This window comes from Chiloscyllium punctatum, chromosome 27 (genome assembly GCF_047496795.1).
Source record: "Chiloscyllium punctatum isolate Juve2018m chromosome 27, sChiPun1.3, whole genome shotgun sequence".
In the NCBI taxonomy this organism is placed as follows: Eukaryota; Metazoa; Chordata; class Chondrichthyes; order Orectolobiformes; family Hemiscylliidae; genus Chiloscyllium; species Chiloscyllium punctatum.
In genome coordinates, this window is record NC_092765.1 from 30,684,515 (window position 1) to 30,828,693 (window position 144,179).

Below are 144,179 nucleotides of genomic sequence, written 5' to 3' on the forward strand. Positions count from 1 at the left end.
CCCTTGAGCTTGTCTAACAGGTTTGAGAGACTTGCTCCCTGTGTGGATGAGAACAGGGGCTGTAGGGACAATGTGCAAACTGACCATAGCACTGTGGTACAGGGACCCATTCAGGAGTGGGGAAAAAAAAAGAAATGTAGTTGTAATCAGGAATAGAATAGTCAGGGAAATAGACACTGTCTTTTGTGGCCAGCATAGAGAATCCCAAAGGGTACACCTGGTGCCCAGATTTAGGATATCTCATCTGGGCTGCAGAGGAGCATGGAGTGGGAGGAGTTGTGTCTATATGATATAGATGGAAAGAGGTTCTGCTGAGGAAATATGAGCATCTTGGGATCAAATTATAAAAAGCAGAACTAAAAAGGTAATAATTTCTTGGTTACAACCTGAGCCATGAGCTAATTGGGACAGGGTCAACAAGATTAGAAAGATAACCATGTGGCTTAACGATGGGTGTGGGAGAAAATGGGTTTGAATTCATGGGACATTGGTGCCAGGACTGGGGACAGAGGGAGTTGTTCTGATGGGATGGGCTCCACTTGAAACATACTAGGACCAAAGTCCTGGCAAATTGTATAACTAGAGCTGTAGATAGGGCTTTAAACTAAATAGTGGGTTCATTTGCATGGAAAGTTATTGAAAATGTTAATGGGGTTGGGGGTGGAAGAAGGCTCAGCAGATGTTATCAAAGTTTCCAAAACAAGAAATAGAGCCAAGTATGGAAAGGGTCAGGAATTTAACTTTAGGCATTGTAGGTAAGGGGGAAACTTTGAGAAGGTGGCAGTCAATGCAGGACTGAGGGTGTTGTACTTAAATACATGCAGTATACAGAACAAGGTAAATGAGCTTGTAGTGCAAAATGCAATTGGCAGGTATGATGTATGTATCACAGAGGATCACGGCTGGGAACTAAATATTCAAGATTACATGTCCTATTGAAAGAATAGACAGATTGGCAGAGGGGATCTTGTAATAAGAAATGAAATTAATTCAATATCAAGAAATGATGTAGAGTTGGAAGTTGTACATGCGGTTACCAGAAAGGAAAAAGGCCCTGTGGGAAGTTATGTAAAGGTCTCCTCACAGCAGCCAGGATGTGGGGAAGAAAATATTTTAGGAGATATAAAAGTCTGTGCAGAGAAGAGTGGGCAGACATTGTACACCAATAACATCAGGCACCAGGCTATGGAGGGCATTATAGCACCCACCTAACTGCACCTCTGCTGTGGTCATGTCCATATTTGGTTGTCTGCGGAGAGGGAGCACGAAGAGTTCACCAGTATGATACAGGTCCTTACAATCAGTGGACTGACCTTGCAGGGGCTGAGGTGTTACATCACCTGAAAAACAATACTTTGATTTAATTTTATCAAAATAAGTTGACTTTGTTTTGTTATAATGCCCCACCACTGGCTGTCTAAACCTTTATTGCTAATTTTATGGAATAGAGAAAAGGATTCTCCCAGAGATGACATCTTAATTTAATTTTGATAAGTTTCTGTTCACTTAAAATTGTGAATCCTTTGATTTTATTTTTGTTTTAGAACATAAAACAGTATAATACGATACAGTTTCTTTGGCCCTTGATGTTGTGCTGACCTTTTATCCTACTCTAAGATCAAACAAACCTACATACCCTATATTTCACTATCATCCATATGCCTATTCGAGTCACTTAAATGTCCCTAATGTATCTGATTATCACCACTGCTGGCAGTGTATTCCAGAAACCCATCACTCTGTGTAAAGAACTGACCTCTGACATCTCTCCTAAACTTTCCTCCAATCACCTGAAAGTTATGCCCCCTCATGGTAACCATTTCTGCCCTGGGAAAAAGTCTCTGACTATTCATTCCAACAATGCCTCTGATTATCTTGTACACCTCTACCAAGTTGCCTCTCATCCTTCTTCACTTCAATGAGAAAAGCCCGAGCTCCCTGAACTTTTCTTCATAAGGTGGCTCCACAAATATCCCCATCCTCAATGATGGAAGAGCCCAGCATATCAGTGCAAAAGATAAGGCTGATGCATTCGCAACAACCTTCAGTCAGAAACAGCGGGCTCCTCCAGTGGTCCCCAGCATTACAGATACCAGTCTCCATGTGATATCAAGAAATGGCTGGAGACACTGGACACTGCAAAGGCAATGGTCCCTGATCACATCCCAGCAATTGTACTGAAGATGTGTGCTGCAGAACTTGCCGCTCCCAAAACTCTTCCAGTATGGTTACAACACTGGCATCTACCTGACAATGTGGAAGATTGCCCAGGTATGTTCTGTACACAAAAAGCAGGAAAAATCCAACCCAGCCATTTACCACCCAATCTGTCTACTCTTGATCATCAGTAAAGTGATAGAAGGGGTCATCAACAGTGCTATGAAACAGCATCTGCTCAGTGACGCCAGTTTGGGTTCCGCCAGGGTCACTCAGCTCCTGATCTCATTACAGCCTTGGTTCAAACATGGACAAAAGAGCTGAATTCCAGAGGTGAGGTGAGAGTGACAGCCCTTGACATCAGGCCGCCTTTGACCAGGTATGGCGTCAAGGAGCCCTGGCAAAACTGGAATCAGTGAATGTCAGGGGCAAACACTCCACTGGTTGGAGTCATACATGGCACAAAGGAAGATGGTTGTGGTTGTGGAGGGTCGGTCATCTCAGCAATCTTCAGTTGATTCATCAATGACCTTCACTCTGTCATTAGGTCAGAAGTGGGGATGTTTGCTGATGATTATACAGTGTTCAGCACCATTCATGACTCCTCAGATACTGAAGAAGTCTGTGCTCAAATGCAACAAGATCTGGACAATATCCAGGCTTGGGCTAACAAGCGGCAAGTAACATTCACGCCACACAAATGCCAGACAATGACCATCACCAATAAGAGATTCTCTAACCACTGCCCCTTGACATTCAACGGTACTACCATTACTGAATCCCCCCCACTGTCAATATCTTTGGGATTACTATTGACCAGAAACTGAACTGGACTCACCACATAAACACAGTGGCTACAAGAGCAGGTCCGACATTAGGGATAGTGGGGTGGGTAACTCACCTCCTGACACCACAAAGTCTATCCACAAGTCAGGTGTGTGATGGAATACTCCCCACTTGCCTGGATGGGTGTAGCTCTAACAACACTCAAGAAGCTTGACACTATCCAGGACAAAATAACCCACTTGATTGGCACCACATCTGCAAACATTCAATCTCTCCACCATAGGTGCTCAGTAGCAGCAGTCTGTACTATCTATAAAATGCACTGCAGAAATCCACCAAAGATCCTTAGACAGCACCTTCCAAACCCATGACCACTTCCACCTCAGGCAGCAGGTACTTGGGAATACCACCACCTGCAGGTTCCCCTCCAAGCCACTCACTACCCTGACTTGGAAATATACTGCCATTCCTTCACAGTCATTGAGTTAAAATCCTGGAAGTCCCTCCCTACCAGCATTGTGGGTCAACCCACACCAAGGCAACTGCAGCGATTCAAGAAGGCAGCTCACCACCACCTTCTCATGGGCAATAGGGATGGGATATCAATGCTGACCAGCCAGTGATGCCCAAAGCCCACAAATGAATTTTTTTTAAATTTAAAAAAAAATATGTACTCCAGTCCAGGCAGCATCCTGGGAAATCTCCTTTGCAACTTCTCTAAAGCTTCCACATCCTTCCTATAATGAGGCAACCAGAATTGAACACAATATTATAAGTGTAGCCTAATCAGGGCTCTATAGAGCTACAGCATAACCTTGCAGCTCTTAAACTCAATCCTCTGGCTAATAAAAGCCAACACACCACACAGCTTAACAACTCTATCAACTTGAGTGGCAACTTTGAAGGATCTATGGACATGGACCCCAAGATCCCTCCATTCCTCCACATTGCCAAAAATCCTGCCCTTAACCCTGTGTTCAAATTCAACCTTCCATTCAACCTTGTGGACAGCACGGTGGCACAGTGGTTAGCACTGCTGCCTCACAGCGCCAGAGACCTGGGTTCAATTCCCGCCTCAGGCGACTGACTGTGTGGAGTTTGCACGTTCTCCCCGTGTCTGCGTGGGTTTGCTCTGGTTTCCTCCCACAGTCCAAAAATGTGCAGGTTAGGTGAATTGGCCATGCTAAATTGCCTGCAGAGTTAGGTGAAGGGGTAAATGTAGGGGTGTGGGTGGGTTGTGCTTCGGCGGGTCGGTTTGGACTTGTTGGGCCGAAGGGCCTGTTTCCACACTGTAAGCAATATAAAAAAAGAATCTCTTCACACTTTCCCAGGTTGAATTCCATCTGCCACTTATCAGCTCAGATCTGCATTCTGTCAATATCCCATTGTAAACTACATCAGGCCTCCACACTACCCACCACTCCACCGACCTTTGTGCCATTGGCAAACTTACTAACCCACCCTTTCATTTCCTCATCCAAGTCATTTATAAAAATCACAAAGAGCCGAGGTCACAGACCAGATTGCTGCAGAACACCAGCGGTCACCAAGCTCCAGGCTCAATACTTGCCATCTACCACCATCCTCTGTCTTCTGTGGGCTAGATCCTCTCCAATAATTTGCTCACCATAGACGCAAGACTGACTGGTCTATAATTTCCAGGATTATCCCTATTCCCTTTCTTGAATAAAGAAATAACATTTGCCAACCTCCTATCATCTGGCATTACTCCACTTGATAGTGAGGATTTAAAGATCATTGCCAAACGCACAGCAATCTCTTTCCTCGCTTCCTGTAGAAACCTTGGGCATATCCTGTCTGGCCTAGGGGACTTATCTATCCTTATGTTTTTCAAAATTTTCAGCACATCCTCCTTCTTAACATCAACCTGTTTGAGCATATCAGCCTGTTTCACGCTGTCCTCACAAATGACATGGTCCCTCTCAGTAGTGAATACTGAAGCAAAGTAATTATTAAGGACCTCCTTTACCTCCACTGACTTGATGCACAAGTTCGCTCCACTATCCCTGATCAGCCCTACTCTCACTCTGGCCATCCTCTTGTTCTCAAGCAAAAGTAGAATGCCTCAAGGTTTTCCTTAATCCTACCTGCTGAAGCTTTCTCATGCCTCCTTCTAGCTCTCCTAAGACCACTCTTCAGTTCCTTCCTGGCTACCTTGTAATCTTCTACAGCCCTGTCTGATCCTTGCCTCCTCAACCTTAAGTAAGTTTCCTTCTTCCTCTTGACTGGATGTTCCACATCTTTTGTCACCCAAGGTTTCTTCACTGTTTTTCTTACAATGCCTCTCCAAGGGCTGTCTAATCTGTTGAACATTTACTTTGAAAACAAGAGCATAAAGGAGGATTGGTGGGAGCAGTACTCTACCCCAGTCATACATTGCAGTGGTTGTTACCAGAATTCATGACATGGTGATCAGTGTGGGATTGGAACAGAAGTAACTTGAGCTTAGCAATGGTGGAAAAATCCACATGACCCAACGGGGGAAAAAATACATTTCCGTAAAAAGTGGGTTTACTGCTTTACCAAAGCTCAGTCCGTCAGTCAGCAGCTAAAAGAATATAACTGGGCAGCAGTCTGCAACAGGACAAAAAACAGCACTTCAAAAGAAAACCATCGCCTCAGAGCTCATAAGAAGCACAGAAAAATCACTGTGGGCTAGGATGAGAATTGAATCCAGCCACACTGGGAGAGTGACAAAGTCTTCAGACAAGAACCACCCATGGGAGCAGTTCAGAGATCCATAAATATATTTGGAAATCCCTGTGGGTAAGGGGGACATTTTTAAAAAATAATTGTTCAGAAGACAGGCTGGGAAGGACAGTAGCTGAAATGAAGCATTTGCCCTTCAGAATGACCATTGCCAACACTGTGAACAGGCATCACGAGACAAGGCTACAGTAGAAAGAGCAGGACCAAGACATTAGCATATACTGAAGCTTCAGCATCAAAAAAAGTGCCTTTCAGTTGATAAGAGGGCAATTTAGAAAATTTGAACACAATTGTAATGAAAGCAGATGTAGGAATTTTAAGGTTTGATAAGATTGGGACATTCATAATTTTAACTGTAATTTTAGTGGGAAGATATATTAAGGAGCCACAAATGTTTACTTTAAAAATTGTGTAAGGCATATGCTTTGTATTTTAGCCTGTGAAAGGTAGGAAAACTCCATTTTGCCTGTAAAGAAGTGAGAAACCTTCATCTTGGTTCCTGAACCACTATTTGGATTAGAAAAACGGAAGTGAACACGCTCATTTAGCAGTTTAGAAATACAGTATTGCTATTTAGAAGAATTTGGAACTTTTGGCAATGCTAAAGTGTTTTACTATTTATAATGGAGTTATTAAATCTTTATTAAAAGGAAATAGTCCAGCACTTTATCATAATGTTTAAACATTTGCAGAAATTGAAAATTTTGCAATATAGCTATTACTGTACAGAGTTTAAAGAAAATTATAACAGCATTGTCTAAATGCAAGCTTGTAAGCTTTAAAGTCATTAGCACCTATCTATTGTAGATATATTCTTTTAGCTGCTGACTGACGGACTGAGCCTTGGTAAAGCAGTAAACCCACTTTTTACAGAAATGTATTTTTTCCCCCTGTTGGGTCATGTGGATTTTTCCACCATTACTAACTCAAGTTACTTATGTTCCAATCCCACACTGATCACCATGTCCTGAGATAAACTGCTTAATAGCTTTGAGATAAAAACTCTAAAGTTTGTAGCAAGTGATAAGAATAAATTACATTAAGAAGGAGCAGGATAAATAAAACAGAAGGTCAGCATTTCTGCCACCTCCCACTAGACACACATTCCCCTCCCCCCCCTTTATCTACCTTCCATGGGGACTGTTCTTTCCAGGACACCCTGGCTCACTCTCCCTTTACTCCCAACGCCCCCCCACCCCCCCCATCCCCCCCACCTCCCCAACAGCCCCAAGGCATCTTCTCCTCCAACTGCCAAAAGTGTAACACCTGACCAGTTGCCTCCTCCCTCCTTAGTATCCAAGGGCCCAAACATACCTTCCAGGTGAAACACCACTTTACCTGGATTTCACACAATCTAGTCGACTGTAATTACTGCTCACAATATGGTCTCCTCTACATTGGGGAAATGAACCATTCAACCCCTTTGCAGAGCATCTATATTCTGCCCGCAAAAAAGACCCTGAGCTTTCAGTTACCTGGCACTTTAACACACCACCCTTTCCCTGGCCAACATCTTGGACTCAGGCTTGCTGCAGTGCTCCAATGAAGCTCAGCGCAAGCTGGAAGAACAACAGCACATTTTCCACTTGGGATCTCTGTACACACTTAAATTCCTCTGCAGCCCTCTGGACTCAATGTTGAATTCAATAATTTTAGGACTCATCTGAGCCCCTACCCCACACACCAGCCCTTGTTATCACATAGTCTGCCATTACACACTACCTACTGTTAGTTACTAACCGTCTCCATTAACAGCTATTCATTCTCCTAGCCTGATGGTTATCAACTACTTTGTCTTTCCAACTGTTCTTCTCTCTCTTTGAGCTATATCCCCACCGATCATTTACTCCTTACCCCTTTCCCCCCACCCTATTTTCTGTATTTCAGCTGACATTTTCCAAGCTATCATCTATTCTAAGGAATGGTCACTGGACTTGAAAAGTTAACTCTGATTTCTCTCCACACAGGCTGCCAGACCTGCTGAGTTTTTCCAACAACTTCTGTTTTTGTTTCTGATATACAGCATCCACAGTTCTTTTAGTTTTTATTTACCAGGAGAAATAATATTGTCAACAAGATTCAATATCTGAGACAGGTCAAACAGAACACAAAATGGAATACCTTGCAGAAAACAGTTCTTAAAGTACAGAATTACTTAAAAAACTAAATGTTAAATCATACCCCGAACAAGTAAAAATATTGTATGCTGTAGCGTCCACAGCACATGATGTTATAAGTCATCAAAATATGAAAGAAGACATACTTTTTGAAGATGTTTTAATAACTTCTGATAACTAATCTAAGAATAAGAAAATCTACAAAAATAAAAGATATAACAGTGGAATTCAGCTTTCAGGGGAATCGGTGGATAATTTAATTTACTAGCTCTCCTGATTAGTGGATAAAAATATTAAAACAAAAACAGAACATATTTGAGAAACTCAGCAGGTCAGGCCGCATCTGTGAAGAGACACAGAGCCTGGTGTGAATCATCCTCAGAATCCAATCACTGCTCCTGTGCTCAGGCTGACACACCAACACACACTTTCCCACTGCTCTTCCAATCACAGCCTGTTTCCTATCCCCTACTTGCTTCTGATAGGCTCACTAGAGCTTGAGAGGAGCAGCCTGTGATTGGAGGATTAGCTCCTCAAGATTTTGTCACTTCTACTTATAAGGATAACTTCTCTTTTATTGATCCACTTGTAATTGGGTTTTCCCAGACTTCCTGGGCTCTTTTAGTGGGAAATTCACTTCTGCTCCCATCTTGGGCCCTGCTTTGGAATAATTAGCTTCAAAGGTTAAAGATAAAATAACTGAACATTGAATTTTGCAAACTGAATTTCAACTGTTCAAATAAAACCTCACATACATGAAATATTAACTCTCTCTCTCTGTCCATGGATGTTGCCAGATTTGCTGAATATTTTCAGCATTTTCTGTTTTTATTTCCAGCATGTGCAATATTGAGTGTTTGTAAGCGCATTCGAAAAATGTTTTTTTAAGATGTTTGCATGAGAAAGCTCTGCAGGTGGCGCTGTTGAGCAACAGCAACAGTTTTTCCATTCCCATAACAGAATGAAATGTGCAGAGAGTCATATGGAAACAGACCCTTTGTTCCAACTTGTCCATGCCGACCAGATATCCTAAACTAATCTAGTCCCATTTGCCAGCACTTGGCCCATATCCCTCTAAACCTTTCCTATTCATATACCCATCCTGAGGCCTTTTAAATGTTGCAATTGTACCACTTAACCACTTCTTCTGGCAGCTCATTCCATACACCGTGTGTGTGAAAAAGCTGCCCCTTAGGTCCCCTTTAAATTTTTCCTCTCTCACCCTAAACCTATGCCCTCTTGTTCTGGACTACCCCACCCCAGGGAGAAGTCCTTATCTATTTATCATATCCATGCCCCTCATGGTTTAATAAACCTCTATAAGGTTACCCCTCAGCCTCCAATGCTCCAGGGAAAATAGCCCCAGCCTATTCAACCTCTGCCAATAGCTCAAAACTTCCAAACCTGGCAACATCCTTGTGAATCTTTTCTTAACCCTTTCAAGTTTTACAACATCCTTCCGATAGGAAGGAGAATAGAATTGCATGCAATATTCCAAAACTGGCCTAAGCCACATCCTGTACAGCTGCAACATGACCTCCCAGCTCCTATACTCAATGCTGTGATCAATAAAGGAAAGCATACCAAACGCCTTCTTCACTATCCTATCTGCTTATGACTCCACTTTCAAGGAGCTATGAACCAGCACACCAAGGTTTCTTTGTTCAGCAACACTTCCCAGGACCATCCCATTAAATGTATAAGTCTTGCTCTGATTTGCCTTTCCAAAATGCAGCACCTCACATTTATCTAAAACTCCATCTGCCTCTCCTCAGCCCATTGACCCAACTGATCAAGATCCTGTTGTACTCTGAGGTAACCTTTTTCGCTACCCGCTACACTTCCAATTTTGGTGTTATCTGCAAACTTACTAACTATACCTCCTATGTTCACATCCAAATCATTTATATAAATGACGAAAAGCAGTGGACCCAGCACCGATCCTTTGTGGCACACTACTGGTCACAGGCCTCCAGTCTGAAAAGCAACCCTCAACCACCTCTGTCTTCCACCTTCAAACTTGTACTGTATCCAGATAGTTAGTTCTTCCTGTATTCCATGAGATCTAACCTTGCTAACTAGTTTCCCATAAGGAATATTGTCAAACGTCTTACCGAAGTCCATATAGATCACATTCACCACTCTGCCCTCATCAATCCTTTGTTACTTCTTCAAAAAACTCAATCAAGTTTATAAGACATGATTTCCCACGCACAAAGCCATGTTGACTATCCCTAATCAGTCCTTGCCTTTCCAAATACATATAAATCCTGTCCCTCAGGATTCCCTCCAACAACTTGCCCACCACCGACATCAGGTTTACTGGTCTATAGTTCCCTGGCTTGTCCTTACCAATCTTCTTAAACAGTGGCACCACGTTAACCAACCTCCAGTCTTCCGGCACCTCACCTGTGACTATCGATAATCCAAATACCTTAGCAAGGGGCCCAGCAATCACTTCCCTAGTTTCCCAGAATTCTAGGGTACACTTGATCAGGTCTTGGGGATTTATCCACTTTTATGCGTTTCAAGACATCCAGCACTTCCTCGTCTGTAATATGGACATTTTGAAAAATGTCTCCATCTATTTCTCCACATTCTATATCTTCCAATGTCCTTCTCCACAGTAAATACTGATGCAAAATACTTGTTTAGTATCTACCCCATCTCCTGCATTTCCACACAAAGGCCGCCTTGCTGATCTTTGAGAGGCCCTATTCTCTCCTTAATGTATTGTCCTTAATGTATTTGTAAAAACCCTTTGGATTCTCCTTAATCCTATTTGCTAAAGCTATCTCGTGTCCCCTTTTTTGCCCTCCTGATTTCCCTCTTAAGTATACTCCTACTGCCTTTATACTCGAAGGATTCTCTCAATCTATCCTGTCTATACCTGACATATGTTTCCTTCTTTATCTTAACCAAAACCTCAATTTCTGTAGTTATCCAGCATTCCACACACCAACCAGCCTTTCCTTTCACCCCAACAGGAAGATACTGTCTCTGCATTCTTGTTGTCTCATTCCTGAAGGCTTCCTATTTTCCAGCCATCCTTTCATCTTTGAACATTTGCCGTCAATCAGCTTTTGAAAGTTCTTGCCTAATACCGTCAAAATTGACCTTCCTCCGATTTAGAACTTTAACTGTTAGATCTAGTCTATCCTTTTCCATCACTATTATAAAACAATAGAATTATGGTCGCTGGCCCCAAAATGCTCCCCCACTGACACCTCAGTCACCTGCCCTGCCTTATTTCCCAAGAGTAGATCAAGCTTTGCACCTTCTCTGGTAGGTATATCCATATACTGAATCAGAAAATTTTCTTGTACACACTTAAATTCCTCTCCATCTAAACCCTTAAGACTATGACAGTTCCAGTCTATGTTTGGAAAGTTAAAATCCCCTACCATAACCACCCTATTATTCTTACAGATAACTGAAATCACGTTTCAAATGTGTTTCTCAATTTCCTGCTGACTATTGGGGGGGGTCTATAATACAATCCCAATAAGGTGATCATCCCTTTCTTAGTTCTCAATTCTACCCAAATAACTTCCCTGGGTGTATTCCCAGGAATATCCTTCCTAAGTGCAGCAGTAATGCTATCCCTTGTCAAAAAAGCCACTCCCCCTCCTCTCTAGCCAGACCTGTCCATGTTTCTGTAACTGCAACGATATCCCAGTCCCATGTTCCTAACCATGTCCTGAGTTCATCTGCCTTCCCTGTTGGGCCTTTTGCATTGAAATAAATGCAGTTTAATTTATTAGTCCTACCTTGTTCTCTACTTTGATCCTGCCTGCCCTGACCGTTTGACTCACTCCTTGTCCCAACTGTACAGTCTCAGACTGACCTCTATCCTCACTCTCTCCCTGGGTCCTACCCACCCTACCTTTACTCATTTAAATCCTCCCAAGTAGCTCTAGCAAATCTCCATGCCAGTATATTAGTACCCTTCCAATTCAGGTGCAATCTGTCCTTCCTATACAGGTCACTTCTACCCCAGAAGAGAGTCAAATGATCCAAAAACGTGAACTCTTCTCCCCTCCACCAGCTCCTCAGCCACACATTAATGTCCAATTCCTACCCTCACTAGCTCGTAGCACCAGATATTACTACCCTGAGGACCTCCTTTTTAAATTTGTGTCTAACTTTCTTTATTCACACTTCAGAATCTCATCTTTTTCCCTTCCTATGTCATTAGTTCCAATGTGTACAATGACTTCCTGTTGCTCCCTCTCCCCTCTGAGAATATTCTGCACCCTCTCTGAAACATCCTTGATCCTGGCACCAGGGAGGCTGCTACCATTCTGATTTCTCGCTGCTGGCCGCAGAAATGTCTCTCTGTGCCTCTGACTAGAGAGTCCTCATCACAATAGATACTTATTTTAAAAATAAGCTAATTTCATTAAATCACAGTGTGGAATCAGATCATTCAGCTCAGAGTCCACACCGACCTTACAAAGTGCATCCCACTCAGACCCATTCCCCTAACCCTACCCCCTGCATTTCACGTGGTCAATCCACATAACCTGCACACCTTTGGACAGTGGGGGGAAACTAGAGCACTTGGAGAAAACCCACACAGACATGGGAAGAACATACAAACACTATACGGACAGTTGCCTGAGATTGGGATCAAACCTGGTTTCCTGACTCTGTGAGGCAGCAGTACTAACTGCAGAGCCACTATGCCATCTAATTAATTGGAATTCAATTTCATTTTCAAGCATTGATGCACGGAAGTCTTGAGTACCAACCACTGACAACTTGTGGTTGGTACAGTTCATTGGCCCAAATTGTCCTCCCTAGGTATTTTAATCAATCTTCCATAAACCTCTTCAGAGATGGTATCATACACATCCCTGGACTCTATGGGCAATTCACTATGGCCAATCCTCCTAAGCTGTGCATCTTTGAACTGTGTTAGGAAACCAGAGTACCCAGAGGAAATCTACACAAATACAGGGAAGTGCAAAACCTGACACTGACAGACGCCTGAGGCTGGAATCAAACCTGGGTACCTGGCGTTGTGAGGAAGTGCTAACCACTAATCCATCACGCTTTAAAGTGAGTAGCAGGACATTTAGGGAGGGATGTGAGGAAATATCTTTTCACCCAGAATACAGTGGGAACCTGGAACTCACTCCTTAGAAGGGTGAGGGTGGTGGTGAAGCAGAAACCCTCATAACATTTAATTATTTAGATGTGTACTTTTGATACCAAGGATATAAGGCTTTGGGCAAAGTTCTGGGAAATGGAATTAGAATAGTTAGCTGCTTATTTTTGACTGGTGCAGACTTGATGGGCTGTTTTGTGTGCTGTTTACCTTTAAGACTCTATGACCTCTGGAGCAGGTGGGACTTGAATTTCCTGGCTGAAAGGACACAAGCATTGTACCATATGAGCCTTCATTTTTCCTTTAAATCTCGGATCTTGTTTAATTATCAGTGGTGGAGAATAGATCACTAGTGCCTCTTAACAAGAAGGGGTCTTTGACTTGCAAAACAATGTGTAGATTCTTCCATGATAGCAATAGTTACAATTAACATTAACCAGTTAGACCCAATTTCAAAATCATTAGGTAGGCAAAGATGACACATCTGTCTCCGTAGGGACCTCATGCCTCTTGCTTTATTTTGTGATTATGTGATCTCATCAGTAAGCCTGTGACCTTTTATACTGCACTATTCTCAGATATATCTGGTGGAGTTTTCACCTCCCTGGTATGACGTGAGCAATGGCAAGAAAAGTGGGAAAATGCAGACAAAAGTTTTCATAACACAGAGGAAAATCTTCTGTGATTTTCTCTTCAAATCTTAAATGATATTTCAGAATCTCACCATTGAACAGCAACTACCTTATTTCCATCTTATTAAAACCCCAACTTGCCATATTTTTGTGCTTCTTCCAATTCTCCTCTCATTCCCCCTTGAAACTAGATGGTAAAAATTCTGAAATGTAAATCAAAGCAGGTACCAGATGGTAGCAGCTCACTCAATACTTGCCGCAACATCATCTAAATGTCTCTTCACAGCAGTGTCCCTACATTCTCCATGACCACCATCTTCCTTGATTGTTTGTTCATGCAAGTTGATATCAGTAAACCCCCAGCCTCGCTGTGTCAGCTTGCCTGTTCTCAGAACAATTCACAGATCAGTTCGGGCCCTCAATAGTTTATCTTGGGACATTATTATTTGCAAGCTTCAGCCAGGTAACTGTATAAGCAGAGACACACAGCTCATTTCATGCATCTGCACAGGATTAACCTTATGGCTGTTGGCTTGCTTCCTTGGCTGTCACTCACTTTGGACCTACTTTGAAGGTTGCCAGCCTATGTGTACTTCACTCTGATTTCACAGCAAGATGTAATGGCTGCCAGTCTCCATGTGGCTTGTGTTGCTTTCTTAGTGCTCAGGCCTTTTGCTGCTTAGTTACAGCCTGTCATTGAATTCATTTTTAGGGCAGATGGAGAGGCAGGCAGCTCTGTCACGGTGGGGAACACTGACCGATCAAGGGAGTTGGCATTCTCCTGTACGACACCCATGTTAGGTCATCATTATTCCTGTGCCGTGAATAGTACCAGTAGTTTATGGAGCAAATGCACTGAATGCATTTCAAACAAACAGTGACATGAAGTCAAGAGATAGAAGTGCTTACTGGGATGAAAGAGGACTGCCATCAATCAGGGGGTACTGCCATAAGAATCCCAGGGGCTTGTCTGATTACACTATAGGAGGTAGGCCACAGTCAATCATACACACAGAGTCTGGGGATCAGTATCTTTGCGGTCTTGTAGATCAAGTGCAACTAGTCTGGGACCACGCAGGTGTTGGTCAGAGAGCTGTGGAGACATTAGTCCAGGACGCAGGTCAGTTTGAGTCCCCAAGGATGGGAGTGTGTTGGGGGGGGCGTTGGGGGTGGTGGTCGCGGGGGTGGTGTTGCAGTTAGTCCTGGAGGTTTGATGATAATAATTAGGAACTTATCGGGGGGAAATCCATGGGAAAGAAAGTAACTCAATCTGGGGTAGACCCCATTATACTAGGTCGCTGCGGGAAATGAATTTCACCTGATGAAGGAGCAACAATTAAAAAGCTTTGGATTTCAAATAAACTGTTGGACTTTCACATTTATCTCAGTATTGGTGTTGCTGACTTCCAATAGTACATTGTGTAACATAAAGGCAACCACCTCAATTAATACTGACCACATGATCACACTCAAGGTATTTTCCTCTTATGTTAGAGTGTTAGTATAATGAGGACAGCGAGTAGTATGAAAAAGTTTGTTTAGTTTTGCAACTCATCTTTTTAAGGTTTCTCTGTTATTAATTGCTCTGACCAATTTTATTGCACTGGGCAATGCCTTAGCATTGACCACATGTCTTTCGTTTTTCTTTCTTATTGCTTATCAGTGCAAGAAGGTGGAATTGTGGTAGAAGATCATCCAACAATTGTATCAAATGGCACAGCAGCTTTGAAAGGTCAAATAACCACTTTCTGATATATCTTTTTTTTTGTTCCACGATGAATCAGAATTATGCGCATTTCCAGTGGCCATTCACTAAATTACATTTAACAACTTTAACAAGTGCAGATGCCAAAACAAGATAGCTAATTCCAGTGTGTACTGATCGATGACTTTAGATTAATAGAATGTTATCCCCAGGTTTTTCTCTTAATGAATCTTCTCAAACACAAACAATCCATTTAAGTTGTGAATTGTTGCTATATAACAATGATTATGTCACTTGTTATCACTTATTATGAACTGCGTTTGACATATTTTGTAATGCTATAAGTGAAGTTGCCAAAACAGTATTTATCTTCCATCTGACTAGTTTCTATTTTGTTCATATCCTCTCAAGTGATGCCCATTGGTTCAAAACATCTGACTCCCTTTACAATATTTTTTAGTCTTTGTCTGTCTCACTATTTAAGCATTCTATAAATTATTCTGTATAAGCTTGGCATATTAACATTTTTTGTCTCTTTTCCCCCTTGATTCAAATATATTTGTCACTTTAGTTACCTACAATTATCTTTACAATTAAATTGTTTTGAGAGAACCCTTACTATATAATTCCCTTGCTTACACTGATTATTAACTCTTCTATAGGATCGCTTCTAGTCTCTCATTTTGAAAGTTACCATTTGTTTTCACACCCTACTATCACTTTTGGCTTAATTATTTTCCTATCAATCACTCCTCAACAGTATTACACTTGCTTATTTAAAGCTCATGAAATAGCATACGTGGAAAACGTTTGTGCTTCAATACTCTTACAATTTCATTAAATGCCAATTGCTCACCTCAGTTTTCTTACTTTCAAATATTTCCTATTTTCTTAGAGTAATAAAATTCTGCCTTCTGATTTTCCAAAGGGCAGGGAGAATCATTGCTATCGTTTTAACTACAGCTTTACTAATATCTCCATTTTAACTAACCCAGTTATTTTTGTTCCATCTTTATCCTAATAAAATTTACAGCATGTCTTTGATAGGATTGCAGAACTGCCTATCTGTGCTGCGAACTGATCATTACATAAAGCCCACTCATGTGGCCTTGAAATGGTTTGCAGAGTGCATTGACAGCTCATTTCTGCTCCGCCTATAGCTTATGAAAATTAGAACTTTCTAATGTTCCAAGCTTCCAAGTAATCTCGTGACTAGTTACTGAATTTCTGATTTCATTTAATACATTTATTAAATTAAATAGTATTTTGTTTTCTACATATAAAGCAGAAGGATTTTTAGTTTGGTTGTTTCTTCTTTGGAGCAGGAATTGCTATTGTCTCTTCATTTGTTGCTATCCCATTTCCTCGTTGTTTCTTTGCTTCTTTTCTTCTTAACTGATACATTTCCTTGATCTATCTTTCTTTCCCTGATTTTAATATTATTGTATGTGCGTCCAATTGCTTTCATACTGTTGTTCAAATTCTGAATCCATTATAATGGTGGTTTGTCTGTGTACTTTAACTGGTATTTCACACATTGTTGGCACAACAGTGGTGTAGGCTCTGTTCATATTCCAGAGTTGCTTAGGCTTTCAGGATATTTCAACAACTAATAAGCTTCTTACCTATCATTATAGGTATGGCCTGCAGTTAGTGCTCGAAGGGGCAGTACTGTGCAATGATTATTGATGAAGTGGAAATTCTGCCAAAGAAACATCCCATCTGTCCAAAGATGTGCAGGCTAGATGGATTAGCCATGGGAAATGCAGAGTTATGGGGATAGAGTAGTGGCTGGGTCTGGGTACGATGCTCTTAGGAGGGTCGATGTGGACTAAATGGCCTGTTTCTGTTGACCTTGTCAGTAATCACATGACACCAGGTTATAATTCAACAGGTTTATTTGATTTTCAGGTTAATTTCAGCCCCTCTTTCTTACATTTTCCTGATTGCAAATTGGAGTTGATTTCTCCATTTGGTCTTGATCAGTGCCATGTGATCGGGAGTCCCATTTGCTGGCAGCTATTTTAATAAACAGTGATAGCAGACAAGATAACTTAAAATCTTCATTCAATTAACTTTTTTTTAAAATCAGGCATGAGTTAGTGTGTAGTGTAAAGAAACAGGATAATAGTACAAGCTTACCTGCTGTGTTTTTATTTCTGTTCTTGGTTTGAAAAATGTGCTTAGTCTGAGACTATGAATCCCATACCTTTTTTTTCTGGCTGCTAGGTTCTGAAATAGAATGCGTTTGGGCAGAGTTAATGAAGTATTTAATAGGTGAAGATCCTTAGCATATAACTATTCATAATTCAGTACTTACTGGCCTAAATTTGTCATGGTACTCAAGGCCATAATGATGAATAGAGAGAAAAATTAAAAACAAGTCCCACTGATAAACTAGATTTTCTTTCACTGAGGTTAGTATTAAGTTAAAGATATCGTGACTGAATGCACAGCAGGTTCTTCAATGTCTCCAGATGTATCTTCACTTGGTCTGCAACTGGATGACTGTATTCCATTCATTAGTTTTGATAAATAGTTCACTTTAAAATAAAGAAAAGCAATGCTATGATAAAGAAACTGAACTTAGGTTAAAGCCAAAAGTGTCTGACAGTGACTTAAGGCCAGGATCTTCTGTCCTTCCATTCAAAGCATTGTCAGACTAATTCTCCAGTGACAAAAATAGCCATGATATTTATATCTAACTAATTTTTAATATTTTGTTGAATGCAGAGATGGATTTTAATTTCAAAGACATACAGACATACTTAATACACCACTGTGCATGTCCTTGATCATGCCTTTATTTATACCTATTTAGATAAATATATGTTCAGTCACATTAACTGCCTCTCAGCTGCTCTCTACTAAGACATGGTAAAGATGGAGAAATTGCCTGAGGACAGCGATAACCTTATTCTGCTGGAAAACCCGAAAGAAGCAGCAAGTATGCTGCAATCATCTAGTTCTCACTCAGAGTTGATTTTATGTGATAATAGTAAATACATTTAAAATTATATTTATTGAGAAGGAACTTTTTTTTGTTTTTTAAAAATTTTTTTATCTTCTTATCCAATTTTCTCATCATTAGTGTTTTTTTTTTACTTCTGTTTTTCCTTAATTCCACTTTTCTATTTTAAGTTAGATTATTTGGCTGCATCAAAGTTAAAAGCAAAATCTAACACCGTGGATTTTGATAAAACCAAAAGAACTGGGGATGCTGTAAATCAGAAATAAAAGCAGAAATCGCTGGAAAAGCTCAGCAGGTCTGGCAGCATATGTAGAGAGAAAACTTTAAACAGGCATCTCAGAGACCCAGCAGAGAAGGAAACGACATAGAACATAGAACAATACAGCACAGAACAGGCCCTTCGGCCCACAATGTTGTGCTGAACTTCTATCCTAGATTAAGCACCCATCCATGTACCTATCCAAATGCTGCTTAAAGGTCGCCAATGATTCTGACTCTACCACTCCCACGGGCAGCGCATTCCATGCCCCCACCACTCTCTGGGTAAAGAACCCACCCCTAACATCTCCCCTATACCTTCCACCCTTCACCTTAAATTTATGTCCCCCTGTAACACTCTGTTGTACCCGGGGAAAAAGTTTCTGACTGTCTACTCTATCTATTCCCCTGATCATCTTATAAACCTCTATCAAGTCACCCCTCATCCTTCGCCGTTCCAACGAGAAAAGGCCGAGAACTCTCAACCTATCCTCGTACGACCTATTCTCCATTCTAGGCAACATCCTGGTAAATCTTCTCTGCACCCTCTCCAAAGCTTCCACATCTTTCCTAAAGTGAGGTGACCAGAACTGCACACAGTACTCCAAATGTGGCCTAACCAAAGTCCTGTACAGCTGCAACATCACTTCATGACTCTTGAATTCAATCCCTCTGCTAATGAACGATAATATACCATAGGCCTTCTTACAAACTCTATCCACCTGAGTGGCAACTTTCAAAGATCTATGTACATAGACCCCAAGATCCCTCTGTTCCTCCACCTTACTAAGAACCCGACCATTAACCCTGTATTCCGCATTCTTATTTGTTCTTCCAAAATGGACAACCTCACACTTGGCAGGATTGAACTCCATCTTCCACTCCTCAGCCCAGCTCTGCATCATATCTAAGTTCCTTTGCAAACGACAAATGCCCTCTTCACTGTCCACAACTCCACCTATCTTCATATCATCTGCAAATTTACTGACCCACCCTTCGACTCCCTCATCCAAGTCATTAATAAAAATTACAAACCAGAGGACCCAGAATTGATCCCTGCGGAACTCCACTTGTAACTGGGCTCCAGGCTGAATATTTACCATCTACCACCACTCTCTGACTTCGACCGGTTAGCCAGTTTTCTATCCAATTGGCCAAATTTCCCTCTATCCCATGCTCCTGACTTTCCGCATAAGCCTACCATGGCGAACTTTATCAAATGCCTGACTAAAATCCATGTACACTACATCCACTGCTCTACCCTCATCCACATGCTTGGTCACCTCCTCGAAGAATTCAATAAGATTTGTAAGGCAAGACCTACCCTTCACAAATCTGTGCTGGCTGTCCCTAATCAAGCAGTGTCTTTCCAGATACTCATAAATCCTATCCCTCAGTACCCTTTCCATTACTTTGCCTACCACAGAAGTAAGACTAACTGGCCTGTAATTCCCGGGGTTATCCCTATTCCCTTTTTTGAACAGGGGCACAACATTTGCCCCTCTCCAGTCCCCTAGTACCATCCCCGTTAACAGTGAAGACGAGAAGATCATTGCCAACGGTACTGCAATTTCCTCTTTTGCTTCCCACATAATCCTAGGATATATCCCGTCAGGCCCGGGGGACTTGTCTATCCTCAAGTTGTTCAAAATGTCCAACACATCTTCCTTCCTAACAAGTATCTCTTCTAGCTTACCAGTCCGTTTCACACTCTCCTCTTCAACAATACGGTCCCTCTCGTTCGTAAATACTGAAGAGAAGTACTTGTTCAAGACCTCATAACAAAGATCAAGTAATCAAACATATTTATGCAATGGCACTGTGTTTTTAATGTTTCAATTTTATACCACTTTAGACCAAGTTGTTTTTATGAGTGCCCCAGCATTCAATTCAAGAATGTTAAACAGGATGATGTTGTCTCCTTATTGTCTGTATTACTACTTGCCTGCATTTCTGGACCCTATGAAATGTGGCTTAGACATCCCATGACAAAGTTTGATAGGTCACATAAAGTGATATTAGGGCAGGTGATAAAAGGGTTTGATTTGATTTATAACTGCCACCAACACCAAAGCAGATGGAAAAGTGCTGTCTTACATACTTTATAGGCAGATCATCAGAAATGTGGTTTGATTTCAGAAAGCAAAAATTGCACCAGCCTTGACCAGTGCCAATATACCAAATCTTGCTTGCCAACTAGCCAGAGGAAGCAATTGTGATTTAAGTGGGAGAATTAGTGATACTAAAGCATTCTGTTCAGATTATCATGGAGGAGGTGTTGTCACCTATTCTTGCTGACTGCAGCCTGGTGGTCAGGAAGTCGATAAGTAGTTACAGAGGGGGGAGCAGAGACCTAGGTCCTGGAGTTTGGAGATGAGTTTGTTTAGAATTATGAGTATTGAAGGCAGAGCTGTAGTCAATAAGTAGGAGCCTGACATAGTATCCTTGTTCTGGATTAGTGGTGCTGGAAGAGCACAGCAGTTCAGGCAGCATCCAACGAGCAGCGAAATCGACGTTTCGGGCAAAAGCCCTTCATCAGTTATTCCTGATGAAGGGCGTTTGCCCGAAACGTCGATTTCGCTGCTCGTTGGATGCTGCCTGAACTGCTGTGCTCTTCCAGCACCACTAATCCAGTATTTGGTTTTCAGCATCTGCAGTCATTGTTTTTACCATAGTATCCTTGTTGTCTAGATGTTCCAGGGATGAGTGTAGGGGGAGGGAGATGGCGTCTGCCATGGATTTATTGCACTGGTAAGTGATTTGCAAAGGATCAATGCAAACTGATTGGCTGCAATAGGTGAGCCATGATTAACCTCTCAAAGTACTTCATAACTACAGAGGTCAGAGCCACTGGGCAGTAGGCACCAGGAGGCATGTTACATGATTTTCTTTGGAATGGGGATAATGGTGGCCTTTTTGAAGCAGGTGGGGGCTTCATGATTATAGTAAGGAGAGGTTGAAGAATACTCCCGCCAGCTGCTCCATACAGGATCTGAGTGCATAGCCAGGGACTTGATTAGGGCCAGTCACTTTCCGTGGGTTGACCCTTCAAGCTGATCTAACGTCTGCAGTGGTGATCAAAGGTACAGGTGTATCCAAGGCTGATGAGACAGGTGACATCATTTCACTGACTTCCTGTTCAAAGCGATTGTGGAATGCTTTGAGCTCATTGTGTAGGAATGTACTATTACCCAAGATTCTGTCTGCCTTTGCTTTGTAGCCCTTTATGTTGTTTGGATTAGATTAGATTAGTTTCTCTACAGTATAGAAACAGGCCCGTCAGCCCAACACTGACCCTCTGAAGAGTAACCCACCCAGTCCCAATTCCCTACCCTATATTTACACCTGACTAATGCACCTAACACTAAGGGCAATTTAGCATGGCTAATTCACCTGACCTGCACATCATTGGATCGTGGGAGGAAACCAGAGCACCCGGAGGAAACCCACGCAGTTGCTTGCGGTGGGAATCAAACCCGGGTCCCTGGCGCTGTGAGGCAGCAGTGCTAACCATCGAGCCACTGTGACCGCGCCCCCCCCCCCCCCCCCAAACCCAAGCCTTGCCACAAATGATGGGTGTCCATGTAGTTAGTCTGGGTCTCCAGCTGAGTTTGGTATTGCCTCTTGGCATCTCTAGTGGCTTTGTGAAGGTCGTACCTGGATTTCCTGTACAGGTCAGGGTCAGCTGACTTGAATGCCTCAGACTTGGACTTTTGTAGGGACTGAACAAGAAAAAATTCAAATGTAGAAGGTTAATGAAGAAAAACCTGAGTTACTGTTGTAGTCTGCAAAGATTGTTGATGCTGGAGTGTTTATAATTGGGCATGTTTACTCTGTTACTATCCATAGAGCTCTACATATGTAAGCGTGGGAGTAACTAAATCCTTGTTAATCTAATTGTTCTGTTGTTCTGCTGTTAATCTAGTTATGTAAATTGATAAATTCCAATGCAAAACCACACAAGTAAACAGATTTTCTTTTCCATGGAACACCATTACTTGAGTTTTTTTTGGATAAATTGAAGAAATTAAACCTTGTGCTAATGTTTTCCCATTTCATCAGAAATGTGGTTTGATTTCAGAAAGCAAAAATCGCACCAGCCTTGATCAGTGCCAATATACCAAATCTTGCTTGCCAAGTAGCCAGAGGAAGCAATTGTGATTTAAGTGGGAGAATTAGTGATACTAAAGCATTCTGTTCAGCCAAAAGTAAAATACTGCAGTTGCTGAAAATCTGACACAAAAGCGAAGGAAAACACTCAAAACACAAAGCATTTTGGTGAGAACAGATTAATTTAGATTCTCAGTACAGCTCTTTTCATTAGAACAGAGGATCCTAAGAAATTCTGAACACGATGCGCAAACTCTTAACTTGGCTGTTCTCCCCAAATATGCTCACTGACTAGCTGATTATTTCCAACCTTATCTGTTTCTCACTCCAGACTGCGGTGGTTAAGAAAGAATATGCTGTCTCATACTCAGTACATGAAGAAGTTTCAGTTAACTTTAAGATGATCTCTGTTGTATCTAGTTGTTCTAGCAATATTATAAAATTGAAACAGAACATTAAACACTTCAGAGCCATTGCATAAATAAATTTGAATCCTTGCCTAGTTTCCTTCTCTGATATGTCTTTGAGAAGCGTGCTTAAAATTTCCACAGTTAACTGAAACATTGTTAAAAGGAAATGCTTCAGCAAATCCAGAATATTCACAACTGCATAAGCATTTTAAATTAACCCCTCAAGACACTGAGTTCTATCTTATTTTGATTTTTATGCATACTAAAACATTTTTCCTTGCACAAGTCCTTTGCTTTTTCAAAGGCAAATTACTGCGGATGCTGGAATCTGAAACCAGAAGAGAAAATGCTGGAAAATCTCAGCAGGTCTGGCAGCATCTGTAAGGACAGAAAAGAGCCGATGTTTCAAATCTACCTGACCCACAGCTTTGACAAAGGGTCAGTTAGACTTGAAATGTTGGTTCTTTTCTCTCCTTACAGATGCTGCCAGACCTGCTGAGATTTTCCAGCATTTTCTCTCTTTGGCTTCCTTTGCTTTTTCCTTTGTTTGTGATAGGTTTAACTCGGATGCAAGTTTGGTATTCAGGAAATACGTTAATTTTAACTAACCCAGAAAGGGGCTGAACTTTCCAGAATCAGGGTCTGAATCCCTAACACCCAGGGAAATTTTTCTTCTTTAATGTTGAGCAGTGCTCGTACAAGAAATTGCTGAGGCCCCAACTTGATCAACCATTCTGTGTTTTAAGGGATTGTCTCTTATTTTGCCTGTATGATCCATGTTCCTTAAGTGACACCTTTTGTTCTGATTTCTAGCATAGCCTATCAGAGGTTGATATAAGCTCTTATGCTTCTGTTTTGTTTATAGTGAAGAGTTATGGTCACCATATTCCTCCCTTTCTCAGCTAGGCATGTAGTCTCATGGTCACCAGCACCTACCTCCCCAGCCCCACCCCTCCACACTAATCCCCAGCCTCCTGGATGAAGTGCCCCTTATTTCAATTTATGCAAGTTGGTCATCCTGCTGAGAGCAACAACCTCTCCTGACAAGTTGTAAAACCTCGGCTGGTCTTCCCAGTTGGGGTGGTTTGTTAGGAGATATTACTCCTGGCAAAGATCCACTTCCTGTGGCTCCGTCTTCTTGACATTGTGTAGATCAGTAGGAATAGCAGGGAGGGGACATAGCACACATGATGTGTCTGTAACTGTCGTCATTAGGTTTCTTGGGAATTTTGAGTAAAAATGCTTGACGTGCAAAGCAATTCAATCATTAACTGAAAGAATAAGGTGCAGATTAATGTTTGAGGAAGTATGTTTCATCAGAGGTGATGTAATCAATTCCCTTTATTGGATCAACCCAATCAGGAGAGAGATCAAAGAACATCAGGGAGGGGGGCCACAAATATATATGTATGATAAATTTATTAAAGAGGCAATTGGATGAAATAGTTTGATTTTTATGCTGATAAGGCTATCGTCTATTTTGTTTTAGTCTTTAATCTTTATAATTGTCTATAGAAGAAAATATAAATAAATTTTACTTCATAAAATTTGTGCTGTTTTTCAGAGTCTGGCAGTGCAAATGGAGGCAAGGCTTACCTCAATACCCCATTACTATCTGGGAACATGAGGACTGCAGTGATTGCTCTGTGTTCTAGTAGTCCTCTGTATTCTGGTATCAATTGTGGGTGGCACAGTGCTGCCTCACAGCGCCAGAGACCCAGGTTCAATACCCACCTCAGGCAACTGTCTGTGTGGAGTTTGCACATTCTCCCCGTGTCTGGGTGGGTTTGCTCTGGTTTCCTCCCACAGTCCAAAAATGTGCAGGTTAGGTGAAGTGGCCATGTTAAAGTACCCGTAGTGTTAGGTGAAAGGGTAAGTGTAGGGGAAGGGTCTGGGTGGGTTGCTCTTCGGAGGGTCGGTGTGGACTTGCTGGGCCGAGGGGCCTGTTTCCACACTGTAAGTAAATTGTAGGTAGGTAGCAATTTTTTTCATCTGCAAAGCACTAGATTGGTAAACGTTCTTTTCCACATCCCGACACCCTTCCCCCTCTCCCCAGGTCTCAATGGTGCCTCTATCACATCCATCTCCTCGTGTGTCTATTTCACTTTGTTTTAAAAAGTGTCATTTTACAGATGGTGCTCACCTGGTTCTGACAGTTTTCCTATCTTTGGAAGTGAAGATGATGTATTGCTCCCTGCGGAGGCAAAGCTGGAACATAACCGGTAATCAATTGGTTGTGAAAGTGAAGATGTGCATTCAGGATCTTCTGGCTCTTGGTTCAAACTTGTTTCTGGTGCAATAGAGATAGAACACAATCAACATAATCTGCCGAAATGCCATGGATTTCCCCTCACCTCCCAACATGTGCTTGACAGGACACTCGGGAAACTTCAAGTAAATGGCCAGGAAATCATCCTGACAATAGGGTGCAAACTGATGGCCACCCCTCACAGAAGTTCAGGGCAATCCTGTTGGAAGGAGCTCCTTCAGCTGGTCCTGCCGTATCAATCCTCATTCAAAGCCTTCACAGATCAGTTTCATCGTCTGCCCGCCCAGGAAGCTCATAGCTCTCTGTTTCCAAATGAACAATATTTGGGTTAATTTATACTTGACTTCAGCCTTTTTCAAATATTCTATTCGCAACATATATTCAAAGCATAGCATCAATTTGGATTAAAGCACAAATTGAACAATTGGGATTTTCCTTTTGATTTACTAACCTTGTCCAGGGGACTTTGGGCTGCAAGAGTGAATTAAATTGGAGTGGAGTGATTGCCACCTGAATTTTATTACTAAAACATATCCCTTATGCACTCCATTAGAATTTACTGTGAGAGAGTGTGAGTACAAGTCTAAAGAAGCAGTGATGACCTTGTCTCTCTCTCTCTCTCTCTCTCTATTTGAGCAATTCCAACTTGGTTGGTATAGAATTTGAGATGGAAAATGGACTTAGGCTAACTTCCACCAATTTGTCATCATTTCATTTTCAAGGAGGATTGTGCTACTTGAAAGCTATTGAGACAATGTATAATATTGAGTCTTGTCAACACCAACTCGCCATTGCTCAAGGAGGGTGACTAACATTCTCTCTGTTGGCAGATTGCATAACCCCTATCCTTCCAAATGGAACCAGAAATTTGAACCCACCCCCCCCTCCCCCCGCCAACATTTACAGAAAAGGGAGGCAATTGCATGGCCAAGTTATGTTGACTTTGTAGAGCAACATTCATATGAAGTTGTGAATGTGTGCATTAACAACAAATGCTTGATTAAAAAAGTGTGTCAGCTACTTTACTTGTTCCACCTCCATGGGGTTGTAGCCATCTACCAGGCTGACAGGATATTCTCAATAGTGTGAGAAAGTGTTGATGAAGGAGCAGTGCTCCGAAAACTAGTGCTTGCAGTTAAACCTGTTGGACCATAACCTGGTGTTGTGAGATTTTTAACTTTGTACTATTTGCTGTGCTTCCTGCTTCCCTGAGCTCAGAAACTTCACTATTCCACTTCCACTTCCAATTTTCCACTCCCTCTTGTAGGAGAAGCAATGAATGTTTAATGTCTGATATGAAGACTTTGTTTCCCCAATTAGCATCATCCTGTGGTCAAAGGAGGTGCTAGTGCCTTGTTCATTTACTTGACGTATCCTTGAAAAGTAACAGAAATCCTTGTATTTTCTATTAGTTGGTGGGACACAAGCATTTCTGGAATGCTCATTGCCAATCCCTGGTTGCCCTTGAAAAAATGGTGGTGAACCTTGGCAGTCTGTGTGGGTATAGGTACACAATTTATACTGATGGGGAGGGAAATCCATGATTTTGACCCAGCAATACTGAAGAAATTGTACGGTTCCAAGTTAGGACTCAGAGCGAATCTTACGGGTTGTGATCTTTCCATGCATTTGCTGCTCTTGTTCTTCTAAGTGGTTCTTGTCATGTGTATGGAGGATATGTTGAAGGAACATTGGTAAGTTGTTGCTGTGCATCGTGTAAATTGTACATGCAGTTGCCATTGTGCATGGGTGGTGGAAGGAGTGATTGTTTAAGGTGATGGAGGGGGGTACCAATCAAGTGAGCTGCTTTGACCTGAGTAGTCTTTAACTTCTACAGTGTTATGGGGGCTGAACTCAAGTAGAGAGTATTACGTCACACGCTGACTTGTGCCTTGTAGATGGTGGACAGACTTTGGCGAGTCAGGGCAATGTTATAGCTGAGAAGAATCTGGATTGGTTCCAGATCTCTTGTATGGGCACTAGACATTTTCTGCAGTCCTCCTAACTGGATTGATCACTTGTTCTGCCTGGAGGTCTGAGATTGGCCAGCCTGGCTTCACAACTAGAGGGAGTCAGCACAAGTGATCTAGGATTGTCCTGGATGCCTTCTATGGTCTGAACTACATCATCACTTCTAGGAATTATAGCAAGAAATGCTGGATCAGAAAGTATCACCGCTATGGGTCCCAAGTCATACCTTTTTCTGTCAACTCCCTGGTTTACAAGCTTACTGCAGATAAGATGCGTGACTTATGTTAATTAGATTAGATTACTTACAGTGTGGAAACAGGCCCTTCGGCCCAACAAGTCCACACCGCCCCGCCGAAGCGCAACCCACCCATATCCCTACATCTACCCCTTACCTAACACTACGGGCAATTTAGCATGGCCAATTCACCTAACCTGCACATCTGTGGACTGTGGGAGGAAACCGGAGCACCCGGAGGAAACCCACGCAGACACGGGGAGAATGTGCAAACTCCACACAGTCAGTTGCCCGAGGCAGGAATTGAACCCGGGTCTCTGGCGCTGTGAGGCAGCAGTGCTAACCACTGTGCCACCGTGCTATGTCACTCATAGCAGGGAACTGAGGGGCAGTGAAAGAATTGTAATTGTATAGCAAGATTTGAGACCATTATCAAGAGCAACTTTAGCAATTAGGGAGGAAGGCATGTCTCATTGTACACGGGAGGGCTCTATATCCCCCTAATCCTCTTGTTTGATTGTCCTTATGCTTCATTTATCTTCACTACTCTAATGGAGATGCCTAATTTCTGATTGAGTGAGATTGGGAATGCACCTTTTCAGCCACAAAACCATATCCTACTACTCTTCTGTGCGTTGTCTTATTTTTCGTAAGCATGCGTCTTGGAATGAATACTGTAAGAATTTTCATTACTGGCTCACGATTCTTCTTCAGGATCATTAATATATTACAGTTTACTCTTTCTCATGAAAATATCATCGTTATCAAGGAGTCCGCCTTTATCACACATTCTTCGAAATTCTTTGAATAGACAACCCTAGATTTTCTTTCTCATTCACATTTTTAGTTCATAAACAATGAAGAAAACAGAATAATTCAAGAATTCATCCTGATACCAAAAGCAAAACAATTAAAATGAGATTGAAATCAGACCAAGATGACAAGAATTGTAATGAGTTAGCAAAAGTGACTGCAATGCTTAAACAGACAGTGCAGCATCAGAAGGATACACTGAGTAAACTTATTGAATGTAATACTAAATTGGAAAGCATCCTTTTGGAGATTACCTTTCAAGTACAATTGATGAATAGGTCATTATCTAAATAGTTTAATGTTAAAAAATCACACAATAGCAGGTTATAGTCCAACAGGTTTATTTAGAAGCACTAGCTTCCGGAGCACTGCTCCTTCATCAGGTGGTTGTGGAGCATAAGATCATATGAAACAGAATTTATAGCAAAAGATTACAGTGTCATGCCACTGACACTGTAATCTTTTGCTATAAATTCTGTGTCTTATGGTCTTATGCTCCACAACCACCTGATGAAGGAGCAGCGCTCCGAAAGCTCATGCTTCCAAATAAACCTGTTGGACTATAACCTAGTGTTGAGTGATTTTTAACTTTGTCCACCCCAGGCAAAAGTGAGGACTGCAGATGCTGGAAATCAGAGTCTAGATTAGAGTGGTGCTGGAAAAGCACAGCAGGTCAGGCAGCATCCGAGGAGCAGGAAAATCAATGTTTCGGGCAAAAGCCCTTCGTCAGGACCTGTCCATGCTTTTCCAGCACCACTCTAATCTAGACTTTGTCCACCCCAGTCCAACACTGGCTCCTCCACATCATATTTAGATGATAGTATGCAACAGCTACAAAAGGGGAGTGAAGAGGACACTCACAACATGGTTTTGATGCTCACTTCCACTGAAATGAATGGGAGAGCCTTAAAAGAATTACAGAATGAAGTTCAGCAGCTGAGTGGTTGCATTCATGGCACTATCACCTGCATGGAAAATATTCTCATCCAACAGCAGAAAATTGAAGAATTTGTTCTGCAAATGAGAAATGTATCTGATGTTGCACAGAATATGAGGATGACGCAAAACCATGCGGAGGAGGAGCTGAGGGCAGAGATGATCATTTTAAACAATGTCACTGATGACCGGAGATTGAAAGACTGGGAGCACTCATCGAGTTTGCAAGATATTACGCTGATACAAGGTAATTCCATAACATTCCTATATCTTTTTCCTAATTCCTTATTGAAACTAGTTGTTCTTAGCAAAAGTAACTGATTTGGTTTCTTGATTGGTGGAAGTTATCAGTGAAATTATTTTATTTCTTCACAAGGATTAAAGAGGGAAGTTTTGCTTTACTCCTGACTCAGAAACCTCACATAGTACTAGATAAGTGATGAATTAGTTGAAAGTAAGAGGTGGAGATGGATGGATCTTTGAAAGCTAAATTGCCACACTTCACATAAATGACTTGGATGAAGGGACCAAATATATGGTTGCTAAATTTGCTGGTTACACAAGATAGGTGGGAAGTCAGTTATAAAAAGACGATTTAAAGGAGGCTACAAAAATATATAGATTGGTTCAGTGAGTGGGCAAGGGTCTGGCAAGTAAAGTACAACATCGGAAAGTATGAAATTGTCAATTTTGGCAGGAAACATATTATCTAAATGATGACATTACAGAGCTCCGAGATGCAGAGAGATCTCTGTGTCCTAGTGCATGAATTACAAAAGATTAGTATGCGGGTACAGCAAATAATTAGGAAAGCTCATTGTTTGTTTGCACATTTATTAGGAGAAGAAGAAACTGCAGTTAGGTTATAATTCAGTTACACATAGCATTGGTGAGACCACCTTTGGAGGGTTGTGCACAGTACCGCTCACTTAAGGCAAACTGTAAATGCTTTGGAAGCAGGTCAGAGAAACTTCACTCCATGAATATTTGGAATAGGTGTCTTATACAAGCTAGGCTTGTATGCTCAAAACTTTAGAAGAGTAAACGTTTACTGAATTGAAACATATAAAGATCCTGAGGGGTGGATGTAGGTTTGCTCATCAAGCTGGAAAGTTCATTTTCAGATGTTTTGTCACCATACTAGGTAACATCTTCAGTGAGCCTCTGGATGAAGCTTTGTCCGGAGGCTCACTGAAGATGATACATAGTATGGTGACAAAACGCCTGAAAATGAACTTTTCAGCTCAGTGAGCAAACCTACATCTAGAACCTCAACCTGAGCTACAAATCTTCTCAAAACTCACTGACATCCTGAGAGGTATTGATATGGTGGATGTGGAAACAATATGTTGTATTTTCCAAAGTGTGGCAATCTTGCTTGTTATTGGTAAGGCCATGGGGAGTGGTGTTGAACCGAGTGATCAAGAGATCCAGGTGCACAGTTCCTTGAAAGTGGCATCACACGTAGACAGGGTGGTAAAGAAGACGCTTAGCATGTTGCCCTCATTGGTCAGAGCATTGAGCATGGGAGTTGGGTAGTCATGTTGCAGCTGTACAGAACATTGGTAAGGCCACATTTGAAGTACTGCATACAATTTTGGTTGCTGTGCCACAGGAAGGATATTGTTAAATTGGAATGATGCAGAAAAGATTTACAAGGATGTTAACAGGACTGGAGGGTTTGAGTTGTAAGGACAGGCTGGATAGACTGGGACTTTTTTCCCTGGAGTATAGGAGGCTGAGGGGTGATGTTATAGAGTTTTATAAAACATGAGAGATGTAGATTAGCTGAACAGCCAAGGTCTTTTCCCTAAGGTAGGGATGTTCAAAATTAGAGGACAAGTGTTGAAGAGGACAAGTGGGGGAAAGATTAAAAAGGGACCTGAAAGTTGGTGTGTATGTGGAATGAATGGCTAGAGGAAGTGGTAGAAGCAGGTAAAGTTACAACATTTAAAATACATTTGGACAGGTACATCAATAGGAAAAGTTAACAGGGATATGGGCCAAATGCAGGCAAATAGGACTGGTTTAGTTTGGAAAACTGGTCGGCATGGATGAGTCAGACCAAAGGATCAGTTTTTGTGCTTAATGACTCTTTGATTTAGGACTTTTTACTTAAGAAGGGAGCTCTTCACTTCTGAGGGATTCCATTCAGAGGTCCCTCAGAAATATGGAGCTGTACTTTGATTCTGATGGTTCTTTTGTAGTACAGAACTGCCAGAGGAAGACAAACCCCCTTTTCACAGCAGTTAGCTACCTAGAGGGGGTGGGGGTGAGTGGGAAGAGTATTAGGCCAGGTTATATCCGGTAGAGAGGGTTGGGTGTGGTCTGATCCAGTCTTGTTGGAGTTGGGTTGGGTCCGGAGTCGATGAATAGGAGTCAAGTCCTGGGGATATTGTAAGAGGGTTTGGAAGATTAAAGTGGTCTGGCGGAGGTGAAGTTGGTGATTGTGATGCAAGTATGGAATCAGTTATAGAGTCTCAGAATGGTATGGAACCAGACCCTTCGGTCTAACTAGTCCACATCAACCACGTCCTCAAACTAAATTAGTCCCACTACTTGCATTTAGCCATATCTCTCCAAACTTTTCCTACTCAAGTATGTATCCAAATGCCTTTTAATCGTTGTAACTGTACCTGCATCCATCACTTCCTCTGGCAGTTCATTCCACACATGAGCCTATGTAAATAAGTTGCTCCTCATGTATTTTTAAAATCTTTCTCCTCTCCCTTAAAAATATACCCCCTAATTTGAAGTCCCTCACCTTAGGGAAAATACTTTTGCTATTCACCTTATCTATGCCCCTCGTGATTTTATAAACCTCTAAAAAGGTCACCTATTAACCCCCTATGCTCTAATGAAAAAAGTCTCAGCCTATCCAGCTTCTCCTTATAACCTAAACCCTCCATTCCTGGCAACATGCTGGTAAATCTTTTCTGAGCCCCCTCCAGTTTAATAATATTCTTCCTATAACAGGGCATCTAGAACTGCACACAGTACTCCAGAAAAGATCTCACCAATGTCCTGTACAACCTCAATATGACATCCCAATGTCTGTACTCAAAGATCTGAGCAATGAAAGCAAGCGAGCTAAACTCCTTCTTAACTACCCTGTCTATCTTTGAACAGTTACTCAGGAATTAGACTATATACATAATAGTATAACTTTTCTTGAGTCTATCTTTAGTTTCATCAGAGCATTCATAGAATCCCTCTGAATTTAAATAGAGCCTTTTGGAGGGTTCCAGGTGAATTGGAATTGGCCAGTGGAATATTCAATATCCTGGGTAATTCCTTCAGAGTTTGACATGATGGGAATTCTTCAGGATCCCTCATGCACAACTCCAATAACAATGCTGTGGCCAATGAAAATTCCTAACCAATGTTTCCCCTTGTGGTAGAATCCAGAACTAGGGGTCATGCTTAAAAGTAAAGGGTCACCGACTTAAGACAGATAAGGAGAATATTGTTTTCTCAAAGAAGAATGAAAGTCTTTGATTTAACATGGTAGCAGTGCCTTAGACTGTTTTCAGGCAGAGGTAAATTCTTTATTAGAAAGTGGATAAAAGGTTATTTGACGTAGAAGGAATGTGTTGTAATCAGATCAGCCATAATCCTATTGAATGGCTCTCTGCTTCTCCTAATTCACGTGTTTGTGTGTTGCTACGTAAGTCAGGCTAAGACTTGGAAAATTTCTTTTTAAAGTCATCCTGGTTCTACCAGACCATATAGCTGCTCTCTCATTAGGGAGAGACGACTGGTAGTGGTTTAACATAAGGGTCACCATACCTCATGCGACGGAAGAGCATGAGAGACCTTTCATGGTAACTGCAGTCAGTTCAAGAATTAAACCTGGGCTATTGGCATCACTCTGCATCATGGTCTGGCCTTTCAGCCAATAAGCCAACTGTCCTGGAATCATTGTCAGAAGGGCGTAGCTGGCTAACCAAATTGTTATTTGAATTCTTGTGAAACCCTTTAACATTAGTGAGTGTTAAAGTCAAATACATCACAAGAAAACTGTGTCAGCACTTGAAAAAAATACTAGAGATACGAATGAATTCGTGAGAGGAGTTAGTTGGTGTATGAACAGAACTTCAACAGAGACACAAAGTACTGGAGAAATTCAGCAGATTTGACAGCGTTTGTAGACAGAAACAATGAGTGAACTCTGCACCCTTTGTATCTCACTCTGCACCCTTTGTATCTCACTCTGCATTGCGTAACGCAGTTGGCACAAACTTCTCTGATGTGTACAATGGGTGAGGCAGGAAATGCTTATCATTCCTGGATCATGGATCTCCAGTTGTCTTGATAATTGATATTTGGGCTAAAGCTATTTTAATTCCATAATGGGTTGGGACCTATTGTAATTATAATGATGTCTGAAACAACCATTCTCAAAAGGCTGTTTCATAGCAGGAATCGAGAATAACTCATGCAGAAGTGACCAGATCATTAGAATTCCCACAGTGCAGGAAGAGGCCATTTGACCCATCGAGTCTGTAACAACTTCCAAAGAACACCCCATCCCATGCCCATAATGCCACATGGGGTTTTTATTACGGCTAACTCACCAAACCCTCACATTCCTTGGCACAACAGAACAATTTTTAGCATGTCCAATCCACTACACCTGCACATGTGTAGGTGTAGTGGGAGGAAATGCATGCAAACCGAGGAAGAATGTGCAAATTTTATGCAGGCAGTCCCCCAAGGCTGGAATCAAACCAGAGGCCCTGGTGCTGTTAGCCAGCTGTGCTAACCACTGAGTCATCATGCTATCCAAAGGAATTTGAAACAGTCGAGACATGTTTTTTAAAGATCTGTTTACAATCTTTAATGGAGTTGTTCATGCCATGATTAATTTAGAAGGACAGACATATGAGATCATGAATCACCAATCTACTATTACACCATTGACATAGAGTGCTGTGTGAATTATACACTTCCTGTATGGTCGTAGGTATTGGTTGTTGTCCAAACACACATCCTTAAATTGACAAGCATTTACTTGATCAAAACCATAGTGAGATCAATTAGAATATTTCCTTTTGCTTCAAAGTTTACTGTAGGTTAGCAGTTGCTTGTAAATTCCTGGTTTCACTCCAGGGTTGAAAGAATTGAGCCAGAAATTTCTAACATTTTTTTCTTCTTTAAAAATTTTCTTTTTGCATGAGAATTGCATGAATGTCAAAGTGTGACTTACAGAGCTCAAAACCATTGTGTAATTATGCAGGATATCCAAATCTTTGGTATTGGGGGACAGCATGAGATGGTTGTGCTAAAAACTGGAATGAAGGCAGGTAGGATTAGAGCAAACACTGGGAACTAACAAATTGGCAGTCTGTTATGGCTTTTGCCTAATATTAGTGTCCTTTAGAGTTACAAAAAAACAAACTATCAGGCACGGTGTAAAACAGCAGGCATTGGATTTTCATGGAAGCGGTGGGGAAGATCAAGTCAGGCAACTTTCTAACTTGGCAAACCCAGTTGCTTTAAATGGGCCTCTGTATTTTCACTTCATGAAGTCAAAGTGAAAAGAGAGACACAGGCCTGCCACTTCCAGAAGCAGTTCACACTTATCCATTATAGGCAGCTGAGTGCTGAAATGGGCTAGTTACAACATCAGCATCATTTGTCTGGATCTTCAGCCCAGTTACATTAAAAGGCTAGTTGGCCTTTTAAGCCATCACCTCCAACAGTCATTCAGCCTCCACCTCATGCCCCTTCCATATTCAGTTATAATCTCATGCCTCTTCCCTGTCCTCTCCTTTTTCCTATGCCCCTTTGTTATGCTTTCCAGTAAACCATGGCCCGTCTCTATGTTGATTCATTGAGTATACACTGAACCAATAAGACATAAAATACCATTGGCAAGTGTTAGAAATGATCAAGGAGAAGAAAAGGCACAGAAAAGCACTAAAATTGCTGCTTATACAATCTTATAAGTGTCAATCGCACACTGTCATTTATCATAAAATAACAGAGTCTTTGCACTGTTTCATACCTCTCAACCCCAGGGCATCAATGTGGACTTCACCAGTTTCCTCATTTCCCTTCCCCCCACCTTACCCCAGTTTCAACCTTCCAGCTCAGCTCTGTCCCCATGACCTGTCCTACATGCCTATCTCCCCTCCCACCTATTCACTCCACCCTCCCCTCTGACCTATCACCTCCATCCCCACCCCCATTCACCTATTGTACTGTTGGCTACCTTCTCCCAGCCCCCCCCCCTCCCCCCCCCCCATTTATCTCTCCATCCCGGAGGCTTCCTGCCTCTATTCCTGATGAAGGGCTTTTGCCTGAAACGTCAATTTTCCTGCTTCTCGGATGCTGCCTGACCGGCTTTGCTTTTCCAGCACCATTGATCTAAACTCTGGTTTCCATCATCTGCAGTCCTCACTTTTGCCCACTGTTTCGTACTTCTCAGTCTTGCCCAATGAAACATTCAACATTGAAATACCACATTAAATAGAGAATAATTTAATATAATATTTAAAAAGATGTCATTCAATCAAAGCAAACATCCCCTCAGACTATCCAAACAGGCGTCAGTGAAGCTAATTCCAATAGTTAGTCATGAAGCTCAGCTAAGAATTCATAATGGGACCATCTGACAACCATATGAACAGGAATACATGGCCTCATTATGACTGACTAACTGAGTGCCACAATTCAATATTGGCATCATCGCAGCAGGGGTTTACTTGGACATCTTAAAGGGCAACACTAGCGTTGGTTCCATTATGAGACTATAATAAGTTATTCATTATTTGTGATTTTACATAATCTGCATGTTTGTTTGGATAAAATTAGGAGACAGTACAGTAAACTTTCTGTTATTGGTATTATGGTTGGATCTGTCTTACGGTTGTAAACACAGCTTTTTTGGTTCAAAGGAGATTATTTCTGTGTTTTCTTTAAGCTTTTCATACAAGCCACTGTTGCTGCATGATGGGGAATGTGTAATAACTTTTACACTTCTCTGTCTAAAGGCTTCCGAATCTCAAACTAAATGGCCTGAAGAGTCATAAACCATGTATGCTTGAGAAACTGGATGGTCTCTTTTGAAATAATGGGAGGTGGAGAGGTGGGGGGGTGGGTTGGTGATGTAAGACGTATGCCCCTGCAGAGGAGTCAGCAGAACTACAGCTCACACCCACACACTCGGCGTGTGCTAGCAAAATTGTTCGAAAGGGGAGTCACAGTGTCTGATCCCGCTCACCATTTTTAAAGGACTCATACCCAGTCTGACTCAGTGACAATCCAGGCTGATGCTTATTGTTTTTAGGCAATTTACACTGCAGCTCAAGAGGATTTTGAGGCCACACCCTGTCCATTATAACACTTTCCTTTCTATTGAATACCAACACACTACAAACCTTATGACCTTGCTCCACTGAACTCCTCCCCACAAACACTTATTCTCTTAAGATTCACAGGCTTGTTTTCTTCTTGATCCAATCGACTCCACTGGATATTTGTGCTCCCACAATTATCTTCATTAACTGTTCTCTGATCTTTTCTCCTGTTGGATGGAATGTTTGAATTTCTCCAGCCTTGAACGTTTTTAAATACAGTTTCCAAATGGTAGAAAAAAGGAAGCTCATTCATTAGAGTGGAACTGCCAACCAGGATGCAAAGCATGTTAATACTTTGTGGACGAATATACTTCATAGTCATATTATGATAACATGGGGTTGACCCTCTACTGCAGACTGCAGTTAAAACAAAACAAGATAAACAAAGCCAGTAAAATGAATGAAGTGATCTGGATCTCAAAAATGCTTACTTGGCTTGTTCCCCATCCATACATAATATGGTCCACATGAATGTAATGCTGAAGTTCCAAAACAGCCAGTTACATTCTCAGAGGATGGGCACTAAATGCTGACCTTGCCACTGACTTCAAGAATGAAAAAGAAAAGACTGCACTCGATGATCAAGTAATCTGCCCAAAGGAAATGCAATAGAGATGTTTATGGTCATGCACCCGACCAAATCAACCTGTGGGTGATTTAATTTTAGGGATGCCCGAGAAACATTGTAATATACCTTTTCCATCTAGAAGCAGACTGACTTGTATTTCTAATATTTTCCTTGAAAATTTACTTTAATTTAAATCATATTATGCTTTAAAAGTTCCTAGAAGTCCCAAAAGAGAAAAGGTTGATCCAGGAGAGCGAGGTGAAACTGGATTGCCAGAGTTAAAAGGTATTTTGTGCAGAACAAAAAAATGAAATTAACATCTATTAAATGATTTTAAAATTGTTAAAAATGATTGTAATTGATGTGTTATAACCAATATCACAAAAAAAGTCATAAAGCATTGGGGAGAAGCTGGGAGGTTGCTATTGTGAAAAAAGGTGCATGATTTATACATCATTTTCAGAGTTTAGGATTTCAAAATCCTAGCATTTGTGTATTGCTTACTTTTGCAAAAGGATTTGTTTTAAAAACTAGGTCAGACAGTCCTGCTGGAATAGTAACCTAATCGAGTAGGAGTCTGAGAGCAGGTGACTGCAAACACTGGAATGTTAATGAAAAAAAACAACTAAAATGGTAATGGTCTTTGACAGCTAGGGTATATGTTGAAGGTCATTAGATTTTTTTCAGTTCAGAATAATACAAGATTGACTTGAGTTTAGGAAGTCCAGAGACTGGAAGTTTTTAGGACCATTTGGATTGGTCCTGACAGAGGTCCAAATCAAGTACAGTTTCTATCATTGTAAGGTGTATTTTTATAGCAAGTTAGGGAAAACAACAGTTACCTTTTCAGAAAAGTTTAGATTGTGCAGCATCTATACCAGAAACATTTGATTAGAAATCTTTATATTATTAGAAATTGGTAAGAAAATTCTACAGCTGTACAGGATAGAAACTGGGGAGGATCAGTAATGCAGAACTTAAATTGTCCCTCTATATCAAAATCTTTAAATTCTGCAAAGGGTAGTGTCACTAAACAGATTTTTAATGTTTTTTAAGATCTTTCTAACTGTGTTCTATATTTAGCTTATTTTCTATTTATTCTTTTATGTGATAAATCTCTGTTCTATCATTAAAGAAAATCCTCAGCCTCGTGCAAACATGTCTCAATGACGATCACATTAATTAAACTTTAAACCATCTATCAAATTTGATTTTATTCCTGGAATATGACTCCTCCAGTATTGCTGTCAGCTTAGGTTGTCCCACTATTGTTGTTATGATTCTGGCTGGGGAGTGGTAAACAACCAACAAATCATGGGCATCTTGGAAAACTATTGATTCTGGTATAATCAAGAAACCTATTCAGCAATGACATGAATATTAGTTGTTGAAATAGCTCGGGCTTCAATGACATGTAAAATATATACTTCAGGGGTTATTTACTATTTGTAGGAAATTATACTTGGTTGCTATGGAGCGAGTCGGACCATTTAAAACAAATTGCATTGAAACCAAAATTATTGCAGTATCACTTATGAATATATTACATACCACAAGAATGCTGACACCTTTGAGGTTCAAAGTCCAAGTGACATTTGATCAAATCTATTTCAAGTGATTTGGAAATGCTGGTGTTGAACTGGGGTGTACAAAGTTAAAAATCACACAACACCAGGTTATAGTCCAACATGCTTCCAATTAAACCTGTTGGACTATAACCTGGCATTGTGTGATTTTTAGCATATTTCAAATGGGTTTGTTTTAGGCAGAATCTTTTACTAAGCTTAACATTTTTGAAGAACCCTGTTCTCATTAACTTCACTTAATATCAACTCAGATCTTGAAGTCAGCAGTGAAGTGATTTTTAGATATCATTGCTTTTAAAATATTTTAGCAAACTGCTAACAACCTGCAGCCTTTCTGTTGGTTTATAAAAGTATTATAGCCCGAACAGCAAAAGATTAAGGTATTGTTATGATCAAAACATGGGTGAGGTTCCCAGTTTGTCACAGTTCCAGATGAGATACCCCAAACTGTTAAAGTGCTGGATGAGGAGGGTAGATTTACCTGCTGCCCCTGGGTTGGTTAATTTAAAAAAGATGCCTGCATGTGGATACACTACTCCCAGATCCAAATAAACATATGGTTTTAAAGAAGCCAGCTTAACCAAGCTTCCTTGAAGAAACAAAGGCTGAATTTATTCATTACAATCCATGAGGAAAAATACTGACACTATACATATACAGATTACGAAAAAGAGTCAAGTCCAAGAAGTTAAAACAAAAAGTTTGAATTGTTTATGAATAGCGAATACAACATCATTGCAGCTGTTATTGACTTGCTCTTCTAGTGTTGATATTGGCACTTGAAGACAAGATTCGTGGTTTTGTAGACTGATTGAAGTTCCCTTGTCCTGATTCCATTTTTCAAAAAAATTGCACTTACAGCACTTGGAGTATGAGAGAGCCTCCCTTTTTATTATCGTGCTAACCAGTGGACTTCCATCACTCAGTAAGAGAGACAGTCTTTACCTGCAATATAAGAGTAACTGGGGGATGGTTCTTTAACTGTGATCATCACAGCATGCTAACACTTGAACACAGACCGGTACATACGAGACAGTTCAGTCTCAATAGTCTACTTTAGCAGAGGTGAAACCGGTTTTTTATTGCAAGTTTTTATGTGCTGTTTGAAGGAAAAAACACAAAATGTGTCTAGTTTGCGGACATAATAGAGGGGAGCTTGCTGTTGAGCAGCGGTAATCAGTCCCTTGTAAACTGTTACAATTATATCATATTGTTCCCCCCCCCGCCATAAGTAAAAGTCACATAAGTAATATAAGTGTAGAGGAGGGGGAATGCACTAAGGACTAGTTAATGTCTGAATATTATTATTAAATGTGTTTGCAGCCATTGTCAACCAAGCCAATGACCGTATCTGCTCCAGAACAGTTATGCTGTCAGCCCCCTTCTAGACACTGGAGATATAAACTAACTGCCAAATGGCAAACAAATAAAAGTAGGGATGATGATATTACTATTCATGAAATGTGTTTTGGTCAAAATCAAAATGTGACTATTGTCACAAAGCTGGTCCCTTTATAAAAAAATACTGTGTCCTTGATTTTTTTTAAGAGGAGTTGTAAATGGGCCAGGCTCTGATTAGATTAGTTTGGTACATAGATGAAAAGGATTTTGAGAGGCCCTTTGTTCATATGTAAAACAGATGAAACTTCAGGCCAAAGTGGTCATGTTTTAGAAGTGACCAGCTCTCCAGCTGAGCAGTTCAGTCCAGAACCAGTTGGGAGCTCAACAATGAGCTGTGAGAAAACAGGCTCTCTCTCTCTCTCACTCTGTCTCCTTCTGCTCTTCCAACCACAACCTGTAAGGATCTGTTCAATTTTATTTTACTGTGTTTTAAAGGTGTTTGCTTATTGGGACTGTTGTGTATATTTAGAACAGCATAATTAAGTCTAGTTTGGATAGGCTGAGTTCTGTAGGGGTTCATTATTCTGTTCTTTGTGTTTCATTGTGTAATTTTATAAATACATTTCTGTCTGTTTTAAAATCTAGTAGTCAACCTAGCTCTCTCACGCCAGGTAACTTTCACTGTACACTCAGTGAAACAAATTGCAAAGATATGGTCTGGGCTGCCTGCTTAAGGATGTTTTGAGTGGTCTGGCCTGGTCCATAACAGTATTCACGACCATTACAGGGTGTGGATTTCAGTGATCTTATTCACAAGTGAGTAACATTCTGGAGGGAAACACAGAAGACATTGCTGGTCAATAAAAAAAACAGAGATTATGCCTCAATATTCCCTGTGGAGGCTGGCTAGAAAATCCTATTTGTCTTTGCAATTTACTTTTAACAAAGCTCTTAGTTACTCTCATTTTCTGCTCTCATGGAGGTAGGTGGCCATTATGGGCTCTGAATCTACGTTGGCTAAGGATTCAGTCCCATGGGTGTGAAGTGGACTTAGTGAGGAGGACAGGAAGGAGGTGAACATACTTTGCTGAGAATACAGGTTGGGGCAGTTTGTGTTGCAGTTCTGACAAAGGAAACAATGAACATTGAAAAGGACTGTTGAAAAAGGCAAAGAGAGCACACAAAAATCCATTGGCTTGATTAAAATGGCTCATCCTTGGGAGTCTTAGGAGAGAAGATAGCTTCTTGCTTCTGAACACCATGAGGAAGCAAAGAAAACAAAAAAAAAATGCATTGCTGGATGGGAGTAAGAGGAAGAGAGACAGCAATGTTGGGTTCAAGGAGGGCCAAAAAGAGAAATAAAAACAACGAATTGGCACCCAAAATATTCATGCAAGTTGTCACAAAGTGAACTCTCGGTTACACAGATATTGTAAAGGTTAGGCAAACTATTGTAATCGTAGACAAAAGCAATATGCAACAATCTAGAATTACAACACTGTATAGACTAAGAGGTTGTAGTGAGTGTACTTACAGACAAAGTGGGGGCAGTAGTAAAGAAATTTCTTCACACTGGAACCTGACTGTATTTTTAATTATTAAGATTTCCAGGACTATCGACACTAGTTGCACTTCCTGGTTCCCTTGGATATCCTGGCCTGCCTGGAAGCAATGGATCAATGAGACATCCTGGTATGTAATGATTTCCTGGTCCATTGATCGGTCTGTGTAGCTGGGCCAAGCTGAACATGTTGAAACAAAAATGTTCCACAGGATGGATTGTTACTCAAATGCATAAAACAGCTAATTAAAATCAAATACTTTGTTATTCAATGGAACAGAAAAGTTTAAATATAATAATTATTAAAAGACAATAAAGGTATGCTTTCCTGTAACAATGAAACTAAGAGTAAACTGGGCCTGGGCACAAGCACCTTATAATTAATATTGGAAATGCTGGACTGAAATCAAAGGTGCATTTTAACCCCACATGATGGGCTGGGAAAGGGTACTTAGAAATTAAATGAAAGTGTATTAAATTGTATAAAGTGACCCATTATGTCATGTACACTTTCATTTTGGCAGGTTGTAAGATTTCCATGATCGTGGTTAAACTATTAGATTAGATTAGACTTACAGTGTGGAAACAGGCCCTTCGGCCCAACAAGTCCACACCGACCCGCCGAAGCGCAGCCCACCCATTCCCCTACATTTACCCCTTACCTAACACTACAGGCAATTTAGCATGGCCAATTCACCTGACCCTGCACATCTTTAGACTGTGGGAGGAAACCGGAGCACCCGGAGGAAACCCACGCAGACACGGGGAGAACATGCAAACTCCACACAGTCAGTCGCCTGAGGCGGGAACTGAACCCGGGTCTCTGACGCTGTGAGGCAGCAGTGCTAACCACTGTGCTACTGTGCCGCCCACTAATGCCACCGTGCCGCCCACGTGCCGCCCATGATCAACCCTCCCCCAAGTGAACACTCACACTTTTAAAAAATCTGAATCAGCTTATTTCATTTTTCTTGACTGGCCAAGGATTTCTGATTCTAATGACATGTCTCATCAATGGAATAAGGGTTCCCAAAAGATGGACTTAAGTGAAGTTTGGCAGGTGATTGGAACTAGGTAAGAAGGAATCTTAGCTATGAAGAAGGCTGGATATCCTTGGGTTGTTTTCTTTAGAGGAGGAATGGCTGAGCCAGGGAGACCTCATAGAGATGTATAAGAGCATGAACGAGGCAGGTAGGAAGCAGCCATTCCCCTTAGTTGAAGGGTTAATGAGGTGGCATAACTTAAGTGTGAAGAGGAAGAGGTTTAGAGGGGATTTGAGGAAAACCTTGTCACCCAGAGGATGGTGGGACTCTGGAATGTGCTGCCTGGGAAGTCAGTCGAGGCTGGAAACCTCACACTTTTAAAAATGTTTATGGGTGAACACATGAAATATTATGTGTTCAAGGCCATGGGGCAAGTGCTGGAAAGTGGGATTAATGTAGATAGGTTGACATAAACTCAGTGAGTTTCTGTGTTCTTCTATGATTGTAAATGAAGAAAATAATATTAGTGACCCAGTCATCTTGAGCAGCTACTTACCTCTTACCAAGGTCCCTTGAAACATTTCACTGCCTACCATATTGTGTGGTTACACTGGGAAAGGGGACATAAAAAGAGGATTAGCAAAGATCATGGTTCTCAAGAAATGAATCAGATCAGATGTCAGGACAAGGTAGGACCATGGGAAATAAGGTTTGGGATCATAGATTCAAGTCTATCAGAGGTCAACAAATTGCAGCAGAAAGTTTGCTTGACCATCTTCTGTTATATATTGTGGCTCTCTTAAGTTAGAAATCATCACACTTCAGACTCAAAATGCCAGTTGAATCAAGAATATTTCTTGCTGTTCACAATGTGGTTGGTAGACCAGTACATTGTTCAATGGTGTACAACTGAAGTGTGATACTTATTCACACACTTCCTGGCTCTCTCTGAATACTATAACAATACAGCGGCTTCTGGCTCACAAATGACACTGCAAAAAAGCATCGATGTGCATGATCCTGTTGTTTCCATCTTCATTCAGCTGCTGGGTTTCCCTTTTACATCGTATTCCCTTTTGGACAGTGTGAAGGTCTAGAGGACATAGGGATTTGCACAAAGGGCATGAAAAGGGTGAATGAGGGGATGGATTGATGAGGAAGTGGTATGAATGGGATTTAAGAAATGTAGAGGGTGAGGACTCTTGGTCCTTTCTGAAAATTAATACAGTAGTGTAGTCAGATCTTTGTTGACTGGCTATGATACAATGGGTCAAACAACGATGTCTTGTCCAGGAAGCATTCATGATGACCTTTCAAAAAGTCTGCCTCAGCACCTGGAACCTACCTAGACTGTCGGTTGTAACCTTTGAACTCTTTCTGGGTTCGGCTGGTCCACCTTCAGCCTTGAACAAGAACCCAATCTGCAGAGCCACTCTATCCCAAGGCAGACAAGCGGAGCAAAAAATTTCCCCGACTCCCGCTACCTTCATCACACATGAAAATCCTGCCCATTGATTTAGTGGGCAAGACAATATATCTAGGGAGAGTACCGGAGGAGTTCAGCATTCATAGACGTACTGTCTGAAAATCAGTTTGATGTAACTTTGCCTCACACAGGGTCTTTTTTACGTGATACAGTAATACATCAGTTATCTATCACAACTAAATAAACTTTCATGGACATTGTGGTATCGAAGAATCTAAAAAATGTTCATCACAGCGAGCTGTTACATTCACAGGCATACTTGTATCTGTGCTAATGTTAGATGATTAATTCTAGAGAGTAGCATGTTTCCAGTTGCAAATCTTGCTTTAAGTGACTCTACGTAAGGTAGAATATAAGAACCCTGAGGTCACATGCAATGGTAGAGTGGTGACATCACGTGCGTATCTCTTAAATCCACACTGACATTCTGATGAGACAAAACAACACACAGATGACGGCATTAAATGAGGTTACATTGCATTTTGGAAGTTAGAGATCCTGTGGAACTGAAGAATAAAGGGGTTTTCCCAGTGTCCTGATCAACATCTATTCCTCGATTAACTCCAACAAATTATTTACCTGATTGTAGTTTATGGGACCTTGCTCAGCACAAATTGGCTAGTTATGTTTGAGTATAAGATGAAAGTGGTAATACTTTAAAATAAATTGACTGTGACACATTTTGGGACATGGTTAAGAGATGGAGGAGTTTTATAAATGCAAGTTATTTTTCATTCTAAAAGTGCATCCTAATTTGAAAGGTGAAAAGGGTGAAAGTGGCAATACATGTAAATACGAAATAACAATCCTTTAGTTGCTAATATTAAGGTAATAAATGCAGTTTAAATAGTAACAATAATTGGCATCATAAATTCAAAACAAAAAAACACAGGAAATACACAACAGGTCAGTGTCTTAATTTAAAAAAAAGTCGGACTGAATTTGTATTTTTTGGCTATGTCTGCATTGTGTTGCATTTTGTTTGGGAGGCCTAGTGAGACTTATCATCATATCTTCCCAAACTCGCTCCACTAATTTAAAACCAAGAACTGTGGAAGCTAGAGATCTGAAAAGAAAACATAAAAATTGCTGGAGGGAACCGAGCAGATCTGGCAATATCTGTGGACAGAAAGCAGAGTTAATATTTCGGGTCCAATGACTTTGTCAGAACTTTCTTCTGAAGAAGGCAATTTCTCCAGCAGTTTCTGTTTTTGTTGGTTTTTCGTCATTCATTACTTGTCCCAGCCCTCATACCCAATTTCTGCTCTGTCTTACCACACGCCATTCCAATAGCAACTCACCACTAAGCAGATATTCCTTGAAACACTGGTATACCTTGCTCCCTTGCTGTTTTCAAAAGCTTGTTGTACACCTGGACAAATGCTAGCATTGCCAAGCTGCCCTGCTTAGTCAGAGAGAGAACCTGAACATGTCAGAGAAGGAGATGAGGGGACTGCGATTTTCCGACAGTGACCTGGAGGTCCTGGTCGCAGGGAGTGGTCCAAAAAAGAAGCATCGTCTTTCTGGAGGGCTGCTAGAGAGGGTTGTGCCACTAGACTCTGCCAGCCTGGTCTGCAGTAGCCATCCAGGTCAGTTGCACCTCCAGGAGAAATGTTCAGCAATGCAGTTCTGCTCTCCGCCAAGTGAACACTACACTCTTCTCTCTGGTATCTCATACACACACTATCTCTGTCACTGTCACTATTCCACGCAACACCTTCTCTCACCTGCTCTACCCCCTCAGCCTCCTACACCACTAGCCCTCCATCTGCAAACCAATGTACCTCCACTGTCCTTCAATAGATCTCACCACTTGTCCTCCACATGCACCAACACCAAATATCCATGCTATCCATTGTAACCTCACTCATTCTCTTTGTTTCTATCATTACAGGAACAGACAACCCATCATAAAATGTGAGAGCCCTTGTGAGTGGAGTGGTGCCTGACATCCATGTTCTTACCTCCAATAAAGGAAGAATCCTGGCCCTAGCAAATGAAAACAGGGATCACACCTACCAGGACGCAGGTAAAGCCATGACCCACTGAATGAGTAAGTACCATTCTTCATGCCACTGCCACTCTCCTATTAACCCTGCGGTCAGTCTCAATCATTGTACACCACTTCCAACCACTGGCTGCAACACCACCTCTCTCTTTTGTCTCACAGGTCCCATTACCTTTCCACAATCTCTAAGGAGATGTGCTTGGCTCCTGAAGATGCCCCCTTCCAGACCTCTGAGGGCGAGAGTACTGAGGTCCTAGAAAAGCATTAGCAAGTCTGCCTGTTGCACCTCCACCAGGTCAGATACTCAGTCGGGAGTAATGATACACAACCTGATGAGCACCTCACAGTGACAATGCCGCAGTTGGTTGTGGAAGGGCTGCTGGTACTGGAAAGACAACGGGGGACCAGGAGCTGCTCAGTTCCAGGAAGGAGAGGACTTTTTACTGATGGCAATCAGGAGCAACAGTGGCAGACAAGCAACTGGGTGGATACAGCCCTTGTTGCACAGAACCTTCAGCAGTGCAGTGAATCGTGCAACTGTCTGGCTGCTTCCATGGTCAGGTTGCCAGTTGTCATGGAGAGTCAGGTCCAGCACCCTCAGGGAACTGCACCCACACCTGCACTCCATCTCCCCACCCTATTGGTCCTCAGGACCAAAGGTGGGGTCATTTGGGGATCCTTGACCTCAGAATAAATGCCCACCCCTCACAGTACCAGAAGGTACCCAACAGGAGGTGAAACCATGCACAAACCCCTCTGTACTTTCCACTCAGGACATTACAGAGAGGCCAGGCCTTCCACCTGTGCTTTATCTGCCCCCTCTGACACTTGGATACTCAAGTTGAGAAGAGTAAACTTGCCTCAGTCAAGAAGACCCTTGGCATGTCTGGCCCATTGTGGATATCAGCACCCCTGGAACCTCCCCATTAAACTTCCAGGCTTCCTCTATCCCAGCTCAGAACCAGGGACTAAAACCAAGATCTTAGACAGAAAGAACAAAATACACGGAGGGCACTTTGGTATGGAGGATTATACCTGACTGTTTCTGCATAAGTGTACCTGATTTTAACTTTCATATTTTTCACATTCTGTGTAAGGGCTAAAACCATCTTCACACAACTTTACAATTCACGACCAACAGACCATGGATGGAGGTCTGCACTGACACGCCACAACATCATCTGGAAACAGTGGGAATAATACATATTCATAGTGACACCTTTCTCCCTCCTTGTTTAACATCCCTAATGTGTAGCTGTCTCTGTGCTCAAAGGTGGAGCTGTTGAACAGTTGTCCAGCAGTGGTTGGGTCAGGGAGGTACAACATACAAAGAGGCTCATTTCTGTAGGATGGTCAAGGGAATAGACAGCCTACATGTTCTACTTTGCATGGGCCTGTGAGCAATGTTCTATCCCTTTAAAAGCAACCCTATCCCTCACGGGTTGTGATGCCACCCACTCTGAGCATGCTCACAATGGTCTTCTTTCTAATGGACACTTTTGATTTGTATCACAATAGAAAGTGACTGTCATCTTCTTCCACCAGTGGCTTCCCACCAGAGAGCTCCCAAATATCCATATCCGCTTCCTAGTGCCCATTCTGTTAACCCCACAAGCTTCACAGTTCCCCAAGTCCTGACCTAACCCATCTCCACGAACTTACACTTGCCCACCTTCCTCACCCAGCCCCTGACATATGCAGTCAGGGCTTTTGCCCGAAACGTTGATTTCACTGCTCGTTGGATGCTGCCTGAACTGCTGTGCTCTTCCAGCACCACTAATCCAGTATTTGATTTTCAGCATCTGCAGTCATTGTTTTTACCTTGTTGATTTTAACCCTACTGCGAATCCTCTTGCAAGGATGCCTGCCTTGAAGAAGTTTGCCTCCTCTCTCTACAAGAATCTCAGGGAGTCCCTCTCCCACTGCAACTCCCAGATCATTTCCTCTGCTCTGAAGCTCTTCAACCATGTTGTGAAACAAACTCGGTACCACAGCCACATTTGCTTCCTCAGTGCATGCCTCCGTAACCAACTCATCCCACACGGACTCCAGACCACCTTTAAACCAGCAGAGTTCGGACCCGAACAGGACAAACAGTACAGACTACAGATTCAAAAACACCAGCAACAGTTCTCCTTCAGGATCCTCCGCTCCACGCTTGCAGCAATGCGCCGTCACCTAACCTCTCTCCAGTCAGCCCTGCCTCAGCTGAGGGCCACACTCTCTCAGAATTGCAAAGGACCCACTCTGTACTACATCCTCAGGAGAATGCACACTCTCAACAAACAGTATTTCAATTCCATCTCAAACATCAAAAACTGTAAGTACAACAAACTTTTATCCACCCACCTCCATGACCAGCGCTCCTCAAACATTCCAGAAGATTCCCCTGGCCTCGGAAACGCCATTAGCCATGCGGCTGACGCAGCTACCACCCCCACGCTGAGTGATGATGTCACTTCCGCTCACATCATGGCCACTCCCACAGCCACTTCCGGCCCTCACATCATCGCTGATGCCACACGCTCAGTGACTTCCGCCACCCCTACTGCCATGATCACCACCACTTCCACCCCCACCAGCGCCACTCACCTGCATTCTGCTGACACGGCCCCCACAGACCCCACTGTCACTATACCCACACCCCAGAACCCCGAGGGCAACATTACCCCTGCTCATGCCTCCACCCCCATTCCCCCCACCATCACACCCACTCCTGGTACTGGCTCCGACTCCACTCCCAGCTCCACACCCACACCAGATCCCAGCTCCCAGCCCTGCCGAGTTTTCACCATCCCTCCAGACCTCCCACTCACTGAGGACGAACGATCAGTCCTCAGCAAAGGACTCACCTTCATCCCCCTCCGTCCACGCATCAATGAATTTAATACACGACGTGACATCGAACAATTCTTCCGTGGCCTCCGCCTTCGAGCTTACTTTCACAATCAGGACTCCCGCCCACCTTCCGAGGACCCCTTCGCCCACCTCCAACACACTGCATCCACCTGGACACCCCGAGCTGGCCTATTACCTGCCCTTGACCTCTTCATTTCCAACTGCCGCCGGGACATTAACCGCCTCAACCTGTCGTCCCCCTCCCCCACTCCAACCTCTCACCCTCACAACGCGCAGCCCTCCAATCCCTCTGCTCTAATCCCAACCTCACCATCAAGCCAGCGGATAAAGGGGGTGCAGTGGTAGTCTGGCGCACTGACCTCTACACCGCTGAAGCCAAACGCCAACTCGAGGACACCTCTTCCTACTGCTCCCTCGACCATGACCCCACCCCCCATCACCAAACCATCATCTCCCAGACCATACAGAACCTCATCACCTCAGGAGATCTCCCACCCACAGCTTCCAACCTCATAGTCCGGGAACCCCGCACTGCCCGGTTCTACCTCCTTCCCAAGATCCACAAGCCTGACCACCCTGGCCGACCCATTGTCTCAGCATGCTCCTGCCCCACTGAACTCATCTCTACCTACCTTGACACTGTCCTATCCCCCCTAGTCCAGGAACTCCCCACATACGTTCGAGACACCACCCACGCCCTCCACCTCCTCCAAGACTTCCGTTTCCCTGGCCCCCAACGCCTTATCTTCACCATGGATATCCAATCCCTCTACACCATGGATATCCAATCCCTCTACACCTCCATTCGCCATGACCAGGGCCTCCAAGCCCTCCGTTTTTTCCTCTCCAGACGTCCCCAACAGTACCCGTCCACCGACAATCTCATTCGTTTGGCCGAACTGGTCCTCACCCTTAACAACTTCTCCTTCGAATCGTCCCACTTCTCCAGACCAAAGGGGTAGCCATGGGCACACGTATGGGCCCCAGCTATGCCTGTCTCTTTGTTGGCTATGTAGAACAGTTGATCTTCTGTAATTACACCGGCACCACTCCCCACCTCTTCCTCCACTACATTGATGACTGCATTGGCGCCACCTCGTGCTCCCGTGAGGAGGTTGAGCAATTCATCAACTTCACCAACACATTCCACCCTGACCTTAAATTTACCTGGACTATCTCTGACACCTCGCTCCCCTTCCTGGACCTCTCCATCTCCATTAGTGACGACCGACTTGACACTGACATTTTTTACAAACCCACTGACTCCCATAGCTACCTGGATTACACCTCTTCCCACCCTATCTCTTGCAAAAATGCCATCCTGTATTCCCAATTTCTCCGCCTCCGCCGTATCTGCTCCCAGGAGGACCAGTTCCACCATAGGACACACCAGATGGCCTCCTTCTTTAGAGACCGCAATTTCCCTTCCCATGTGGTTAAAGATGCCCTCCAACGCATCTCGTTCACATCCCGCACCTCCGCCCTCAGACCCCACCCCTCCAACCGTAACAAAGACAGAACGCCTCTGGTGCTCACTTTCCACCCTACAAACCTTCGCATCAACCAAATCATCCACCAACATTTCCGCCACCTCCAAAAAGACCCCACCACCAGGGATATATTTCCCTCCCCACCCCTTTCCGCCTTCCGCAAAGACCGTTCCCTCCGTGACAACCTGGTCAGGTCCACACCCCCCTACGACCCACCCTCCCATTCTGGCACTTTCCCCTGCCACCACAGGAACTGTAAAACCTGTGCCCACACCTCCTCCCTCACCTCTATCCAAGGCCCTAAAAGAGCCTTCCACATCCATCAAAGTTTCACCTGCACATCCACCAATATCATTTATTGTATCCGTTGCTCCCGATGTGGTCTCCTCTACATTGGGGAGACTGGGCGCCTCCTAGCAGAGCGCTTTAGGGAACATCTCCGAGACACCCGCACCAATCAACCAAACCGCCCCGTGGCCCAACATTTCAACTCCCCCTCCCACTCTGCCGAGGACATGGAGGTCCTGGGCCTCCTTCACCGCCGCTCCCTCACCACCAGACGCCTGGAGGAAGAACACCTCATCTTCCGCCTCGGAACACTTCAACCCCAGGGCATCAATTTGGACTTCAACAGCTTCCTCATTTCCCCTTCCCCCACCTCATCCTAGTTTCAAACTTCCAGCTCAGTTACTGTCTCCTTGACTTGTCCGACCTGCCTATCTTCTTTTCCACCTATCCACTCCACCCTCTCCTCCTTGACCTATCACCTTCATCCCCTCCCCCACTCACCCATTGTACTCTATGCTACTCTCTCCCCACCCCCACCCTCCTCTAGCTTATCTCTCCATGCTTCAGGCTCACTGCCTTTATTCCTGATGAAGGGCTTTTGCCCGAAACGTTGATTTCGCTGCTCGTTGGATGCTGCCTGAACTGCTGTGCTCTTCCAGCACCACTAATCCAGTATTTGATTTTCAGCATCTGCAGTCATTGTTTTTACCATATGCAGTGACTGTGCCTAGTGTGGTCATTCATTGCCCTCCTCTTTAAACCAGGATGCTCCTGCTTGTGGATGATCCCCAAGCCTTTGCGTTACACACTTTCCAACCAAGCTTTATTTTACTCCTCTCACTGCACAAACCCTGCTGCGCCCCCTCACCCCTTCGTGTCCACGAAGTGGCACAGCATGGCATGGCAGTGAATCTGAGAATGCAGATGGGCAGTAGGTGAGCGAGCACTAAGAGTGAATGAACAGCCCTGAGATGCAGCTTGTCCAGAGTGAGAGCTCAGTTGCTTGTCCCAATTTTCAAAATGCCCCTACACTGCAGCCTGATGCTAGTTGCTGGTATGCTGTGAAATGCAATGTTCTTCCAGAGAGCACTACCTGTGCATGGTAGAAAGGCCAGCAGATGCCAATGACATTGGAGGAATAGTGTACGCACCTGGTGTCTGCTGATAGTGCCCAGACTGCGGTTCAGTTTCAGGCAAGACAGAGTTTATCAGAGCAATTAGTGAGCTGAATACACCAGCTATATGATGTGGTTTCATTGTCAAGTTTTCCGAACTCAGAGCATGATTGGTGAATTTGGTAAGATGGGAAGTTGATTATTAATCAGGTGGGTTGTGGTTTAACAAGGCTGTTCAGCATGCTTTAATCCCCATCAACTGGTATATTGCCACTATCTTGTGAAAAATCTTGCCAAGCTGTTTGTGAAAAGCACATAAGGTAGAACCAGATGATCTTTATGTTGAAATGGGCCTTGCTGGATTCTTATCTGAATGTTCCACATGTCACCATAGCCAATGTTACTCAATCTCTATGAGATTCTGCCCATGATGCTCATTTAAATTTTTTGTGCTTAACAGTTATGCAATTGCCTGGAAGAACATACTCAATTGTTTGTACCTCGAAAAGTTGCTATGTATGTCAAAGGAGTTCACTTTATATGCTACAAGTGACCTCATACCTCAAACTGATAGGAAGGTCAGAGTATATGGACTTTGCTCAGAATGTTGATATCATTGCTGGAGTGTGGCACAGGATTGCTAATGCTACTGGAACAGCACAATCCACTGTTATTTTGTATTCTTTATCCCAAAACTGTCAGCTTTGCTTATTTGGTACAACACTCAGTATACAGTTATAGAAGTTTGCACATTCAAGCCTCGGGGGGGAAATCAAATGTATTAATCAAGGCTGACGCTTTAGAGTGTTTCTGTGGTACTGAATTGCTGTGCTGTCAGATGTTTAGATGGGTAAAAGATTCTATTGCACCCATCCAAAGAAGAGGAGGAGAATTCTCAGGTGTCACGGCTAACATTTATTTTGCAAGCTATCAACATTAACTTGTCATTTATTTCATTGCAGACTTACTGTGTGCAAGTTAGTTGCTGGTTTGTATTTTCTATAATACTGAATACATCGAAATATTTTATTGGCCATGAAACATTTTTGGACAACTGAAGATATGAAAGAACTTATCGAGTGATAAAGGTCCTTCAGTGCAATTGGATTCCAAAAGTAATTACCCCTAGTTTGAGTACTTTGATTCATTTCTGTGAGATCCGAACGGTGCAATATAAATTCAATTCCTTCTTAAAACTTTGTCAGGGCCAGCAACATTTGCATAAATATGACAGTTAAAGTTGAATGTGTTAAATATGATATCCATTTACAAAGTTAAAACAACAAATTAAGAAATACTTCAGAAAGGTTTAGTCTATTTAAAGTAAATAATTATTTATGAAGTAAACATAATGAAGCATAATAAGGTTTGAATTTAAGAGCATTGAAGCTTCAAATATAATGGTGTGTTTCATAATCAATTCAAAGTTGTAACTTTTAATTTAAAAGAAAGTACTAATTACAGGTTAAAAATAATAGGAGATGAATGTGTGTCATCCATTGCGCTGATACTATGTCACTCACTTGGATTCTCCCAACTACTCCATTTGTTTTTCTTCATCAAGAATCAAATATGGAGGGAAAGCCTCTTATACCTGGTTTAAAAAAGGTGGGTTATTGTTAACTTTCAGAAGGTATTACAAAAACAAATGAAAAACCTGGTGTTAGCAACAAATCATTAACTTGTGCTTGTGCTTGTGCCAGTTTGGTTTGCTATTTTGGTTGCAGTCTCTGTCATCTCTAGATAGCCCTCCTCTCACTGAGGGGTTGGTGGTCAGGCAATGAAATTATGAAGACCGAGTGGAGGTACTCCACACTGGACAATGGAGGACAATCTGTGATGATAAATGAGATTTCTAAGATGCGAATGTAGTTGCAAAATGCTTGGGTTACCATGATGCATCTGCAATTCATTCTAATTTTAAATTTGGAACAGATAAATCCCAGCAAAAATGGTTTCACTGAGATTGACACCACCAATTCTTCAAATTCCACCCCTCCCTACCCCCCAACCACCACCACTTTCATTTTCTCATCGAGACTAACTTCATCTCAAGCTTCCTCACACCCTACCCTGAAACTTCATTTTTCTCTAGTCTGGTTTCTGTGTACCGCCATGCTGTTTATGGTCCCAACTACTGATTTAAACTCATGACCATCTTAACTTCCTTCTGGGTGCCATGGTAGTTGATAATGTAAATAGATCCATCTTCTAAAGTATTGCTCCCCTACCTTTCATCAATTCCTTCCTCCACAAACTCCTTACTTTAAAAGTTCACCATTTGACCCTTTTTTGTTTTTGAAAATGACTGCTTCTTTCTAACCTCCCTCTCCAATCCTGAACATGTCATCTCCCAAACCTATAATCTTCTCTCTCACACATCGTATTCACAGTCCCTCTTTAACAGACCTCCATGATTGGTTAATGGTTAATTCACAAATGTATCTTCTGTAATTGTGACCTTGATGCATAATTAACTCATTATCCTCCTTGACCTTTTGATAGTCACATTTGACCACACCATCCTCTAACATCTCATCATTATTGTCCAATTCAAGCAGCTGATCCTTGGTTAATTCCACTCTTATGTATTTGATCATGGCCAAATCATTTGCAATGGTTTTTCTTCATGCTCTCTAGGCCTTCTCCTCATCCTCATCCAAACATATTTTGGTGCTATCATCTACAGATGATGCAGCTTCTGGTGGGATGAAGAATGGAAGAGCAACAGTAATAGGACATTCTACAGTTAGGGGAATAGACATATTTTAGTGGCCACAGACATGATTCCAGAATGATATGTTATGCCTCCCTGATGCCGAGAACAGGGATATCTTGGAGAAGCTACAGAACATTTTTTTGGGGGAGGGTGAAGAGCCAGAGGTTGTGATCCACATTGGTGCAAATGACACAGTTAAGGTCTGAAAAGTAGAGTTTAGGGAGATAGGCAAGAGACTGAAAAGCAGGATTCTAAGCAGTAAACTCAAGATTGCTCCCAGTATCACATTCTCACGAGTCCAGAAATGGGAAGATTGAGTGAATGGACACATGGATGGAGAAATGGTTCCCAAAAGGTGGGATTCAGATTTCTGAGGCATGGAGACTAATACTGGAGCAGATGGGATCTGAAGAAGGAAGACATTTCACACTTTAGAAGAACTGGGACCAAAATTCTTGGGGGGAGATCTGCTCATGTTGCTAGGGAGGGTTGAAACTAGTTTGTTAGGGGATAGGAATCTCAGAGGGATTTTGGACAGAATAAAGATAAAGCTGTTTATGGGAAATAAAAACAGAGATTGAAAGTAGAAGGCAGTAAAAACAAATCTTAGAATTGACCAATCATTAATTGGTCAATAGTGTTAAACACAGAATAGCGTTAAAAAGGCAGAATTGAACACAGAGTCATATAGAACATATGCTAACCCTTTGGTCCAACTTGTCCATGCTGATCAGATATCTCAAACTTACCTAGTCCCATTTGCTTGCTTTGGTCCGTGTCCACATCATTCACAACAAGATAGATGAATTGATGGTACTAGTGGGAATGAAAAGAAATTATTTCAAATTACTACAGAGATGTGGCTGCAGGATCACAAAGATTGGGAATGGAGCATCGAAGGATATTTGACATTTGGGAGGGATAGGCATAAGGAAAATAAAATGGTTGTTGCTGCATGGGGTAGGAGGATCTCTGATCAGAAGTACTGGATGTAGAATTCAGGTGAAACAAAGCAACAGCAAGGGGCAGCAAACGTGGGTAGGAGTGATTTATTGGCCACTAAATATTAGTAGCAATGTACAACATGGTATACATCAGGAAATTAAAGATTAGTACCAAGGAAAGTGTAGAAATGATGAGTGTAGACTGGGTAAATCAACTAAACACCATTACTGTGGAGAAAAAATTCCTGGAATGTTTCTTGAGATAGTATTCTGAAGCAATTTATTAAGACACCAACTAGGGCACAGGCTATTTTAGATTATAGTATAATGCAAAGTGAAAGGACTAATTAACAATCTTGTTGTAAAAGAACCTTTAGATGAATAGTATCCATTTTAGAACATAGAACATAGAACAGTACAGCACAGAACAGGCCCTTCAGCCCACAATGTTGTGCCAACCACTGATCCTCATGTATGCACCCTTAAATTTCTGTGACCATATGCATGTTCAGGAGTCTCTTAAATGTCCCAATGACCCTGCCTCCACAACGCATTCCATGCTTTCACAACTCTCTGTGTAAAGAACCCGCCTCTGACATCCCCTCTATACTTTCCTCTAACCAGCTTAAAATTATGACTCCTCGTGTTAGTCATTTCTGCCCTGGGAAATAGTCTCTGGCTATCGACTCTATCTATTCCTCTCATTATCTTGTATACCTCAATTAGGTCCCCTCTTCTCCTCCTTTTCTCCAATGAAAAAAGTCCGAGCTCAGTCAACCTCTCCTCATAAGATAAGCCCTCCAGTCCAGGCAGCATCCTGGTAAGCCTCCTCTGAACCCTCTCCAAAGCATCCACATCTTTCCTATAATAGGGCGACCAGAACTGGATGCAGTATTCCAAGTGTGGTCTAACCAAAGTTTTATAGAGCTGCAACAAGATCTCACGACTCTTAAACTCAATACCCCTGTTAATGAAAGCCAAAACACTATATGCTTTCTTAACAACCCTGTCCACTTGGGTGGCCATTTTAAAGGATCTATGTACCTGCACCCCAAGATCCCTCTGTTCCTCCACACTGCCAAGAATCCTATCCTTAATCCTGTACTCAGCTCTCAAATTCGACCTTCCAAAATGCATCACCTCGCATTTATCCAGGTTGAACTCCATCTGCCACCTCTCAGCTCATCTCTGCATCCTGACAATGTCCCGCTGCAGCCTACAACAGCCCTCTAGACTGTCAACGACACCTTTGTGTCATCTGCAAACTTGCTGACCCATCCTTCAATCCCCTCATCCAAGTCATTAATAAAAATTACAAACAATAGAGGCCCAAGGACAGAGCCCTGTGGAACACCACTCACCACAGACTTCCAGGCAGAATATTCTCCTTCAACTACCACTCGCTGTCTTCTGTTGGCCAGCCAATTCTGTATCCAGACAGCTATGTTCCCCTGAATCTCATTCCTCCTGACCTTCTGAATGAGCCTACCATGGGGAACTGTATCAAATGCCTTGGAATTTTACATGAAGCTTGAAAAAAGGTGTACTTAAATCTGATACTATGGTCTTAAGTCTCAACAAGACCTTTATAAAGGTATATAGAGAAAGTTGGCAGTGCTGACTGAAAAAATACATCGAACGTTGACAGAAATGTTTTGTATTCGAATAAATGTTATCAAAAACATGCATTCCTTAATGGCAAAAATACTTAATAGGAAAAGCAAGAGAGCCATGGGTAACGCTGGAAGGTAAAAAAAACAGGATTAGATTTTTTTTAAAAAAGGATTTGTAGTTGCCAAAAATAAATGTTGTAAGGCCAAGGATTAAGAATTTAAATGAATGAAAAAAAATGAATTCAATAATAGACAACCAAGACATTGCTAAAGAAAAAGAATAGAATATAAATGTAAAATAGCAAATAACATTAGGTCTAATTGGAAAAGCTTCCAAAGGTGTGTAAAAAGGAAGATTAGTAAAGATAAATGTGTTTGATAGGCAAAGACAGGAGAATTAATACTGACAAACAAAAATAGCAGAAATGCTTGCTTTTAGGGGAAGGCATAGTGTGTCTCACTGAAGTAATTACAATTCAAGGGTCAAGTGAGAGTATGACTTGAAAGAAATTAATATTAGTAAGATGATAGCATTGGGGAAATTAATGAGACTAAAGATTGACAGATCTGTGGGACAAGATGCCTGAGAGTGTTGAAAGAGATAGCTATAGTGAAACCAGATGCATTGATGATCATCTTTCTAAATGTTATTAATTCAGCAATAGCACCTGCAGATTGGAAGGTTTCAGATGTAACCCCCCTGTTTGACACAGGGTCAGAGGAAACAAATTAATCTGATGTCAGCAGGAGGGAAAGTACTAGAATCTGTAAAGGATATAATTACTGGATAATTATAATTACTAGAAAGTACTTATTTGATTGAACAGAGTCAGCACAGATTTACGAAGGGTAGGTCATCACTGACAAACCTGAATTTTTTTTTGAGGGTGTTACTGGGAGAGCATTTAAATGAAAGAACCAGTGGATATGCTGGATTGCATTTCAAAAGATTTTTAATAAAGGTCCTGCACAGGAGGTTAGGAAACAACATTAAAGCATCTAGGATGGTGGTAATGGATTCAGGGTTGGTTTACAGGCAAAAAGAAGAAATAAGAGAGTCATTCTTAGGGTTGGCGGGCTATTTCCAGTGTGATATCTTAAAGATCAATCCTAGGGCCAGGCTGTTTATAATCTGTATCAATAATGTGCATGTGGAGGCCAATTGTAGTATTTGCAAGAATGCAGATGGTACAAATGTGAATAGTGAGGAAGATATAAAGAGGCTTCAGTGGGATTTATCAGGCTGAGTGAGTGGGCAAGAGCATGATACATGGAATATACTGAAGGTAAGTATCCACTTTGGTATGAGGAACAAAGCTCGAAAATATTTCTGAAATGCTGAGAGGTTAGAAAATCACGATGTTCAAGTAGAACTAAGTGACCTTGTTCATAAGTCAGAATAAGTAATTCTGAAGGAAGATACTCTATTAACCTTTCTTGAAAGAGTACTCGAGTACAGGAGCAAAGAATTCTTGTTTTAATTGTACAGATCGATGATAAAACCGCACCTGGAATATTATGTGCAGTTCTGGTCTCAGAACATGAGAATAATAAAGAGGTCCTCTTAAAGTCTGAATGGGTGTATTTTGCATCTAGTGCCGCTGGCAAGAGTTTTGAACTTACAATTTTTAATCAAACTGTAACCAATAGGAGCTGTGTGTAGTTATTTTGATACTTGCCAATGAAACTGACTCAAGTGTTTCTTTTGCAGGTTGAGGGCCAATATGGCTCAATGAAACATTGTGTACTGGCAAAGAGGACAACATTTGGAAGTGTCCAGCAATATTTGGCCTTAATGATTGTACACGTGCTGAAGATCTTCAGGTGACTTGTAGATAAGTTAATGATTTGTAATACACTTTGAGGCCCAGATTTTCATAACAATCGATATGCTCTACATCTGCACTGATGTATATGATTCCTACATATCTCACCCTAGGATGCCTTTGGTGGTAAGGAGGGGACCAGGGTGGGGTTTGGTGGGAGGCAGCAGGAGGCAGATTACCTTTCATGGGCTAGGAACTTTAAAGCAACCAAACTGGTCAAGAACTTTAAGATGTTAAAGCTGTCAAGAATTGTCAGACATGTCAAGAACTGTTAAAATGTGTTTAAGTAGGCTGATTTTCTCAATACAACATAGTCTTCAACATTAAATTGAAGTAATATAATTTTATTTTCTACTATATGCATGGGTACTAGTCACTAGATGAGTCAGAAAGGTAGGGGAAAGGGTAGAATTATGGGTAGTATGAGTTGATACTCAGTCAGCATATAGAGTGAGGGGCCATTTCTTTTCAGGAGGTATGAAGGGTCATGGAGGATGGATAGAGAGCATTAGATAGCATGGATGGGGAATGTGGAATATCTGAGAATGAGGGCGAGAGGAATGTCTTCATTTTATTCTTTTTCAAAAACGTTTGGCTATGATGCTGAAGCCGAGGCAAGCTTTCTGCCCATTTCAGCAAGGAACCGGAAGGCCTCCTCCTCCCATCCTAGTTTTCCAATGCCCAGACTGAAACAATGAGTGTGGAAAGCCATGTTTAAAGGCGGTGTTCCTGCAACTGTAACTTCTCCTGCCTCTATGCATCTGACCTGGGAACAAAAATCAGGACCTAAACATTTTTTAATATTAGGTCGATGGATTAAAAAAAGTTTTCTTAAAACATGTCAATAATGTCTAAAATAAGTAATTATCTTTTTATCCTTTCAAAGGAACACCTGCTTCTTGAATTTAAATTAACATGTGAAGTTTTGTCATAGATCACATTTGCATTGTGCTTTTTGTATTATGCACACAGTAGGATGAGTCTGTTCAATTTACTTCTAAAAGTAAATTCAAAAGTAATAACAACTAAATTCAAAATAGCTGTGCATGATCCTTAAACTTAAGTATTCTTCAATGGCAGATTGAATTTGTATTTTGTCTTCGAAGTGGAAAACATTCGAACTGTGGTAGAACCCTGATTATTTCAGATTATTTTTATTTGGCAATAGCCCAATAGGACCCTCCCTATGTTACAATGGGAGAACTTTCAGAAAATTGCCAGGTCAACATCGTGTGAACCAAATGGCATTAATGGGTGGATCTACTAACATTCATGGCACTGGATATTAGACTTGTTTCCATTTTTAAGAGATAGGTGTTTTTTTTTACCCTGAATGATTAAAAGAATTTTAACTCATAACAGAGGACTGGTGACAGCTCAAATGAATATTCAGTTATCAAATTTAGTTTGTTTTATAATAGTGCAGAATTTTGGAAATAAATATACTTGCTTATGCCTACGTTCACGTTTAATATTTCCAAATGCCTGAAGATATAGTGTAAATCTGACCTAGGTTCCAGCAGTGTCTCCAGAATTGGTTTTATTCTCAGTTCATGCACTCTACAAACACAAAAGCTGGGTTATGGTTTCAGCAGATGGTATTATAGGATAAGTCTGATCCCAGAACATTGGATTGTCAGTCAGGCTTGCCATGTAGCACACTTGTTCAGACAGGATGGACGTGTACGGACGCTGTGCTTGTTTCAATTCAACAAAACGGTGATATATCCAATTGCATGTAGCTGATTTCTTAGGGCAATGCCCTGACCAGAGTCAGCCTACCTGGTTCGAAATTTAAAAGACATTTGGAAGTTAACAATCAGTCAATCATTAACTACAGTCCTCTCCACAAAAGCACATCCACCAAATCAAATTTCGCTTGTCAACCATTGTTATTCTTGTAAATTGTCCTGATAAGTGCAAGACAAAAGGTTCAACAAAAAGTGTCTTTTTTCACCAATACTCAAGTTTTCTGTACAAACATTTTTTTTTATTCAATCATGGGATGAAAGCATCACTGGCTAGGACAGCATTTCTTGCCTCTTTCTAAATTGCCCAGAGGGTAGTTCAGAAACAACCAGACATTGCTGTGTGTCTGAAGTCACATGCATCCCAGTCTAGGTAAGGATGGCAGACTGTATTCCCTTTCCTGAAGTATGTTCATTACAGATAGGTTATGACTGTTATGAAGAGTAGGATGAAAACCAACAAGAGATTTCAGGAGAGGTAGACGTTTAGAAGGCAGCAACAGTGACTTTTTAGAAGAACTGATGATTGGAGATGGAGCACAGAGGACATTTTTCGGAGAAAAATAGTAATTGGTTTTGAGTAAAAGGAAAATAATGCCTGTGGAAACAGAAAGATTTGCAATATCAACTGGCATGAACATGAGGAAAATGCATATTTTCAAATTATGATACATATTATTTTGAAGTTAAGTTCTACCTCATGAAGTTAAGTTCTACCACATGTGACAAGAGTTTTTGTTATTTGGCTTCACTTATTTACATTGCCCCATGAATCAGCAATTATTTGTTTGTTTTGTAGAACACCATTAGTGTTGTAAAATTTGACTAAATTAAAGACCAGATTATAGTCCAACATGTGTTATTTATAACTTGATCCACCCTAGTCCAACACCTACACCTCCAAATTATAAAAATTTGATGAGTAATAATTTGTGTGACAAGAAGAAATCAAAACTAATTTTGTCAAGAACATGAAATAAACATGGAAATCTATTGTATAGTCACATGGCATTCCAAATTGAAAGATTGACAATGACCTAACCTAACTATAAGTGACATGCTAATGTGAATAGAGTCAAAAAACCAGTCATCTTTCACACCACCTGGGACAGCAGGGTAACCAGAGTCCTTTGATTGACCATTTAAGAATAGAGCCATAGAGTAAGAGAAATGTATAGCATGGAAACAGACCCTTCAGTCCAACCCATCCATGCCGACCAGATATCCTAACCTAATCTAGGTCCCATTTGCCAGCATTTGGCACATATTCCTCTAAACCCTTCCTATTCATATACCCATCCAAATGCCTTTTAAATGCTGCAATTGTACCAGCCTCCACCACTTCTTCTGGCTGCTCATTCCATACATGCACCACCCTGTATGTGAAAACGTTGCCCCTTAGGTCCTTTTTATATCTTTCCTATCTCATACTAAACCTACGCCCTCTAGTTCTGGATTCCACCACCCCAGAGAAGAGACTTTGTCTATTTATCCTCTCCATGGTCTTCATGATTTTATAAAACTCTATAAGGTCACCCCTCAGCCTTTGATGCTTCTGCAAAAAACCACGCCAGCCTATTCAGCCTCTCCCTATAGCTCAAATCCTCCAACCCTCATAACATCCTTGTCGATCTTTTCTGAACCTTTTCAAGTTTCACAGCATCCTTTTGATAGACCACCCTCTGTCTTCTACCACCAAGCCAGTTCTGTATCCAAATGGCCAGTTCTCCCTGTATTCCATGAGATCTAAGTTTGATAACTAGTCTCCCATGGAGAACCTTGTTAAATGCCTTACTGAAGTCCATATAGATTATGACCACCGCTCTGCCCTCATCAATCCTCTTTATTACTTCTTCAAAACAAATCTCAATCAAATTTGTGAGACATGATTTCCCACGCACAAAGCCATGTTGACTAACCCTAATCAGCCCTTGCCTTTCCAAATATATGTACATCCTGTCCCTCAGGATTCCCTCCAACAACTTGCCCACCACCGAGGTCAGGCTCACTGTCTATTATTCCCTGGCTTGTTCTTACCACCTTTCTTAAATAGTGGCACTGCGTTAGCCAACCTCCAGTCTTCTGGCACCTCACTTGTGACTATCGACGATACAAAAATCTCAGCAAGAGGCCCAGCAATCACTTCCCCAGCTTCCCACAGTTCTCGGGTACACCTGATCAGGTCTTGACGATTTATGATTTCAAGACACCCAGCACCTCCTTCTCTGTAATACAGACATTTTCAAGATGACCCCATCTATTTCCCCACATTCTGTATCTTCCATGTCCTTCTCCATAGTAAACACGGATGCAAAATACTTGTTTAGTATCTCCCCCTTCTTCTGTGGCTCCACACATAGCCTGCCTTGCTGATCTTTGAGGGACACTATTCTCTCCCTAGTGACCCTTTTGTCCTTAATGTATTTGTAAAAACCCTTAGGGTTAAGGAGAATCCAATTGGCCAAAGTTATCTCATGTCCTCCCTTTTCCCTCTTAAGTACACTCCTACTACCTTTATATTCATCTAAGGATTCACTTGATCTATCCTGTCTATACCTGACATATGCTTCCTTCTTTTCCTTAACCAAAACCTCAACTTTGAGTCATCCAGCATTCCCTATACCTACCAGCCCTTCCTTTCACCCTAACAGGAATATATCTCATTTCTGAAGGCTTCCCATTTTCCAGCCATCCCTTTACCTGCAAACACCTGCCCCCAATCAGCTTTTGAAAGTTATAAAGTCAGAGAGATGTACTGCACAGAAACAGATCCTTTGGACCAATTCGTCCATGCTGACCAGATATCCCAATCTATTCTAGTCCCACTTATCAGCAGCCGGCTCATATCCCTCCAAAACCTTCCTATTCATATACCAATCCACATGCCTTTTAAATGTTGCAATTGTACCAACCTCCACCAGTTTCTCTGGCAGCTCATTCCATACACGTACCACCCTCTGCGTGAAGAGGTTGAACGTTAGGTCTCTTTGATATCTTTCCCCTCTTACCCTAAACCTATGCCCTCTAGTTTTGGACACCTCCACCACAGGGAAAGGACCTTGTGTATTTACCCTATCCATGCTCTTCAAGGTTTTATAAACCTCTATAACATCACCCCTCAGCCTCCAATGGTCCAGGGAAAATTGCCCCAGCCGACCTGGAGATTGGCAAATGTGGTACCACTATTTAAGAAAAACGGTAAGGACAAGCCAGGGAACTATATACTGGTGAGTCTGACGTGGGTGGTGGGCATGTTATTGGAGGGAATCCTGAGGGACAGGATGTACGTGCATTTGGAAAGTCAAGGACTGATTAGGGGTAGTCATCATGGCTCCACGCGTGGGAAATCATGTCTCACAAACTTGAGTTTCTTGAACCAATAAAGAGGATTGATGAGGATAGAGCAGTAGACATGATCTATATGGACTTCAGTAAGGCGTTCGACAAGGTTCCCCATGGGAGACTGGTTAGCAAGGTTAGATTTCATAGATTACAGGGAGAACTAGCCATTTGGATATAAAACTGGCTCAAAGGTAGAAGACAGAGGGTGGTGTTGGAGGGTTGTTTTTCAGACTGGAGGCCTGTGACCAGTGGAGTGCCACAAGGATCAGTGAAGGGTCCACTACTTTTCATCATTTATATAAATGATTTGAATATGAACATTAGAGGTATATTTTGTAAGTTTGCAGATGACATCAAAATTGGAGGTGCAGTGAACAGTGAAGAAGGTTACCTTAGATTACATGGTATCTTGATGAGATGGGCCAATGGGCTGAGCAGTGGCAGATGGAGTTTAATTCAGATAAATGTGAGGTGCTGCATTTTGGGAAAGCAAATCTTAGCAGATTTACACTTAATGGTAAGGTCCTAGGGAGTGTTGCTGAACAAGGAGACCTTGGAGTGCAAGTTCATAGCTCCTTGAAAGTAAAATTGCAGGTAGACAGGATAGTGAAGAAGGCATTTGATATGCTTTCCTTTTATTGGTCAGAGTATTGAGTATAGGAGTTGGGAGGTCTTTTTGCAGTTGTACAGGATGTTGGTTAGGCCACTTTTGGAATATTGCTTGCAATTCTGGTCTCCTTCCTATCGGAAAGATGTTGTGAAATTTGAAAGGGTTCAGGAAAGATTTACAAGGATGTTGCCAGGGTTGGAGGATTTGAGCTAGAGGGAGAGGTTGAATAAGCTGGGACTATTTTTCTTGCCTAATACCATCAAAATTATCCTTCCTCCGATTTAGAACTTCAACTTTTAGATCTGTCTATCCTTTTCCATCACTGTATTAACACTAATAAAATTATAGTCGCTGGCCCCAAAGTGCTCACCCACTGACACCTCAGTCACCTGCCCTGCCTTATTTTCCAAAGGTAGGTCAAGTTTTGCACCTTCTCTAGTAGGTACATCCACACACTGAATCAGAAAATTTTCTTATACACACAAATTCCTCTCCACCTAAACCCTTAACACTATGGCAGTCCGAGTCTACGTTTAGCTTTTTAATAGTTGTGGGTGAAGGAAGTCCTGCTCACCCAGACCTTAATTGGTGAGATGCTGACAGAGTTGGTAAGCGTCTTACCATGCTCAATTCACCCAATTGTTTTTCCTTTTCGCCATCTATCTCACCACTTCCAGGGAGGGGAAATTGCAGACAAAGAAACATAATATAAATGGCAGGTCTTGGCATGGATATGTTTAAATGCTAAAAAAATAACAAGTTAAACACCCGAAAAATGGCTTTGTTTCCTGAAAGTCTGGCACAATAAGAGGGGAAGCTCTGATCAAGCACAATTGAAGGGAATTTGTAGCTCAAAATTAAAGAAGGCTTTGAAATATGTCTGGACAGAGTTTGAAAAACAGATGCCACATGAGACTCCATTGGGCCAGTCACTTTCCTGACTTTATAATGACGACGTTGGTATCATATAATTAGCATTGACATCAGCAGAATCTCTACCAGAGTATAAGTGAATGTGTTTCTACTACATGTTAAGAAAGAGCCTCCAAGTTGCAGCACGTGACAATCAAAAGCTTACTCGACATAATACCGCAGTTGCATTGCAGCTGCATACGCAATTGTCAACCTTTCACCTCCTAATCAGTGAGTCAGCTGGGCTGTTGATGTTTTGTTGTTGTTGCTAGTAGCAATAGAATATAAAGCAGTGTAACTTTAGGAAGTTAGTCAGTACAGAGCAAAGGAAAGTTGGAATCACAAGTGAGCTGGGGGAAAATAGAAAATGGTAAGTGCTCCTTTTTGATCATAATTCCATATTTCAGACTGTAGTCTCAGTTTTAAAAACTGTTTTCTAAAAAGATATGTTGACCTAGACATGTTTTCTACTGTTGTAGTATGTTTTTGTCATGTCATTTGTAGTGTGTTTTTTAAATGGCATGTTCGTGTGAATATGATATTTGTTGAATGGTGTATGTTGGCTTTTGTATAAATTAGTTTGGTTTTTTGAGGTGTGTTGATGTGGTTATACTGTGTTTAAGGCTACTATATCTGATACATATGTAGTGTGTGTGATGTACGTGTATAGTTGTTTCTATAATGTGTTGGTGGTATATGTGTTGCGTGTCATGTTGATTTGTGTTTAGTCTAGTATGTGTATATATGTTTGTAACATGTGCTGTGTGAAGGTTGTGCGTTTTTGGGTGTTGCTGTATCTTCATTGCAAACTCTTTCATGACAGCAGCATTAGCGCTATCTAATTCATCTTTAAAACAAAGGTAGACAACTCCAGATGTTATTAATAAATTTGCCCAGGTGTGTCTCAACACCAAAGCTGTCAAATTAGTACAAACACAAGCCAGTACCAATGCAAACAGTCCCAACTTGATTAAGAAGTATATTGGGATAGATTTTACAACAAAACAGTACTCTCTCTAATCCTACACAGCTCCTTAAGTTTACAATACTTCCCAAAGCTCTTGTAGATTTGCGTAGCCATTTGCTTTGTGTCTGTCTCACTGCAAAGCTGCTTTGTCTCTCTCTCTCTCTCTCTCTAGAGAGTCAGTGGGTCTCTGCCTCTCGCCATGTCAGTCTCCTCAGAAGGTCCGAGACGAATGAAGAGAGCAGTCTGTGGGTGGACCCTATTTCTATATCTTTTACATGATTTCTTAAATGTTTTTAAGATGTGACATCAGAGTTTTACTTGGCCAACGTACTCAGCATCCCCTGCTGTTTGGCCAAGTTAGTGTTACGAAACGAGGTAAACGCCTCTGCTAATTTAAACCAGCCACACAGAAAAAAAGTTCACCTCATGCTGCAATCTGTTAAAATTTGAGAGGCAAAAAACTATCCCATAGGTCACTACTTAAAGTAAAAATTAACAATTTTATTCTTTATGACCAACAGAGAATATTAAAACAACAGCTATTTACAACTCCTTTCTTGTTAACCTATCTTTTACCACCCACTCTACAGTACTGGTCCAATAAAAAAATCCTGATTAAGATTTACAAAAAAAAATCATGTTTCAAAAAAAACCAGTCAGCTTTGTTGATTTTCCTCTGTAGGTTTTCTCTCAATCGGCTTCGATGTTCTGCTGCACAAACTTCTTATTGACAATACCTTTCAGAGAATTGTTCTGGTGGCAGTCTGTACTTATTAGTGGCTCGGCAGTTCTCCCCCTGACTGTTCAAAATGTCTGGTTTTATACCCCAAAACACTGGATCATTTCATTGGTTTTTATGTCATCAAATTTCTTGGGGCATAAATTTAAACTGATTGGATGAATTTGAATTTATTTTTGTTCCACAGCAACACACATTCCAGCTATTTGTTTCGACCAAGAGTTACATTTTTCCTTGTTCAGGACACTGCGCTTTCAGTCCTTGCTAGCTTCCTCTCTCTCAAAAAGTACAGTTCACACCTACACTTTAGAACACTGGCAGTTGTGTTTTGGCAGCCAAATGGCTGCTACATGAGACAACCCATTTCTATCCCTGCTTATTAGGTCATGTTCTGGGTTGGTTTTGTAATGAAGTACATGGATTAGCTGTCAGATTGTAGGAGGGTACTTATCAAAGTAGAGGACAGAGTTTTTGGTCTGATGTTGAACTCAATATAGAGTCCAGAAGACTGTAAACTGCCCAAATGGAGAAAAAGAGGTGCCATTGCCCCATTTTTGTCAGACAAAGAGTCAGGGGCAAATGGAAAGGTGGAATTTGAAACATAGATTAGCTGTGATTTTGCAGAGTGGCAGAACAGGCTTGATGGGTCAAACTGCATATTTCTGCTGCTAGTTCATAGGTTTGTATGTTTTCATTGCAAGAATAGAAGTGGGAGATACCAATCCATGTGACCCAAAGTCAATTTATTAGTCTCATTCTGCCCAAGTTTCTCTCAGAAACCTGTATGAATTACTAATATGAATGTTTAATTTTCTTCATCCTCTAAATTTAAAAACATGTTATATCAAGATAAGTTCAAATTCCAGTTTGGCATAATTGAAAGAGACAAATCAAATATTTGCCAATTCTCTGATCTTATAACCAAGACAATATTTATTCTTAATATAGTTTCTATGGGTGTTACCAAGATGAGATCAGGCATAGATAAACATGATCAGGCATATCATGCAAGCAGCCATTTAATAAACAGTTCATAGGCTTCAGGAGGTGAGACTGATGAACTGATGACAGATCCTAGTAGGAAAGGTTTAACTCAATCATGTAACAAAATGTATAAAGTGCAATTCTAAATTCAAATGTAGATTTCTGATTCAATGGCATAAATTTTAACATACAGATAAATTTCACTTTGGGAAGGAGAGGGTATGGTTAGCACTGTTAACACTGTTTGATACCAGCCTTGGGCAACTGTGTGGAGTTTGCACATTCTCCCAGTGTTTGCGTGGGTTTCCTCCCCACAATCCAAAGAATTGGATTGGGTTAGGGTGAAGTGGCCATGCTAAGTTGCCCATAGTGTTCAGGGATGTGTAGGTTAGATACATTCATCAGGGACAAAGGTAAGGTAGGGGAATGGGTCTGGGTGGATTACTCTTCGGAGGGTCAGTGTGGACTTGTTAGGCTGAAGGGCCTGTTTCCACACTGTAGCAATTCTAATTCTAATTTTCTGAAAGCTTAGGTATCCTAGAAAAACAAGTTTCACTCTATAGGATGTCTTTAACTGGGAACCCCGTCAGAAGACAAACTGATCAACATGCTGGAGGCCTTTAGGGAGTGAACATTTTCTTAGGATCTCACATTCTCATTAATTTGTCTAGTATAATTCCTAAGTGGAAGTGAATGGTTTGTTTATTAAGTATCTGTAATGCAGAGCTTGCTTGTACTGTACTAATTCCAACCTTGACAACACCCACAATAACTGCACTGTTAACAAGTAAAGTGCAAAATTAGTGAATCACCGAAGTTTTAATTTTTGTTTCAGCTGTATCACTTCCAATTGTAACTTGATTTTTTAAATGAAATTCTATTGAATTATATTTCAAGGATAAAGGCAATTAAGCATCGATTGTAAAGGAGAGGAGCCAGGAATCCCTCTGTCACCATGATGGCAAAATTAATTCTTCTAACTCATACAAAACAAAAACCGACTCTTTACATGAGATCAGTAGCTATCATGGAACAGTCTTTTTACTTTCGGACTGGTTACCTTGCTCCTCAGTGACCTACATCTTAATTTCTTGTTTTGTTGTTCCTATGTTTAAGTTTTATATGAATGGTGAGAAAATAATCCCTTGCAGCTCAGTGTGATATTCTTAATTTGAGCTCATTCGTAGAGTTCATCCTGTAGTTCATCATATAGTAAGCCTGGTAAGTTTCTGTGTAAATAACTAGATATTGAGCAAAAATCTATTTGCAGTGATAACACTAGACTGGAAATCTATTACTTTAAATATTTGTATTTTGTTTGTCACTAACCAGCTCGATATTTATTCATTTTCTAGAACTCTGACCTGAAGGAGAGAATGAAATATTTGCTTTATGTGCAAATTATGTCTGCACAGGTCTTACTTTCAGGTAGGTCTCGTCCGACAATTCATAGTGGGCAATGTAGTGACTCAGTAGTTAGCACTAATAGCTCACAGTAGTAGGGATCTAGGTTCAGTTCTTGCCTTGAGTGACTGTTTGTATGGCGTTTGCACATTCTCCCTTTGTCTATGGTTTCATTCAGGTGCTATAGTTTCATTCCAAAGTTCAAGGAGGTGCAGGTTGGTGGATTGGCCATGGGAAAAATGCAGAGCTCTGGGGATAGGGTGGGGCATGTGGGGTGGTGGGGTGGGGGGGGGGGGGGGTGGTCTAGGTGGGATGGATGTTGGATGTTCTTCCGAGGGTTGGTGTGAAAATGTGATGGGCCAAATATCTGCTTCATCACTTGAATGGATTCTATGACAACATTTTTTGTCTGTAACTCTCGTGAATATTTCCTTGTACTTTTTAAAAATAAATGTTTGGAAGGGCAAAGAAATCATATCAATCTGTTAACAGATGTATCATCAGGAAGCTCTATCATCAAAGCCAGGAACCATTGAATTTAAAGTTCAAGATATTGAACTTTGGATAACAATGGAAGAATTCAGAAATGATCAAAGCTGCAGTTATTGTGTCAATGTTGGTGAACTTGCACTGACATCGTGACTTTCAATAGATTCAATTGATCACTGTAATACATATTGGCTTTCCAGAAAAAGATGTGAAAAAACCATGCAATCTTTCCAGTCTTGAACATTGGAAAGAACAACACTTAATACACTGAACTAAATACAGATTACATTTTGTTAATAGCACATTAACTATCTTGGATTTGCAGTAATTCTTGTTTAAGAATCCCTACAGTGTGGAAACAGGCCCTTCAGCTCAACAAGTCCACACTGACCCTCTGAAGAGTAAGCTCTTGTTTAATGCACAAGATTTTCCCTACTCTTGTTTGATGCACCTAACCTACACATCCCTGAACTCTATGGGCATTTTAGCATGGCCAACTCCCCTGACCTGCACATCTTTGGATTGTGGGAAGAAACCAGAGCACCCAGCAGAAACCCACACAGACACGGGGAGAATATGCAAACTCCACACAAACAGTTGCCAGAGGCTGGAATGAACCCAGGTCCCTGGCACTGTGAGGGAGCAGTGCTAACCACTGAGCCACAGTGCCACTGTACTTCTTTCATGTACTTCTGACTACATATCATATTTTTATTGGATTTAATCCTGACATCTCAGATCTCAGGAGTGTTCATAAACCATATTTTACATGAATCAACATCAGAAAAAAAAAATTATTCTGTTGCTGCTTTTGGAACTTTTATGCACTTAGTTGGCTGCTGCCATTTCTACATGGCTACAAATCACTTCATTTTGGGATACCCAGTAATAAAGAAAGAAAGAAAGATATTTTATAAATGTAATAGAATGAGCAACTCCAAACTTATTTCTACTCTCTTGGCTTTGTCACCACTGCCATGATAGTCTGTCAATTATCCCTAGTCAAAAGATCAAGAATCCTCTGTTTAGAAGGCTGCTTTATGATTTGACCAGATACTCTAAGTTATATTAAAAACTATAGACTGGAAAAAATGTTAATTTTTTATTACCGATTTCCAGGTGCATTTGATGTTGCTGTATCAAAGACTACATTGGTAGGAATTCACAGACAAAGTATTGTCCTTGGATGCAGTTTTACTGTTGATAGTCGTTTACCACTGGACCATGTAATCATCACCTGGCAACGTGCTGAGACGAATGACGTGGTGCACAGTTACTATTATGGCAAAGACCAACTCAGTCAACAGAATGAACAGTATTCAGGCAGAACAAGTCTATTTCCAGAGGAATTCAAACATGGCAATGCTTCATTAAAACTGGCAGGAATGACAGCAGAGGATGCTGGGCAGTATGAGTGCTTTGTTGGCAATATATTGGGAAGTGCCAAAGGGACAATTTCATTGAAATTTGCAGGTAAGTACATTTTATTTGTTCCTAATCATGCAGTGATGATTTTGTTACAAAATCAATGTGATAATTCATGTTTAATGTGCTTAAAATTCATAAGGAGAATAGTCAGGTTGCAATTAACACAAATTAAAATGAATGCAAGATTGCCAAAAGCCTAACATAATGAAGTTAATGTAGGAGATTAAAATCCAGATATAAAAGGAAATTTGTTTGACTGTTCCAATCAAAGGGTGATCAAGATTATAGACATATTTTTGTGACCCAATATAAATCCTTTGTAGAGGAAGGATATCAGGCTGCAAATAGCTTATAGCAACAGCTTCATTCCTTTCCAGAATGTCAGTTTACTAGGGATTCTGCCCTTTTTTATGATAAAGTTATGAATAACAAGTACATGGACATATGATTTTTTTGTTTGATCAACATGTCAAATCCTTGCTCATTTTGAATGCTCAACTGCCTACACTTTACTCAACCCTGCCCTGTTCAAACTGCCATGTCCTGAAGAGGGGTTACACCTAAACTATCGACTTCTCCACCTCCTGATGCTGCCTGGCTTGCTGTGTTCTTCCAGCCTCCTGCCAAACTGCCATGGTGGCAGCATGACTTTTATAACCAAGTGACCTTGCTTTCTGCCTTGAATGCCTAGTCTTGACCAGTTAACCACATCCTGCATTTCTCACTACAGTATCTTCATGCTTTTTCTAACTTAGCAATTTCAATTTCCATCTTCACTTACTTGACCTTCTCTTGGCTATTCTATTGCCACCCACACAATATAACTTCGCATTACAGTATAAAGATTCCAACTTGTATACATAACCACTCCCTTTATCTTATTGCCTCACATGGCTCTCTATTCCCGCCATTTCAAACACAGACAGACAGTTAGTTTCAACCATTTCTATGTATTCCACACCCCTCACATCTTATCACACCCTTTCAAAGTACTTTGTAGACCTCCGTTAACTTGAGTGAAGAACCTACTCAAATCTATCATTAAAGGTAGAGTGGCTGCACACTAGGACAAACGTGAGTGATCCCATATTAAAATAGTCATTTTGGAGTTTTATTTTGAGGAGAAAAGATTATTAATAAAGAGGTGAGTTCAAAGAATTTAGATAGCATTTTGACTTGGCTTAGAAATTGGTTGGATGGTCGAAGTTAAAGAATGGGGCAAATGGAATACACCCTGTAGAACTGTAATGTTGCATTATTATTTGTAACCTATAGATGCGTGTGAAAAGAGAGGGCTTCCTTTGTGTTGTGTGGCTGATTTTTGATTTGTCTAACTGTATTTTGAGATTATATATTAATGCCACGCGGATGCTTCACAAATTATTTAATGTCAACAAAAGCAATTTTCTGTTACTTCTGAATAATGCAAGCAATTCTTCTTTGTAATTCACAGCTTACTATAGGGATCCACAACTGTTCATCAAACTCAAACCATCCGGTTCGACTATCATTCTGGAATCTCAAGGTTATCCTGAACCATCTGTTTTCTGGTACTGTGCAGAAAATAAAAATGTGTCCCTCCAGCCTGAAATTTCATTTATTAAAAGTGAAGATGGTCTTTACTCATTCCAGAGTATTCTTAAACTTGATAACACAATGATGAAATGTAACCATGTGGTTGAAATTCAGAACTCCCTTGTTAACCAGACTGTTACCAGGAAATTCAACATCCTTTTACAACGTAAGTTATTAATTTAGACAATTATTAGTTCAGGTACTTAAGTCAAATTTCCTTAGACATAAATTTTGCCTTAGACATAAATAAAATCTTTGAAACTATTTATCTGAAGAAATGCATAAAAGGTTCAATTTTCCAAACCAGAGAAATGGCTTATACACTAGGAGCACAAATCACAAGAAACCTCAACTTTTTTGCCACAATTTCCTATTCCTAGATTTTAATAAATGGAAAATCACATGAACTGTGACCTACACTCTGTGTTATATTTTCGAAATAGAAAAATGTAACTGCAGTTTCTTGATTTATATTTCCCATAGGCAAGACTGCTCTGGGACATATATTCATAAAAACGAAATTTTAATCACAAAAAAGAGCATTGTAACATTTACCTCTGAATGCAAAATTAATCATTTTTGAGAAATATTCACAGAAACCATAAAATATAATGTGTCAAGTTCAAGGGTATAATTTGCACAGTGCCTTCTCCTAATTTCCCATCTTTACTTCAGCAGAAATCCAAAAGTAAATTATCTGGTGAAAAGGAAACTCTAGTGCACATATTTTGTAGAAGTGAATTAATTTGATGGATTAATATTTATGTTTTTCACTTTCAGAACAAGATATTCAGAACCAAAACTTCAACAAGAACATGTGGATTGCTCTCAACTCCTGTACAATTCTGATATTTGTAGCAATTATTATTCTGATATTGCTAATCTGTAGAAGCAAACATGCTCAACATCAGAAAATTGAAGAAAAAGCGAAGTGTGAGTTTATATGAATGATCCCAGGAATGGAACAGTTGATTTTTTTTGTTTATTCTCAGGTGATTCACAAGACTTTATTATCCACTGTTAGGATGAGCTTTCTTTTTGGACTTCTGCCTTCCGTGTATTGGAGGTTCTTCCACAGTGCTGTTAGCTAGGGAATTACTAGGTGTTGACCCAGCAACGAAAAAGAAACAGTGCTGTATGGTGTAATCAATGTCAAAAGGTAACCTGGAGGTGAGGCTGTTCCATTGCAGCTACTTGTTCATCCCACTGAGTGTTGTAGAAGACACAGCTGAAGAAGCAGCACTTCCTATAAGAATCTACATACTGTAACCACAGTACATCTGCAATGCACATCGTGTAATGTTAGGACTAACTTTCGATATTGAAAAATACAGTTTCTAAGCTGACCAGATCTGTGATCATTTTATGAATGAGTAGCAGGTTATATATATCTCTGGAGTTATGTAGAATTTGTTCGCTGCTTTCCCGTTCCACATCCTTCTAAACCTTCGATTAAAATGCAATAGTAATTGAAGCTCATGAGCAGCTAGCAGTGAGAACATCATGGATAAATAGATGGCTCTGGTTAGCTTAACTTTCAGCTACAGCTTTTCAATGACTGAAGTTATTTCAGATTTGATTATTCCCTGCTGATCATAGGGAAGATTAAGATATATATATAAATCAATCATGAAGCAAACAGTCAGCATCTTATAATTATACAAACAGAAAACAGAGCTGGACAAGCAAAGACTAAACAAAGTCATATAAGTGCTATGATGTACATTGTTGCCAGCAGGAATAGAATATGCTGTTTTCTAATCTACAGTTGAAGGAGACATGTTGAGCTCGAGAAAGTAACAAGTATGGATTACAAGGTCAAAAACTGTGGCCCCAAAAGTTCATCATCTGTGATCCTAGCAGTGGTGCAGAGTTTGGGGTCACTTGTATCCTGCCAGTGTTTGTCAAGTCGTCAAGAAGTTATCTAGTTTTCCTGTGCTGGCGAAACCCAGTGTTATTAAAGATGCATCTTCAATGCAGCTACAATATCTGCCATAGCAAGTGGGTGACTAAGGCTCTCCCCACCTGCCTCTCCGACCTCAGTCATGGACTCTTTTAGCTGCTCTATTCCACAAAGCTATGCACTGAAGAATAGAACTGGAGCTAATGTTTACAAATTTTTATGATTTTTTTTAAAACAGAGATACACATTACAAAAATATCCCTAATCATGTAACAACATTAACTATTTGTAGGCGCACAAGTGAAGGCCCAGTTATTGTCCACCATGTTTGTACAATTAAACACAATTAATATACAATTAACATTGGCTTCCTAATTCGGAGGATGATCAAGTAGGTTTAAAAAAAATTAGTCCAACTTTTGGAATTCATCTGATGGGGCCTTCATCTGGCATCTCAACTCAGTGTTGGGAACCAACACCAGCAGTGCAATTCAAAACCATGTTGTCGTGAGTCCCTGACCCTAGTGTAGCCTTTTTAATATTTGCCATGAAAGGAGAAGATAGAATAATCTATCTACCACTTAAAACAGGGTCTCAGTCATTTTCTGCCTCATTCTTGCCAGAATTGAAGTTGGGCAAAACCTATGTGGACGTGGAGGGCCCAAGAGTTTACACAATATGCCTTACCTTGTTTTATATTCAACATTTAATTTATTTAGAATAAAGACCTGATTTTAAACTAGTACATCCTGTAAGTTTGGTTCATGGTCAGATTGATCTCTTGATTTATAGCCCCTCAATTTTATATTCAAATCACTTCATTGAAGCCCAAAATCAGGCAGGCTATAAATCCCAAATGAGGCCCATTTCTGGCTCAGACATTTGGACGTAACTGTAATCTGATGTGTTTCTATCTGACATTTTGTGAAAAATCCATCAAGAACTTTAAGTTCAACTCTTAACTAACAGAAATAATAATCACTGCCGAAAAACTCCCCACATATTTAAATTATTTCATGTTTATTCTGGCTGCATTATTTTTTATCAGTTTAAAGTATTTTATATTTTTAACACAAATGTATGGAATATGAACTTAAATTTTGTAAGTTTCATGCAAACAATTTTCTAAATAAATTGTCATCCATTTATGTTGTGAGGCTACAGTGTGTGGTATTTTCTTTTTTCAGGGACAAATTTTCTTGAGTGATAAAGCATAATTCACTGCAGCATGAACTCATTAAATTTAAATTATCTAGCAGATTTAAATACATTCAAACATCAGAGAACATTGGAAAACATCTGAGAATTCGTCAAACATTTTAACAAGTCTTGTTATCATGAAGGTGAGGAAGTAGCAAACAAATGAGTGGAAAAACCTGGCAATTCTGCACCCAGCAGAGGCTCTGAGTATTCACAGATCAGATATAGTGCTGCCAGTTACAAACAGTTATGACAATTTAATGTTTTGAATGCTCCTTTTCCCCCCTCATTATTCATCATTACAATTTCATTTCTGCACACTGGACATTCTGTCTCCTCTGAAAGTTGATGGTAACAACAAGCAAACACATCCTTGTTGATCCTGCAAAAGTCTTCCTACCAAAGCCTGGAAGCCTGTGCCAAATCAGGAAAAATCTCAGACTAGCCAAGGAACAGGCTGACAAGATCAGACCTTACAGGCAATGTGCCAGACACAATCATCACCATCCCTGGATATGTTCTGTTCTACCAGAGGAAATAGAATAGTGGTTAACAGTTGGGAAGGAATTAACCTAGAAGGCCTCAATGTGACTCCTGACCACATGAAGTCTCATGGCATCAGGATAAACTTGGGCAAGGGAACTTCCTACTGATTACAACCTACTGTTCCCCACTTCAACTAATAAATCACTGCTCCTCCATGTTGAAAAGCACTTGGTGAAAGCATTAAAAGTGACAAAGTTGCTGACAGCATTCCCTCTAACCAGCACGTGTATGTGCATGGTCAGCTGCTCTGAATTCTGCACACAGCAATTAGTATGATGATACCAATCATGGCACTGATTTCCAATTCCCAAAATCATTGCCACATATGGACCTTGGAGGTCTACACAGAAGAAATGAAAAATGAGGGGAATGCTGGTCCAGAATGTACTCTGGCTGGGGGACTTTGAAGTCCTCACAAAGAGGAGTTTAATAACACCATTACTGAAAAGCTGGTCAAGTCCTAAAAGACACAGCTGCTAGATTTGGTTTACAGCAGATGATGAGAGAATCCATGAAGAAGAGCTGCTTAATCTTCTCACCACTGAACAGGCCACAGACACATCTGATCAATAAGAATGACCACCACACGGTCCTTGTGGAGACAAAAACAAAATATTGAGCTGGAGAAAAATTACAAGAGAAGCCCTGTCTGGAGTATCATACACTATGTGTATCTACACACACTTTCCTGAGACCTGGTTATCTCCAAATACTTTAACTCCTTCTGCACTCCTTTATTTATATCTGTACAAAGTAATTATCAAATGCAGCTCTCCAGTTTAGTGTCAAAGACCCCTCTATTGTTTTGGAATATGTTTGCTGCCTTACTGATGTCAAGAGGACAATGACACAGTGGTGTCAGTGCTGGATTAACAATTCAGAGATTCAGGTAACATTCTGGGTATGTAGGATCAAATGCCATCCCAGCAGATAATGGAATTTCAACTGGAATTAAAATTCTAATGACAACTGTGAAACTATTGTCATGAATATGCATCAGGTTCAGTAATGCCATTTAGGGAAGGAAATCGGACATGCTTACCTGGTCTAGCCCATATGTGACTCCAGACCCACAACAATTTGGGGAACTCTTAAATAGTTTCTAAAATGGCCTAGCAAGACCTTCAATTGCATCAGCCACTAAAATATCTCCAAAAAAACAAATGGACTGATGAATAGCCAACTATTGACTTAGAGTCATAGTGTCATACAACACGGAAACAGATCCTTCACTCCAAATCATCCGCACCAACCAAACATCTCAATCTGACTTAGTCCTATTTGCCAGCATTTGGCCCATATCCCTCCAAACCCTTCCTATTCATGTACCCATCCAGATGCCTATTAAATGTTGTAATTGTACCAGCCTCCACCATTTCCTCTGGTATCTCATTCCATATACCACTGCCCTCTGTGCAAAAATGTTATCCCTCAGATCCTTTTTAAATATTTTCCAATTCACTTAAACCTATGTGCTCTAGTTTTGGACTCGACCACCCGAGGGAAAAGATCTTGCTATCCACCCTACCTGTGCTCCTCATGATTTTATAAACCTCTAAGGTCACCTCTAAACCTCAGCCAATGACACACCATGGGGGAAAAAATCCAGCCTTTTCATCCCCTCTCAATAGCTTAAACCCTTCAATTTTGGCAGCATCTTTTCTGATCTCTTTCAAGTTTAATAACACTTTACCTGTGGAATTGAATGCAGTATTTTAAAAGTGGCCTAACATCCCAATTCCTGTACGCCATGCACTGACCAATGAAGGCAGGGTACCAAATGCCTTCTTCACCATCCTGTCTACCAGTGACTCCACTTCCAAGGAACTATGCACTTGCACCCCTAGGTCCCTTTGTTCGGCAACACTCCCCAGGGCCCTAACATGAACTGTACAAGTCCAGCCCTGGTTTGCTTTCGCACTTATTTAAATGAAACTCCATCTACTACCCATTGGCCCATCTGATGAAGATCCTGTTGTACTCAGATAAACTTCTTCATTGTCCATTATGTCACCAGTTTTGGTGCCATTTGCAAACTTACCAACCGGACATCTAATATTCACATCCAAATCATGTAAATAAATGAGGAGAAGCAGGGGACCCAGCACCGATCCTTGCTGCACACCACTGACCACAGGCCTCCAGTGCAAGAAACAATCCTCTCCCACCTTCCCCTGTCCCTACCTTCAAGCTGATTTTGTATCCAATTGGTTAGTTTCCCCGGATCCCATGCGATCTAACCTTGCTAACCAGCCTACCATGCAGACCTCTGTCAAACGTTTTGCCAAAGTCCGGGCAGACAACACCTACTGCTCTGACATCAGTCATCTTTCTCACCTCTTCAAAAAAAACTCAAGTTAGTGAGACATGGTTTCCCATGCACAAAGCTATGTTGATTATCCCTAATCAGTCCTAATACATGTAAATCCTATCCCTCAATCCTTTCCAACAACCTATTCATCACTGACATAAGGCTCACCATCAATAGTTCATTGGCTTCTCTTTACAGTCTTTCCTAAATAACGGTACCACATTAGCCTCCCTCCAGTCTGTTGCATCTCCTCTGTGGCTATCAATGATACAAATATCTCAGCAACGGGGTCCAGTAATCGCTTCCCTAGCATCCCACAAAGTTCTGGGAAATGCCTGATCAAGTCCGGAGATTTAAGTACCTTTATATGTTTTAAGACCTCCAGCACCTCCTCCCCTGTAGTATGAACTCTTTTCAAGACATCACTATTTATTTTCCCAAGTGCCCGAGCTTCGATGTCCTTCTTCACAGTAACTATTGAGTCATAATATTCATTTAGTATCTCACCCATCTCCAGTGGTTCCATACAGATGGCCACACTGATCCTTAGTTCTCTCCCTAGTCACTCTTTTGCCCTTGATGTACTTAAAATGTGCCTTAGCACGAGAAATAGTAAACCCAGCTCTGTTGACCCTGAAAAAAGGTTTCCTTACCAACATCTGGAGGGCGACAGCCAAAATTAGGAGAGCTGTCTCTCAGACAAGTTGAGTAACAAACTGACATAATCATAGTCATTGTGCAAGATATGATTGAATGTCCCAGAGAAAATCGCAACAGTGTCACTGTGGTAAACAGTCAGAGAGAGTTGCCGAGGGAGTCCTTGTTATGGACCAGGCCAGACTGCCTCAAAGCATTTCAAGAAAGTAGCCCAGACCCTAACTTTTCCAGTTGTTTTAAGCAGGTGTAACATGGATATTCCAGGAGGGATGCAGTTGGTCAAACCACTTAGTTTTAAACAAAACTGAATTAATGTACAAAATTACTGAATGAAACACAAACAAAAAAAGAACAGAGTACTGAATAAACTAACCTATCCGAAAACCCAACCCATCATCCTAACTTAATGATGTGTTCCAAATACTTGCATCAATCCCCATAAACACCCCTTGACACAAAAGGTGAAATCACATCTCGCAGGACAGAAGAAGTCAGAGAGAGAGTACCTGCATGAACCTGCTTTTTGGGTCCAACTTCAAAACATTATTGTGCTAAAACCAAACCAAACCAAACCAGAGCAAAGTTGGGCTGGGAGCACTGGCCACTCCCCGTTCATTGTACAAGTGTTTTATTTAAAAACCTGAAAGCCTTTTGACTGAGGCAGTATCTGTTAGCTATAATCAAATTGGCCCTAAAACCCACCTAAACCCAGACTTTTCAGAGTCTATCTCTTTTACGGCCTCTCTGAAAAGAAAACCAATGACAGGGTCCACTACTTTTTGTCATTTACATAAATGATTTGGATGTGAGCATAAGAGATACAGTTTGTAGTTTGCAGATGACACCAAAATTGGAGGTGTAGTGGACAGCAACGAAGGTTACCTCAGATTACAACAGGATCTTGAGCAGATGGGCCAATGGACTGAGAAGTGGCAGATGGAGTTTAATTCAGATAAATATGAGGAGCTGCATTTGGGAAAGCAAGTCTTAGCAGGATTTATACACTTAATGGTAAGGTCCTAGGGAGTGTTGCTGAACAATGAGACCTTGGAGTGCAGGTTCATAGCTCCTTGAAAGTGAAGTCACAGGTAGATAGGATAGTGAAGAAAGCGTTTGGTATGCTTTCCTTTATTGGTCAGAGTATTGAGTACAGGAGGTGGGAGGTCATGTTGCGGCTGTATAGGACATTGGTTAGGCCAGTTTTGGAATATTGTGTGCAATTCTGGTCTCCTTCCTATCGGAAAGGTGTTGTGAAACTTGAAAGGGTTCAGGAAAGATTTACAAGGATGTTGCCAGAGTTGGAGGATTTGAGCTATAAAGGAGAGGCTGAATAGACTGAGGCTGTTTTCCCTGGAGCGTCGGAGGTTGAGGCGTTGGAGGTTTACAAAATCATGAAGGGCATGGATAGGATATATAGACAAAGTCTTTTCCCTGGGATTGGGGAGTCTAGAGGGCATAGGTTGAGGGTGAGACGGAAAGATATAAAAGAGACCGAAGGGGCAATTTTTTCACACAGAGGGTGGTACATGTATGGAATGAGCTGCCAGAGGATGTGGTGGAGGCTGGTACAATTGCAACATTTAAAAGACATCTGGATGGGTATATGAATAGGAAGGGTTTGGAGGGATATGGGCCGGGTGCTGGCAGGTGGGACTAGATTGGGTTGGGATATCTGGTCGGCATGGATGATTTGGACCAAAGAGTCTGTTTCCATGCTGTACATCTCTATGACTCTATTTGCAGTTTTTTGTCTCTGTGAAGTGTGGAGGGGGTAGCATTTAGTCAAACCCAAATGGTCTGTTTCCATGCTGTACATCTCTATGTCTCAATGGCAACATAACCTTGTTGAAGGAGCAGCATTGTCACAGTCCTCAACATTGGCTTCAGATTCTAGGAAGTTCCATCAGTCAAACATCTCCCAATCATAAGGTCTGAAGTTGGCATGTTTGCGGATGATTGCACAATCCTTGGTTTGCGCCACTTTCCCAGTAATGACCCCCCTCCCCCCAACCGAACCCTCTGAATCTTCCCCTGCAACTGTAAAAGATGCAAAATCTGCCGACACACCACACTCCTCACCTCCATCTAGGGCCCCAACCACTCCTTCCAGGTGAGACTGAGGTTCACCTGACTCTCCTCCAACCCAGTTTACTGTATCTGGTGCTTCCAATCTGGTATTCTCTACATCGGTGAGACCAAATGTAAACTCAGGGCACGTTTTTCGCCAAGCATCTCAGCCAGGTCTGCAGAGGCTGACCTGACTTCCCAGTCACTCCCCATTTTAATTCCCCTTCCCTCTCCAAAATGACTATCTTTGGCCTCCTCCATTGCCTCAGTGAATCAGACCACAAATGGAGGGAACAATACCTCACCTACCGCCTGGACAACATACAGCCCGGAGGGCTTAACATCGAGTCCTCCAATTTCAAATAGCCTCCCTTCCCAACCTCTGACTCCCTTTCCAGCCTCCCTCCCTCCCTTCCATTCCTCTTATTGACCCTTCCTTCCAGCTACCAACTGGATTATTCCTCCTATTGACCAACCAGGCTGTACCCCCTACCTTAGTTCATCTATACCCCCACCACTCCCCTCTACCATCTCCTCCTTTATCTGCAGCTCCCCTTACACTCACCTCCAGTCCTGAAGACAGGTTACACTTCTCCACCTTCTGATGCTGGCTGGCTGGATGTGTTCTTCCAGCCTCCTGCTTGACTACGATTGCACAATGTTTTGTATTATTCATTATTTCTCAAAAACTGAAGCAATCCACATCCAAATGTAGCAAGATCTGGACAGTATCCACGTTTTGTGCTGCCAAGGAGGTAGTAACTTTCATGCCATACAAGTGCCAGGCAATGACTATTTCCAACAAGTGAAGTCCGAACCATCCCATCTTAACATTGCTGTCACCAAATCTCCTATTAAGATCCTACAGTTTACCATTGACTAGAAAATGAACTACACTAACCATATAAATACTATGGGAAATTGTGGGATCCTTTAGCTAGAGGACCTTTAATCTATTGGATTTCCTTTGGAGAGGACACCTTTCCTGTTGAAACAATCTTTTTTGCACCATCTTGAATTGGTTGGGTTGCAGGGGGTGGGGTTGCTGTTTTTAAGTCACTGGAAGCCTATGTCAATGGGAGTTTGTGGGGATCAGTGTTGGGACGTTTGCTGCTTGTGGTATATACAAAGTGATTTTGGCATGAGTGTAGGAGGGTTGAAGAATAAGTTCATGGATGATACAAAATTTGACTGGTAAGGTGATGAGGATAGTCTTAGATTGCAACAAGATATACAGGTAATTCTGGCATAACACATGGTTCATCAACATGACTTGACTATAGCAATTGACTATTGATGAATTGTGGATGCTGTTTGGATAACATGTACTTTCTACTGAACGGGTATAGTGGTCTTCTACAGTGCAATTTTCTGTAGCAGTTTCCCAAAGTACGATTTTCTGTAGTGAGTTTGCAGAGGAATGCAATTGTGTTATAGCAGGACAACTTGTAGATAGGGTGGTCAGATGGACTGATGGTGGCACATGGAATTCAAGTGTGAGGTGATGGGCAGGACAAAGTCAAAAGGAATAAATGATAAACAGTGTGATGCTGGGAAAAACCAAGGATCAGAGGTTCCTTGGTGTGAATGCCCATCGGTTCCATAAAGGCAGATAGATAAAGTGGTTAAGGCAGCACCTTTTGGATAAACTGGGATAAAACAAGGTACTGTGGATGCTGAAGATTTTCCAGCATCCAGTTCTGAAGGTCACTGGACTCAAAATATTAACTGTTTTCTCACCAGAGATTGTGTAAGACCTGCTGACTGTCTCCAGCAATTCCTGTTTGCATAAATGTTGAATAAATTGGAGTTGTTTCCTTGGAGCAGAGGAAATTGAGGGGGAAATGATTGAGGTGTATAAAACTATGATCTGATTTTTTTGTCCATTCATTTCATTAAATAGAATTGCGGAATTTTGACAAATAAATTTGATTTGCTTTCCAGTTAAAACTACAAACCCACAATTTTGATCATCCATTGGCTAAAGGAAGTGGATTTGCACCATTTGATAACAGGTACTCCTGCAGAGGATGGGATATTGTGTCCGCTCCTTACACTAGGATAAATGCATATCAATCAACAAATCATTCCTTGGAAGCAAGACAATTTCTAGGGAAGTTCTCCTCTGTGCATGCAACAAAGTTATTTCTTAAAGATCAATACAGGGCTTTGTTATTATGACACAGAAGAAGGCTATTGGTCTTCTCAAATCCACGGCAATCCTCAATCAATTCAGCATTCTCTTGCTCTCTTTGTAGGCTGCACGTTTATCTCCCTCAAGAGCCTCACCTTCCTTTTGGAATCATTAACCATTTGTGCTTTCACTATCATATTCTGCATTAGCAACCGGTGGCATAGAGTGGTACTACAAATCTTTTCTCTGAGACTGGGGGCCTACGTCAATAGCAATGGTAAAGGATAAACCTCTAATGAGAAGAAACTCTTGTCAAACAAGATGTAATTTATCACATGATAGCAATAGATACAAGTTATATGAACTGGTGAGGCATAACTCTCAGAAGACAAAGATGATATGTCTGTCTACATTGGGACCTCAGTAGGCTGCTTAATCTCTACCAAAACATCACTTTCTCATCAGATTGAGTGGAGCTTAATGTAGTCTCAACATTAACTCTTTCAGAGCCATTACCTTATACAGGATTGAGCACTCTCAAGGCACGGAGTTCCAGCTCATATGTACTTGTTACACAAAGGTTCTTCTCCACATTTCTTACCTATAATCTGAAATCGGGGTTTTCTTGTTCTTGAGTCATTAGCTAATAGGAAGTTCAAAGTTTGTGAGAAGATTTGTAGCTCGGGTGCTTGTTGTGGTTCTGTTCACCGAGCTGGGAATTTGTGTTGCAGACGTTTCATCTCCTGTCTAGGTGACATCCTCAATGCTTGGGAGCCTCCTGTGAAGCGTTTCTGTGATGTTTCCTCCAGCATTTGTAGTGGTTTGTCTCTGCCACTTCCGGTTGTCAGTTCCAGCTGTCCGCTGCAGTGGCCGGTACATTGGGTCCAGGTCGATGTGCTTATTGATTGAATCCCATCTCGGCAAACAGAATTCCCATCTCGGCGAACAGAATTCCCAGCTTGGCGAACAGAATTCCCAGCTCGGCGAACAGAACCACAACTAATAGGAAGTTTTTTTTGTTGACCTTAACTAAAGCTGTCATAACCTTTTATAAATCAATCAAATGCCTTCTCAATTTCTTTTGTGCCAAGGAGAGCAACCTTAGATTCTCCAACCCAATATTTGAGGTAAAATCCATCACTCCTTCTCCCAGGGATAGGTAACTCCATTACAAAATATTTTGCAACTCATTTGAAAATCAGTTCTCACACAAATGCACAAAGTTCCCACAACTCTGTTTCAACAATGTACTTTAACACCAGCCTTGGAGAAAACCCCATTGCACAAGCATTAAATAATTTATATTCCATTGAACAAACTTTCTCCATAGCTTTTCTCTGAAGCCAACCACCTTGCAACAAATTAGGAGCAATTGAAATCCATTTGGGAAAACTTTTATTGTGCTGAAACTACTTTCAACTCAGACTCTTACATTTGAGATCTTTTAACCAGCAGGTGTGATTATCAATGAGTAGTTTTAGAAGCTTCAGGAGTGCTTACAAATTCATTTTTTCCTGTTAATGGAGTGGATTAACAGACTGCAACTGAAAATAGTTTACTGGTCCCCATAACTGAGTTCTGATGCTTTGGAGGTTGGTGAGGGGGAGGAGGTGGGGGACGGTGATTCAGGGGTGGGTACTTGAGTAAAATTGTTCCCCCCGCCCGGGTTAATGAGCAGATATCACAATGGCTCCTAAGAGCAGCCTGCTTACATTACGAAGTACACCAAGAAAGCTGGAAGAGGCAACACTTCTAAAACTTTCTAAACTTAAGGTCGTAAAACAACTTTCATTCAAGTCATCGAAGGAACTCCTTTGGGTGGCTTTTCCATGAGCCAACACCAGCAGAACCAGGAAATGGCAGTGAAAAAATGACAGAGAGGGGAGGGATTTGAAAAAGGGAGACAGAGGGGAAAAGGTAGCACTGAGGAGTAGAGATTGCGAGATGGCATTCACAGTTTTGACAGCAGATGATAAGGATAGCGTATAAATGGAAGTGAATACTGTTATAACTGACAATATCTGTACCTGAGATGCTAGTCTGTCTTCCCATTTCAGAAGGTTAATGGACAAACTGCGTTTGTACCATGGAAGGCCAACCTGCACATCACTCTCTGCTCAGGTTATGTTTACATTATTTTGATTCAATTACTCAGAAATCGCTGCCACTTACTCCTTAAACTGCTCAAGCTTCCAACTAGGTCCCTGTACTTCCTTTCTGCATCCAACACTTGTGAATTGATTGACAAGGAAGACTCCTAGCCAGTTAAACACTCAGCATATCAGAAGTACAGCATGTGCTAACTTCCATATTGGTGCAGGGCTGAAGTTTCAACACAGAATTTAAAACCAGCTAGATTAACGGAAGAACAACACCTGTCAAAATGAACGTAAAATATGGACTTCTGCATTTTAAATTTCATTATCTCATGGGACTTTCATGGAGTGAAATTGTTGAGAAAGAAAAATAAAAGAGAAAACAAACACAGACTAACAAATGGTCACAGGCAGCACCTGACTACACAGTTTTAGCTATGTTCCATGAAACCAACATAGATTACAGGAAATACAGCATGAGGTTAAATTAATATTTTTTCCAAAGGGCTTGGAAACAAGCCAGAAAGTCCACCCTTGAGGTATGAAAAGATTTTCATCTCCTATCAGATTTGAATGATGAGAATCTTTATGTGTTGGAGATTATGCATTGCCCATAGTTGGAATATATAAAAAGTTGCTACTTGAAGAGGTTATCTTTGTGGCAGAAGCAAATGACTGCAGCATTGAAACAGGTGGAAAATGGTCAATTTCATTGTCTCTCTGGAACTGTGGATGTTTGTGTATGGGACTGCCCAAATGCTTTATGCTTGATGTTCCTCTTTATTATTTTTCTCAGGGTTAGCAAATAAACTTGTTCATTTTTAACTCAAGAAAACCTTGTGATTGACTGCTTAATGCTCAAGTAAAAATGAATACATTTTAACTGGAGAAATGTACAGCTGTTAAATGAATAACTTCAGTTGTTGTTGTGACAAACCCAGAAAATTGATAAAGTGGGATTCTATTCACCCCTTCTCACTTGGTCATAACACATCGGACAAAGATAACAATCAAATATGTTATACCTGATAAAATGCTTCAAAAGTATAGTTAAATTGTGCTTCAAACTTAGACATTACCTTAAAATGTTTTAAAAAGCAGTCATACCCATCTTCAAGAGAGAGAATTGTTAGTTAGCTTTTCACTTTGGTTATCTTGATCAATATTTGATCTAAATAAACCTTTAGTGAATCCGATAGCATACTAAAAGGATCATTTTACATTAACTTGGGAACACTTGTAACTCGGTAAGGTAGCTTTAAAGTCAATGAAAACAATTTTCTTACATAAGCTAGAAACACAATTATTTAAAAAACTATTATATGGAGAAATTCTTGCAATTTCAGACTACTAGCTCAGAGCATTAATTATTATTGCCATCTACAACATATTCGTTCCAATGTAAATTGTTATGCAATCAAATATAGGAAATTCTTGTTTGACACAGACAGTAGACATGATGTAATGTCTAGGAATTACATAAGATACTGGAGGTATCTCTGGGAAGGAAGATCTTAGTTTGAAGATATAAACAGCCCCCAGAACATGCGGGTGCTTTCCATGGAATACAAGGAACAATTTTCACAATAGTAAGCATTTCTATATATCATCTACCATTGAATTACTTACAACAATGCTAAATTATCTGGAGCCTCAGTAAATAAATATTCAGACAGTATTTTTCCTGAATTCTATACAATAGTTCAAATACAGATATGATTCTAATTCTAGACTTTGCTCCTTTGGGGTACAAACCTACATGAATAAACATAAATTGGCATACTTCTATAATTGTTGTAAATTATATACTGAAGGTAGCAGCTAGAGAATAAGGCACAATACAATGTAATATCATTGGTGTTCCCACTCTGAATTTAAAAAGTGCTAGGACATGATCTTCCTCAGTAATTGAATACTGTCACCTGCTGCCCAGAAACTGTCCTTCAAAGTGGTAGTGTCCCTACCTCTGGGCCAGAAAGCTTAAGTTCAAGTCCACCCTGCTCTAGAGTTGTCTCATGACATCACTAAACAGGTTGATTAAAAATGCATATAAGACCATCTTTGATATGAATGGCAATGCCTACTTTCCCGCAAAGGTTCAGAGACTTTCTACAGTAATCAAGGTAGTCAGTGGGGCACAAGCCACCAAATAGTAACTCTTACACTGAAGGCAGTACTTTTTTATACTTTCCATAGCTCATGAAATTCTTTCAACTGCTAAATAATGTAGGATTTTGATAGACTATATACAAAAAGGTTCATTTTATGGGGAAGGGCATAACCAGAGGCAATTGTGGGTGGCACAGTGGTTAGCATTGCTGCCTCACAGTGCCAGAGACCCGGGTTCAATTCCTGCCTCGAGTAATGGTCTGTGTGGAGTTGGCACATTCTCCCAGTGTCTGTGTGGGTTTCCTCCGGGCGCTCCGGTTTCCTCCCACTGTCCAAAGATGTGCAGATTAGGTGAATTGGCCGTGCTAAATTGCCCGTAGTGTTAGGTGAAGGGTAAATGTAGGGGAATGGGTCTGAGTGGTTGCTCTTCGGAGGGTCAGTGTGGACTTGTTGGACCGAAGGGCCTGTTTCCACACTGTAAGTAATCTAATCTAAATTTAGGTAGTCACCAAGAACTGAAATAGTGAATTCAGATTAAATTTATATTCTAAAATAGAATGGTGCGGTTGAGGTGAATTGTATAAGTAAAATTGAAGGAGATGCTAGACCAATGACTAAGGGAGAAAATGAAATAGATGGTTATTAGGAGACATTTTGAGAAGAAAGAATGCCAAGAGGCTTGAATGGACATAACTACTAGCATAAATTGATCGTGTCAAATAGCCCATTTCTGTGCCATATTACCCACATAATCTCTGAAAAACTTATTCTCCTATTGTATCAAGTTGCTGCGATGAAACAATCCTGACCCTCAGGATTGATCATCGTTTTGTCATTCCTTTAATCTCACCTGATCTGAAAACAATTAGGACTTAACTCCTTGTGTAGATTTACTATAAACTAAATATATCTTAATTGAGTATTTTACATTTGTTGAGATTGCTTGTAATTGTCTTAATCTCTGATGGAACATTGGATACAGTAGGTTAAAGTAAATATTAAAATGAATCATCCGATTTTATCTTTTCAGTGCAAATTATTAAACAATAAAGCTGAATATTTTGAAAACAACCATCTGAAGTTCTTAGAATGTTCTTTATGTAATGTTCAGTTTGGTATACGTTAAAGAAATAAAAGGACCAATGTCATTTGATCTCCCTCTTTTGAGTATTCATGAAACATTGAGCAGAACTTTCTGAAAAATAGTTTTCTGGAAAAGAGTACAATTTACAGTGCCCGATCAGGTTTGGCTCACAACAGTTTTGTCCACTCAATGTAATACTTGGACTCCATTAATTATGCAATCAGGCTCTTGGGGGCCTCATTCTCAGGGAATCTGGAGAGACAGTAAAGCTCTCCAATGCTGGGACCTTTTTTCCTCACAACTCTGGTGATATATTTAAAGCTTAACTGCCCACCACTTCAGCTGCTGCAAACCAAGAACTGGCCCTCGTACAGAGATACTTGACCGTCATTACTGAACATAAGCCTCAGGAAGAAACAACATGTCCCCTTCTTCGCAGACAGCTGGAGCTGCTGGTGGGCAGGATAATGAAAAGGAGGGCAGTTCTGTTTGCAGCTGATTGCCATAGAAGACCATGCCAACAGACATGTACAGCTTGAACACAGCTTGTGTCCTGAGTGAAAAGAAATGCAGTCATGCAAAAAGAAGGTTAATGACCTTTTGTGCTCCATAACTGCACCATCTTCTCTCTACTACCTCATACCAACAAAGAACAAAGAAAGAACAAAGAAAGAACAAAGAAAATTTACAGCCCAGGAATAGGCCCTTTGGTCCTCCAAGCCTGAGCCAATTCAAATCTACTGTCTAAACCTGTCGCCCAATTCCTAAGGATCTGCATTCCTCTGCTCCCCACTCATGTATTTGTCCAGACGTTTCTTAGATGAATATACCATGCCTGCCTCTACCACTACTGTTAGCAACACGTTCCAGACGCCTACCACCCTCTGTGTAAAGTCCTTGCCATGTATATGCCCCTTAAACTTTTCACCTCTCACCTTGATAGCATGACCTCTCATTATTGATTCCTTCACCCTGGGCAAAAGCTTATCTCTAACTCCCCTGTCTATACCCTTCATGATTTTGTAGATCTCAATCAGGTCCCCCCCTCAATCTCCTTTTCTCAAATGACAACAAATCTAACCTACTCCACCTCTCTTTATAGCCAGCACCTTCCATAGCAGGCAACATCCTCGTAAACCTTCTCTGCACCCTCTCCAAAGCGTCCACATCCTTTTGGTAATGTGGCGACCAGAACTGTACACGGTATTCTAAGTACGGTCAAACCAACTTCGTGTACAACTTTAACATGACCTGCCAGCTCTTATACTCAATACCCCATCTGATGAAGGCAAACATACCATATGCCTTCTTGACCACTCTATCCAGCTGTGCAGCAACCTTCAGGGTACAATGTACCTGAACTTCAAGATCTCTCTGCTCATCAACTTTTCCCAAGGCTCTTCTGTTTACTGTATAATTTGCTCTAGAATCAGACTTCCCAAAATGCATCACCTCACATTTGCCTGGATTGAACTCCATCTGCCACTTCTCCACCCAACTGTCCAGTCTATCTTTAGTCTCCTGTATTCTTTGACAGTCCCCTATGCTTTCTGCTACTCCATCAATCTTTATGTTATCTCCAAACTTGCTTTTCATACCAAAAGTGCCCTCTTCCAGATCATTTATGTATATCACAAACAACAATGGCCCCCCAGCACTGACCCCTGTGGAACACCAATCGTCACCTTTCTCCATTTTTGAGAAACTCCCTTCTCTTTCTCCTGTTGCTTAACCAGTTTTTTTATCCACCTAACTAGAACACCCTGCACACCATATGACTTCACTTTCTCCATTAGTTAACCATGGGGAACCTTATCAAATGCCTTACTAAAGTCCATGTTTATGGCATTTGCAGCCCTTCCTTCATCTATTAACTTGGTCACTTCCTCAAAGAACTCTATTAAATAGGTAAGACATGATCTCCCCCGCACAAAACCATGTTGCCTATCACTGATAAGCCTATTCCTTTCTAAATATAAGTAGATTTTATCCCTCAGTACCTTCTCCAGCAACTTTCCCACCATTGACGTCAGGCTCACTGGTCTGTAGTTACCTGGAATATCCCTACTACTCTTCTTGTACAGGGGACAACATGGGCAACCCTCCAGTCCTCAGGCACCTCATCTGTGTTTAAAGGATGCTACAAAGATATCTAACAGGGCCCCAGCTATTTCCTCTCTCACCTCACTCAGCAACTTGGGATAGATCCCATCTGTTCCCGGGGATTTGTCCACCTTAATAACTTCTAGCCTACCCAACACATCTTCCCTACTTACATCAACGTGATCCAGACTTACCGAACTTCTATCTCTAATCTCAACATTCATCATGTCCCTCTCCTCAGTGAACACTAATGCAAAGTAATCATTCAGAATCTCACCCTTTCTCTCAGGTTCGGCACACAGCCTTCCCTCCTTATCCTTTAGTGGACCAATCCTTTCTCTAGTTACCCATTTGCTTCTTATAAAAGAATAAAAGGCTTTGGGATTCTCCTTAATGCTGCTCGCTAAAGCTTTTTCATGACCCCTTTTAGCCAGCTTGATTCCTCTCTAACATTCACTCTAATTCTGCTCTTGAACATATATCTTTTCAAGGCTCACGACTTTCACCTCTCATTATTGCATGCATTATGTCAACTCAAATGCTTTTACTGATCTCATTATCATTAACTATTAGCTGTTTCTGCTACCTAAGCTTCCTACTCAGTCAGTGGGGACACCTTACAGTCTTCCCTATTCATGCAACATCACAAATTACTCTACCATCCACTTGCATCATACTCAATGACCCCACTCCACCAACACCATTGTTTCATTGCCGAAAATTTAGCCCATGCCTCAGGGTAATGTCTCTTCAGCACTTCAACTGATTTATCTCAAATTCCTGGACTGGTTGCATTTGACTTAAGTCTGACCATGACCCAATCACCAAAGGACATAGATTACAGACCCTGCTCGGATCAAGTCCTGATTGATTGTAGCCAAACCCCTGTTCTAGAATTAGATAAGTTTCTTGACTGACTGTGGCAGTACCTCAGTAGGGTGAAGAAGGACTACAGTCAGTCAAAGGACTGTACCTCTGACTTTCATCGATAGTCAATTACTTGAAACACGTGCAGTGTATTTGCCATGTCAATTGTTTGTACATGCCACTAGTCTGACATTAATGTAGCATATGATGGCCTATAACTGGCCTACACTGCCCTCTGTACTAAAAGTAATGCGAGCCATACAGAGGCAGGTAGCATGTGCGTCATTGCTGAAGTTGGTAAGTGTGCACGAGGAAAGCATTGCAAAATATGTAGCGACCAGCAGCCTAAAAGTAAATAATAAGGTGTCTCCTGTGCAGATGCATGAGATGTGTGCATCCCTACATGCAAAGCAATTTGGCAGAAGCATGCAAGTCCTTGATGTCTCAGAGATCCAAAGTAAAGTGTTGAAGATTGAAGCATGAGTGAATTAGTCTGAGGTGAATAGGTGAGATGATGTGGTGGTTTGCTGATACCAACTTGTATGAATGCTGGGTCCAGGAGGATGCAGGAACAATGTTGTGAAGATACAGTTGCAGGATGGCCATGACAAGCATTCAGTGAACTGCAGCCACGAGGCACCCATTCAGATTTACATATTAGGGATTTGCACCACCTAGTGTCTAAGTGAGGAAGAGGAGACTTGGAAGTGGTATACAAATAAGGCAAGCTGTGGTTTTAATATGACACAAATAAACGGAGGAATATCTAGTTGCCACTTAGTGGGAGATCTGAATTTGCCATTTACAGTTTTGAGTCAAAAATCAGGAAAGATTTCCTTGATGTCAACTTTTTTTTTCCCATTTATACTATACCTTTCCATTTTTTCTCACCATTACTCATTCCAAATCAGGGATGGGAACATTTCACCTATTTTCAAATCCAAACAGAGGATTCTTCTGTGGGAATCCTGAAAACATTTATTTGCTGCTTATTATAGTAAGTATATATACCATGTGTTAATCATTGACTGAGGAATGCTGTACCAACAATAAACATTACATTGCAGCCCTATGTATTGATGACAGCTGGTTGTTGGCAGATTGTCTCTGTGCACTCCCGTACAACTACAAATAAAATGCAAGGGATATGTAATTATTTGGTTTCTACAATCATCAAAATTCAATTATTTTGAAGTTGGTGCTATTTTTAGGAGGAAGGTTCTTGGAATTCTCAGCATGAGTGTTATACAGCACAAATTCTCCACAAGCTTTCAAACCTTAAGTACATTTACAATACATCAGCAAATGATACAGACTTGTGTGTGGTGATGTTTTAATTTATTAGGCACCTAAGATTAATCAATATGAAGGTGTTATGAAGCTCAGGTGGCCTAATTGGTCTGAATTAATATCATTCGATGCTTAGAGCAAATTGAGTGATTGCCTTAAACCCATTTGGATGGATGTGGTAGAGCTAAGTGTTATTGTACTAAATCTGAATGATCATCATTTCATTCTCAGTTGCACACTTTCTGATTGTCGCACAAAGAATGGGGAATAATACAACGGTGTGTAGTGTTTTGTGGAGGAGAAAGGAGATATTTGGCAGTGTCTATTATTTCTTGATGTCTGGCTACAGAAAATTCTGGTGCTAGTTTGAAAATGGAAGTTTGTGTTTCCTCTTAACAGAGTACTGGATTTTACCAACATACTGCAGACAAGTGGGAGGTCTTGCAGAATGACAGAAGTCTGCAAGTGATCCAGATCCCTTCCTGCTATTACAGCAAATTGTCACAGATGGGAACGTGAACAGTGTAACTGATGAAGGGCTTTTGCCCTGAGTGTCGATTCTCCTGCTCCTTGAATGCTGCCTGACCTGCTGTGCTTTTCCAGCACCACACTAGAGTATAACTGATTCCCCAACTGGAATTAATTGAATTAATTAATTAGACTAGTTTTGGCCACTTCCCAAATCTGCCATTATTTTATTTGCAACAGGAATAAAGTTTACCATGTGCAGCGAATGAGGCAAGTGACGGTTCTGACCCAGTAAGTTCCTGAGGGTGTAAGCACCCTCCGTTACAACAGTTCTACTCACAAGTTTGATTGAGAAGTAAATATATGAGATAGGATACACCATAGTTATTAACTTTGTAAAGAAATGAAAAGATTCATGCAGAAGTAAATTATTAAAGACTTCATCACAGCTAATAGGAAAAGGTCCACTTTGAAATTAGGGTGTAACTAGAAGGTAATGTGGAGATGACACACACAGTAATAGTTAAGTTAATAAATTCAAGACTAATACACAGAACAGAAAACAAAAATGGGTAGAGACAATTGTTTAATCACCAAAAAGATCTACTTTAGGTGTAATGTTGACTTTCGGTCTCTTTCCAGGCCTTTTTTTCAGTAATTAAACTATTGTTCACGACTAATTAGATGTGATCTAAGAAAGTAACGATACTGGATGTAGGTTTCCTTGCTGAACTGGAAGGTTCATTTTCAGACATTGCGTCACATCTTCAGTAAACCTTCAAGCCTCATCCAGAGGCTCACTAAAGATGTTACCTGGTATGGTGACTAAACGTCTGAAAATGAACCTTCCAGCTCAGCAAGAAAACCTACATCCAGAACCTCAACCTGAGCTACAAATCTTCTCAAAACTCGATAAAGGAAAGATCTTTATTATATGAGGAATGCTGGACCCATCCAAATGATATTGCAAAGATTCTTATCGAAATTTGCATGATTTAGAAACCAGGATCAGACAACACTCAAAAGCAGAAAAATAACCTTTACTATTAAACATTTAATGAAGCATTCTTTCCCAGAAAAAGAGGGAGAGCTGACTAAAATTAATGAGATAAAATCTCACTTTTAGAAAGGAACCTTCACTGAATAATAAAAAAAAATGTTAAATGATACAGAATCAAATGAAAGTGGGAGGAAGTGATATAGAGAGTTAACACACATTTGCGAAGCAAGAAGGATCTGAACAATATTAAAAAAAAAGACCCTTTCATTGAATTCCTCAGACATAACTTAGCAAAATATATTTTCTCCCATCGGTAAAAGAAATCTTACTCACCTAGGTTTTTAAGGTAAAGAATTTACTTTAAGATGTTGATGGATTTTATATTCTTGGATATCATTAGAAATTCTTATATATTCTTAGATGTTCTTAAAGATTCATAAGTAGTTAGAAATATCATTTGGTATGATACCTTTTGATAATTTTTGACAAAGCAGAATAATTATACAAAGTATATCACTTACTAATGTTTGTTAATACAATGGTAGAATTAATGAATTATCTCATCCACATTATTTTGTTGCAGCTGAATCATATCTTCATTCTCGATGCTTGTTATATGAGTGAATACATGTTCTGTAGAAAGAATTTTTTTTTAAAAATCAGCTTCCCCCTCCATGAGATGGTCAATCCTAAGATTGAGTTTATGGGACCCACTGGCTTGGACTCACCAGACAGAAGTCAGCAAGCAGATGTACCCAATCTAAATTAACTTTAAATCAAAGTTAAAAGCTATAAATTAATCCCTATCTATTCTTGACCTCGCACAACAGAGGGTGAACACTTACCCCCAAGTTGCTGGTCTTTGAGGACTCTTCAAAATGGAGGCACCTCTTCTTCTCCATGCAGCTTCAGTAACAGCCTCTCTTGGTCAAGCCAGTAAAAAGGTGCTGAGTTGCCCCTAACTGATTTAGCAACTCTGCATGTGGGCCATTCCCCTTAAATGGATGGTGAGCTTGGCTCTGTCCTCTTAAATGGCTACAACTGGTAAAGGGCCATCCAGGGCCATGCTGTATTTGCATAGGCATTGGTTACTTTTCTTACAGTGCCAGTACTAGAACAAACAGGTTCTGATAAAATTCTTACCAGAGGAGGTGCCAAAGCAAATTACAGATGAAGGATAAATGAGCAGAAACATGATGCAAGGAAATGAACTGTGGTTCCTTAACACTGTTGCTCTCATTAGCTCTTTACGTTCAACTTCATTCATATTCCTTTTCTCACTCACTAATTAAATATAAAATCAAAATAATGGAAGCAAACAGTAGATTTTTTTTAATATTCCTTTTCAGGTCTCCAAACTCATTTGGATTTACCACTCAGATTATAGCTTCATTTTCTAATATTGATCAGTATGCATCAGAAACCTCAATTTTTACTTCTGATGGAGTATGATAATACCTGGCTAGAAGTGAAATGTTTGCATTCAATTTGCTTGAATAGAGTTTCACTTAACCTGAATGAAAAAAAACAATAATCAATTGAATGTCATTTATTCTTGGCAACCCAAAATATATTAAATACAAATGGAGACTAAAGCACATTACACCATCCCTTCCCCACCACTTTCTTCAATCTGAGCCCCATAACCACTTTGAATTGATGATCATTTTGAGAACGCTGTTGTTTCTACATCACAAGTTATAGATTTCTAGATAGATTAGCTGAAATTGCAGTACTATAACTAGCTCACCACCCTGGAGACACTTTTACACATCCATATAATGGAGCTCACTGAACAAAGATACCTCACATAGACTCTTAAACATGAACAGCATGGAACTGTTCTAGATGCTTCTAAACAATAGCATCTAGTATTCTTACTCCTGCTTGGGGTTTCAGCTGCACCAGTACAATTAATAATAATTTGAACATAAAATGTTGTTATTTCCCAGTCATATTCAGTAAAACAAGACACTGAATTACATGTAGTTAAACTTAAATAGCAGGATATATCAAGTCAAGCAATTAATTTAGTTGAAGTACCTCAATTTATCATGATACTTGCTGCTGGACACACTGAATACATTCAGGAAGGAATAAACCGTGTTCAAATATTACATCTGACCCAGAACAAACCCAGCAACCAGTTTGAACTGATTGGCGCTGCAAGCTTTACATAATGAATGGATAAAAATGTGATAGATTCTGGCAGTGCTTTGATTGCTGGAAGTCTGATCAAATACAAGATTTGATCATCAAGAAACAACTGTCTTCAGAATAATCAATCCAGTCCCACCATACAGAGAAACCTGCTCTAATCTGGCTGTACAGCAGCAATTACACTCAAAATAAAGGTTCAGAAATTGATTACAAAGGCTGATCAGATAAACTAATATGCCTAAACATGCACATGAATCTTTCACTGCAGACTGGAAAACACTCTTATGAGACTAAGTATCAGACACTGTAAGGCCTCTCACACTATGAGTATCTCTGAGCTTACAGACATAAATCTGTGAATAGATTAATAAGACAATCTGTGTAAAATATTCACAGTTTGTCCCTTTTTAAGCTTAGTTTATTAAAACTGCTGCAGAGCACTCTGAAACTTAAATTGCACTGCTATGCAGGTAAGATCAGTTTCATCTGACCATGATTTAATGTTTTATTAAGCATTTTATTCTAAACTGTGTTCAACTACTAGCATCATTACTTGAAGTGATGGAGACAAGAAGCATGTGATGTAACAATTGATGTGCAAGGATTGGTATGTGAAAGGAAGTGTTCATAATTATTTCTCAATAATTATTTTAGCTACCTATATAGAGAAATGTTAAAAGCATAAAGTTTACTGATGGAACACATTCAGATCTCCTAGGCAGCAGCAGAGTTAGAATAAGTGTACAAAACAGAGCAGGCACCACAAGCAGTAACAAGCAGTCAAATTAGACTGTGAAAGATTGACATATTTTGCACTATGTGTCAAAGAGTCTCAAACTGCCAGAAATGAGCATAAACCCTTCACTCACCTTCCTCCAGAAATGACTACTTCTTTTGATTATTTTTAAATTGCAATAACATTTGAAACAATATCCTTCATAAACTGATGGAAAGTTTCTTTCTCTTTTTAGCTTTGTAAAATGTCCTTATTAAATTGGTAAGCCATTGATGTATTATCACTAAAGTGGAATACAGGAGGTCCCTGATGTATGAACATCTGACTTACGAATGCTAATACTTATCCCATACAGGGGTGTAATTTTAAAGATCAGCATGTGCACGTTTCATGTACTCACAAATGGCTACTGTATATTGGCCTGAAATATGTTCCAACTTGCAAATAGAGTCTAGAACAGAAGCCATTCATATTCTGGGGACTGTCTGTACTGCAGCACTCCTGGTATTTGGTTGAATATAAAGACATGTTTTTTTTTCCCAATGGCTGCCCTTAATAATGGTGTGACTTTGCAGCTATTTTAGCACTGCAGAAAAATAGCTCAGCTTCAGAATATTACCAAGATTATTGTGCAACTCCCAGGAATGAGTCCTGACTACAGAACTGAATAATCCAAGACACACTGGGAAAAGCTACTTCACATTATTTGGGTTTAATATCATATGATATGTAATCCAGTCTGATATAAAAAGGGGTACAAGCAGTAACGATGTAAATATTGGGTATGTTTTGGACTTGCTTTTTAATAAAAGCATGGAAAATGTTCATGTAAATAGTTAGGGAATGGAGATGTTCTTACTTAGAGAACTTAATAGTGAGCTGAAAAGAACATTAGAACTAGGAGCAGGAGAAGGCCAACTGGCCTTCAAGCCTGCTCCTCTATTCAATAAGGTCATGGCTGATCTTTCTGTGGCCTCAGCTCCACTTACCCACCCTCCCACTATAACCCTTAATTCCATAACTCTTTTAAAAATTATCTACCTTAGCTTTAAAAACATTTACTGAGGAAACCTCAACCACTTCACTGCAATTCCATAGCTTCACAACCCTCTGGGTGAAGATGTTCCTTTTTGATTCAGTCTTAAATCTGCCCTCCCTAATTTTGAGGCGATGCCCTCTTGTTCTAGCTTCACCTGCCAGTGGAAACATCCTCTACTTCTATCTTATCTATTCCCTTCATAATAGTATGTTTATATAAGATCTCCCTCATTCTTCTAGATTCCAATGAATATAATCCCAGTCTACGCAGTCTCTCCTCATAAGCCAACCCCGTCAATTCCAGAATCAACCTAGTGAATCTCCTCTGCACCCCTTCCAGTGCCAGTACATCCTTTCTCAAGTAAGGAGACCAAAACTGCATGTAGTACTCCAAGTGTGGCTTCACCAGCACCCTATACAGCTGCAACATAACCTCCCTGCTTTTAATCTCAATCCCTTTAGCAATGAAGGACAAAATTCCATTTGCCTTCCTAATTACTAGTTGCACCTGCAAACCAACTTTCTGTGCTTCATGCATGTGGACACCCAGGTAGTACACTGCATAGTAGCATGTTGCAAATTTTTAACCATTCTCTACCGGGTGGTTGGTGTATGTGGTGCGACTGTAGTTGGTAGGGGTTGACATGGTGATTGGGATGGTTAGTACGGTTGTAGGATGTCTTCGAATTGGGGTAAATTCCTCCAATCAGTGCATTTGGTGATTTTTTAGTTTTTCTGTTTTTGCTGTATATAGTTTTGTAAGTTTTGTCGATTCGTTGGCTGTAGTTATTTTAGCCTGTGTAGTTTTGGAGTTTTGATTCTTTTGCGTTAAAGCTCACGATCATGTAGATCGTGATCTTCCTCTCTGGAGTCTAAATGGTGCTGTGGAAGTTATGGCGAAGGATTTGTTTAAGTGATACACCTGGAATATTACGGAGAGTCATTCACCTGTCAAGAGGAAGAAGGTACTTTCTAGCCTTAAAAGGGAGAGGGTGGATGTTGCCTTATTACAAAGCCACATGTGGATGATGCAGAGTATTTGAAGCTGCAACAGAATGGGAATGACCGTGTTTATTTTTCATCTTTCAACACAAGGAGTAGAGGGGGGCCATTTTAGTTAGAAAGAATCTCCCACTTAAGTCGTTAGAGTGTATTAAAGATGCACATGGGAGATTAGTAATTCTTACACCTTTGATACATGGGGAAGAATACGGGATCTTAAATGTTTACTATGCCTGGCCTACCCCCTGAAATTCTCGACAGATACACTTTCTAGACTGGTTAACCTTGCATCTCAACATATTATCGTAGGAGGGGATTTAAATTGTCTAATAGATCCTATGATAGACAGATTGCCCAAAGATCCACTGATGTCTTCTTTGTGATCTAAACAATTAAGGAATATGGGGTTGGGGTTGGTAGATGTTTGGAGGCACCTTCACACTATGGCAGAGATTTCACATTCTTCTCAAACCCACATAAATGCCATACCAGGTTGAACTTTTTCTGACTCCCACAGCACATCTGGTCTTGGTGGTGTTATGTACAAATCACAATTACTATTTCTGATCATGACCCGGTGTATTTAATGGTTAAGAGCAAAGATAATGTGGTAGGCTCGAGGCACTGGCAACTGGACCCCTTCATCCTCAAGGATAGCAAGTTTATCGAATTCTTTTCTACTGAGGTCAGGGCTTTCTTAGATATTAATTCAGGCTTGGCCAGTAGCCCATCCATCCTTTGGGAAACAGCTAAAGCCTGTCCCGGGGGTTGGTTAATTCCTATTCAGCCAATAAGAAGCAGCAGATGGGTGAGCAGCAATGCTTGCTTGAGACACGTCTGAAAGTAGCTGAAAAGGCTAACTTTGACAGGCACTCGCTGGTTAAACTGCAGAGGATCATGGTTCTTCGGTCTACACTGAACTCCATGCTCACACGGACAGCCAAGTCGGAGCTTACATTTGTATATCAAAGGCTCTTTGGGCATGGGGTTAAGCCGGGCAAATAACTAGCGTACCTTGCTAGGAAAAGGAGTGCCCCCAGATGCCACTATCTCGATCAGGCAGGACATCGGAAGTTTAACCTATGATTCTAAAAGGATTAATGCAGCATTTCAGAAATTTTACACTGAACTACACCAATCTGAAAGCTGTGAGGGTGGGTGGGTTAGGACGGAGTCCTTTTTAAGAACTTGGACCTTTCGGGAGTGACCCCTGGACAAGGGTCTCTCCTCAATGCCCCGTTGTCAGAGCAAGAGGTGCACGAGGCTGTGAGGCAGCTCCAGAATGGGAAGGCACTGGGTCCTGTCAGACTCCCCAGTGAGTTCTATAAGGAATTTATAAGTATATTGTCAGGACTGATGCTTAGTCCGTTTCATGACTCACATAGTTGTGGCCTCCTCCCACCATCTCTAAGAGAGGCGAACATCTCTCTCATTCTTATAAAAGGGAAGGCCCTGGAGGACTGTGCTTCCCATAGGAATTTCACTCCTGAATGTCGACTTCAAAATCCTATCGAAGACTCTGGCATTATGGCTAGAAATCGTACTGCCCTCCATCATTAAGGAGGACCAGATGGGTTCATAAAAGGTCATAGATCGACGGATAATGTCAGGAAATTACTTAACATGATCCAAATATGTCAACAGCAATCAGTACAGGGATTGGTGATCTCTTTAGCTGCGGAAAAAGCATTTGACAGGGTCGAGTGGCCATATCTTTTTCATACTTTAAAGTAGTTTGGCTTGGGCACAACCTTCATCAGGCGGGTGGAGGTTTTGGAAAGTGATCCACTTGCCGCAGTCCTCACCAATGGTGTACAATCAAGTAATGTCAATATTTGTAGGGGCTGTCGACAGGGTTGCCTCTTGTCACCGTTGCTTTTCACATTGGTGATTAAACTGCTGCCGGAGGCAATACGCAGGGATCCCAATATAACCGCTTCAGAAGTGGGGACCAAGTCACATCAGATCGCACTGTATTATAGATGATGTTTTTGTCTTCTTATCAAACCCAACTCAGTACCACTCCTGATACAATGCATTAATCTGTTTGGGGCCTTCTCGGGTTATAAGAACAACTGTGTGACATCAGAGGCCATGCCCATGGGTAGTTTCCCGAGAGTGCCTGAGCCTGAGGGTGGATTTTGGTTCATCTTTAGCAGGAGGGCTTTCTCTACTTAGGTATATTTATTACTCCTGTTTTTGATTGGCTAGGTAAAGCCAATTTTGCCCATTTATTCAACAGAATCAAGCTGGACCTTCGTCGATGGGAGACGCTTCCGATCTCTTGGTTAGGTTGGATAGTCCTCATTAAAATGAACATTCTGCCCTCCCTATTGTATCCTATGCGAATATTTCCTCTACTTTTAACTAAACAAATATTTAGAAGATTGAATGGCTGGCTTAGCTCTTTTATTTGGTATCACAAGCGACCTCTAATTAAATTGACTAAATTGCAGTTACCTTACGGACTGGGAGGAGTGGGCCGCCCAGATATCAAAAACTATCAGTTAAGCTCGTTGCTATCTTACGTGAATGATTGGGACCGGAGGGACTCTCACTCACTTTGGTTGGACATTGAAGCATCTCAGGCAAGATGCCCCCATGAGAACAGTTAAGGAATATTGCCATAGCCCAATAGTAATCAATATCGTCAAGGCGTGGAGGGCGATATTGCCTAAACATCATTTTTGATTCTCGTAGTTGGTATGCCAGGCTTTCAGCCAGGGATGATGGATTCGAGTTTGAACTATGGGCAGCTAGGGGTGTGTCTTGTCTGGGTGATTTATTCAAAGGGGACATGTTGATGTCTTTTGACTAGTTGGCTCGGAAACATGAATAAGAGCCATACTAATAAGAGCCTTTATATAGCCATGGCAGTTCTATGTGATGAAACTGGTATCCGGAGAGGAGGAAGAACCTACATATGAATATGTATAAACTTATGCGCTTTGTTTCGCTGAGCTGTGTTATGGTTATTATGATTATTATCATTATTATTGTTAAGAATTTCCTTTTTTAGCTTTGTTATTAGTTATTAATTTATCTTTCATAGTCTGCCATGTTGTTAATCCCTCCTGCACACATGCTGACTTGCTGCTTTCCTTTTTATTTACCACCATACCTCCTGTCCATTTCCCATTCCCTTCTCCCCAACTCATCAATTTAAAGTCCTAGAGGCCTGCCCTATTTACCCTTTTCGCTAAAACACTGGTTCCAGATTGGTTCAGGCGGAGACCATTCAATCGGTACAGATTCCTCCTGTTCCAAAACTAATGCCAATGCCCCATGAAATGGAACCCCTCTTTCCCACACCACTTCCTCAGCCACGTGTTTACTTCCCTAATTTTCTTATCCCTTAGCCAATTTGCGTGTGGCTTGGGTAGTAACCCAGAGATTATAGACTTTGAGGATCTGTTCCTTAATTCTATTCCTAGCGCTTGATAATCCCCAAACAGGTCCTCCTTCCAAACCTTGCCTATATTGTTTGTCCCAACATGGACCACAACAACTGGATCCTCGTCCTCCCGCTCTAACATCCTTTCAAGCTGGTCAGAGATGTGCTGCACCCTGGCACCAGGCAGGCAACCTACCACATGGGACTCCTGATCTAGCAACCAACACTTGATGCAGATGTGGTCACTGCAGATCGCAATGCCAGCTCCTACATCATACAGTTACAGCACATCTCCTGCCTAGCCATCTCAACTTAGTTACTTTATGAATTTATATAAACTTATGAGTTAATTAATTTCTTCATACTTCAGTGCTTTTTCAAACTTAGTGCAGATTTCCTACCAGTCAACAGGTCACAGCTTCCCTCTGATGTTACTCCAGTATTTTTCGCAGCTACAATGTGCCCTGAGTTTTATACTTACTCCATGCTGCTGCTGCTTTGCTTTCTGACTGGTCTGACCGAAGAGTGGAAAGGTGCATCTGAATCAAAAATCCAACACCATACCATGAAAGTAACTAAAAGTAGGATAAATTCAGATTGTGTCCTTCATCTATTGGACCTACATTTCTGAAATTTGGCAGGAACAAATAATTTTCTGAACTGCCCTTAAATGTTCCATGCTAATTATTTATGCAATTCTCTCAAGGGACTGATAGGTCTAAAAAAAGGTGCCTTTTGAAATTTAATAAGGGAAAGCACTATGCAAAAAGGAAGGGCAATGAAAATAGGGAGCTATGGACAAGTTAGCCTGTCATCAGTCATCAGGCAAGTTCTAGAATCTATTATTAAATAAGATTTAACAATGTATTTAGAAAATCATAGAATGATCAAAGTCAGAATGGATTTTCTGAAAGAAAAGTTGTGTTTCACAGTTTCTTTAGGGTTTTTTGAGGATGTAACTAATGTGGTAGGCAGAAAAGAATGGGCAAATGTCACATACTTGGATTTCCAAAACGTATTCGATAAAGTCTACACAAAAAGTAAGATAAGGACTCATGGGGTTGAGAGTAATCTTTTAGCAAGGATGGAGGAAGCAAAAGTAGTCATAAATAGGATCAGGATAAGATGAGAATCATTTAGGATCATTTAAGACGAAGATGATGAGAAAATTCTTCATTCAAAGGGTTTTAAAGGTTTTGAATGGACTGTCCAAGAGGTTTTGAGAATCTCTATCATTGAATATATTTAAGGCTAAAGTAGAAGTAATCAAGGAATGGGTAAAGACGTAATATTGAAATCAAAGGGCAGCCATGATGATATGAATGGTGGAGCAGGCTCAATTATCTATTGCCTTTTGAAAACATTCCTCCTGTCACAAAACATTTTATCCTGGTTTAAAGTAACTCCTGTGGGAGCCTACAATTCATCCCTTTCCATGTGGACATTGTGCCCTCAGCTGATGACACAATGCTGTTATGTTTTGTAATATTCATTAGTGAAAATCTATAACATGCATGCTGAAGACTGTCTTCACACAGAATAAAACAGCAAATCAAAACTCTTTATATTCAAAGAATTAACAAAAGTAAACTTAACAGGCACATTTTTCAAGATGTTAACAAAAATAAATATATGCACCCAGAATGATGGTTCATTATTTTGTGTGATGACAGCCCAAACTGTTGTTTTGGATTTTGAAAAAGTGAGCTTTGTTGTATTATGATATTGCTTCTAATTTCAATGAATACACTGCAAGGTATATTCTTTTATCTAGTGATAAGTAAAATGAACTTTCCAGCTGTATCTTTCAGGTATGGTATTTACAGTTAAGTTAAGCGCTCATGCAGATGAGACATTTTCTGTGCCATGATTAAAAATTATACTTTAGGCCTTCAACACACTAATGAGAAGGCTGAATGGACTTCAAGTGCCTATTCAATGTATTCTGTTCTACTTGTGAAGATTTAAAACACAAAATCTAATCCAAAATTATGCCAAAAGATAATGTGATGCAGCTTGAGTCTGTCACCTGCCCTGTTGGATCTTAACAAGCTTAATGGATGGAAGTTACCAAAGCTTTTAAAAGGTATGTACAAATCGAACAAGTAGAAAACATTATTTTCTCTCTCCTAAATTTTGTGGATCATGTATAAACCATGTATGTGAGGAGGCAATGGCTTAGTGGCATTATCACTGGACTGTTAATCCAGAGACCCTGATAACTTTCAGGTGACCCAGATTTGAATCCTACGATAGAATTAAAATTCAATAAATATCTGGAATTAAGAATCTAATGATGACCATGAATCAATTGTCAATTCTAGGAAAAACCTATCTGGTTCACTAATGTCCTTTAGGGAAGGAAACTGCCATCCCTACTTGGTCCGGCCTATGTGTGACTCCGGACTCACAGCAATGTGGTTGACTCTTAACTTCCCTCTGGGCAATTAGGGATGGGCAATAAATGCTGCCTTTCCAGTGACACCCTCGTCCCTTGAATAAACAAAGGAAAAAATAAACTGGTCCAAGAAGTTGAATAATGAAGTATTTTATTTGCAGGAATAGGGTCATATTCATTTCATGAATATGGCTATTTTCCATTGGAAGGTGTTGGAAAAGACTTTATGGCTGTGTGTTAAGCTAAATATATTCTCGCAATTTCTTTTTAAAAAAAGTGGAAATGTTGGCTAATCTCTGAAAAGGAAGTCCTGAAGAGTAAGCATTTCATTAGCCTGTCTAGGTAATCAAAAACACTTCTCTCCTACTGTGTTAATGATGATTATAAAGAGACAAAAAGAAAAATTAGGACACTGACAGAATTAGATGCTTTTAGAATCTGGGACACTACAAGGGCAGTTAGTCTCTGTAACTGGAAGGCTTTCACTGAAGTGAAGATATATGAAATGTTGGAGAATAAGTAAATACTGGATTAAGTCAAGTGATCTAACTCAGAATGTGGGCTGATATATTGTGTACTTTGTTTGACCTGAATTCATAAAAATAATTTGGATGGATTGTGCTGCAGCAGTCATCTGGATTAACAGTACAGTCCACATGTTCACCTTACTGCGAAGTGCAATAGTTAATATTTGCATCTTATCTCAGTACAATCTGTGGGTGTTTCAAAGAACTTCACAAGTACTGAATGACGTTTATAGTGCAGTCACTGTTGCAAACATCCAGCAATTTGCACACAGTGGGGTTTCACAAAAAGCAAGTGCGGTAATGACAAGAGTATCTGTTTCAAGGTTAAAAATCCCACAACACCAGGTTATAGTCCAACAGGCTTAATTAGAAGCACACTAGCTTTTGAAGTGCCACTCCTTCATCAGGTGGTTGTGGACCCGATGAAGGAGCGGTGCTCCGAAAGCTAGTGTGCTTCCAATTAAACCTGTTGGACTATAACCTGGTGTGTGTGATTTTTAACTTTGTACACCCCAGTCCAACACCAGCATATCCAAATCGTATCTGTTTCAGTTATTCTCTATTAGGAATAAATGTTGGCCAGGATGCTGGGATTTCATGACTCAAATATCTACCACTGACCCTCTTGGTGCCTGTCCATTTCCTCTTCAGTTTGTTAATACAATATCCAATATCCAGCTTTTTGGAAATCCATTCCATACATTCATTATCTCCTGTGTAGCGTAGTTACATCTAAAATGGCTTTTCATCCATCTCATTCCAAATGTAAAGAAATGCATCTTTGAGAATTTGTGGTTATGCTAAACTTACTGACCATGAGGTTTCCACTGAGTAACAAATTTCTATAGTTTTCAGAACTGATTTTTTTTTAGTGCAATTTCTGGTCAAACCTGTTTGTACATTGTTAAGGGCAAAATCTTCCACAAACAAACACAATTTATGGACCAGACCAAACCCCATCAAAATATATTCAAAAGACAGTCAGGACCATAATTTTATCATAATTTAAACAGAAGTGTAAGGTGTTGTCTTCCAGATGCAATTCAATTGGTCAAACTAATCAACGTTGTGCAAAACATATTCATACATTATAGTTAAAATACAACAAAAGAAAGAAGAAATTGGAAAATCTTAAATCTATTGGAAAACTTAGCTGAATAATTGATCATTTAACTACTAAACAATAACTGTTACAATGTAGTAACATCCCATAAACACCCCCTTGACAAGGACAAGTTCAGAAATATAGATTGTCTCATAGGCAATTTTCCAGATCAGGAAGAAGATATCAAGAGAGAACTCTGAGAGACAGAGTAGCAGGGAAGATGTACAGCAGCTTCCATGCTCTACTTCAAGATTCCAGCAACTGCTACTGAAAACCTAATACTAAAATCCTGGTTTTCTGTGGGAGCTTGACCCCACCCATTCAGTCTGCTTCTATTGTTCCAGCTTAAAAAGAATACGCATGGCCTCACAAAGTGTTTACTTGAGTGGCTCTGAGCAGACTTCTCTATACCTCTCTCTCAACATTTCTACATTAAAAAATCCTAGAGCAAAATGCACCTCTTAAAGCCATAGTATTGTCACGATACATTTTTTTTAAAAAACGATTTTCCTGAATTATGTTTTGATGTATACAAATGTGATCATTTATTAGAGCTTAATATCAATTTGTTGATAAAAGAAAATTCAATCAATCCTCTGCCTCTCAGTAACCTGACTTTAACAATAACTGACATGAATAAAGAACTACACAGAGCGATTGTACGGCTACAATGATGTGCAGTGGTTAGATTCATAAGAAAATAAATAAAAACATTTTGAAGTTTTAAAATCTTATTACTGCTCCTGCAACAAAGAAAGTCCTTCACCTTAAGAATATTGTTAAGTGTCTAAAAATGAATATGAATAGCAGAAACTCAAAATAGTGATTAATTCAGTCTGGGGATTTGGTCAATTTTGTGGAGCAATGATTTGGAAGAATAATGTTGTGTCTTCCAGGCTGGTGGAGGCAGGCTTGTCCCTGACTCTGTAGGCAGCTGCTACATTCTGAATATAATCATTGAAGGTATAAATATAGGAAAGAGTTTAGCCCACAATTATTATTTCCTGGCATGATGTCCAGACTTTTTGAAGTTTGTCGAGTCAATATGATGTTGTTTATTTGTAAGGCTAACAGAGCTAAACACAAAGACAAATGGAATGCTTGACATCTTGTTTATCTTAAGGCAATGGCCAAACTGAGGTTATCACTAATTGTTAAGAACAATGACAGGATACAGGCATGAAGCTAATGGTTGTGGCTGACTATAATTTGAGGCAAAGTGTAAACCAGTTAGTTGTAGGTAATGATCATCTGCAGATAAGACTATGCTATTCTTGCTTTTAATGTTTCACATAAAATAACAGATAGAGCATCATTGCCTGACAAGGTCAAACTGATTAAAGGAAATGAATTGGAGTTTGTGTGTGTGTGGTTTCTCCTCATGTTTAGAAATAAATAAGTACAATGTAGCTTTCTATTGTTTTTGCTTAACATATAATGTAATACTGTTTTGTTTAAAACACTACTGAATAAGTAGAAATGTTGCAGTTTACAATTGATTCTGTCCAATGTTTTGTTTGGTGGAACTGCTCATTGCTTTTAGAATATTGCCCTCATTCAAAATAGAAAATAAAGCACTTCACACTGTGAGAGCAATTGTAAGTGCTGCTGGTCAATAGAGCTGTGCATGTAAAAGGATAGTATCTTCTTGAGGAACCTATGTGCACCTTTGTTAACAGTTTATAAATACAATCAAACAATATTAAATGGAATCTTGTTGTTGCAAGTAGCATCTATATTGTAAAATCTTTTTTATGGATCATTTCCCACTCATTTTTGTATGATGAATGCAGACTTTAAATGTATACATATTGAAGTTAAGCATGAATAAACAATTTTTTCCAATGACAGGTATTCTGGGGTGTTTTTATGTTGTAGTATTGTTAGGTCTCACCAATAATCCAGCATTGAATAATAAAGATGTAAGAAATGAGTTTATTTATATTTTGAAATAGCATTTTACATATATATAATATATATATACACATAATCTGTATATATATATATATACAGCAGTGATCAATTATTCATTGATACATTGCAAACTCCAACTTGCTGACTTTGATTGAATCTAACTGATTACCTAATTATGACATTTACCATAGCACTACTGGTGTCAAAGCAATGCTTCAAGTTGATAAATCAGTGGAGAAATTAATGTTCACTCACCAAATCAAGTCACATTTATCAGAGCAGCTAAGATGAGGATTCATGTTGTTATTACATGGGTGTCTGAGGTACAGCCTGTATTCATATGAAAAAGAAATTGAAAACTTGGGCCTTTTTATTGGATCAGAAGATTATGGGGTTGTATGATAGAAGAATGTTTCAAAAAAAATTTGCAGTCATGCAGCACTTTCACAACCTGAAGATATCACAAAGCTTTTCACAGCCAATGATATGTTCGCATTCATGAAAGGGGAAATAAAAGCAGACTGCTTCTAGTCATCAAGAGGTGTAAAATATGTGGCCATGGATATATGCTTAAATAAAAAGAAATTTAGGAGGGAAACAAGGATAAAGGTTCTTGCACAACTCTTGTGAGACTGTAGAGTTTGTTTACTGGTTGGGGTAGAACAATATCTGCAGTAAAGGGATATGGAAATTGGATGAATTAACATCATTAGGATGATTGTTCATATAGAATCTTAACACCAATGTGAACTGGTTTAACTGAGTGCTTTGTTTTTGTGGTATAACCTCAATGCATGTGGGGACAAGTAGGCAACAGTTACCAGAGACCAATACATGCAAAATGTATCAGTCATTGTCCCACTGATCAATTGCTATAAATGAACCATGGGACTAGCTACCACAGAAATGGTCAAGATTAGCAGATGTTTAATAGAATCCTGCAAATCCCCAATCCTATATGGTTTAACCTGATCTATCTTCAGCACAATAAGTTTAAAGCCTTGCAGTAAACAAAACACTGGACAGTGTTTCCATTGTGTGATTGGTTAGATACAATTAAATTGTTATGTGACATGAATAAAATAGTTATGTAGCTGATTATTCAAGGGTATTACACAATTGGAATGGTCACAAGGAACTACTGATCAATGTGGTTATTAAAAGTAAGACACTCATGGTATTATGCCTGCATTGTTAATGCAGAAACCTAGTAATGTTCTGGGGGCCTGGGTTTGACAGATGGTGGAATTAAGAGTCTAATGATGACCGTGAAACCATTGCCAATTATCAAGAAAAGCTCATCTGGTTTGCTAACATGCTTTAGGGAAGGGAGCTGCCATCCTTACCTGGTCTGGCCCACATGTAATTCTGGATTGGGTAGCAATATTGTTGACTCTTAACTGCTCTCTTGGTTGTTAGGGATGGCCAATAAATACTGGCCTTGCCAGTGACACCCTCATCTTGTGAATAAATAAAACATTTGTGAAGTTGATCAACTTTCTTAATCATGAAATTTCTTCTCATCCCTTTCCTTACAACGTCTAATCTAAAACCTTCAACTTTGAGACACAGCCTTTCAATGTTTACCCCATCGAGCTCTGTCAGAATCTTGTGCTTCAACAGGATCACATTACATGCTTCTAAACTCCAGAGAATGTAAATACAGTACATGAACATATGAATTAGAAATGTACCTATTGGGCCTTCTAGCCTGCTCCACCATTTAGTAAGAAAATGTTTGATCTAATTTCTCCAAATTCCTGCCTATCCCAATTAACCTTTCAACCCCTTGCATATCAAGTATCTGTTCACATGTACCTTAAAAATGTTCAAAGATTTTATTTCATTATCGTCTGAGGAAGCATTGTGGGCGGCACGGTGGCACAGTGGTTAGCACTGCTGCCTCACAGCACCAGAGACCCGAGTTCAATTCCTGCCTCAGGCGACCAACTGTGTGGAGTTTGCACATTCTCTGCATGGGTTTCCTCCCACAGTCCAAAAATGTGCAGGTTAGATGAATTGGCCATGCTAAAGTGTTAAGTGCTGGGGTAAATGTAGGGGATTGGGGGTGGGTCGGTGTGGACTTGTTGGGCCGAAGGGCCTGATTCCACACTGTAAGTAATCTAATCTAAAATAAAAGTCAAAACCCTTTTTGAGCAATGTCACTTGCTCGTTTCTTTTTAAATTGTGAACATTTATTTTTAAATAGAGACTTGTAGTTATATATTCTCCATCAAGAAGAAACATCATTTTGCCATTCACCCTGTCAAGGCCTATTAGGATCTTGTATGTTTTGATCAAGTTATCTCTTGCCCTTCTAACTCCCAGCAGATAAAAATCTACCCTATCCAACCTTTCCTTATAGACAATCCACATAATCCAGATGTTCTGCAAACCCACCGACTCCCACAGCTACCTGGACTACATCTCCTCCCACCCTACCTCCTGTAAAAATGCCATCCTTTATTGCCAAGTTCTCCAACTCTGCTGCATCTGCTCCCAAGAGGATCAATTCCACCACAGAACACACCAGATGGCCTCCTTCTTTAAAGACTGCAGTCTCTCCTCCCGCGTCGTCAATGATGCCCTCCAGCAGATCTCATTAACTTTCTGCACTTCTGCCTTGAACCCCACCCTTCCAACCGCAACAAGGACAGAACCCTCCTGGTCCTCACCTTCCATCCCACCAACCTCCGGGTACATCGCATCATCCTCTGCCATTTCCGCCACCTGCAACAGACCCCACCACCAGAGATATATTTCCCTCCCCACCCTATTAGTGTTCCATAAAGACCGTTTCCTCTGCGACTCTCTTGTCAGGTCCATGCTCCCCAATAACCCACCCTCCCCTTCCGGCACCTTTCCCTGCCACCGCAAGAATTGCAAAAATGGTGTTCACAGCTACATCCTCACCTCCATTCAAGGCCCCACAGGAGCCTTCCAGTTCCGTCAGAGATTTACCTGCACTTCTACACACATCATTTACTGTATCCATTGCTCCAGATGTGGTCTCCTCAACATTGGGGAGACAGGACGCCTACTTACGGAACATCATGGGACACACGTACTAAGCAGCCCCACTGCTCCATGGCCAAATACTTTAACTCCCCCTCCCAATCTATCAAGGATAAGCAGGGGCCTCTCCATTGTCAAACCCTTACCACCCGCTGCCTGGAGGAAGAATGCCTGATCTTCCGCCTTGGGACTCTCCAGCCACATGGGATCAATGTGTATTTCACCAGTTTCCTCATTTCCCCACCTTCCCACCTTATTCCCAGATCCAACTTTCCAACTCAGCACTGCCCTCTTCCTTCCCACCTATGTGCTCCACCCTCCTCTCTGACCTATCACCATCACTCCCACCTTTTGCACTCTCAGCTACCTTCCACCCAGCTCCACTCCTCTCCCATTTATCTCTCAGCCCCCTAGGCCACAAGCCTAATTCCTGATGAAGGGCTTATGGCTAAAACGTTGATTCTCCTGCTCCTCGGATGCTGCCTGACCGGCTGTTCCTTTCCAGCATTACACATTCGACTCTGATCTCCAGTATCTGCAGTCCTCACTTTCTCCTATATTCCAGGTATTAGTCTGGTAAACCTTTTCTGAAGTGCATTCGCATTATTCCTTAAATAAGGAAACCGATACTGTAGACATCTGTTCTAAGTATGGTCTCACCATTTCCTGTATAACTAAAGTATAATCTCACTATTTTTCTATTTAACTCCCTCACAAGAAACAATAACATTCTGTTTCTTGCTTGCTGCACCCTGCATGCTAATCTTTTGCAATTCATGTAATAGAACATTTGGATTTCTCAGCATCATAAAACTGTGCAATCTGTCACCATTCAGATTTTACACTTTACTTTTCCTGGCATTTTCCAACATAATACTCTATTTGCTAGTTCTTTGCCCACTCATCGAATCTATCTAAATCCCTTTGCAGTTTCCTTCTGTCATGTTCATAACTTACTTTCCTAACTTTGTGTCATCCAAGAGTATTTAGTTACCATACCTTCGGTTCCTTCATCACAATGACTGATAAACATTGCAAAAGATTGAGGCCCCAACACTGATTCCCGTGGCACACATTGCGAACATAAAAATGATCAAATTATGCCTATTCCCGATTTCCTGTTAGGTAGACAAACTCTATTCACGACAATATGTTACTCCTCCAACATGAGCTTTTGTTTCCACAATAATCTTTGCAGTTGAACCTCATCAATTGCCTTCTGGAAATTCAAGTACAGCTCACCCATTTGTTCTCCTTTATCCATAGCACATGTTACTTCCTCACAGAAGGCCAATAAATTAGTTAAGCATGATTTCCTTCATAAAACCCTGCCTGATTACTTTGAATTTATCTAAGTCTCCAGCTAAAATGTCTTTATTAATTGTTTCCTACATCTGCCCTGTCATAGGCATTAAATTAACTGATCTGTAGTCTTCTGCTTTTGTGTCTCCTTCCCTTTTTGAATAAAGGAATTACATTCATTATTTTCTATTCTAATGGAACATCCAACCCCCACCCCCACCTAACAGCTGAATGATCTTTGGAAAAGTGAAATCATGCATCCACTATCTTCCTCACTGTAGTGACTGGAATGAGGGCCAGGTAAATCTCATTGACAATGAGATCCTTGATTGGGGTTGTTAATCAGGGCCAATCACAAAACCCTGATTCACAGGTATAAACAGAGAGTCTCCTCATTCCAGGGACTGTTTCTGAGCTGGCATAGATTTACAGTGATCTGCAAAAGAAGCAAGGGTAAAATGAAGAAAAACTTTTTCAAACATTGAGTAGTTATGGTGTGGAATGCATTGCCTGGAAGTTGGTGGAGGCAGTTTAATTGAGGGATTCAAGAGTGCATTTAGTAATTATTTTTATCTGAACAATGTGCAAGAGTATGGGGAAAAAGCAGGAGATTGGCACTAGGTAATATAGCTCATTATAGGAGCCAGTGCAGGCAAAATGGACAGAACAGCATCCTCTGTGCCATAACATTTCTGTGATTCTATGATGCTGTCTATTGATTCATTCTTTGGCATGTTAATCACTTTGTAAGATGATCCCTTTTATGACAGGTTGATATCATGCTTATGAATTCCATAGATCTTTCCCAAGATACAGTGGCTCAATTGAGCTTAATTTAAGTATCTGTGTACAGAACGTAATGTCACCATTAATGATTAACTACCAACTTAAATGTCCCTGTTGTTTCATCTGAAAAGATCAAAAAACTGGAAAACTCACTGCAGAAGTTATATTTACATACACATACATATATACACACACACACATATATGTATATGTATATGTGTGTGTATATTTTTATAAATACACATTAGCCTGTTCATAGATTAGGTTAGGGGAGAAAGTGAGGACTGCAGATGCTGGAGATCAGAGCTGAAAATGTGTTGCTGGAAAAGCGCAGCAGGTCAGGCGGCAGCATCCAAGGAACAGGAGAATCGACGTTTCAGGGTTCCTGAAGAAGGGCTGATGCCCGAAACATCAATTCTCCTGTTCCTTGGATGCTGTCTGACCTGCTGCGCTTTTCCAGCAACACATTTTCAGCATAGATTAGGTTACAAAGCTAAATCAATGTAGACCAAATCTTTCACTCAAAACATTTTCACATTTGTTAGTGTAAGTTGACATTAGCCAGACCAAGGGAAGATGGGTCTAGATTCAGATGAGAGGGAAGCCATAGGGATGGGTAGGTGGTTAATGGGGGTGGGGGTGGGGTGGTATTGTTTGATAAGATATAGTGAGTTCTGTCGCTAGGCCTCTGTGACGATGATGCTCCTTTAACAAAGTTATTCTGTCCTTGTTTTTTTTAAAGATGTCTTAAATACAGAGGTTCTGGTATGTCTGGAAATATCTACTTGAGAAAACTTTTAAGTGATTTTTTTAAACACTTGTACAATGAAAGGGGAGTGGCCAGTTCTCCTAATTCAGGGTTTCGTTTGGTTTAGTTTTAGTTGGGAACGCAGAGAAGCTGCTGGACCCAAAAAAAACAACTCCATACTGATCCTTTCCCTACAATCTCTCTCCTGTAAGAACCTGTGTTTGATTTTACCATTATATTGTCAAGGGGGTGTTTATGGGGATGTTGCAAGTATTTGTAACAGCATCATTAAGTTGTGATACAGTCGATTAGGTGTTCAGATAAGTTGTTATTCTATATTCTGTTCTCTTTTGTTCATGTATAAATAAATTCTGTTTTGTCTAAAACCGAATGGTTGGGTCAGCTGCATCACTCCTGCAATATCCACTGTTCAGCTGCTTAAAACATCGAGAAAAGTTAGGGCTCTGGGCTACCTTTTTAAGATGTTTTGAGGGGGTCTGGCCTGGTTCATAACAGCCCCGCAGCAAAAAACCTTCTTAAAAACAAATCAATGCAACTTTCACTTTGCCAAACGAAAGTAAGATTCAGCTCTACATATCTGTTCAATTCATCTGCCATCTCCATAATTTCCATAATTAATTCTCTAGACTTTCTATCAGACCAATGTTTGTCTTATGAACTCTTTTCCTTTTTAAATTTCTGTGGAACACTCACTGTCTGTTTTGATAGTTCTAGCTTGTTTTGTCACATATTCTAATTTTTCCCTTGTTATTACTCACTTGTCATTCCTCACTTTATTTGAATACTCTGTCCAATATTTTGACTTGCCACCCATTATTGCATAATTGTATGTTTTTTCTTTAAGCTTGATACTATCATTAACATTTGTAGTCAATCATTAATGGTGCGTCCTTTCCTTGGCTTTTTCCTTTCTTTTTAGGATGTACATATTCTGTGTATTCTGAAATATCTCCTTAATTGTCTACCACTGCATCTCTAATATCTATCTTTCAAACTAATTTTCCAGTTCACTTCAGTTATCTCCTGCTTTCATGCTCTCATTGTTGACTTATTGAAATTTTAAATATTAGCATTCGACCCATTCCTCTTTCCCTCAAATTAAATGTAAAATTCAATAATATTATGATCACTGCTACCTAGAGGCACACTCACTGTGAACTCATTAATTAATTTTATCCCACTGCCCAATGCCAGGTTTAGTATAGCTCTCTGGATGGCTCCAGAACATACTGTTCTAAGAAACTGTCCCAAAAACATTCTCTGGACTCCTCTTCTAGCCTGCCTTTCTCTAACTGATCTTTCCAGTTTATATGTAGATTAAAGTCCTCCATGATAATACTGTACCTTTCTGGAAAGCTCCCATTATTTCATTCTTTATACCTCACCCTACCATGTGATCACTGGTAGCTGGGCTGTACATCATTCCCACAGGTGAATTCTCACCTTTATCATTTCTTATCTTTTCTACATCCTGGTTTCCTGACCTGAGGCCATCCCTCTTGATTATGCTCATACCATGGTTAATTAACAGAGCCATCTTTCCACCTTTTGCCTTTTAATGCAAAATAACTTATTTTCCTAAGATGTGTATTTGGCTGTTGTTCAATTGAACTTTTTTATGAATAGCATATTTAAAATGAGAGCTTTGACCAATTACGATGCAGCACAGGCAGCGTAAAAAAAAGTGAACAGTTTTGTAACATTGCCACCACAATCCCTAAGGTATTTGGAAGACTTTTCCACCTTGTCATTGGTAGAAGAAAAAAATGATATATGGAATTGAAAACGTAAGCTGGCACTATTGCGCAGAAAACGCAGAAGTACAACAATTTGAGAAGATAACAGATACAGTTGACTCCAATAATGCAAAGCACACAGTCCAATAGCAATGCACTGACTTAATCCTTCGTTTGCAAACTAAATATTGTTGATATTGTAGTAAACTGATTTTAAACATCATTGTGTTGTCTTAGAAAATGATTGATTTGTACTCATAGCCTCTTGTGTGTTTCAGGCAATTTTAAGTAGAGCAAGAGAAATGAACAGTTGACTGATCTGTTCTTGATGCATGTCCTTATAAATGGCTTTAAAGGCTTCACAGGGCAATTTGCCTGGCATCTCTGAAACAAATGATATAGCTGAGGCCTTTAAGAGTGACAGTGTGCTATTTCTGGTGTCTTAAGTTGTTATTATTTTCTTGGCAACAATTTTGCTTTTCCCAACTGCGTCAGCTCTATGATTGACAGCATTCTTGGGTTCTCCTTGGAGCTGATTCCAACTATTTGCATGATCACATCACTACTGTCATGATATACATGAAACTTCTTAGGCCCATTGAAATTATTTTTTAAGTAACATGCGGAGGAATTCAATGGCAAAATCTATCAAGTAGATTAAGGTATTTCAGCTCCAGTACCATCCCATCAGCTGAACACAAAACTAAAATGGACAACTGCATTATTTTTCCTGTCTGTTAATATGAAGAGACTCTCAGTCAAGGTGCTAAAGAAAGTACTCTACAAAAAGCTCGGTAACACTCAATGTGCAAAGTTAAATATACTGAATGATGACTTAAACAAAGTAGTAGATGCATACATTATCCATTAGTAATTAGAATTTAAATGTGGGAGAGGACAATCAATATAATTGCTTTGATTGCAAGATAGCAAACATAATATGGTCTGTTTATGTGTGTGAACATGTTTTCTTTCTAACTGCATCAACCTGGCACCACATGTATTTCCCAGTTTAATTCTGTAGACCTCTATTTTTTCTCGTTTCCTTTTACCTTTGATTCCACTCCTGCACATAATCAGAACATCAGTTCAGTATCTGATCTGATGGAGATATTATGTATGAGGAAACGTTTGCTCGGCAAAACGACATCAGCAAGGCAAAGAGGAGAACTTATTAAACAACACGGGTGGAGCTACAATGAAGAATGAGGGAAATCAAGAACCAATGGCGGACTGAGAAAGCTAAGGAGATGCAATTCCTTGCTGACAAGCATAACACCCAAGATTTCTTCATTGTCACCAAGGCAACTTGTGGACCCAACTCTCTTGGCCTCAAACTGGTGCAAAGTGAGGATGGAACCCTTTTGAGAGACAGAGGAAACATTGATGGACAGAATATTTTCCGAAACTGCAATATAAACATGAACAAAGATGTTTGAGAAAATCCACTAATTTCCCATCAAAGATTATCTTGAACTCCTACTCAGTTGTGGCATAAGTTGAAGCCACCATTCGACACATGAAGAATGGCAAAGCCTCAGGAATACATAAGATTTCAGTAGGGATCTTCAAACTTGAAGGAACATTCATCTCCATCAACTTTTCCTGAAAATCTGGGACAACAAAGACATTTCTGCTGATCACAGTGATGCTGCCATCGCCACTGTCTCCGAGAAGGGATGATGTGGAGGTGTCCGTGATGGATTGGGGTGGACAAAGTTAAAGATCACACATCAACATGTTATAGTCCAACAGCTTTATTTGAAAGTACCCGCTTTCAGAGGGCTGCTCCTTCATCAGGTAGCTCGTGGGGCAGGATCATAGGACGCAGAATTTATAGTAAAAGATGGAAGTGTCATACAAATGATGCAATGTATTGAACAAACCTAGATTGCAAAGTCTTTAATCACTTACAATGGGGATGCAGGTTTCGACTGATTAATATTCAAATCCCAGAACTTCACTGAAGTCACAGTCCCCAGATAACTTAAGGTTTAACCAGTTCAGTATTAAAAAAAGTGAAATCTCAGCTCAGCTCAGTTTGTATTCCAATCCTGAGTCAGACAACACAAAGTTGCCGAGCAGAGACTGATAGCTAAGTTCAGTCTCCATGAGTTCAGCCCCAACCTCGATTTTGGGTTCATGTCACATCCCACTATACTATACACTCTCACACACACACTCACACAAAAGGACACATACACACACACTTTTACACATGATCATACTCACACACTCTCGCACATCCTCTCTCGTACATATGCGTTATTTCTCTCTCTGTCTCTAACACACACTCAAGCTCACATGCATCCCTCTCACCGGCATATACTCTCACAGTCACGCACACGCTCTAACAAGGACACACATACTTGCATACACTCACACACTCTCTCCCACACACACACACACACTCACACACACATATAAGTCTATGAGGTGAATTTGCATTTGCAGATACATTCTATTTTGTTCAAAAAGCACATAATCTGTAGACAGTCAGTCAATGAGACATCTTATAAATTCCTACTTAGGAAATAGAACCATTCTGACTCAAGGTTGGGTTACAGACAGACTCTAACCTCACATCTTTAATGCATTGTCTGAACTGAGATGTCACCTTTATTTAAGACTGATTAAACTTTAAGTTATTTTGGCATTGTGACTTGAAAGAAGTTCTAGGACTTACATATTAATCCATTGAGTCCTGCATCCCCATTCTGAGTGATTAAAGACTCAGCAGCAATCTAGGTTTGATTAGATTCCCTACAGTATGGAAATAGGCCCTTTGGCCCAACAAGTCCATACCAACCCTCCAAAGAGCAACCCACCCACACTCATTCCCCCACCCTATATTTACCCCTAACTAATGCACCTAACACTATGGGAGGAAACCGGAGTACCTGGAGGAAACCCATGCTGACATGGGGAGAATGTGCAAACTCCACACAGACAGTTACCCGAGGCAGGAATTGAACCTGGGTCCCTGGCGCTGTGTGGCAGCAGTGCTAACCACCGAGCCGCCCATCAGTATATTGTTCAATATATTGCATCAGTTGTATGACACTTTGATCTTTTACTATAAATTCTGTCTCCTATGATCCTGCCCCACTAGCTACTTGATGAAGGAGCAGCATTCCAAAAGCTTATACTTTTAGATAAACCTGTTGGACTATAACATGGTGTTGTGTGATTTTAAACTTCAAGAAGGGAGTCTTTGGTGACAGTGACCACAATTCAGTTACGTTTACTTTAGCAATGCAAAGGGATAGGTATATACTGCAGGACAAAACTTATAGCTGGGGTAAAGGCAATTATGATGCAATCAGGCAAGATTTAAGGTGGAGAGGAGGGAAGGAAATTGCAGGGGTTGGGCACAATTGAACTGTGGAGCTTGGTAAAGGAACAGCTACTGCGTGTCCTTGATAAGTACGTATCGGTCAGGCAGGGAGGAAGTGGTCGAGTGAGGGAACCGTAGTTTACTAAAGAAGTTGAATCTTTTGTCAAGAGGCAGAAGGAGGCTTATGTAAAGGTGAGATGTGAAGGCTCAGTTATAGAATCATAAAATCATAGAGATGTACAGCATGGAAACAGACCCTTCAGTTCAACCTGTCCATGCTGACCAGATATCGCAACCCAATGTAGTCACACCTGCCAGCACCCAGCCCAGATCCCTCCAAACCCTTCCTATTTATATACCCATCCAGATGCCTGTTAAATGTTGCAATTGTACCAGCCTCCACCACTTCCTCTGACACCTCATTCCATACACTTACCACCCTCTGCATGAAAAAGACGCCCCTTAGGTCTCTTTTATATCTTTCTCCTCTCACCCTAAACCTGTGCCCTCTAGTTCTGGACTCCCCGATCCCAAGGAAAAGACTTTGTCTATTTATCCTATCTATGCCCCTCATAATTTTGTAGACCTCTTAAGGTCACCCCTCAGCTTCTGATGCTTCAGGGAAAACAGCCCCAGCCTGGTCAACCTCTCCCTAAAACTCAAATCCTCCAACCCTGGCAACAGGGTGCTTGAGAGTTATAAGTTAGCCAGGAAGGACTTGAAGAGTGAGCTAAGAAGATCCAGGAGGGGCCATGAGAAGTCTTTGGCAGGTAGGATCAAGGAAAACCCTAAAACTTTCTAGAGGTATGTCAGGTATAAAGGAATGACTACAGGAAGATTAGAGCCAGTCAAGGGCAGTAGTGGGAAGTTGTGTGTTGAGTCTAAGGAGATAGGAGAGGAGCTAAGTGAATATTTTTCGTCAGTATTCACACAATAAAGAGACAATGTTATCAAGGAGAATGCTGAGATACAGGTTATTAGACTAGATGGGATTGAGATTCATAAGGAGGAGGTGTTAGTAATTCTGGAAAGTGTGAAGATTGATAAGTCCCTTGGGCCAGATGAGATTTATCTTAGGATTCTCTGGGAAGCTAGTGAGGAGGTTGCAGAGTCTTTAGCTTTGATCTTTATGTTGTCATTGTCAACAGGAATAATGCCAGATGACTGGAGGATAGCAAATGTTGCCCCCTTGTTCAAGAAAGGCAGAGGAGGCAATCCTGATAATTATACACCAGTGAGCCTTACTTTGGTTGTGGATAAAGTATTGGAAAGGATTTTAAGAGATAGGATTTATAATAATCTAGAAAGGAATAATTTGATTAAGGATAGTCAATGCAGTTTTGACTCAAAAACCTTATTGAGTTCTTTGAGAAGGTGACCAAACAGGTAGATGATGGTAAAACGTTGATGTGCTATACATGGATTTCACTAAAACATTTGATAAGGTTCCCCATGGTATTGCAGAAAATACTGAGGCATGGGATTGAGAGTGATTTAGCAGTTTGGATCAGAAATTGGCTAGTTGTAAGAAAACATAGGATGGTGGTTGATGAGAAATTTTCATCCTGGAGTTCAGTTACCACAGAGATCAGTTTTGGGGCCACTACTGTTTGTTTTATAAATGGGTGGAGAAGGATGGGTTAGTAAATTTGTGGATGACATTAAGGTCGGTGGAGTTGTGGACAGTGCCAAAGAATGTTGTAGGTTACAGAAGAACATAGGTAAGCTGCAGAGCTGGGCTGAGAGGTGGCAAATGGAGTTTACTGTAGAAAAGTGTGAGGGGATTCACTTTGGAAGGAGGGCAAGGAATACAGAGTACTGGGCTAATGGTAAAATTCTTAGTAGTGTAGAGGAGCAGAGAGATCTCGGTGTCCATGTACATAGATCCCTCAAAGTTGCCACCCAGGGTTGTTAAGAAGGCGTACAGTGTGTTGGCTTTTACTGGTACAGGGATTGAGTTTCAGAGCCATGAGATGATGTTGCAAATTTACAAAACTCTGGTGTAGCTGCACTTGGAGTATTGTGTACAGTTCTGGTTGCCGCATTATAGGAAGGATGTGAAAGCATTGGAAAGGAGATTTACCAGGATGTTGCCTATTATGGAGGGAAGGTCTTATGACGAAAGGCTGAGGGACTTGAGGCTGTTTTCCTTAGAGAGAAGAAGGTTGAGAGGTGACTTAATTGAGACATATAAGATAATCAGAGGGTTAGATAGGGTGGACAGGGAGAGCCTTTTTCCTCAGATGGTGATGGCTAACACAAAGCGACACAGCTTTAAATTGAGGGTTGATAGATTTAGGACAGATGTCAAAGGTAGGTTCTTTACTCGGAGAGTAGTAAAGGTGTGGAATGCCCTACCTGCAACAGGACTGAACTCACCAACTTGAAGGACATTTAAATGGTCATTGGATAAATATATGGATGATAATGGAATTGCGTAGCTTAGATTGGCTTCAGATTGGTTTCACAGGTCGGTACAACATCGAGGGCCAAAAGGCTAGTACAGTGCTGTAATGTTCAATGTTCTAAAGTGGATTGTGCAAACCACTGAGGAATCTCCTTACTCTCCTCCATTGGGAAAAGGGAGATCCTTGCTAGGAGCATCCTCCCAGTCTTAGGAAATCCTTAAACAAAGAAGACACAAATTAAAATTTTTAAAAAAGTTAAATACAAGTTTGAGGACAGGAAATACAAAGTGCGATCATTTTATGGAATAAATTTCTGGGTAGAGCAATACAGGCAAAGAAAACCCAGGAATATTAAAATGTTGGTTAGATGCTGCAACTACTGCAGGTGAATTCTAGGTTTTTGTTAATTCATCCATCCAACATGAACTGAATGAATTTTCTCATTTATAATCATTTTGTGGTCAGATATCCAATTATTTTCCATTCCTTGTTCTAGCGATTCTCCGATCCCCCTTATTTATTGACATTCGAACTCTAATAGGAGGATTTTGCTGGTAACGAAGCCCCACTGCTCCATGAAGCCATTTCAAATGTGTAAATGTATTGTTAAATCATCAAAATGGTCAATATATTTATCTTTTTATGTTATTGTTATAAAAGAACAAAAGAAACATCCATACAAGATGCCTCACAATTCAGTCAATCTTCTGCCAATGAGATTGAAATGCAGGCAGCTATAGAATTGATAGGCTCATCAAAACAGCTTTGAATTTAGATGAGAGATGTTACAAATCCTGGTATTTGACTTTACTTTCCCCATAATATTTCAGCTGAATGAGAGATCATTACACTGGTTCTGATTTCAGGTTTTCTTCTACTTTTCAAGAGTGACAGCAATTACTTTTTTTCTGGGTTGGAAGTTTCTTTTCAATAGACAACCCAGATATTCTGGAAACAAACCTAACACCAGGAATCATTAAAGAATTGGCTAGATACTGCAACTGGTGGAGATGAAATCTAGGTTCTAGCGGAATAGATGAATTAACATGCACTGAAAGAATTTCCTCATCAGTAATCGCTTTGTGCTCAACAATCCAACTATTTTCCATTCCTCATTCCAGCTACTTTGGCATCCCCCTTGTTTACTGACACAAATTCTAATGGGAGGATTAAGTTACATAGAACATGGAACATTACAACGCAGTACAGGCCCTTCAGCCCTCAATGTTGCGCTGCCCTGTGAAACCAATCTGAAGTCCACCTAACCTACACTATTCCATTCTCATCCATATGCCTATCTAATGACCAATTAAATGACCGTAATGTTGGTGAGTGTACAACTGTTGCAAGCAATGCGTTCTACTAGTCTGAGTAAAGAAGCTACCTTTGACATCTTCCTATATCCATCACCCCTCAATTTAAAGCTATGCCCCCTTGTGCTAGCCATCACCATCCTGGGAAAGGGGCTCTCACTGGGTTTAACCCTCTGATTATCTTGTATGTCTTAATTAAATTACCTCTCAACCTTCTCTCAAACACCCTCAAGTCTTGAACTTTTTCCATGTAAGACTTTCCCTTCATACCAGGCAACATCCTGGTAAATCTCCTCTGAACCCTTTCTAAAGCTTCCACATCCTTCCTACAATGCAGTGGCCAGACCAGCATGCAATACTCCAAGTGAGGCCGCACCAGAGTTTTGTACAGCTGCAGCATGACCTCATGATTCTGAAACTCGATCCCTCTACTAATATAATCTAACACACTGTATGCCTTCTTAACAGTCCTATCAACCTGGGTGGCAATTTTAAGGGATCTATGTACATGGAGACCGAGATCTCTCTGCTCATCTACACTACCAAGAATCTTACCATTCGCCCAGTACTCTGCATTCCTATAACTCCTTCCAAAGTGAATTCCCTCACACTTTTCTGCATTAAACTTCATTTGCCACCTCTCAGCCCAGCTCTGCAGCTTATCTATGTCCCTCTGTAACCTACAACATCCTTCGGCACCATCCACAGCTCCACTGACCTGAGCGTCATCCACAAATTTACTAACCCATCCTTCTATGCCCTCATCCAGGTCATTTATAAAAATGTCAAGTTGATAGACTATATTCAGCACAAGGGCCTCTTCTAAACGGCTTTTCTGGCAATTAAACAACATGTGACTTTTATCTCTCTTAAAAGCTTTGCTTACATTCTTTCCACAAAGATAGTTAACCTTTCGTAAACAGAAGGTGAACCACACTTTAACTTCTGACTGTTTAGCTTTAAGTGGTCACATAATAAGATTTCTGCAACCCAGAAATTGCCCAACCTCCTCCACATTGTTATTCTTCATGATTGAATATACCCAACATTGGTAACTTTGGTAATAGTTTAAAAAGAATAAAAAACTTGTGTTTATGTCGTGCCAGTCTTGACAGCAGAATGACTCAATGACACAGCTGTGAAAGCTCTGCTACTATTTAGGAGAGACCACACAGATGAGGCATTGGGGAGGTGTTGGCAGCTCAGATAGTGTACAGGAATCCAGGCTATAGGTGAGTACATGTTGAAATTGGCAAGATAATGTTGACATCAAATTCTATCTCCCTGTCAAGGAATTTAAAGAAGTTACAGATCCAGATCTTCTGCAGATTATGGAAGGCTGTTTAGAAGAAGACAATATATGAAAGAGTGTTTTCCATCTTTTTCTTTACTCATTTATAGTGCATGCCTAATACATTTGCATCCAAATTCTATTTGCATGAAAATAAATTTGATTAGTTCCTTAGCCTGCAGTAATTTGATACTTGTTGGTCAGCAATATGCAAAATGGGAATCCTCTATAAATTCCAGCACACAGTTTCTTTCAAGCATGCTTTGTAGACTGGCTTTGTTCACTTTGGAAGTGTAGAATTTGAGAAGACATTTACTTTTAAGTCTCGAGAAATGTCACCTTGCTGAAACTGTCATTCGGTTACTTAATGAGAAAATGCTGCTTTAAAAGCTGACCCTAAAGATTTGGTTAACTAGACAACGGGTTTAATTTGCTGAATTGTCTGTAATTTGGATAGACAGTGTCATTCTGTGATACTGGGCTCTTCTGCTCCCTTGGCTCACTTAGGAACAGCCTCATTGTACTTATGTGACATTTCTATAAGTCAGTTCCACTTGAGTTTAGGAGGTTGATTATTCTGACAGCTGTGAAAACCAATCTTATGCCAGGCTCCATCAGGATTCCCACTGGTGTCTAAATGGCTCGAGGCTTATAGGAACTGCAGCATAATATTTCTGTCTAAAAAGAATACTTTCTTGTTTTTTTGATTGAAATTTATGAATGTTTAACCTCACAAACAGAACAATTTGGCAGAATATACTGTTTTTAATTAATGTGTTGGGAGTGTGTTGTTGCATTACAAATAATTATTATATGCATTTAAACTGTAGCAACTGAGAAATAGGAAGATTGATGTAACTGTTGGAGAACCATTAGATTGATGGTACAGCACACTATTTATAACACAGAGAACAGCAGGGAATTAGTTCATCTGCAATCGCACAGTTGCTTTGAATATACAATCATAATCCTATTTTCCTGCCCTTTCCGTGCACCTATAAACGCTTTTTCTTGGAACATGTTTTAACTGTTGCCTGAATATATATGGTGTATATCTATGAAAGTCTATCTGAAAAATTCTAAATGTGAAATGAATAAATGTATATATTTTTGCCCAGACAGATGATCAGTGAACAATGTCACAGTTTACAAAATATAATTTGTCCAACTGCACCATAATTTAGTGCCTTATGTGCTTCAGTTTCTCCTGAAATGTTGACTTACTTCCTTATTTTTGATGAGGATATAGATTTTCCTCCTGAATCTTACACTGAAAAACTGTTCTATTCAGAAACAAAAAAGCTGCTTTATTGGATTAAATTTTCCCTGCCCTTGTACAATATAACAAACGCTTGCATTTACATGTCATTAGTACCGAGTTTTTTCCTCATTGATATTGTGTTGCAAACTCTGGGATTCGTATGTATAATTGTTAATGTCAAATGATGTGGATTTGGCTTTTTTTTTGTGTGTCAGTAACCATTGAGATTTTGAGAGTTTGAAGTTAACAATTAACTTGGAAGCATTTCTGTAATCATGGAGATTTATTTTAATTTAACAATTTTGATGCTTGGATGTAGACAGAATGGATTTTGAGTGCTAATGGACTTTTGTTTGTGATTCAGCATAGTAAAGAATGAGACCTCAAAAGTTTGTTAGTGTTCTGGATTTTTTAAAGCTAGGAGGAAATACCCTTAGATGAGAGAGAGGAGCTTTTAGTTTCACTTATAACTTTGAGAGGGATAGTCTTGTGAAGACCTTGGAACTGGATGGTTGCATAGAGCAATGCTCCTGAGAAGGGAATGATCAAGATGGTGATTACAATTACCTTAGAATTAAGAGTTAATGTTAACTCCAGAACAGAGGAGTTGGGATAAAATACCTGAGGAGGTTACTTCTAGCTGAGTATCAGTGAGGATTGGGAATGTATTAACACCAAGGCGAAGCTATTTGAAGTTCCAAATGAAGTCACCGGTGACTTTAACCTACCAATGAGCCAGGGGCTCATCTACTTCTGCTTTCCTATCCAATTTCCATTTATTTTTCTTTTTACTTCTCCTTTTTTTTCCCCTTTAAAGATTTTTCTGTTATCTTTTCACTTTGTTAAAAATTAGACAACACCAGGTTATAGTCCAACAGGTTTATTTGACAGTACAGGCTGTTGGAGCGCTGCTCCTTCGTCAGGTAGCTAGTGGGGCAGGATCATAGGACACAGAATTTATAGTAAAAGGTTAAAGTATCATTCAACTGATATGATGTATTGAACAAACCTAGATTGCTGTTTAGTCTTAAATCACTTCGAATGGGGTTGTAGGTTTTGATTTATTAATATGTAATGAATATTCATTAATACATATTAATGAATCAAAACCTGCATCCTCATTGTAAGTGATTTAAGACTTAACAGCAATCTAGGTTTGTTCAATACATCACATCAGTTGAATGACACTTTAATCTTTTACTATAAATTCTGTGTCCTATGATCCTGCCCCGCTAGCTACCTGACGAAGGAGCAGCACTCCAAAAGCTTGAACTGTCAAATAAACCTGTTGGACTATATCGTGGGGATGTGTGATTTTTAACTTTGTCCACCCCAGTCAATCATGCCTTTTCACCTTGGTTGTAGCAGCAAAGGTGAGAGCAGGCTCTGTGCAGAATGGTGAACAAAGATGGCGGCATGGGCCTGGGGAGCGGCAATGCTGACTAAATGACGAAGGAGAAAATATTTGGCAGCAGCAGCAGCAGTAGGAGTGGCGACTCTTTGTTCAGCGGTGCAGCATGACAATATGCAGCTACAGCACTGTTATTCGTTTAACAGCAGAGACCCAAAGCATCGGGGTGGAGGATCCTGGATCCAGGCCTATGGTTGAGCTAGAAACAGGAACTGTTCCAAAGACCACCTAACCTTATTGAGATAAGATATAAGATGAAATTTATTGTTTTAATTTTCTAATTTTATAGTCTGTGTCTTGGTTTATTTTCTGTGTTTTAAGATGGTGCTGGAGAGTGGTGACACTAAACAACATTTTTCACTGCATTTGTAATAAATACACATGACAATAAATCAAATCAAATCATTAATGTGTTGGATACAGGACTTCTGGTGTGAGTGTTACACACATGGTGTTTTAGGTACGGTACAGGAATGCTATTTTGCATATTTTATTAGGAGTGGTCTTTGAGTACTAGACAAAAGATGCCTTGTTTCATTTTTAATTTATAAAGGAGTGTTTTGGGATTGATGGAATATACTTTGTGTTTAAAACTTTCGGATTTGTACTAAAAAGTAAGTAAACATAAATACATAGTTTAGCTTATTATATTTTATCTTGACTGGTTTTGTAATAAACTTTTGTTTTGATGTTAAAGCAAATTGCGCAGTATTGCATGTTTATTTTTCAGTGGGAGACCACTTTGTTAAAATCAAAACAAATCAAAAAATGACCTAACAAGCCAAATTCCTGACTGGGTTCTGACTTGTCCAGTAATAATGTCAACTGGAACCATAATAATATGCAGGTTCCTGTTTTGACAGACTCCAAATGGAAACAAGAAGGTGAAAATTCACGACATGAAAGTTAGGGTGGGTACCTGGCAATGAAAGCCTGCACCCCCTGTCCATATGTGTTGATAACAGACTCCTACTAGCCTCACCACATCATCATGTCATAATTACAATATAGATTTTCACTTTATGTTGTAGAGCAACATTTGTACTACACCAGCACCTTTCATTGTAATACTCCTACCAGCACACTTTGCACACAAGTACAAGCGCCCACTTCGTAGATTGGTCCAGGGTCCATCAGGGCTCATCACTTATTATCTTAGCACTCCAATTTGTTCCAGTTTGATGCTCTGCCTTGCCTTGCCATTTTGTGTATCGCTGTCTCATTCTGAAGTTAAAGGCATACCGTATTTTTGTCTTATCACGCTGATTAGTACAGTCACAAAGTCAGGTAGCTTGCCATGGTGGTCAGCTGTGATGAGTTAAGCAGTGGGTATGTTGCTGTATGGTACCATGCTACAGTAAGGTCACATCTATACCATGTGCCAGCAGCTAATGCAGCAAACACGCTGAATGTGTTTCAACCAAATAGCCATTCATGTAAACCTCAGTCAAGTTAAAGTGGACTTTCATCAGTTGGGGGGTTAGGCCATAGTCAGTCAAAAAGAATATCCAATCTCTGGGCACAGTCAGCTGCTTTGGATGGTCAGGAGTTCTATATCACTGCAGTGTCAGTATTCGTCAATATGCGTCATCTCATTTCCTTGTGATAAGGCCAGAATAACATCCCAGCAAACAGGAAGCAACCTAGCTGACTTCCCCAGGTACAGGCACTACAGAGTGTACACATATCATATTGAGAGCACCATATCATAACGGAGCTGACTTCATCAACAGAAAAAGGGTTCCAGTTCATCAATGTATGAGTCAATCTGTGATCATCAGTACCACTTCTTAGAAGTTTGTATCAGGTACCTGAAGCTGCCATGATGCCCATATCCTTCAGAACTCTTATGTTTAGAACATAGAACATAGAACAGTATAGCACAGTACAGCATGTACAGGCCCTTTATCCCTTGATGTTGTGCTGACCTTTTATCCTACTCCACATTTCAAGTGTTGGATGCCTTCATCTGGTTACTGGGAATCAACACCTCCCCTCTGCAGCCAAGTATGATGAATCCATTACGCAGAGTCTAGATTAGAGTGGTGCTGGAAAAGCACAGCAGGCCAGGCAGTATCTGAGGAGCAGGAAAATCGACGTTTTGGGCAAAACACCTTCATCAGGAATAGGGCTTTTGCCCGAAACATTGATTTTCCTGCTCCTCGGATACTGCCTGCCCTGCTGTGCTTTTCCAACGCTACTCTAATCTAGATTCTGGTTTCCAGCATCTGCACTCCTTGTTTTTAACCAAATCCATTACGCAGTCACCTGACTGAGGCTGAGCATAGATACAATGTAGCTCATGCTTCGATCAGGATGTTTGCTATTTGGATCAGTCTAGAAGAAGCTTTGCAGGTACAGTCCAGACAGAGTATCCCATATACTTCCATTATGTTGTGTTCTGCACAATCAGAGCAGGCAAAGAGAGGTGTGACAGATGTTAAAGAGCTGAGAGAGCAGCAGTAGTCTTCTGAGGAGGAACAGGAGGAGATTTATCAGGAGGACCATTATGATAGTGTGATACATTGTCAGTCACAACAAGCCAGACAGGACTTAATGGCAACTAGATACAATAGATGTGAGTGAGGTGAACTGATCATTCACTTACTGTAAATTTATTTTTGTTTAAAAGGCAAGCAGCCCCACAAGCAATGCAGCATTTTTTGGGGTTTTTTTCTCTTTACTTTTACTGTTGTTGAATAAAAGTGAACATTTGTCACTTTTTGAAGACTTTGCAACATGATATGTTCCCGCAGAGGATAATGAGAAGATGGTTTCCATCGCTGGGCATTAGGGAATGAGTAACATTCCCTTAGAGGAGGTTCCAAGATGGTATGGTATTCAGGGCAGCCAGGCTATGTAGCTTGATTCTGTAGCTACAAGTACAATGACTGGGAAGGTAACATGTTCATGCGTAGCAAGTAATTTTTCCATTGCTGAGAGCATGAAAGCATGTATGGGGTGCCATAGAGGCACATGAGGTAGACATAATGAGGTGAGCTATACAGAATTACTAGAATTTAGGGGAATAACCTTCCATGAAACTCTCTGAAATTAATACTTAGCTGATTTTAAGTAAGATTTAACCCATGTTGGACTTTGGCTCAATCTACCAGCTTACTTTCCTCTATGTGTGAGCTGAGTCCTGCGTGTTCTTTCAATGAAGCAATAGGAGAAGATATTCGGTCTCAAACTCTTAGTTTATTTTAGCAGTAAGTGGATAAAGTATACAGAGCTCTGGGTCTAGGTCTTCCCGTCCCTGACAAACAGCAAAGTGTGTCAGTTCACGAAGTCCGACGCATTCCTGTCCCTGACCCAGTCTTTTATGTAGTACAGAACGTCATGCAATCATTGAGGTGGGATTGTCTTCTGATTGGCTGTTGATCTGACTCCATTCTCTGCCTTCTCGCATTCCCGGATGTCAAACCCCATGTGGCCTCCTTTTCCTGTGAAACAGTCTCCACGTGACCTCCTCTTGCGCGCGAAACAATCTAGCACATTCTAATCTGCATTAACGGTTTTTTCTATTACACCCGGTACCATCATCCCTCATCAAGGTGTATTTTGAATGTTTAAGATATGATCTAAGATCTATAAAGCCCAAAGTATGTCCAAAGGGAAAGAGAGAATTAATTTTGCTTCTTGCACATTGCCAGATTTCTGAAACAGCAACAGACATCGTCCCATCTATTCACACTTCCTCCTCAATTGTTTGCATTTTTCTTTTTCCGTAATTTTCTCTTCCTTTTTAAAGGATATTACAGATCTCGCTGTTTTTCTTGGCAGTGTTCCATGCCTTACAACATAAGCAAGTTTACTAACCTATGTTTATTTATCTTTTGATAACTATCTGAAATAATGGATTGTCATGCTGACTCACCCAAAGTTTCTGTTTGCTTCTCAGCTTACAATCTCCTTGTCAAACCATCACTTCACTCCTCACACTCATAAGCATGTGCACTCACCCTTTCAAGCACAATTGTCAATCCACCGCTGCTGCTTATCTTGATCGTTATGAAAGTTGAGTTGTTGACATTAAGCCTCATCAAATACACTGCATTCCTTGGGTAAACTATCCAATGGGTAAACACAGACCATCAAAATCACTCTTGTGATCTATTTCTTTGCCTAACAGTAGAAAAGAGCACAGCCTGGTGAGGCAGAGAACTGAAAGGGTGTCTCTGTTAATCTCACTGATGTAGTGCAGAAAGCATCAAAGATCATGGGCATCTTGGTGTCCATGGGGATCCCATTTAACTACTGATTAAAAATAAATATCACTGACAATGCTGAAGTCTTTGTTGATTTGATTGCAGTGATGCCTACACTATCTACATTAGGTTAAATATGCAACATCATTATATCGCCAGTGCTAATTCATGTCTTTTATCTCTGCCTGAGGCTTGAAGTATACAATGTAGTTAGTGAACCTCATGGATGAATCCTCAGATGAACTAATTCATTCTGATGTTGTACCACAATGCAAGTCACACTTGCTATGCGCCAGAACAGATATTTGCACTGTCCTGGGTCCAGTGTAGACAGATAGTTGGGTTTTCACATGGTGGATCCTAGTTCAGAAATAAAGAAGAGCAGACATTTGTAGTAAGAACAGATGTAGAAAGGTTACAGGCCTCTCCAAGCTGAACATGAATGCTCCAGTCCAGAGGTAATCAATGTAAAAGAAAATCATTGAACAGCATTAGAAAATCACCAATGTGCTGACCGAATTTACCTACACTCCATCCAAAGAGAATAGTGGGTTGATGTCACATGGCATAGTAAGGATGTCTTTTTCCAGGAATTGAGTTGCCAACTTTGTGGAATGTCAATTGAGACAATGAAATGAGTCCATGGAGATTTTGGACATTTGTTGCTTTAAGCAGCATGACAGATACATGGTGATTGCCTTGCAGTGCACAACTAGTCAGATCCAAACTGTCCTATAGCACAGTATTAGGATTACTGTTGTGCCAAAGCAGAGCTGATGACAGAATGAGACATGGAAGTAGACTTATCACTTCTCACTCGTTATCTTCCTTTCAAAGTCAAAGTCAATAGCCCACATACTGCTTCCTCCCCAAAATTTGCCTTTATGGCTCCATAATTCCAGAGGTTGTTGTCCAAGGGCATCCGATCAGTTGAGCAGAGATGTGAATAGCCTGCATCTATCTCTGTTGAAACCAGAATAGTTGCATCATGCAAAAACACCAGGAAAAGGAACAGTTAAACTTTATAGTTCCACAAGGGCATTTTTTATTTTAAAAAACTTTAAAAACTGCAGATGCAGGAAATCACAAACAAAAACAGAAATTGCTGGAAAAAGCTCAGCAGGTCTGGCAGCATCTTAGGAGAGAAATCAGAATTAACATTTTGGCTCCAGAGGCCCTTCTTCAGAACTAATGGTAGCTAGGAAAAAGTTGTTATATGTACAGAAAATAGGCTAAGGGGAGTAATCGATGGATGGAGATACAGCCCAAAGAGAGAGAAACACAGGTGGACAGTCAAAGGAGTAGATAAATGTTAGCCTAAGGGAATGAATAGCTGCTGATGGGGACTATGAGGAGCTGGCAACATGTTATATGTGGCAACAGCCCATGTGATGACAAGACCTGGTGTGAAGGGGTGACAGAAACACATGGAGAAAGATACTCACACCCTTAAATTGTTGAACTTGATATTAAGTCCAGAAGGCTGCACAGATCCCAAGCACAAAATGAGGTGCTGCCCTTCCAGCGTGCACTGAGCTTTGCTGGAGCACTGCAACAGACCTGAGGCAGAGATGTTGGCCAGGGAACATGGTCGTGTGCTGAACTCGCAGGTAACTGGAAGCTCAGGATCTCTATTGCAGACAGAATGTAGGTATTCTGCAAAGTGGTCATCCAGTCTGCACTTCATTTCCCCAAAGTAGGAGGACTGGTATTTCTTATTCACTCATGTCACTGGCTGGCCAGTATTATTGCCATCCCTAGTTGCCCTCAAGAAGGTAGTGGTGAGCGGTCTTCGTGAACCACTCAGTCCATGTACCTGTAGGTAGAACCACAATGCCTTAGAGAGAGAATTCTTTCCAAGAGTCTTAACAGTGCCACCCACCTCTGCTCCATTCTTTTCATATCTTTATTTTTCCAGTATTTATTTGGTTTTCTTTTGAACCATACTGTGAATCAGTATTGTGGGAGATTAGAAATGTTTTTGCAGGTGGGGCGAAGGGGAGGGGAACATTATACAAACGGTCATGGACTGCTTGTAGCATGTAGCATGTAGCATGTATCATACTTAAGGCTAAGACTTTAATGAATATAGAGGGTCTTTTAAAGAAAATAGTTTTAAGCTAGGAAATAACTTTCATTTCATAATAAAGCTTATAGTGTGATAAGAGAAACTGGAATAAAGAACAAGCTGTAACAAAGGAGGAATAAAAAATGCAGACAAGGACAGCAGGATGGCCAGATAAGAAAATAACTAACAAGTGAAGTAATTGGCTTATGATAGGATGGGAAAAAGGGAGGCATGATTCCGCAACTTGTAAACTGAATAAGAATGCTTTAATGTGTTATTTTCGCGCGCATTTCTGTTTGATTACAGAAGCATCCAGTTCTTGCGAGACTGTAATAAATTGTTCTTGTTTCCAAGGCTTTGTCTCCGGCTGATTGATTTGAGAGTTCTGTTTCTCACAGTATCCACCTCAGTATCAGGGATGGAGTGCATTTCCAATCCTACCATCCTCATGTAAATGTTTTTCGTCAAAAAATCTTTCAAGGAAAATATCTTTCACCAGATAATTTAAGTAAAGTTAAATCTGGGACATATAGTTATCAATCCCTGAGCCATTGGAAATAACCCACATTTTCTTGAATCTCTTTTCATAACTGTATCCTCTCATATTTGCTAGTGTACATATTGATTTCCAACACTGACAGTATTTTCACAGCATCCATTCAATGATTTATGTAATTTTAGCATTATTTATTTGTATTTGAGATTCTGTATCTATTTATAAAATCTAGAGTCTCATGCACTGTTTTGTTTTAACACCATACTCCCTATTTTAAAGGTTTTGATTTCCAGATTTTCACAACTACTCCTGTTAAAGGTAAATCTGCATTTACATACCTATGGTTCATCTGTCACCTGTTTATGAACATGGAACACATGAAATTGCTTACAACCTTCTGCACAACTAATTCTTCCTTAATTCTGTCTCATTTGCAAATTTTGTTACTGTGCCCATACATCCACTTCTAGATCTTTCAATAATATAAATTTGTCATTTCATATTATCACACGAAGAATTACATTTTTTTCAAAGATCCTTTTCTAAAATTTGTACACTTTTGAAGAAGGAAGCAAAATAGCATTTTGCACTCATGGAAAATTAAAGTTTTCTGATTGCCCTTTTGGAAATATACATGGGTCAGTGCTCAGGGCACCTGTCTCATCCATGGCTGGCTTCATGTTCAGTTCCAGGAATAATTAGGTGAAGTCACCAATCCCAGTCAATTGGATTTGAATAGGCTGAATAATGCAGCTGGAGAGAAAGCTGATAACTATTATTGTTACAGGAAATCACTACAGTATAAAAATGGAACTACTCAAAAGGTCAGATTCCTGTAGTTTTTGTTGTTTACAGCAATATGTGAGGCAACGCAAGTTCTTTAATCCTATTGTATCTGTCATAAAAAAATAAAACTGGTAGGGCTTTGCAAAGTTTTATAATTGTCCTCTTCATTTCCATTTACAGAATGCATCAATTGCACCAATTAGTGGGCTTCAATGTCATGTTTCACAAACAAGCGAGAAGCAAAATAATCCTGGCAGTTCATCTTTATCACTGTTCAAACATGTCTTTTCACTTTGGAAGCATTGGCTATCACTAATGAAAATGACAGGTCTGTGGAAATGAAATCCTAAGACTATAGTGAGGTTCAATGTTTTGGATAGAAATTGCCTCATGTAGTGTCACTTGTTAGGGTAAACTAAGGGTGCATTGCTTCAATTATTGGTTGCACTTGCACTGCTGGCAGCTTTCTCTGGTTTGCAATTGCAGAAAAATGGCATTGGCATGCACCCCCCTCTGAGTGCACTGGAACCTGTTTAATGGTTTCTAAAGTTAAAAACAAGTTGCAGCAGATGTCACATGACTATGGCAACCATAAATGCATTTCCCTGTTTATAAAAATACAAAAGTATAATTTTATGAACAATAACAAAAATAATCATTCATAAACAGAAACTATTTGCTAATCTTAAATCTGTCCCACTTTCACCAATCTCTGTGCATGCATTGCATAACTTACATAAGTTTTCTAGCAGTACAAAAGCACATGGCTTTTGGCTGTTCATCTGATATATGCATTACTGGGTTGATTTTCCACCTCTGGGGTTATCATGTCTGTGAAGAGTGCAATTACCATGGTAATTGTTGTTGCTCATCCACTGCCCTTTTGGTGAATTGGATTTCCAATATAATAGAGTAGGACATCAGGGAATGACTTGTGCTTGTAACTAATCCAAACCTGTTTACCACACTCATTTATGTAGACACCCATATTAGACAGATTTTCATTTCCTCCTACTGATCACTTCTATTTTTGAAGGACAGGATAGGGAAAATACTTTCTTTCACCAGGGATTGAATTAAATAACAGCATTGCAGGCTCAGCACTGTCAGGGAGTGATACAATCATTAGAATCCAGGGGTGCACTTCATTCATTCAGCTAAAGACAAACATGCATTTGTCACTTTCTTTTTATCTTCATTTAGTCCATGCACACACAATACTGCCTGAACCCCCTGTGTATATCAGAAACTTGCTATTTTCTTCTGCAACACGATTATATAACAGGAACAAACATGTCAAATGAACAATCTTTAGTACCATGCTGTGGGTACAAATGATAGCTAGCTTCTCCTTCTGCAACTTTTTTGACGGCAAGCCAAATGTAACACCCCTGTGAATATCTATTCCACTCATTTTTTTGAGACTTACTTAAGGATGACTAACACAAATGTAAAGCATCAACTGGGAAACCACTGAAAGGTCATTATTGCTGATAGATTTGACTCTATTCTCACTCACTTACTGTTTAACATTTGTAAATTTCATTGTTATCTTAGCAGCAATATGTAAAACTCAACAACATTGACAACAAACTGGGTGCAGCAGGAAAAATAATGATAATAAATTTTTATCATACCTATTTCATTCAGCTGTCATGTTGTTTATGGTACTGGGCAATGTCCTTTGCACTAGTCTTTTAAATGACAGAGTAAATTAATTTTTAACCAAATTAACTTTGCTCATGGCATTTAAAACACTATTAGGTCAGCTTTCATTATAAGCTGTTAAGCAATATTGCTCACACTTCCCACTGGAGTTAAGCAGCAATCATTCCATTAACTTTTATTGATTGCAGACAAGTTTTAGGAATCTATCAAGTAATTTTCTTTAAGTGATCCTACCATCAACTTTGTTGCACCCATAATAGTCATATTGCAGAAGAGTATGAGGATAGGCAAGTGCACCTGTATGACAGACTCTAAGGGGATCCCATCAGTGATTCATTCATTGGTGTTTATATAATTGATATGTTGGACTGTTATACATACAGTCTGTCTTCATCCAAGACGTTAACATAAAGCTAACATAATTGAAGTTCTAGATCTGGTCCCTATGACATTCCACTAGTTAATTTGTGAATTCACTAATTTGTGAACCTGAAAATGAACCTGTAAATCCTGACTTTCTGTTTCCTGTTACCCACCCAAATTTCTCACCGTACTAACACTCAACCCCAGCACCACAAATTCTTGTCTTGTACAATAGCCTTTTACGCCGTACCTTGTTTAATGTGTGTTGAAAATCAAATACACATTATTTACTAGTTCCATTTTATCCATCCTGCTTGTTAAATCCTTAATAAATTAGTTAAACATGATTTGTCCATCAGAAAACCATGTTGAATCTACTTGCTTGTATTATGAATTTCTAAAGATCCTGCTACAACGGCTTTAATAATGAATTCTAGCGTTTTTCCAATGATAGACATTAGGCCAACTGGCTTATAATTTCCTGCTTTCTGACTTGGGTACTGGTGTTAAATTTGTGATTTCCCAATCTGCTGTACCAGAATCTAGGAAATTTTGGAAGCTTACAACCAGTCCATCCATTATTTCTGAAGCCATATCCTTTAAGACCCTTGGATGCAAGCTATCAGATCCAGGAGACTGAGAAATGTTTATTCCCATTAGAACAAGAACATAGAATATAACAGCGCAATACAGGCCCTTCGGCCCTCGATGTTGCACCGATCAGTCATCTAACCTACACTATTCCATGTACGTTCATATGCTTGTTCAATGATGACTTAAATGCACTTAAAGTCAACGAATCTACTACTGTTGCAGGCAAAGCATTCCATACCCTTACTAGTGTCTGAGTAAAGAAACTACCTCTGACATCTGTCCTATATCTATCACCCTTCAATTCAAAACTATGCCTCCTCGTGCTCGCCGTCAACATACTTGGAAAAAGGCTCTCCCTGTCCACCCTATCTAACCCTCTGATTATCTTATATGTCTCTATTAAGTCACCTCTCAACCTTCTTTTCTCCAACAAAAACAGCCTCAAGTCCCTCAGCCTTTCCTCGTAGGTTCTGCCCTCCATACCAGGCAACATCCTAGTAAATCTCCTCTGTATCCTTTCCAAAGCTTCCACATCCTTCTCATAATGTGGTGACTAGAACTGTACACAATACCCCAAGTGTGCCCAGTACTTTGTTTCAAGTGTTCATTATTGTTTTAAATTCCTCTTTTCCCTTTGCCTCTTAATATTCTACTATCCTTGGAAGATTTCAGTCTCTTCTGTTGTGAAGATGACACAAAGTACTTGTTCAGAATCTCTGCCATTTCCTTTGTTCTCATTGATAATTTCCCACTTCCACCCTCTAACAGTCTGTGGCTGTTTTATGTACTTGTAGAATCTTTCACTTTTTGAAATATTTCTTGCTAGTTTCTTCAATTAGTCTTATTTCTCCCTCTTAAATCATTTCTGGGTTACTCAAGCCTTCTCAATCTTCTGGGCTATTACTAATCTTTGCAGTATCTTATATCCTCTGTTTCAGTTTGGTATCATGCTTAATTACTTTGATTACCCACAGATGGCGCATCCTTCTTATACTGTATAGCTATTGTTCTTATGGACATTTTATATTTGAACAATTTAAAAACCAGGCCCACAATGTGGAGCATAATGTAAGCAGTAACAAAGTTTGGATTCCAGTCATTATAAAATAACTGACTTGTAAAATTTTGATATATTTATTCAGCTTGGTGGTATATTTTATTCAGAAATGTAGGTATTTACATTGTTTGTTCATAACTTCTAAACATTTTTGTGCTAAATCTGTTTGTATGAATTTTGACTTACGATTGCTATTTGGAAACAAGAAGGAAGAAAATTGAATCTAAAATAATGAATTACTACTGTTTTCTTGATGCATCAGTATTACCAAAATAAAACTGTGGAATAATTGGAACTACCTAATTAATATTTCTACAACACTAGAAAACCAAGTGAACTCAACATTAAAATGGCAACATTTAAAGAAAAGGTTTTTCTTAAAAGCAAATACTTGGGATCGTCGCCTCTATGTTGATTCAATGTTAAGTTGTCCTCAACTTTTCAGCTCAGAAATACGTGTTCAGAGTTAAACTTGTCCTATAAGTTGGATCAAACTGGCGATACAGGCAGTGCTGCCAAGAAGATGTGAGGGAGTTTAAAACATGTCCAACATTTCAAAATGGCGACCACACACACCAATGCCACTGGTTCATTTTTTATACTCAGCATAAAAAACAACCTCCATTTCAAATTTTTTTTTGAACCTTCAAAAGTTGTTTGATACACCATGACAGTATCTCACTAATTGACTGCTAACAGATCTTTAATTTCTTGCTGAAGTAATTTCTTTTCATGCATAATACAAATCTGACTCTCTTGGTACCTGAATTTGTTGAATGAATTAACAGTAAATTGATGGCTTCATTTGAATGGTCCCCAAGATAGAGCTAGGACATCTGCAGTATTGTGTATTTCCTAATGGAGTTTGACAAGTCGCCAGGAGCAAGATATTATTTTTACAGGTAGAGTAAATATAATACAGTCCCACAACAGAGTGGCCTAAACTAACTTACTTGCATAGAGTTTAAAACTTTCAGAGTAATGGTAAAATCAAATGGGTCAGTAGTATATCTCATTTTAGCATAGATATGTTATTTAAAAATTACAATGCTACAGAATGTAATTGAAGGTGGTATTTACTCCAAACATGCAAACATGACTCTATGAAAGAGCTAACACTTCATTTCTGTGTGACAATACTATGGCTTCAAGAGGTGTATTTTGTCCTGGTTTCTCTGAAGAGATGCTTTAAGGCAGTGATAGTGAACTGTCTATTGAAAACTCAGAAACAGCTTGTGAGGCCTTGAGTTTTTTTTCCAAAGTTGGAGCAATAGATGTACCCTGAATGGGTGTGGTCAAGCTCCTACAAAACCAAGATTTTTAGGATTAGCTTTCAGCAATTGTTGCTGGGGACTCAGCATGGACTTGGAAGCTGCAGAACATTTCTCCATACTACACTCTCTCAGAATTTTCTTTTGGTGTTTTCCTGCTGCTAGATTTGCATGTAAGACAATCAGTTTCTCTGAGTCAAGAAAAAGTTTCAGTCTAGGCTATGTTCTTAATATATTTTGAGGGGTTTGATCTGGTCCAAAATATCTGTAAAATTTTATTATGCTCCTTTACTTTACAACATCCTTTTTTAAAAAAAAACTTTGTTAAGGATGGGTTCATGAATGTTATTATATTGGAACAGTGAATTAGTAATATTTACTGTATCTATTATTTTGTTAAGCATTTCATAAGAGTTACAGCTAAGCCAATTCTTTTCTATTTTTCTTTGGTTGTATTTTACCTATAGTGCATGAATAAAGTGTGTTTTGCTTAACATCGAGTTTGACCAATCGAATTGCATCTGGAACACCTTATACATATCTTTAAAATAAGAAAACATGGAGGTCTAGGTCTGTGTTCTTAATGTAATTTGAGGCATTTGGTCTGGTTCATAGTATGCATAAATTTTTAATATTTTCTTTTACCTAACTATGTCCTTTTTTAAAAAAAAACTTTTACAGGTTTACTTTGTCTTTCTCTTTAAGGTTTCCATTTTCTAACCATTCTTTATGAATCTGAGTAACTAAAGTTCATATGCACTTGTGCAGGTCCTCAATATGACTGAAACAGAGTGAAAAAAACAGAAGAAATGTTTAGCTTGGGTGTTAAAAGCCAGAAGGTTACAGGAAATAAATAAAGACAGAGAAAATGTATTAATTTCCAAAGTTTAATACGAGTAAGTGAAATATATATTCCGGGAGTTGATGAATACTGAATGATGGTTAATGAATCGTTAATATATTTCCTTGTTCCACAGATGTTGGAAACAGGGAAAGAATATGTTTTCTGTTTATTCATTCACATGATGAGAAGGTGGCTGATGAAGCAGCATTTACTGCCCAAAGGGCAGTTAAGAGTCAAGCACATACTATGGATCAGGAGTCACATGTCAGCCAGACCAGGTAACGATGGCAGTTTCCTTCCCGAAAGGACATTAGTGACACCAAATGGGTTTTTCCCAACAATGCATTCATAGCCATCATTAGATTCTTAACTCCAGATATTTATTGAATTCAAATCCCACTATCTGCCATGGCAGGATTTGAACCTAGCTCCCTAAAACCTTTGCTACAGCTCTGAATTAACAGCCCAGTGATAATACCACTAAGCCATCACCTTCCCAGTTTGACATTATGAGAATTCTTAAGTCTTCAAGAATGATGGACTCCAACAATATCACTAAAAGAGATAAGAAAGATATGATGGAAGGGAGAAACTTAAACATTTGTGACAGTAAACAATAGTGCATGAAATTGTCTAGCAGTCCCCATGTTTTCTTGTTATTGTTAAGTATGTGAGAGAAGAGGATAATTTCTTCTGATGATGTTCAGTTTTAAGAAAATTGTAGTCTTTCAAATCTTTTTGTGAAGTAGGTTGTGAACTGGTTGCTTGTCAGTCAGACGTGCTCCAGGTGAGACAGCTTCAAATTGATTTACATAATTTCTAGCATCATTAGCATAACAACATGTAAAGACAGTATTCTTAACCTACCAAACTGGGTGAGAACCCAAGTTATAAAGTAGATGCAAAGAGGCTTCAAGAGAACTTGGACAAGCTAACTAAACAGGCTAGAACATAGCAAAGAGAATATAATGTGAGTAAATGTAAGTTATTAATCTTGATAGAAAAAAATAGAAAGGCAGAATGTTTCTTAAGTGGTGAGAGGTGCAGAAGTGTAGTTGTCCAAGGGGATCTGAGTGCCCTGGTCCATGACTCATTAAAAGCCAGCATGCAGGAAAGCAAACAATATGCTGGCGTTCATATTGAAATTGCCTGAGTAGAAGCGTAAAGATGTCTTGCTGCAGTTGTATAGAGCCTGGTGAGATGTGGTCAGGAGTATTGTGTACCATTTAGTCTTTATCTAAGGAAAGACATACTTATCATTGTTGAAGTTCACCAGATTAATCCCTGGCAAGGCAGGATTGCTTTATAAGGAGTAACTAAGAAAATTGGATTGAAGAATGAGAGGTGATCTCATTGAAACTTATGAAATTATTACACGGCATGACAGGGTGGATATAAATAGGATGACTCCCCTGGCTGGTGACTGTAGATCTGGGGGACATTACCTTAGGATAAGGGCAGAATACCTGAGACTGAGATGAGGAGGAAGTTCTTCACGCAGAAGCTGGTGAAGCTTTGAAATTCTCTACCCGAGAAAGCTATGGAAACTCAATAGTTGAGCAGATTCATGACAGACATTAATAGGTTTCTGGAGACTAATGACGGTAAAGGATATGGAGATATTGCAGGGAAAGTGGCATTGAGGAGATGATCAATCATGATCTAGAATGGTGGGACAAACTCGAGTCAAATGGTCTACTCCTATTTTTATGTTCCTACCAGCCTTTGGAAACAAATAAATTCTCAGCTTTACCACTGTCAAACATATTGGATAAATTTTATTAGAGGCAAATGAAGTGTCATTTTGGTAAGTTTCATGGAGGGATTGTCTTTGTGAGCCCAAGTAGGTATACTCACACTAACTTTTCAAACATGCCTCATGATCTGTGCCCCACGTTGTCATGGCCCCTTATTTTTTGTATTCTTTCACTCGCTTCAAGTACAGGCCACTGCTCGGACCCTCAGGGATTCTTGACTCTGGTGCCATCTTTAAAACTCAGCTATGCACCTGGTCAGGCAGTGGCCATGTCTAACTGTCACACTCTGCTTATTTTTATTTGCCTCTGGCATGTCAGACAAAGGGTAACTGGCAGCCCGCTTTCACAACAGGGAATTACAGGTCCTGGTGGGGTTGGGAGTGTGGTGCATGTGGTCGCTGCCCTTAGAGCGTACCTTGAGATGTTGGTGACTGATGGTTGACTGGAGGAGAAAGAAGTGAGCTGGAGTTGCCAGGTACCTGCTCGACCTTCACGTCACAGGTTGTCGCTGTCTGCTTTCTATCCAGTGAGTGGGAGGATGGAAATTGCATATCAGTGAGGATCTTAATTAGAATGTTAATCTATGTTCATACACCAAATAGGCCTCTTGTTGCTTACTAGAGGGAATCTTGTCTTGCTGTTCAACAGTTGGTTGGAAACATACAAACATATGAACAAGGAACATATGTAGGCCAATTTGGCCCTTCAAGCTGCTCTGTTATTCAATAGGATCCTGGTTGATCTGATTTTAACCTCAATTTTACATTCATGCATATCCTAATAATCTTTCACCATGAAATCCTGTTTAATCAAAATGGGTGCCTTTACTCCCAACAGCAAGAAGATCGTCACTGCTGATTTCACACATTTATTCCAACTTTCTCATTAACATCCATATTATCCAGAGCTGGCAAGATTACACCCAAAACATTCATAGCTCTTGCACATATAAACAGGTGCATATGAATTAAATGGGTTGGCATTACAAAGACAGTTTGGAGTAGTATGTGGTATAACTTGCACAGATTATGAAAATTACAAGGTGGGAATCCTGAGTTTAACACGTCAACCTTTGTATCTTCACTATATTGAAGAATGACGCTGTTATAAATGGGGAAGTGAGACCGTAACAATGAGAAGCAAGACAGGAAGGAAACTTGAGGC

The 144,179-nt window shown here is 40.3% G+C and overlaps 1 protein-coding gene and 1 long non-coding RNA gene across 2 annotated transcripts; one reads left to right on the top strand and one right to left on the bottom strand.

Annotated features, from left to right (window-relative positions):
• Positions 1 to 1,214: 1,214 nt before the first annotated feature.
• On the bottom strand, positions 1,215 to 41,683 carry LOC140453293 (uncharacterized). The gene is made up of 4 exons (XR_011952338.1): positions 41,607 to 41,683; positions 25,133 to 25,279; positions 17,383 to 17,472; positions 1,215 to 1,340 (listed from the first exon to the last, which is right to left on the bottom strand). It is a non-coding gene; the product is annotated as an uncharacterized lncRNA (long non-coding RNA).
• Positions 41,684 to 58,861: 17,178 nt separating this feature from the next.
• On the top strand, positions 58,862 to 76,131 carry LOC140453622 (CD276 antigen-like). Its single transcript, XM_072548478.1, has 5 exons — positions 58,862 to 58,962; positions 69,622 to 69,694; positions 71,279 to 71,632; positions 73,041 to 73,328; positions 73,943 to 76,131. The coding sequence occupies exons 2-5, from the start codon at positions 69,643 to 69,645 to the stop codon at positions 74,107 to 74,109; spliced, it is 861 nt and encodes a 286-aa protein (XP_072404579.1). The 5' UTR covers positions 58,862 to 58,962; positions 69,622 to 69,642; the 3' UTR covers positions 74,110 to 76,131.
• The last annotated feature ends 68,048 nt before the right edge of the window (positions 76,132 to 144,179 follow it).

Coding starts and splice junctions, on each gene's coding strand:
- LOC140453622 (XM_072548478.1), top strand. CDS start 69,643: ATGAAATATTTGCTTTATGTGCAAATTATGTCTGCACAGGTCTTACTT. Junction 69,695..71,278: donor TGCACAGGTCTTACTTTCAG/GTAGGTCTCGTC, acceptor ACCGATTTCCAG/GTGCATTTGATGTTGCTGTA. Junction 73,329..73,942: donor ATTCAACATCCTTTTACAAC/GTAAGTTATTAA, acceptor TTTCACTTTCAG/AACAAGATATTCAGAACCAA.